The 144,179-nt window shown below is 39.0% G+C and overlaps 3 protein-coding genes and 2 non-coding genes across 9 annotated transcripts; 3 read left to right on the forward strand and 2 right to left on the reverse strand.

Annotated features, from left to right (window-relative positions):
- Positions 1 to 12,798: 12,798 nt before the first annotated feature.
- LOC120106752 (small nucleolar RNA R71) lies at positions 12,799 to 12,905 on the forward strand. The gene has a single exon (XR_005508800.3). It is a non-coding gene; the product is annotated as a small nucleolar RNA R71 (small nucleolar RNA).
- A 16,468-nt stretch (positions 12,906 to 29,373) lies between these two features.
- On the forward strand, positions 29,374 to 37,021 carry LOC120106748 (uncharacterized). The gene is made up of 2 exons (XM_088723459.2): positions 29,374 to 33,818; positions 34,290 to 37,021. The coding sequence occupies exons 1-2, from the start codon at positions 31,087 to 31,089 to the stop codon at positions 36,289 to 36,291; spliced, it is 4,734 nt and encodes a 1,577-aa protein (XP_088579585.2). The 5' UTR covers positions 29,374 to 31,086; the 3' UTR covers positions 36,292 to 37,021.
- On the reverse strand, positions 31,386 to 31,493 carry LOC148699528 (small nucleolar RNA R71). The gene has a single exon (XR_015974792.1). It is a non-coding gene; the product is annotated as a small nucleolar RNA R71 (small nucleolar RNA).
- A 3,554-nt stretch (positions 37,022 to 40,575) lies between the features above and the next one.
- LOC103723746 (indigoidine synthase A family protein) lies at positions 40,576 to 82,232 on the forward strand. Of its 5 annotated transcripts, none has more exons than XM_039119800.2 (14): positions 40,576 to 40,699; positions 40,792 to 40,957; positions 41,451 to 41,559; positions 43,566 to 43,676; positions 66,944 to 67,026; positions 67,541 to 67,600; positions 67,877 to 67,937; positions 68,350 to 68,456; positions 73,312 to 73,389; positions 79,433 to 79,478; positions 79,574 to 79,694; positions 80,574 to 80,659; positions 80,859 to 80,942; positions 81,977 to 82,232. In XM_039119800.2, the coding sequence occupies exons 2-14, from the start codon at positions 40,949 to 40,951 to the stop codon at positions 81,997 to 81,999; spliced, it is 978 nt and encodes a 325-aa protein (XP_038975728.2). In that variant the 5' UTR covers positions 40,576 to 40,699; positions 40,792 to 40,948; the 3' UTR covers positions 82,000 to 82,232. The 5 variants fall into 5 exon arrangements, 4 of the variants coding, with proteins under 4 accessions (XP_038975728.2, XP_088564563.1, XP_088564562.1 ...); XM_088708436.2 differs by lacking the exon at positions 40,576 to 40,699 and adding an exon at positions 42,374 to 42,466 and having other exon boundaries at positions 40,741 to 40,957; XM_088708437.2 differs by lacking the exon at positions 40,792 to 40,957 and having other exon boundaries at positions 40,586 to 40,699.
- Positions 82,233 to 98,431: 16,199 nt separating this feature from the next.
- LOC103723743 (syntaxin-22-like) lies at positions 98,432 to 105,362 on the reverse strand. Its single transcript, XM_008814764.5, has 7 exons — positions 104,964 to 105,362; positions 104,787 to 104,874; positions 104,554 to 104,693; positions 104,375 to 104,446; positions 100,827 to 100,984; positions 100,636 to 100,736; positions 98,432 to 98,632 (listed from the first exon to the last, which is right to left on the reverse strand). The coding sequence occupies exons 1-7, from the start codon at positions 105,131 to 105,133 to the stop codon at positions 98,564 to 98,566; spliced, it is 798 nt and encodes a 265-aa protein (XP_008812986.1). The 5' UTR covers positions 105,134 to 105,362; the 3' UTR covers positions 98,432 to 98,563.
- Between the last annotated feature and the right edge of the window lie 38,817 nt (positions 105,363 to 144,179).

Raw genomic sequence — 144,179 nt, forward strand, 5'->3', positions numbered from 1 at the left:
CCTAAAATGACAGGTATTGGAGTGGTACAGTTCATGACAGGCTGGGTATCTAATACTATGAAGTCGACTAAAAAATAGAATTTATCAATTTGGACAAGTACATCCTCGACTATTCCTCTTGGTATCTTTATAGATCGATTGGCAAGTTGGAGAGTAACCTTGGTGGGTTTTAATTCACCAAGTCCTAACTGTTCATAAACTGAATACGGCAGTAAGTTAACACTTGCACCTAAATCAAGAAGGGCTCGTTGTATCCTAAAGTTTCCAATGATGCAAGATATGGTAGGACAACCAGGATCTTTATACTTAGGTGGGGTGTTGTGTTTGAGAATAGCACTCACCTGTTCAGTTAGAAAAGCTTTCTTTTGTACGTAAAGCTTTCGCTTTATGGTACAAAGATCTTTTAAAAATTTTGCATAAGATGGAATCTGCTTAATGGCATCTAATAGAGGAATGTTAATCTTTACTTGTTTAAAGATATTCAAAATTTCTTGGTCAGGTATTCCCTTTTTAGCTGCAAGCAAGCGCTGAGAAAATGGAGCAACTATCTTATGATGCAGTATTGGATCATTTTGTTCATTATCATCTTCATCATTCTTTTCAATAGATTTTTCAGATTTGTCATCTTCTGTTGGAATTTCTTTATTAATTATTTTTCCACTCCGAAGGGTTGTGACAGACTTAACTTGCTCAAATTTAGGTTGGGATGAACTTGCTTCATGGACCTCATGTTGACCCTTTGGGTTAGATTGAGGTTGGGCTGGAAATGTCCCTCTTTCCCTAACATTAAGTTGAGCCTCAATTCTACCTACAGAATTTTTAAGTTCTTGGAGTGATTGCATTGTATTCTGATTTATTTGAGTCTGCCCTTGCATGAAGGTTTGCAAAGTATCTTCAAGGGATTTCCTATGTGGTGGCACATAAAGAGTAGGAACAGAATTTCCTTGAGATTCATTAGCAGTGGGTCCATGTCTTCAGCTAAAGTTAGGATGGTTTCACCAACTAGGATTATATGTTTCTGGAAATGGTCTTTTATAAGTATTGGTGAAATTTGCTTGATCATGCAACACTTCTTGAAAAGCAGGGATTGTAGGACAATCCTTGGTTACATGTGCATTACTCTCGCAAATTCCACATATACTTTCAACAATAGTTTGTGCTTTTCCTATATTGGCTTTGCTTAATTCCATGGCTTCAACCTTCCTAGTCAGATTAGCAATTTTTACATTGACATCATTATCATCTTTAATAAGATATATTCCTCCTTTTGCATTAGGTGTTATTTTTGATTTTTCATTTTTATCTGTTGTGATGACCCAAAGATTGATTCATAGATTGATTTTGATGATCACAAAACCTTGAAGTATAGATACTAATGTTTATGTTGCAAGGAGAAAGATATTTATTTTGCAAGGAACATAGCAAGTTGGAAGAACACAAGAAGGCCTCCAAAGCTCTCAAGTTGGAAGAAAGCTACAATTTATTGGCCCAAGTTTAAAGTTCAAAGGATTCAAATTGGAGGAGTAAAATCAAAAGAAAAATTCAAAAGAACAGTCTTCGAGTCGACTCCAGTGGAATTCGAGTCGACTCCGGAGAAGTATGAGTCGACTCCGGAGAAGTATGAGTCGACTCCTAGGAGTCACAGGCAGAAAAGTCAGAGAGCAGTTTTCGGGTCTGAGATTCGAGTCGACTCTAGTGGAACGCGAGTCGACTCCGATGGTTGGTAGGTCGACTCCAAAGAAAGCAAGAGTCGACTCTCAGCGGAACACAAGAAAAAAGTCAGAGAGCATTTTTGGGACTCTGAGATTCGAGTCGACTCCCGCATTGCACGAGTCGACTCCGAGACTCCGCGACCATCAACAGACAGAAAACCAAGTTACTGCCTCTGAGATTCGAGTCGACTCCCAGACAGCTCGAGTCGACTCCAAGGCAGCGCTACACCAAGATGGCAGAAGGCTATGTTTCGCAAACTGAGAGCCGAGTCGACTCCAAGGAAGTTCGAGTCGACTCCAAGACTGGACGAGCCAAAAGACAGAGGATCGGGAGTTCGGGCTCTGAGATTCGAGTCGACTCCCAGGACAGTCGAGTCGACTCGAGAGGACAAAATTCAAAATTAGATCCACGGACTTCAGTGGATGAGCCGACTCCGAAATTGCCAAGTCAGCTCCAGAAGTTGGCGAGTCGACTCCAGGTTAAGACGAGTCGACTCCCAGTCGAGGCAAGCACATTAATTCAAATTTGGAACAGTGGCCGAGTCGTCTCCGGTAAAACACGAGCCGACTCCTGCAACAGGCGAGCCGACTCCTGATCGCGCGAGTCGACTCCGATCCCAACGGTAACATTGTCAGGAAATGCAGACTGTGCCCAACGGCTCTTTTTCTTGTCTCTAACGGCTATATTCTTGTTTCCACGCCATCTGAAGCTATAAAAATAAGAAGAGAGCTAGGGAAAAACTCATGGAAGTGGGAGAGAACATTTAGAGAAGAGATCTCAAAGAGATTACAAGGGAAATCCCCCATAAGCACAAAAGGGCCATTCAAAGTGAAATAGAGAGAAGAAGAGCATCCAAGAGAATCCCAAAGCTTCCTCTCCATCCGTGTGCTGCCTCAGTGATCCTCTACCTCATGCCAAATCAGAAGAGGGTCAAGTAAAGAAGAAGCCGAGCTCCTCCATCTTCAAAACTCGTTTGAGGGCTTCTCTTTACTCTATTTGTTTATATTGTTATATTTGCTTGCTTAAGAAGCTTTGTTTTGCTTTATACTTTGTTTTCAATATCTTGTAACTTGATTCAATCAAGGGATTGAATCAAGGGGTTAAGGTTTGTTGGTGAGCCAAAGGGAAAATCAACGGTGTTAGGGTTGTTGGTGAGCCAAAGGGAAAACCAACGGTGTTAGGTTTGTTGGTGAGCCAAAGGGGAAAACCAACGGTGATAGGTTTGTTGGTGAGCCGAGGGTAAAACCAACGTGTAAGGGTTTGATTGTGATCCCGAAAAAACAATCGGAGTGGTTCTAGTCGGTGAGCCTGGGAAAACCGACCGAGTTCGTTGTGACCTCGTAAAACAACAAGTTGGGTTGTGAGCTTGTAAAACAACCGACTGTAATCTGTAGGATTATAGTGAAATTCCCAAGAAGTCTTGGGGAGTGGATGTAGGTGCTGGGGTGCACCGAACCACTATATGTTTGCTGTGTTTGTAATACTTTTTGTCATTATCTAACTCACACACTTACTCACTTAGATAAATTGCTTGCTTAACTATTATCCGCGAATTCTTTAGTTGCAAGCATACTCAATCAAGTCACATTCTATACATCAAACTGTCGCTAAGTTCAACTTTCACTGCGCATATATACAACTTAGCATAATTAATCAAAAAGTGCTAGAAGTAGCTTAAAAGTTTTAAAAGACCCAATTCACCCCCCCCTCTTGGGTTGTATCTACTGGGCAACAAGTGGTATCAGAGCGGGTGCTCAAATATTATTTGTAGTCTTAACCAACTAGAGCCAAAGATCATGACAACTCAAATAGATAGTTTTCTAGGAGAAGGACAATCAATTGATACACCTCCACTGTTTAATGGTATAAACTACCCACATTGGAAAATACGCATGCGCATTTTCATTCAATCACAAAACTACTATCTATGAAAAATTATAATAAATGACCTTCACACACTCTCTCATATTAATGAGAAGGACTTAGCACAATTAAATGCTAATGCTATGAACATGTTATATTGTGCTATTCAAGAAACAAAGTTTAATGAAATTTCTGCATGCTTATCTGCTAAGGAGATCTGGGATACTTTAGAAAATATTTATGATAAATCTCAGATTAGCTCTCATATGCTTCAATTATATACTAACAATGAGACTGCAGAAAAGGGTGATGAATCTCCCTCAGTCGAGTCGACTCTAAGTAGCTCAGAGTCGACTCCCAAGTTAGTCGAGTCGACTCCAATAAGGTCCGAGTCGACTCCGAGGCAAATCAGCTTCCTAAAGACAAAGAAAAAGAGGAAGCAAGAAGAAAGGAAGAAAGAGATAAAAAGGAAGAAAGCCTTGACCAAGAAAGAGTCAAGCCAAAAAATAAAGGTTAGGAGCAACAATGATGATATTAGCTCCAAGAAACTACAAGAGGTAACTGACTTGTGCTTTATGGCACAAGAAGACAAGGTAAAATCTGAATCTACTCTTACCTCAAATGATTTTCAAGAAGAATTCTCTTATGATGAATTATTAAATGCTTTTCATGAGTTGTATAGTGAATGTAGAAAATTATCTGTAAAGAATAAAAATCTTAAGAAACTAAATTCTGAAAATGAAAGCTTAAGGTCATTTTCAGAAGAATTGATTCAGAAAAATCATAGCTTAATTAAAGAAAATCAAAACTTAAGTAAAGAAATTAACCAATTAAGATGTTTTATTAACAAATTCACTGTAAGTTCAGAAAGATTAAAAATGATGTTTGAAAGCCAACATGCTGATTTTGATAAATCAAAATTTAGCTTGACTCCTTCAATTAGCCATAAATCTCTAGAGAAAAAGGTTATCAATTTACCAAGCAAACCATTAAATAAGATAACTTATTTCAAAAATGAAAAGAATGGGAATAACAACTTTACCTATCGTTCTAGTATAATTAAATCAAATGGTAAAGTTATTACTATTAAACAGATATGGGTTCCAAAAGGAACCATATGTCCTAACTCTCAAGGACTCAAGCAAGCTTGGGTACCCAAAATGAGAAAATGAGGATGTACACATAGGTGTACCAAGGTACCCATGGAACATAAAGAAACTTAAAAAGTTATTAACAAAAAAATAATAATGAAATCAGTAATTCTTGCATCTCATTATTATTTGTGCTTTAGTATTTGACATGATTTGCTAGTAGTGATCAATTTTGTGATATAGAAAATACGTTTGGAAATATAATCAAATCATTTCATTTTACTCACTATTGGATAAGGTGCTAAATGATTAATCAACTTATTAAGAATAACTCTATGAATTCTCTATATGCTTGATTGAGAGTTTTTATCTATGGCATTATTATTTATTGATCATAGATATGATAATGTGTACTTGGTATGCTTTTGAATATATGCACTATGAATACCAAGATTAAAGAAACCATATTTGGCATATGAAATCAGCTCATGCTAGTATGTACTTAATCTCAAAAGACCTTGCCATAGGCTTACTTAGATTATCCTCTTAAAGGTCAAAGTTTTACTATGCATGTTAACTAAGGAAACAAACAAAAATAATTTCTAAATCTAGAGATGTTGTTTCCAACACTAATTTTTCAAAAGCTTACATTAGCCTTGTTCTTGGCACTCAAATTGAAATATTTTCTGCATTGGCACAAACTCACAAAAAGCGATCAAATGATAAAGGTTTGCAAACTATGAATCACGGCATAGGTTTGAAAACCAATTTTTGTGTTAAGTTGTGCACAGAAAATAATATTGAATACAATTCTTTCTGCACCAAGAACACTATAGGTAAAATAGGATTAATAGAATCTTTGAAGAATTGAAAAAGGCAATGTTGTATGATAGTCATCTACTTAAAATGATTTTTAAAAGCTATCATCACTGCTTGTCATACATATGACTTCTATTAGATCTATCTTTGATGAAAACTTCTTTTGATCTTCTGAAAAATGAACCATTGCATATCTTTCATATTTTTCAGTCGTACATGTTATGCTTGATATGCTCCTATGAAAATAATGCCAAATCTGATAGAGATATGTCTATCCTTGGATATCATTCATCAAGCAATGCATATAGAATATTCAATGAAAAGATTTTAGTTGCAAAAATATCAAGTCATTTTATTCTTTATGAGACTAATGATTTATTATCAAAATACTAAAATCAAATTATATGGTTAATCTTTTACATATGCACTTAATGAAGAAAAATTGATGACTACTAAAAGACTAAATCAAGAAAAGAGGAAATAGATCTTGATAAAGATTCTTGCATGATTAGAAGTAAAGATCATCATTATCATGTGCTTGCTTCATGAGCTTTATATTCTGTCAAATGAATGTGTAGAATTCACTCCTATGTGGTTACTTCATTAAAAAGGAGATCTATGAAAAATAACCACCATATTTAAAAATACACATTACATATATGATAAAGCAATATGTGATTTAGAACTAGCATCAAAAGCATGATATATAAAAGCTTAAGCAACCTTTTTGATAGAAAGTAATAGTGATAAATCTATGCATCAAAAAGATGAATTTGTGATATCTTATTTGCTCAAAGTATGCATTGATGACATCATTTTTGGTTCTACTAATGAAGAATTATATTGCAAAGTGAGTTTGAAATATGATGAATGAATTAACATCTTCTCTCAAACTCCAAATTAAGACAAACAGGAAAGGGGATCTTCATTGACCAACGTTAGTCCACAAGAAAACTCTTATAGAAGATTGGCATGAAGAAGGTATATCTATGACCCCATCTTGTAGAATTTGAAAAGGATGAGCAAAGTAGATCTATTGTGTTAAAGCTGTATTGAAGCATGATAGAATAATTATTTTATCATAAAGCTAGTAGACCAGATTGTATGCTCATTATGTGACCTTGTGCAAGACTTCAATCTAACTTTAATTAATCATATTTTATTGATAACAAATAAATCATAATCTGAATTTTGATAGAAACAAATGTTTAAGATAAATTGATTAAAATATAGTTAACATATCTTATTGATAATTATCTTAAGCAAATAGAATCTAAACTAAATTGACTTGAACTATCTTGGTTAATGAATCTATCTCTTTAGTTCAAATGATATGTGCTTGCTTATATTTAGGCAATCTCTTGAGTAAAGTGACTTAACATGCAACTATTATCATATCTTATATTGAGTCATCTAGTTAAAAAATATATATGTTGGATGAATGCTTTGTATCTTAAAGAAACTAATGACCTTCCTTCAAGAAAGAAAAATGAGAAATTTCAACTTGAAGGATATCTTCATGTAAGATACACTAAACATTCACATGCAAACAAGAGAGAGGATCTTCTTCAGCCAAAAGTTCACACATAAGAAATCGAGTTTGGCTTGAAGAACATATAATGAATAGGTAATTTAGATACCTTTCTCACAAATTAGTTGAGCGAAGTCAGTAACTTAAATCTTATTATGGCATGATTAAATTCTTTAATTATTAATTTTTGATATCATGTCTATATGTGTATTGACTGACTTATACTTTTAGAAATTATTTCATGGTTTGCCCAAACTAAAATATATCTTTGCCTATGTCATAACCATGAAATACACAAGTATATGCTTAAAATGTTGATGTAAAATAACTTGTGAGAAGTTATGAATCCTTGAGCATAATGAAAATGTTGTTTGCATGATATACATATATATGATACGTAAGATTAATTCTCTATTCTGCTCTCTCATGAAAATTATTTGAGAATAACAAAAAGAGAGAGAGATAAAGAAAAGAAAATGGATATTATTCAAGAGAAGTAAAATCCAAGTAGAGGCAAACACTTCAACCTTAAGGAAAAGCAAAACAAACCTAATATATTCGACACATTTATGAGACTTGTGTGAGCATTCTTTTGGAAGGGATAAAATCCATAATTAATTACACTTAAACAGGGAGGTTTTGAAGTAAACATTTTAACCTTTCTATATTGCTCATCATAGGGATGGTGCCAATGGGGAGGCTAGTGGTAGTACCCGGCACTATTTGACCCAACTATTCGGTGTAGGGCATATTAGGGACGGCACAAGAGGGAGGCTAGTGGTAGTACCTCGTGCCCCTTCCCAACTCCACCGGATAGGGAGTAAATAGAGTATAGAGCATAAGAAAGTAAAAATGAAAGACAAAGTAAATGAAAGTATACAAGAAAGAATCAATTCAAATTTTTAGTCACATGGAAACACACTTTAAGGATGAAATCAGTGCAAAATTATATTTAAATAGGAAAAGTTTATTTGAAAAGAATTGATTTTGATACTTGACATGCTTGTTCTTAATATTTTAATGTATGACTTAACACACACTATATCTTGCATGTGGCATGATATTTTAAATTATGGGTTCTCAATATCTTTTGTAGTACCCCATACTTAGACAACTTGATTGAATGTTTGAAATACTACATAACATTTTTTGCTTAGTTTTATTGAAAAGAAATTTCAGATTTGTTGTTAGCAATCATCTCTAAAATCTGAAAGTTGAATAAAGAAGAAGAGAAGGATATCTCTATTTAGGGAAAATAAATTTTATTCTATCCTTCAACTTGCCTAAATTTGGTATATAATGTTCAAATTCGTACCAAAACTCAACATTTAATACAAAGATTCTGAATATGCTCTTATATGTTTGAAATATGTATTTTCAATCGTAATCATTTAAGATGAGCTATAATGTGGAAGATACATATCTCAAAGTATGAGTTTGAGAGCCTCTATTGAAAATCCTATGTAATTCAGAATTTGATTTTGTATAAAAGCTTAAACTAAATGTGTTTTTTAAATAAAGTCTTACTTTAAGAAAAACAGAATTAATTTTGATGCCTTTGGTGATTGCTCCGATACGCATCCGAAACATATCATTTCTTATCTTCAAAGTATACTAATATTGGTTCAAATGATGTGTCTTTCGATGATCTTGATTGCAAACAAAAATTTCTAAATATATGATTTTATTTTGATATTAAAAAGATTTATTGTGCTTCATGTATACATTGCTGAAAAACTATGATTAAGAAATTGAGTTCTAAAAATATATATATTTCAATAATCATCTATATGTTTTTCTCTCCTACATTATTAAACACTTCTATCAATAGAGTGAATGATCTTAAAGCTAGAAATATTTCAGCTTACTCAAATGATTCTAAAAGAAAGAAAATGTAAATGCGGTTGAAAGAAACTAAGCTTCAAATGAATCATTTTCTGATTAATACTTCTATACATTTTCTCTAAGATTATGAGAAAGCATAACTTGTTCGTAAAGGATTAGAAAGAGTAATTACTACAAATTTTGGAATAATACTAGATTACTCTACATTCTTGATATTACAGAATTTCAGTGTTATTCACGTTTATCACTAAAATCTGAAATTCAATGCATCTTTTGAGGGGGAGCTTTAGATATTCAGTTTCCTATCCCAAAGACACTTTATTTTGATGCATACTTTGAATTTTATGGATTGATTTTGATGAACCTCCTTATATTGCAAGACATGCTTTAATTACCTTGAGATGAGTTCTATAAAGGTTGTCTTATCTCAAACCTTGAGTCTTATGAAAATAAGCTGAAACTTATAGAAAATACATTTTTGAGATTGACAATTTTGTTGAACATTATCTTAGGATTCTAAACTCTTAAATGGAATGATCAATTGAGGGGGAGAAAGAAAATTTCAGAAGGAGAGGTCTTATTGGACTTAATTGCATAAATCTATAGCTAAAGGAGAGAGAAAGAATACTAAATAAAAAGTAATCCTAATACTCTCCAATATGTATCATCTGAAACTTAAATCTGAAAATCTTTATGATACACCTTGAGGCGTGTTATTTGGTTAGTATATCTTATGCATCACTCATGAACCAAATTACAAATCTTGAGAGCCTCTAATTTAATGAAACAGGGGGAGAACAATGTATTAAATTTTCTTGAGTATCTCTTAGAAAATCTATTTTGAACTTCACTAATGAGTCCTAATTGGCTTGCTCTTTAGAACTTCAATTTTGTGCCAATTCATTATTTTATATATCAAATTGTGCTTATTCTCTAAAGAAATAAAAGAAAGTCTTTAAAAGAGTTTTAAGATGTATCAAAAATTGCATGAATTCATATTTTGGTATTTGTGCCCCAATGCTCTTATTATCATAAAAGAACCTTGAAGTCATTAAGAATTAATGATCCAACAGGATGATATGTCTTTCAAATATATAAGTTTTGATCTTTTACTCTGAAAATCAATTGAATTGCTCTCCTATTGATAAAATACTTAATAGATTAGGCAAAAGGTCTTAAATGAACAAGCTTTCATACTTAGTGAAGAGAGGTTAGATTTCCACTCATATTTTTTCTTGAATATCATTTGTGGTACTTCTTGAATTAACCTAAGCAAGATTCCACCTACACTTGATTAGAAAACTATCTGTGGTATCAAATTAAAAAACCTCTTGAATTCACACTCGATGTGTTCTGCTCTGATCTTTGTACTTAATGTTTCACTATCTTTTTGATGTTGTCAAAAAGGGGGAGAAATATCTAAGTATATGCTATATACTCAGAATGCTTTATTACTTTGAATTAAATACAAATCAGCTTAAAATTTAAATATGTTGATTGTGTTAAGCTGATTAAATCTAAAGCATTATCATGAAGTATGTTTTTAATTATATATATTTTCCACTTCATGCAACTTAGCTATGTATTACTTCTAGAAATCAATATCTTTTATATTGCATATACTCCAAGTTTTGTCATCATCAAAAAGGGGGAGATTGATGACCCAAAGATTGATTCATAGATTGATTTTGATGATCACAAAACCTTGAAGTATAGATACTAATGTTTATGTTGCAAGGAGAAAGATATTTATTTTGCAAGGAACATAGCAAGTTGGAAGAACACAAGAAGGCCTCCAAAGCTCTCAAGTTGGAAGAAAGCAACAATTTATTGGCCCAAGTTTAAAGTTCAAAGGATTCAAATTGGAGGAGTAAAATCAAAAGAAAAATTCAAAAGAACAGTCTTCGAGTCGACTCCAGTGGAATTCGAGTCGACTCCGGAGAAGTATGAGTCGACTCCTAGGAGTCACAGGCAGAAAAGTCAGAGAGCAGTTTTCGGGTCTGAGATTCGAGTCGACTCCAGTGGAACGCGAGTCGACTCCGATGGTTGGTAGGTCGACTCCAAAGAAAGCAAGAGTCGACTCTCAGCGGAACACAAGGAAAAAGTCAGAGAGCATTTTTGGGACTCTGAGATTCGAGTCGACTCCCGCATTGCACGAGTCGACTCCGAGACTCCGCGACCATCAACAGACAGAAAACCAAGTTACTGCCTCTGAGATTCGAGTCGACTCCCAGACAGCTCGAGTCGACTCCAAGGCAGCGCTACACCAAGATGGCAGAAGGCTGTGTTTCGCAAACTGAGAGCCGAGTCGACTCCAAGGAAGTTCGAGTCGACTCCAAGACTGGACGAGCCAAAAGACAGAGGATCGGGAGTTCGGGCTCTGAGATTCGAGTCGACTCCCAGGACAGTCGAGTCGACTCGAGAGGACAAAATTCAAAATTAGATCCACGGACTTCAGTGGATGAGCCGACTCCGAAATTGCCAAGTCAGCTCCAGAAGTTGGCGAGTCGACTCCAGGTTAAGACGAGTCGACTCCCAGTCGAGGCAAGCACATTAATTCAAATTTGGAACAGTGGCCGAGTCGTCTCCGGTAAAACACGAGCCGACTCCTGCAACAGGCGAGCCGACTCCTGATCGCGCGAGTCGACTCCGATCCCAACGGTAACATTGTCAGAAAATGCAGACTGTGCCCAACGGCTCTTTTTCTTGTCTCTAACGGCTATATTCTTGTTTCCACGCCATCTGAAGCTATAAAAACAAGAAGAGAGCTAGGGGAAAACTCATGGAAGTGGGAGAGAACATTTAGAGAAGAGATCTCAAAGAGATTACAAGGGAAATCCCCCATAAGCACAAAAGGGCCATTCAAAGTGAAATAGAGAGAAGAAGAGCATCCAAGAGAATCCCAAAACTTCCTCTCCATCCGTGTGCTGCCTCAGTGATCCTCTACCTCATGCCAAATCAGAAGAGGGTCAAGTAAAGAAGAAGCCGAGCTCCTCCATCTTCAAAACTCGTTTGAGGGCTTCTCTTTACTCTATTTGTTTATATTGTTATATTTGCTTGCTTAAGAAGCTTTGTTTTGCTTTATACTTTGTTTTCAATATCTTGTAACTTGATTCAATCAAGGGATTGAATCAAGGGGTTAAGGTTTGTTGGTGAGCCAAAGGGAAAACCAACGGTGTTAGGGTTGTTGGTGAGCCAAAGGGAAAACCAACGGTGTTAGGTTTGTTGGTGAGCCAAAGGGGAAAACCAACGGTGATAGGTTTGTTGGTGAGCCGAGGGTAAAACCAACGTGTAAGGGTTTGATTGTGATCCCGGGAAAACAATCGGAGTGGTTCTAGTCGGTGAGCCTGGAAAAACCGACCGAGTTCGTTGTGACCTCGTAAAACAACAAGTTGGGTTGTGAGCTTGTAAAACAACCGACTGTAATCTGTAGGATTATAGTGAAATTCCCAAGAAGTCTTGGAGAGTGGATGTAGGTGCTGGGGTGCACCGAACCACTATATGTTTGCTGTATTTGTAATGCTTTTTGTCATTATCTAACTCACACACTTACTCACTTAGATAAATTGCTTGCTTAACTATTATCCGCGAATTCTTTAGTTGCAAGCATACTCAATCAAGTCACATTCTATACATCAAACTGTCGCTAAGTTCAACTTTCACTGCGCATATATACAACTTAGCATAATTAATCAAAAAGTGCTAGAAGTAGCTTAAAAGTTTTAAAAGACCCAATTCACCCCCCCCTCTTGGGTTGTATCTACTGGGCAACATGTTGTATCCCAAGTTTGTGCATTTTCTGCTAAAAGATCAAAATAATCCCAGGCTTCATTTGGTTCCTTACTCATGAATTCACCATTACACATCATTTCTACAAATTGTCTCATATTGGAGGACAAACCATCATAAAAGAAACTAATGACCCTCCAAATTTCATATCCATGATGTGGGCAAGCAAGTAGAAGGTCCTTAAATCTTTCCCAACAATGAAAAAATGTTTCTCCATCTTTTTGTGCAAAGTTCATGATATTTCTTCTAAGTGTGTTCGTTTTATGTGTTGGGAAGAATTTCTTTAAAAATTCTCTTGTCATTTCTTGCCAGGTAGCTATGGTCCTAGGCCTTAAGGAGTGTAACCATGACTTAGCTTTTTCCTTTAAAGAAAAAGGAAATAACTTAAGCTTAACTACCTCTTCAGTGACATCATTGAAATGAAGTGTTGAACATACTTCATCAAATTCTTTCATATGCAAATAGGGACTTTCAGAATCAAGTCCGTGAAACTTTGGAAGTAATTGGATTATTCCTGGTTTCATGTCAAAAGCTCCCGCAGCAGTAGGAATAACCACACAGGATGGGGTACTGGTCCTAGTGGGTTGTAGATAATCACGAAGCGTTCTAATAGGTAAGTCATCTTGAAATTCATTATCTCCCTGATTACTACCATTATCTTCCATTTGATTATTTGAATTTTGAACAATTAAATTTTTATCTTTTAATTCAACTCGAAATAATCTATTCGTTTTATCTCTCTCCCACAACAGCATATACTAAGTTTTTTTATTATTTTTTATTTTATTATTTTTTATTTTATTTTTATTTTTATTTTTATTTTTATTATTATTTTTTTTTTTACACAAACACCCTAATACAGCAAAACAAAAGTTTAATTAAAACATGCATCACCCAACAATTTCTAAGGTTTTCCTAAAAATTCTAGACAGCTCCTAACTGGGTTGAAGAGGACACCTAAGCCTCCAATCCGGTCTATTAACCTTAGTCGACCAGGTAAGCTCCCAGGTAAGTGGAGGGGTCACGATGCATGTAGCAAAGGTCCCACTTAAAACCCACTTTCCTCGAACAGAAACTGTCTCCCTTTAATCACTTAAATGGACAAAGCTTGCCTAGACATCAACCAGATAACAGAGCGAAATTGGTGCAACTTTCGGTGGTCTTCGTCCTATTGAGCTCGAATATCCTTAGGGGCCAACGTCTAGTTGATTTTAATTAGGCTTAGGATATTTATGCACTTGGATGATTTTTGGGCTAAGGACGAGTGATGAAATTCCGACCTTATCTTGTTAATGGGTTCAGCCCTTAGATTATTTTATGCAAATGCTTTATACTATATGCAACAATCAAGAAGATTTTAACATTTTATGTCATGACATTAAATTGCATTTGAATAGTTGATCAAGCAAACTAGCTAAATTTTTTTCTTTTTATTTATTTATTATTTTTATTATTTTATTATTTTAATTAATAATAATTTTTTTAATTTTTTTTAAAACAAGAGTAAAATTCTAATATAGGAAAAATAGGACTAGTATGAGCAAAACAGGAAAATTAATTTAAATACTCACGGCCGGAGTTCATTCACTCCGGGAATCCAAAAAAAAAAAAAAAAATTTGATCTTGATCTTCCTCGTTACTGGTCCCGCTTTTTGTCGTCCTTGAATCTGTAAAGATTTGAAATTTCAGCCGTATTAAAGATAAAGAAAAATTGAAGAACTAGAAATTAAACATTTGAAATTTTCAGCCTTGTTCTCGTTCGCACGTTGCAAATCCCCGGCAACGGCGCCAAAAACTTGCTACGTTTTTAATCTTGCTCTTTTAAAAAGGAAAATTAAATGTAGAATACCCCAAGTATAGGGTGTAGCAAAGTAATATTCTCGATGAGTCCGAGATCGAATCCACAGGGATTTGACAGTAAACAAAAAAAAAAAACTTAAGGCTAACTAATATTCAGATTTAAAAATATAACTAAGGCATTAGGATTCAGCCTAGCACTTAATCATGCTTTCCTAAAATCATCTATTAATCATAATAAAATAGATTTAGTTTTTATGGGCAGCATTACAGTAATTCTATTTTAAACTACAGGGATTTCTAAGCATCTGTTATACCCAGGAAAATAACAAATCAAAGAAAATATATAAGTTTGAAATAATTTCTATAAATTTACTGCACCATAAATCAAATCAATAACATTAAAATCCCATTGATGATTAAATGAAATACATGAAGAAAATGGTAGGCTTTTCCTTAGCCTTAGCTAAAAGATATTTAGCTATCCATATGAGATGCAAGCAATTTTATAAAATGGATTAGTATAGAATAAATAAAATAAACATAAACCCTTTTTTTTCTATTAGGAAACAGAGTACTCTGTTTCCTTTCTTCTTCTCCCGTGGCCTCTCCTCCTCTCTTGCTCGGCTGAAAGGATTGATCGGAAGAGGGAGCTTCGCTGGTAGATCCTCCCTTGGCCTCTTCCTCCTTCGTCGCACGGCCAGCTGTCCTCTTCTCCTCTCTTCCTATCTTGCCCGAACTTGGATGTATCCGGCCTTCTCCCTTTCTGTTTTATTCTGTCCGGCTGGGAATAATGCCGATAGATCCTCCTCTTCTTCTCCCGTCGGCTCCCCTCCTCCACCGGATGACTCCCCTTTTTATAGCATGTTGAAGGCGCGGCTGGTGAGATGCGTGGAGGTTTGGGGATGATCCGGTTGCTTGAGATGCGGGATGAAGTTGAATCGCTTGGGATTCTTCAGCTGGAAATGTTGTAGAAGTTTGGGAATGGATGAGACATGGGGTAGATGAAGTTGAATCGCCTGGGATCTTCGGCTGCTGGGATGCTTCCACTGTTGCTTGGAATGATCCGTTGGAAGACAAGAAGCCATGTGGCTGGTTGATGCCACAACGCTTGAGATGCCATGATCGGTTGGGATGCGGCTGGGAAGTGTGGAAGAAGATGACCGTTGGGGTGTTGAGAAGACTCCTAACAGCCGCTGGATTTGTGGATGAGCTGGGAAGAAACAGGGAAGATGGAAGGACTCTGAGGAGATGCCATGATCGGTTGGGAAAACTGGGAAACTCCTCGTGTGCTCGAACAGATGGAATGTGGCGACGGTTGAAGAGCTGAGTGCTGGGTTTGTTCCAAAACAGAGGAAATGGAATGTTGCCACGGTCGGTTGGAGGACTTAAACATTGGGAAGTTGATGGCAAACGGATTGAATTGTTTTGGGACTTTCGAGACGGCACAGGGACACTTGAAGATGTTGGGAAATCACTTGCTTCAACTCATTGATGTGGATACATGGAAATTTTATGTTAGGAACTGTTGAGTCGCCTCATCACGGACACAGGGAAATTTGTTAAGCTCGAACTACCAGGCATTGGGCTAAAATCCAGCATTATTGGGTCTTTTGAATTACATGCACTCAGACACAGATAAAACATTAATTAATTAATTTTATTAATAAAGATTAGCTATAATACTAATTAAGATAATATGAAAATTTTACTTTTGTACTCTCATCATAAAGCAATTAACGACCCATCCAATGATAGCTTGATTGATTGGTGTCCTAATGGAACCGATGATGATGATTTGTCAGTCACACCTATTGTGGATAATCTGGATATCAAGATGGTCAATGGGTGGAGACCAAAAGTAGAAGAATTTAAGAGGTTGTCGCCTCGAGAGGCGAAAATAGTACCATCCCATGGGCAAGCACCCAAGCTCGAATTGAAACCCTTACCAAAGGAACTTAAGTATGCTTTTCTTGGACCCGAAGACACTTTTCCTGTAATCATCTCGTCTGGACTTGATCATACCCAAGAAAGAAAATTAGTTGGTATTCTAAAGAATCATAAAGGAGCCTTAGGGTGGTCTATTGCCGACTTGAAGGGAATTAGCCCCTTAATTTGCATGCACCGGATATATTTGGAGGACAATGCCAAAACCACAAGGCAAATGCAACGAAGGTTGAATCCTACAATGAGAGATATGGTTAAGGCAGAAGTCCTCAAGTTGCTTGATGTGGGTATTATTTATCCAATTTCCGACAGCAAGTGGGTAAGCCCTACTCAAGTCGTTCCTAAGAAGTCGGGTTTGACGGTGGTAGAAAATGAACAAGGTGAACTAGTTCCAACTCGTGTCCCGACGAGTTGGCGCATGTGTGTTGACTACCGAAAGCTGAATTTGGTCACACGAAAGGATCACTTTCCTCTACCCTTCCTAGACCAAGTGTTGGAGAGAGTTGCAGGGCATGATTTCTATTGTTTTCTCGATGGCTATTCGGGATATTATCAAATTGAAATTTCACCAGAAGATCAAGAGAAGACTACCTTCACTTGTCCTTTTGGCACATTTGCTTTCCGACGGATGCCATTTGGGTTGTGTAATGCACCTGCAACATTCCAAAGATGCATGCTCAGCATCTTTGAAGACATGAACGAGAAGTTTTTGGAAGTGTTCATGGATGACTTCTCCATTTTTGGTGACTCATTTGATGATTGCTTGTCACATTTACAAGCAGTCTTAGCTCGATGTATAGAAAAGAATTTGATATTGAATTGGGAGAAATGCCACTTCATGGTACCAAAGGGAATTGTCTTAGGACATATTGTTTCATCGAAGGGCATGGAAGTAGATAGAGCTAAGATCGATTTAATTGCTAAGCTACCTGCACCCTAGACGGTTAAAGATGTTCGATCATTTTTGGGTCACGCCGAATTTTATAGGAGGTTCATCAAGGACTTTAGTGTCATAGCTCGACCATTATGTAACCTCCTATCCCTTGATACACCGTTCAATTGGACTGAAATCTGTCAAGAGGCATTCGAAAAGTTGAAGTCTATGCTTAGCACTGCACCCATTGTGTGACCACCTGATTGGTCATTACTTTTTGAGATTATGCGCAACGCTAGCAACTATGCGATAGGAGCTGTCCTAGGACAATGCAAGGATAATAAGCCATATGTCATTTACTATGCAAGCAAAACCTTAAACGATGCTCAAATGAATTACACTACCACCGAGAAGGAATTGCTTGCAGTAGTATTTGCCTTAGATAAATTTCGCTCTTATATCCTTGGTGCTCCTGTTGTTATCTTCACGGACCATGCGGCACTAAAATATTTGTTGGATAAAAAAGAGGCCAAACCACGCTTAATACGATGGATACTTCTACTCCAAGAATTTGACATCACTATTAAAGATAAAAAGGGAGTAGAGAATGTGGTTGCGGACCATTTATCACGGCTAGTTTTTCATGATTCAGTGCCACAATTTCCCATCAAGGACTCATTCCCTGAAGAGCAGTTGTTTGCACTTTCTAGTATGCCATGGTATGCAGATATTGTAAATTTTCTTGTTACAAGCCAGATGCCAGAACATTGGGGGTCGACAGATAGAAAAATTTTCTTGCGCGAAGTAAAGAATTATTACTATGACGAACCCTATTTATTTAAATATTGCAATGATCAAATCTTTAGACGATGCATACCGGATCATGATATACAAAGCGTACTCTCTTTCTGCCATACTGATGCTTGTGGTGGACACTTTGCTTCTAAGAAAACCGCCGCAAAGGTCTTGCAATGTGGTTTCTATTGGCCTACTATGTTCAAAGATGCCCACGAGTTCTGCAGGACATGTGATCCATGTCAACGTATTGGAAGTCTAACTCGTAGGCAAATGATGCCTCTTCAACCCATTACTGTTATCGAAATTTTTGATTGTTGGGGCATCGATTTTATGGGCCCATTCCCACCATCTTTTGGATATGATTACATTTTAGTCGGTGTCGAGTATGTGTCCAAATGGGTAGAAGCTGTCGCTTGTAGGACCAATAATCACAAACCTGTCCTGAAGTTTTTAAAAGAAAATATTTTTTCACGATTTGGGATGCCTAAGGTTATAATTAGTGACGGTGGAAAACACTTTTGTAATAAGCCTTTTGAGATATTATTAAAAAATTATGGTGTCACCCACAGAGTTGCTACCCCATATCACCCGCAAACTAGTGGCCAAGTAGAATTAGCCAATAGGGAAATCAAGCGTATTTTAGAAAAAACGGTAAATCCATCACGAAAAGATTGGTCCTTGAAACTATCAGATGCATTATGGGCCTATCGGACTACATACAAAACCATTCTTGGCATGTCTCCCTACTGGCTAGTCTACGGTGTGGAGTGATTGATTATAACCCTATTTGATTTTGATGAGCTCAAAGCATTTGAGTATATCTTATACTAATGAATTCAATCTAGTGTTTCAGCCAAATATTTGTAAATTTATGTTTAAGTGTCTCTAGCTTTGGTTCAATACATTTTGGCTAAGTATGGAACTCAGTTTGAACCAAAGTCTGAAGCTCGAGTCGACTCCGAAAGATTACGAGTCGACTCCAAGTGTATCAGAAGCTCTGGCACATGCTCGAGTCGACTCCGGTACACTACGAGTCGACTCCGACTGAGAACTGATAGAAAGACAGAAAGTTGATTTTTCAGACCCTGTCAGCGAGTCGACTCCACAAGGGTTCGAGTCGACTCCGATGGTTGCCGAGTCGACTCCCGACGTTTCCGAGTCGACTCCAAAGGGTAACAGAAGAAAGACAGAACAATGTATTTCAGACCCTGCAACTGAGTCGACTCCAGAAGGTTACGAGTCGACTCCGAAGTTTGGCGAGTCGACTCCTAGTTAAGTACGAGTCGACTCTCAGAGGAAAGCAAGACTACGAGGCAGTTCAACTCAAAATATAGAGAAACAGTTTTCGGATCCTGAGAGCCGAGCCGACTCCAAGTACTCTCGAGTCGACTTCCAAGTCAGCCGAGTCGACCCCAACAAAATCTGAGTCGACTCCGAGGCAGTTCAACTCAAAATACAGAGAAACAGTTTTCGGATCCTGAGAGCCGAGCCGACTCCAAGTACTCCCGAGTCGACTCTCAAGTCAGCCGAGTCGACTCCGAGGCAGTTCAACTCCAAACACAGAGGATCAGTTTTCGAATTCTGAGAGCCGAGTCGACTCCAACAAAGTGCGAGTCGACTCCGAGGCAGTTCAACTCAAAACACAGAGAAACAGTTTTCGGATCCTGAGAGCCGAGCCGACTCCAAGTACTCTCGAGTCGACTCCCAAGTCAGCCGAGTCGACCCCAACAAAATCCGAGTCGACTCCGAGGCAGTTCAACTCCAAACACAGAGGATCAGTTTTCGGGCTCTGAGAGCCGAGTCGGCTCCAAGATGATCCGAGTCGACTCGAGAAAGAAATACAGAAAAACAGATCTCTGGAACCCTGAGAACGAGTCATCTCCGGAGGGCCGAGTCATCTCCAGACATTGGCGAGTCAACTCCAGGGTTGGCCGAGTCAACTCCAGAACGGGACAGCACTTTAATTCAAATCCTGAACAGTGGGCGAGTCGTCTCTAGTAAAGTGTGAGTCGACTCCAGCAACAGCCGAGTCGACTCCAGATCGAGCGAGTCGACTCCGACCCCAACGGATACACTGTCAGGAGTTGCAGAGTGTGCAGAACGGCCACAAAAAGGTATCTAACGGCTAATTTTCAAAGTGGACTGCTTAAATAGCCAGAGTGAACAGTAGTAGACATCAAGAGAGCTATTCCATTCAAACAAAAAGGGATTTCCACCTACCAAAGGCTCTCAAGAGTAAATACAAGAGAAAGAAGGAAAAAGCGCATTGAACTCTATCCAACAAACGTTTCCTTCGCATTCAAGGCTCTCCTCTGACATCAGATCATTAGTGCATTCAAAGAGGAGACTCAGAGTTCGAGAAGCCCCTTCTTCCTCTTCCAAAATCTGTTTGAGGGCTTCTAACTCTACATTATTTATATTGTTCATATTTGCCTTTTAAGAAGCTTTTTCTGTACTCTTTACAAACTGTTTTCTTGTTACTTGATTCAATCAGGGGATTGAATTAAGGTTGTTGAGGTTTGTTGGTGAGCCGAAGTTAAAACCAACGGTGTAAGGGTTCGATTGTGATCTCGGAAAAACAATCGGGTGGTTTTAGTCGGTGAGCCTGTGAAAACCGACCAAGTTCGTTGTGATCTCGTGAAAACAACAAGTTGGGTTGTGAACTTGTAAAACAACCGGCTGTAATCCTAGGGATTATAGTGAACTCCCAAGTGAAGCTTGGGGAGTGGACGTAGAAGCAAGGATTAGCTCTGAACCACTATAAAACCTCTTGTGTTTGTAATTGGTTCATTGTCTCTTCCATCCTCTCCACTCACTATAACTAGTAATCTAATTAATCAGCCTGCAATAATATTAATTAGTTATTCATTAAGTTTTAATTTGCAATTATTTCTTAAAACCCAATTCACCCCCCCTCTTGGATTGTCTTCTTGGGCAACATACGGAAAAGCGTGTCATCTACCTGTAGAAATAGAACATAAATCGTATTAGGCAATTAGAAAATTGAATTTTGATTTACAAGATGCTAGTCTAGCTAGAAAATTGTAATTGAACGAGCTTAATGAGATTCACAGAGATGCTTATGACAATGCTAAAATTTGCAAAGAACGAATGAAGATCTTACATGATAAATCAATTTAAAAAAAATCTTTTGAACCTTTGCAAAAAGTTCTTTTATATGATTCCTGCTTACATCTGTTTCCTGGTAAGTTGCGATCGAGATGGACAGATCCTTACATTATAAAAACTGTTTTTCCATATGGGACGGTTGAGATTGAGAATCCACGGGATGGTAGAATTTTTAAGATAAATGGACATAGGTTAAAACTTTTTCTTGAGAATTTTGCAGATGAAAAGGACTCCTTTTCCTTGGGGGAGCCTTCTTATGACTGAGCATGAAGGCAAAGGTATGTGTATATTAGTTAGGATTATTTTTCTAGTTTTGTAGGTTTTATTTTCTGGATATCAACAGCTCAAGGTATTCCTCTTCTCTTCAATATTATTTTCTCTATTGTCTTTCATTATAGCTTTCTTGTATCTATTACATTGAGGACAATGCAATGTTTAAGTTGGGGAGAGGAAAGTATTTTGATTAAAAAAAAAAAAAATTTGCATTCTTTTCTAAGCAAATGCACATGTATTTTCATATTGAGTTTGTGCAACTATTAAGGCAAGGAATACATGCGTACTATGACTGATCAGAGACCTATTATTAGATCCCCGCACATGTATTTAATGATTATAGGAAGGCCTCAGGAGTTCACATTTGTTTAATGCATTTTTATTAAGCCATATCTGTAAAAGAAGTACGAGTATCCTTGTCCGTACTAAAAGGTTCATGATTTGATTTTCACATAAAGATAGAAGTTGAATACCTTGGCTAGATCACCTAAGTGCCTTATGTTCCGACCTTGGTTGACCTATAGTCACGATGCAGTCACGTTATATGGTTCAGTTTACCTACTCTTATTATTTAAAAAAAAAGAAAAAGAAAGAGATGACAAGTCTGACCTCGTGGCGTAGTCTGGTTCGAGTAATTAAGTCCGAAGGGTGTTTCACCTAATGCCTTGAGCCAACTGGATCAGGAGTCATTGGCCGAAAACTCGCTACATGGACCTTGCTAGAGCCTAAGGGGGTTGGACTATTGTAATCATCGTATGTGTTCAAAAATAAAAATAAGCATGAATAGGGTTGGTCAGGCTGAACCCAGTGACATGTGGTAATGGCTGGTTTGACTCCATTGTATTGGACCTTTGTGTACTTTGGATATTTAGTTGGGATTGATAACTCCTTTTTATGCAAACCATTCTTGACAATTTTTAGACAACATGAGATATTCCAAAAATTTGATGGATCAGGCTCTAATAAACTGTAGTAAACACTTGTGAACTTAAGTAGTACACCTAAAATTCAAGCGGTACCATGTTGTGGTGGAGGTATTAGTGCTCTAAGAAAGTCATTCTGTTTATGCACACTACACTTTAGTATTCCCCTTGCTTTGATAGTTGCCAAGCTTAAGAAAAATAGATATCACATGTGTATTAGCTTAGGCTTTATTTCATATTTTTTAGGATCTCATGTCATATCATTCATGATGTTTGTGGGTAACATCCCTGAAAAACCCTCACGAGACAACACTCGTCCACTAGGGTAACCTAGGGGTTTAACGGCTTGTTGCACGTGCTAAGTGCAATCGTGATGCCCTACGAAAGTGGGTACATATCTTAGTTTTATGTCTTTAGCTTTAATAAAAAGTCAAAGAATTGACCAACACTTTTTGTACTCTCATGTTATTATTTACTCTGAATTGCTAAAGACTAGCAATAAGCTAGTTGGGGGGTATGATGAGAGCACAAAAGTGCAATCTAAGTACCAATTAACTTAGCCTAATGCTAGCAAAATAATGACAAATAATAGATGTTAACATTTGCATGATTAATATTTTATCCTTAGCACTTATTATAATTTTTAATATTATTTTATATAAATTCATCTAAAAAGGATGCATCCTTCCAACTGCAGAACAGAGTCTATGACTCTTCTTCCGCGCACCCAAGCGACTCCCCAAATTCCGTAATGCAACTAAAGCTTCCAGCCGTCCGTGAGCTAGGATCTGTGATCTGATCTCCCGCACCCAATCCTAGCATCCTGATTCCATCCGCACCAGTGATCAGCTCCCTTCCCGTCTTGACCGCGATCACCCCCCAGCGTCCGCCTCCTCCATTCACGCGTCCAGCTCTCAGCGTGATTCTCCTGTGTTCATTCCCAGCATCCGCACGTCGTCCGCGTCCGCGATCACCTCCGGCACTCGTCTCGTCCGTGTTCTCCTCCTTCTCAGCCTCACAACCCGATCAACGCTCCTCCACAGCAGCCGCGATCACCTCCCAAGCATCCGCCTCCCTCACCGTTTCAAAGATTCCGAGTCCGTTCTTCAGCATGTGATCCCGCCTACAGCCGTCCGTGAGCAGCGTCCCAGGATCCCAGCGTCCGAAGATCCTGCCGCAGCTCTCATCCATTTCAATCTCCCAGCCGTCTGCCTCCTCTTCTTCCACGAGCCTGCCTCACGCGCCGGACCAGCATCAGACCCCCTCAGCGCCGGATCCGCCCGCAATCTCCTCCACAGCGTCCGCCCGAGCCCAAGACCCCAGCATCCCGTGAAGCGTCGCACCCATCAGCGCCGGATCCGCTCCGTTGTCACCTCCTCTCCACGCGCGATCAGGGGAATCCTAGCTTGTCCATGGGCTCTGGGGCGATCTATATGAAGAGGGCCTTCTCAACTGGGAAAGGGAGCTCTGATTCGGAAAAACAGAGGGGCTGATTTGTGGGAAGAAGAAGAAGAAAAAAAAGAAAAAGAAACAGGGTATGCCCTGTTTTGGAAAAGAAAAAGAAAAAAAATAGGGGAGTTGATGTTTGTAATAGCTTGCTAACTCTTTTGGCAAAGGGTGATGGATGAATCCTTGCCATGTTGCTTTCATCAAGTATACTCTAAACTTTTATTCTAATTATTTTATATCCATTGGTATGTTTTGAATTCTTGAATATTTATTTATTAGATAGATCTTTTATGGTTTATATATATATTGATGCATGGATTGTTTCGATGTTTGATTTGTCGTAGACGTAACCGGCACGATAAATACTAAAATGTTGAATTCATATTTTCAGATTGTATACTCTATGATTAGAACTACTCTATCATATTAATCTTTAATCAAGAATCGCCGAGTTTATTTATTGAAAGTAATATTGTCAAGGAGGATTCCAGATCCCTAGTCTTCCCTATATTCTTGAACTTTGTTTAATTATCTATTAATCCTCTACTTTTAATTTTTGAAAATCAACTGGAAATTACATCTAAAAATTACGCTAATAATCTATAGATCGTTCCTTGAGGAATCGACCTCGGACTTTCGAGTTATATTACTTGTGCGATTCTCCTGCACTTGGGAGAGCAATTTTATTTTTGCACCAAGCTGCGAGCGAGATCACTATCGAGCGGGACCGCGATCGCAATCCCGCACGTGGCTCACAATCGCGATCTCCTTCTTCACAGCAATCGCAATCCAGCTCGCGGCTCTTGATCGTGATCTCCTACCTCCCTGTTTTCATAATCCACAATCTGCCCAGCATCCAAATCTCCCCTCTCCAAAAGCTGGTCGTGGACTTGAAGAATCTATCCTCGTTGTTCATCATAAAGAAAGGTATTTCAATATTATCTTGCCCTTTCTTCCCTCTCGATGTATACTTTTTTTTTCTATTTGCACGTCTATCTATTAAGGATATTTGTCATTTTAATTTGAAACTGTTAATTTTGTAACGGCGTTAGATGACATGGGTACATATGTAAAAACAATAATAAAAAAAGGATAGAATAGCAAAATAAGTGTTTTACGAGGGTATACATGTAAATATCAATTTTGGAAGGGTATTCATGCAAAATTCGATATCTAGGAGGGTATTCATGTAAAAAAATCAATACTCGAGATCGACTCGACTCAACTCGAATATCAATCGAGCCATACTCAAGCTCAAATTCGAGCCTTAATTATAATTAAAAAATATCATCAAAACAAAAATAATACAATATTGTATTGTAAGCATAAAATTAATAAAATATATTATAAATAAAATAAAATATTTTATATATATATATATACACTTGATTAGGCTCACGAGTTTTAGAGCCGAGCATTTTGCTATTTAAGCTCGACTCAAAAATCTATTCGAGCTACTCGAGTTTGACTTGAGTTCGATAATAGTTGAGTAAAGTAGAGCTTGGAGTCGAGCCCAAGCAACTCAAAAACTGCTCAGCTTATTTGCACCCCTAGTAACAACAATGCACCAGGACAAGTGTTCTCCAAAGTCTGCAACATTTAAAAGCTTTGATATAGGGCAATGAAACATCATACAGAATTTGCATTTGCATGGTAAACTAGAAATTCTTAGGTTCGTGATTGTTAATCCACCCATGTAGAAAATGCTCAAGTTTTCCATTCTCATATGAGGGGGGAAAGTTTTCCATTCTCATGATTTGATGGGTGCTTTAGCATTGCACTGGCAACTGCAGAAAGATAGCATAGCAGTAACGACCATAGAAAGACAATATGTGCGTGATCACTGGATAAACTCCCAGATTCCCTACAATCTCTCACTGCATCATATGTGATGCATAAAATGATCAGAGTGGTAAACACTAAAAGGATGGGAAATTTTGAGGCATCTATTGATCTTCCTCAAAGGCCTCTAGCTGGAGGATTGGGGCACATAGAGAGCATGCCCCTCATCTTGGAGAAAAAATGCATTGTTGGTAATTCTCTTTCAAAGCTCAAACATTTCAAGATTTTGAATTGGATTTCAGTGATCACGATAAGCTCCAGACCAACCTTGCTCATCTTTCCTTGCTCCTTACTGGTCCAACTTACTTTTAGCAATTTCCAAAATTTGAATTCTGGACCACTTGAAGGGCTAGCCCTTAGGAGTGAGGTGCCAACAAGTGTGTTAATAATTGTTTGCCTCCTTACTAGTATAGTTAAAAAACAAGCAAACTATTGTATGATGAATGTTGCTACCAATCTTCGAACTGTTAATATGGATCGCCTCTATTAATCTGCAAGACAACAACAGATCAAAGAACTCACCGAAGTTGGCTCTGACTAGGCCCTCTAATGCTTAAGTTAGAGAGAGTGTGTTTTGTGTGGGGAAGAGAAGATTTAGATTCTTAGTGTTGTAGTGGTATTATGTGTCGTACCTTTTCATAGAGGGATCCCAAGTTCACATGTAGCCATAAGGTCTAGAATCTTCTAAGGGTTGTGCTGTAAAGGACTAAAGTCCTGCGATAACTATTGAGGAAGGTCTTGTAACCGTCCTAGATCGTATTATAACTGCCTTAAGATACGGCGCAATTGCTTAGGACCATTATGGTAATCTTTAATATGATGGAGGAAGTGCATTTCCACATAGAGTGGGGAGCTATTGTGTGAGGTGAGAAGGCTTTGATTAGTCTAAATGGCTGCATGTCCAAGCTGCGAGACTTTGCATCCATCAATGTGTGACCTTGGAGGTCAATTACTTTTGGTTTGCTTATTCTAGTTCGTAGATTAGTCGAGGTAGACCTAATTTGACTACGCTGAGTGCCACACTAGCTTTGAGTTGGGCAATTTCGGTCACTCCACAACATCAAGCTTATTTTTCGCTGCATGACTTGCTGCCATATTAGAGTCCGAGCCATTTCTTTTGGTTTGGGCAAAGAAAGTAACTATATCCACCATCTTTGCCATTTTGAGGCGAGCATTAAATTTTTGATATGAATGTTCCAAATGAAGAGCTGCCTCACTTCAATTCTCGAAGGCACTATTGATGACTCAGTGGAGAATGTTGGTACGACACATGCCAACCTACTAATTTTAAAACTTTATTAGCTAGGTTGATCTGAGTGCATGCCTCATCACCTCCATTCCACATGGACAGCTTTGAGATTAAGGTTGTTCTACTTTCGAAGATTAAGCTGCCATAGATCCTTTAATAGTTCCAACTGAGGTTTCTTAAATAAAGGCGTAGCTTGAGTCCAGACTTCTCCTCCTCAATTCATTATGCCTGGCATGTTCAATCATGGTTGTTTGGTGAATGTTATTGGTGCCGACCCATCGAATTCTTGGGTTGCCAAGGTAATTTGCGAGCAACACCCTTTTAATTTTAGAGGCTTAGCCATTGTGTTGACTTTTTTGGTTTATAGAGTGTTAACATCGTGGCTCTAATAGGTGAGAGCTTTTTGGATTCTAGGCATCGAGTGGTACAACTTGAGCTGGTGGTGCACATAGTCGATCAAAAGACAATTGAGGTAGAGGCCAGGCTAAAGGCTGCTAAAGGCAGAGCTAAAATGGTTGAGCTCCAAGCTATAGATAACTAAACAACAAGTTGCCAAAGCCAAGCAGAAAGCCCTCTGATATATGGAGGAGTACAAGTCCTCGTTAGATTATCAATGAAATTTCACCAAGTGCTCAATCGACTCATTTCTAGAGGACTATAGGGAATGTCAGAGCCTAATGGCAAGCCTTTTCCCCGAGGTCGAATTTAACTACATCACCCCTTTAATGGAGGGTAGCCTTGATGACATCGAGGAATAGCAAGGGGAAGAAAGGGATATTGTTGACCTCCCTCATTGGGACACCGAGGTGGAGCACCTTCCTCCAAGCCCCAAGGAGTAAGCATTCGAGCCTTCATAATTTTCTTCTTCTTGGGCTTGGTGTGGTCTTGTTTGGTGAGATTGATCTTCTTCTTTTGTAACGAGGTCTACTCGATGATTTTAACATTTTGTGATGAGGTTTGCTCGGCCATGTGAAATGGTAGCTTTTGACCTTCTTCTTTTGTAATGATGTTTACTCGAATTATGAGCTTCCCTATTTTGTAATCAGACATGTATATATTACTAAAATGAACATTTTCATGCATACTCATTTCTTTGCAATGTTTGAATATTTGATTTTCCACTCAAGTGTTTGAGGTCATCTCATGAACGTCGAGGTCGATTGAGTGAGGCTAAAGTATTTGAGGTTGCCTTAGCAAACATCAAGGTTGTCGAATGAGATTAAAGTAGTGGACTACGATCCTTTGTGAGACTCCATGCCTCAAGCATCTTGCTCTCACCGTTGTTAGGTCGAGGTGATGGACTACAGCCTCTTGGAGTTAGCTTGGAGAGAGGCTTATAGTATCTACCATCACCTGAGGCAAAGGTGGTGGACTTCAATTCTTAATAGCCAACAGGCTGCAACCCCCATTTTCGGGGGTCGGACTACGGTCCTTGGTGGCGAATGGGCCTCTGTTCTCCGATCTCATCATACACTCTTCAAGCTCAATACAAAGCTTTTGTATTCTTCCTGCTCCATAGCTTTGACTTTTATGAGGCTGACTCTTCAACTCAGGCTGCTAGATTGTAGACCTCCTAGGTTGGAGGGTTGGATCCTTCAGCTGTAAATCCTCTAGAGATTGTAGTAATCACTCCGGCAATTGGTCGATCATCATTTTGCCTTTCAAGAGTTCACCTATCCTGTCTAATGTTTTGCTGGTCATCAACATGACAATTGAGGCACCCTCATCAAATGAGAGCCTTGATATCACCTTTCACTTGCAGGCACTCCTTGGAATCGTGCCTATGATCTTTGTGGAATTGGTAGTATCTATTCGTGTCCCTCTTATCGGTAGAATTTTTCATCCTTCGAGGCTAGAGTAGATAACCCTAGTCTTGTATCTCCATTAAGATTTGAGCCCTTGGGGTGTTGAGATGGGTATACCTCTCGAACATTCGAGGTGCACTCCTTAATTGCATGATGCTCCTCTCTTCTTGACTTTGTTTTCTTCTAAACTCATTCTTCTCTTTAAAGCTTTTACACTTCTTACCACATTTGCCTCCTACCACCTCCCTTTGAAGAAGTATAGCTTTCTCAATATGGATGTACTTATATGCTTGGGATAGGAGTTCAACCAAATCTTTAGGAGGCCTTTTCACAAACAAGAAACTGAAGTGCGAGCATTTTAGCCCATTCATCACTGCTGTCACTATGTGATCCAACTCATGCACTTCTAATGTCCCGAGGCTAAATCGTCTAATGTAATCTCGAAGAGACTTATCTTCCTGCTGCTTGTCAGAGAATAGGTTAGTCGAGATCTTCTTGTGTCTTCTATTATTGATGAAATAAATGGCAAACTGGTGGCTGAGTGAGTCGAAGGATTCGATTGAGCTAGGTCAAAAGCTCAAGTGCAAAAGTTGAGCGGCTTTTCTGAGGGTGGTGATAGGTGCATGAAAATGTACCTTTTAACACTACCACTTTAGGCTAAATTGTTAAGACTTAAGCATGATTTGGATATTTTTATGATATTTTTCTAATCTGAACTTTACTTCACAAAGTGTCCAAGTCTTAATTGATTTTGGTGATTTTATTGTAGGAATGGAGTTAAGAAGATTGAATATCCCATTGCAGTCCGAATGAAATGAAACTTGGTAGAGATGAAGTAGACATGTTGAGGTTTCATATGCATCAAGAATCAGGTCAATTGGAGCTCCAGAGAGAAAGTTATGAAGTTGCAAAGTTAGGTTTCCCTAAACCGCCAGCCTGGGCCCTGACAGATCAGACCTTTGTGTAGTATTTTGATGATTTCGAGAGCTACAGAAGTCCAATTGAGATGATTCAAATTTTGTTGGAAACTAGACTTCCAGAGCTTTCAAATGACTATAAGAACATAAAATTTGAAGATCAGATGCGATCTGGAGAGTCTCCCGAACTTCATGCTGACGTTGGTGCTCGAGGGTAAAGTCGGAAAAACACATGCAAACGTGTCTAAGTCGTGTTTCCTAGGGTTTTTAGCCCCAAAATCATATATATACTTGGGGAGCACGCCGTTCTAAAGAAAAAAAAGGCTGCATTACAAAGAAATCATCAAGAGGAGCCAAAAATTCATGGAGAGCTAATTCTTGGTGAAGCTAGGGATGAACTCGCTTGGATGATGGTAGTTTCATTTATATTTGATCTATGTAATAGATTCTCATGTTGATACAATTTTTGTTTATCATTTCTCATCCATAGATCTTTCTTGTGTTGGAATAATCTTGAACCTATTCTTTTCATAGATTCAGCCATGTCTTTTTCTATAGAATTATTGAGGTGCTTGATTATATCTAGATTTGATTGTTTATCCAGTTAGTGTGATTTTTTGCTGAAATATTGCCATTGGGTATATTTTTGTCTTTGAATCTGAGTCTAAAAGGATAACAATCCTTGGTTTTAAAAGAGGAGAATGATTTTCTAGAATTATCACTAAATATTTTGATTGTAATGCTATATCCTCCAATTAGAGAATCTGGTGCTATGATCTCTAATTGAGTTATCCAATGGATCAAATATGAATGGAATTACCTGATTCAAGTGAGGAATTCCCGATGCTTTGCTGCCATTAATTCTGGTCACATCTTTTCACTACTACAATCTAATTGTCAATTTACTTTTAAACATTCACATCACATTTTACTGCTTTGATATTTCTTTTTAGTTTTGTAGTTCCTTTTAGTGTTCCTACCTTCTCCCTGTGGAATCGACACCCCAATATATACTGCGATAGCCGCGTTATTCTTTGGGCGTAATCAAATTTTGGCGCCGTTGCCGGGGAGAACGGTACAAGAAGCGCTTCAAGGAATAGGTTTGCTGAATTAATTCGTCAAAGCGGTAACCTCGTTCCTTCTTCTTCTTTTTTTTTTTTCTCTTGCTTTTTGTCTTCAGTTTATTTCATTCATAGTTTTGATTTGATTGTGCAAAAGAAAATGAAAATAAAATAAAAATAATATACATATATTTTGTGTTGCATGCGTAGGCATAGAGACGAGTTAGGTAGATTTGCAAGAAGACCGGAATTAGAACCTGACACTTTTCCTGTGAATTTGCCCGATACGCCATCTAATTCACGAAGATCAGCCCATTAGGACTCTCCAGGACTATCTCCATCCTACACGCACAGCCACACCGTCATGCATTATGTTCCCACCCAATGTCCCACAACAGGATTTTAAACCAGGAATGATACAGTTACTTCCTACCTTTCATGGCTTAGAGAATGAAAATCCTTACGTGCACATTAGAGAGTTTGAGGAGGTAGTGGCGACTTTTCATAGTCAACCCGGTACAATAGATGCAGTTAGACTTAAGTTTTTTCCATTTTCTTTGAAAGATAGAGCGAAAAGTTGGTTGTATTCACTGAGACCGCGGTCAATAGGATCTTGGGATGAGATGACACAGGTTTTCTTTAACAAATACTTCCCCCACCATAAGACCAGTGGTTTGAAGAGACAGATTTCAACCTTTGCACAAAAGGATAGTGAGACTTTGTATCAGGTGTGGGAGAGGTTTAAAGATTTGTTGAACTTGTGTCCTCATCACGGCTATGAGAGTTGGCGTTTAGTTAGTTACTTTTATGAGGGACTTACACCTAGAGAGCGCCAATTTGTAGAGATGATGTGTAATGGTGAGTTCTTGCAGAAAGATCCGGATGAGGCCATAGAGTACCTGAATGATCTAGCTGAGAAAGCTCATACTTGGACAGGACCTAGTGCGACTGATAGTACTAGTAGGTCACGACCTACAGCTACTCCTTCTAGTGGAGGAATTTACCATCTTAGAGAGGAGGATAATCTCAAGGCCCGGATAGAAATTCTGACTAGGGAGTTAGAGGCCTTAAAAACAAAGGATACAAAGGTTACGCATACTGTTTCTCGTGTTGAGTCCCATGGACCCTGTTTTGTATGTGGTGGAGTGGATCACCTAGCTCAGGATTGTCCCACATTTGCTGAAATGAGGGGTGTGTATGAGGAACATTGTAATGCCCTAGGTATGTACAAGAAGCCTTTTACACCCTTTTCAGATACCTATAATCCTGGTTGGAGGAACCATCCTCACTTTAGTTGGAAATCTGACCCGCAACATCCTGCACAACCACAGCTGCCTAGAGCTTATTCTACACCTCCATACCATGCCCCATCTTCTAGGAATCCTTTAGAGGACACACTACATGCTTCTATTGAGGCTCAGAATAAGACAAACCAGAAGTTTGAATCAATGATTACTCAGGTGGTTGAGGAAAATAAAGAGATTAGGAGTCAAGTGTCTAAGTTGATTAGTGCTTTAACCGTAAATGAGCGAGGAAAATTTCCATCGCAAGCTCAACCCAATCCCCAAGGTCAGCATATGGCACAAACTTCTAATCCTGATAGGCAAGATCTTAAGGAGGTTAATTCCATAACTACTCGAAGTGGTAAGGTTATAGAAAGGGTTCCCAAGCCTAAGGACACACAAGAGAAGTTGAGTAGTGATGTAGTTGATGTTCCAAGAGAGGAAGAGATAGTGAAGAGTCCAGTTAGAGTGCCCTTTCCTCAAGCTCTCAAGTCTACCTCAAGAGTTATGGACCATAGTAGCGAGATCCTAGAGAACCTAAGGCAAGTGAAAATTAATCTTCCTTTGTTACATGTGATAAAACAGGTTCCAACTTATGCAAAGGTCCTTAAAGATTTGTGCACTGTAAAAAGAAAACACCATGTTAAGAAAACAGCTTTTCTAACGGAACAAGTAAGTGCTTTGATTGAACAGAGAATCCCACCAAAATATAAGGACCCAGGATGCCCCACAATTTCTTGTATTATTGGGAATCATGAGTTTGCACAGGCCTTACTTGATTTGGGAGCTAGTGTCAATCTCATGCCTTATTCTGTTTACTTGCAATTGGGATTAGGAGAGATCAAACCCACCTCTGTGGTCTTACAGTTAGCTGATCGGTCAGTAAAGATACCAAGGGGGATAGTTGAGGATGTGTTAATTCAAGTTGATAAATTTTACTATCCTGTTGATTTCTTGATTCTAGACACACACTCTGTTGTTATTTCTGAATCAAAAATCCCCATTATTTTAGGTAGACCTTTTCTTGCCACCGCTAATGCTCTTATTAATTGCAGGAATGGATTGATGAAGTTGTCCTTTGGGCATATGACCCTTGAGGTCAATATCTTCCACATAAGCAAACAGCCACAGGAGGACGATGAGTGTCACCAAACTTACCTGATAAACACACTTATGCAAGAGGAAGCCATCACAAAACATGACCCCGATCCTCTTGAATATTTTCTTATTAATTCTGGGTTTGATAGCACATTTGACTCTAATGATGTTACTAATATTTGTGCTGTTTTTGATTCATCTCAGGATTATGGGACGAGGACATGGCAACCAAGATTTGAGGAGCTGCCCTTGATGCGAGAACAACCGAAGCCATCTACCATTGAAGCCCCAAAAGTCGAGTTAAAGCCACTGCCTAAGGGTTTAAAACATGCATTTCTTGGTCCAGGTGATACCTTTCCTGTAATAATTTCTTCTGACTTAAGTGCATCACAAGGTAAAAAATTACTTACAACTTTGAATGAGCATAAATCTGCACTTGGTTGGACCATGGCCGACATTAAAGGCATCAGCCCTTTAATTTGTTCTCATAGGATTCACTTGGAGGAGGGAGCTAACCCTCGTAGAGACCCCCAACGCAGGCTAAACCCTACCATGAAAGAAGTTGTGAAAAATGAAGTCTTAAAACTGTTAGATGCGGGTATTATTTATCCGATTGCTGATAGCAAGTGGGTTAGTCCTACGCAGGTAGTTCCTAAAAAGTCAGGTGTCACAGTAGTGAAGAATGATGTAGGAGAATTAGTCCCTACCAAAGCAGCAACCGGGTGGCGCATGTGCATTGATTATAGGAAGTTAAATGCTGCCACTCGCAAAGATCATTTTTCCTTTCCATTCATCGACCAAATCTTAGAGCGTGTAGCTGGTCATCCCTTTTATTGTTTTTTAGATGGTTATTCTGGTTATTATCAAATTGAAATTGCTTTAGAGGACCAAGATAAGACCACTTTTACATGTCCCTTTGGAACTTATGCATTTCGTCGTATGCCATTTGGTTTGTGTAATGCTCCAGCTACCTTTCAAAGGTGCATGATGAGTATTTTTAGTGATATGGTTGAGAATTGCATGGAGGTGTTTATGGATGACTTGACTGTTTTTGGTGACTCCTTTGATGTATGTTTGTTTAATTTAAAAAGGGTTCTAGCTCGTTGCAAAGAAAAAGGCCTTGTATTGAATTGGGAGAAATGCCATTTTATGGTGCCTTCGGGTATTGTTTTGGGCCATATTGTTTCCTCTAGGGGAATAGAGGTTGATCAATCCAAAATTGAGTTGATCTCTAAGTTGCCCACACCTAAGACTGTGAAGGATGTTAGATCATTCCTTGGTCATGCTGGTTTCTATAGGAGGTTTATCCAGAATTTTTCTGCCATATCTAGACCATTGTGTAACCTTCTAGTTAAGGATACCCCATTTGAGTGGACACAAGAGTGCCAAGCGGCATTCCAAACGCTTATTGGGAAGCTCACTTCAGCTCCCATTATGCAGCCACCAGATTGGAGTTTACCTTTTGAAATTATGTGTGATGCAAGTGACTACGCAGTAGGGGCTGTCTTAGGTCAACGGAGAGAGGGAAAGCCCTTTGTCATTTATTATGCTAGTAGGACTTTAAATAGTGCTCAAATGAATTATTCTACTACTGAAAAAGAACTACTAGCTGTAGTATTTGCATTAGATAAATTCCGTGCTTATTTGATTGGCTCGCCTATTACAATTTTTACAGATCATGCAGCCCTTAAGTACCTTCTCGCAAAGAAGGATGCTAAGGCGCGATTAATTAGGTGGATCTTGCTTTTGCAGGAATTTAATCTAACCATCAAGGACAAGAAGGGTTTAGAGAATGGGGTGGCTGATCACCTCTCAAGGTTAATATTTGAGGATACTACAGATACACCACCGATCCGTGATGATTTTCCAGATGAACAATTATTTTCTATCACCTCCATGCCGTGGTTTGCACATATTGTCAATTATTTGGTAACAGGTGAGATGCCATCAGACTGGAATGCACAGGATAAGCAGAAGTTCTTAACAGAGGTACGTTCTTTTTATTGGGATGATCCACATCTTTTTAAGTACTGTCCTGACCAAATTATGAGGAGATGTATCCCAGATGATGAGATAGCAAGTGTCTTAGAATTCTGTCATTCCCAAGCTTGTGGAGGCCATTTCTCTATGAAGAAAACCGCTGCAAAAATTTTGCAGTGTGGATTTTATTGGCCATCATTGTTTCGAGACACAAATGTTTATTGTCGTTCTTGTGAGAAATGTCAAAAATTAGGAGCTTTGTCCCGTCGTAATATGATGCCTTTGAATCCAATTTTAGTGATAGAAATTTTTGATTGCTGGGGTATAGATTTTATGGGACCGTTTCCTCCTTCTTTTGGTTATCTATATATTATTGTTGCAGTAGATTATGTGTCCAAATGGGTAGAGGCTGCAACTTGTAGGAACAATGACAATAAGACAGTAATTAAATTTCTAAAGGAAAATGTGTTGTCTCGTTTTGGTACACCACGTGTTATCATTAGTGACCGGGGTACACATTTTTGTAACCGTTCCTTTGAAGCATTGATGAGGAAGTATGGGGTGGTGCATAAGATTTCTACAGCTTACCATCCTCAAACAAGTGGGCAGGTAGAGCTTGCTAATAGAGAGATTAAGCGTATTTTAGAGAAAACGGTTAACCCCGACCGGAAGGATTGGTCATTGCGATTAACTGATGCACTTTGGGCATACCGTACAGCTTTCAAGACCCCCCTAGGCATGTCACCTTATAGGCTTGTTTTTGGTAAACCTTGCCACCTACCGGTAGAGCTAGAACATAGAGCCTATTGGGCTATTAAGAACTTTAACTTTGATTTACCTGAAGCCGGTGAGCTTAGAAAGTTCCAGATGACCGAGTTAGAAGAGTTGCGAAATGAAGCTTATGAAAATTCTAAAATTTACAAGGCTAAGATGAAGGCATTTCATGATAGAAATATTCTTAGAAAAACATTTGCACCTAATCAACGAGTATACTTATATGATTCTAGGCTTCATAAACACCCTGGTAAATTACGATCTAGGTGGACTGGTCCTTTTGTGGTAAAGCATACATTTGAGAATGGAGCGGTAGAGATAGAAGATCCTAGAGATGGTCGGATGTTTAAGGTAAATGGCCAGAGACTCAAGCCGGTCCTTGAGAAAGAGGCTCCAGTAGAGGAAGATATTCTTCTCATGGACCCCGTCTACGAACAGTGATGCTATGCCCATGCAGGTACGTTTCTCTTATTCCTTGTTTCTTTTTGTTTTTCTTTATTTTGTCTTTGTTTCAGTTTTTGTTTTTGCTTGTTTTGTTTTATTTCGTTTGGTTTCCTTAGTTTAATTTTCAGGTTTGCCAGCTTCCTGTTTTTACCATGGATTTGTGCTCCGCTAATCAGGTGACCTCTATCCTATTTTGTTTTCTATGCTTTTATTTCCATACATTGAGGACAATGTCATGTTTTAGTTGGGGGAGGGCAGCCCATGTGTATATGTTTTTGCATGAATTTGCTTTAAAAAAAAAAAACAAATGATTACAGAGTATTTTTGCTGGAGTCAATTTTTCTATCTTAGTCACACTATTAAGACACCCTTTGAATTCTTTTTTTATGCACGCATCTAAGCCTTGTGGTTTGATGGATGTTCAATGCATACAATTAGAGAACTCTCAAACTTAAGTATTTACGCATTGGTGAGTATTAGAGAGAGAGAGAGAGAGTTCATCATGTTCAGAGACTTGTGGCATGCGTTCATTGATTTTTTTGAATTGGTTGCTCTATTGGGAATTTTTATTGCACAGTTTGTGGTATGTTGGTTGATTATACTTAGGAGATGATGAAGGTCAATTTAGGATGAACGTTTGAGCCTTTCAAGCTAACCCATGTTTTATCCATTAGAAGCCATTTTGAGCCGAAAAAAAAAAAGAGAACCCTTTCCTTTGTAAACCCATATGTCCTTACCCCCCCCCCCCCTCCACATTGGAGTTGAGCCTAAATTATTATATCTTTCCTACCTTTTACTTTCAAGTACATGCTAGGGATGATAAATAATTGGTCCGCAAATAATGAAGACAAGAAAGGGGATGTACTGTGGTGGTTTCTCATTGGTGCTGTCAGGTTTGCTGAAATGGACTCCATAATTGCAACCAAAGGTTGTGTTAAAAAAAAAAAAAAAGGGAAGAAGAAAAAGAAAAGAAAGAAACAAATCAACTCCACCAGCAGCTTCAGCTTTCTATTACCACAGGCCTTGAAAATGTCTCAGGCTCTAATCTCCATTCTGAAAATGATTCTATTGGTTCCCAAACTGCTTGTCACAGGTTCAAAATGCTAGTATGAAGTTGTTGATGAAATAACCAAATGGTATGACTAGCGTGAAAAAAAAAAAGAAAAAAAAAAGAAGAAAAAAAAAAAGGGTACAAGCGGTTTGAGGAAGTTGTGCTTGATGTTATATCTTGTGAAGACCTCTAGCATGTACTGGAAAGTTCTTTTGAATTCTCTTATCCATCCTTTTATTATTTTTATTTTACTTAACTTTAGCCTCATTACAACCTTTTATTATTGACCTTTTTGATCCTAAGTGGGTTTGTGGTAAGAATGGTTGAGTTCCCAATGGTTGGTGATCCTATCATAAGATCAATGCTTGTTTGTTGCTTGTTCATGAACACTTGCCTTCTCATATATTTGTATGAACACCCTTTCTCAACTCCATAGAGAGACCCCTTACACCAGTCTACTATTGAATATTATACCTGTGAGATATGGAGTTGAAGCTTTTGTTTGAAATGTTCTCGACGTTGTATGTGTCAGGGTTGGTGGTAAGATGGTTACGGCTTAGAGTACACACACACACGAATTCTGGGAGTTGCTCTTGATGGACTGATTTTGATAGTATTGTTGATCTCTTGCGAGTACTTTGTTTGTTATACTTGAATATTATTGCTTAGCTCATGCAAAAGCTGTCTACACTGGGTTGGATATAGTCCGTTCTTTTTCTTCGCTTAAATTGCTAGGGACTAGCAATAAGCTGGTTGGGAGGTGTGATAGGTGCATGAAAATGTACCTTTTAACACTACCACTTTAGGCTAAATTGTTAAGACTTAAGCATGATTTGGATATTTTTATGATATTTTTCTAATCTGAACTTTACTTCACAAAGTGTCCAAGTCTTAATTGATTTTGGTGATTTTATTGTAGGAATGGAGTTAAGAAGATTGAATATCCCATTGCAGTCCGAATGAAATGAAACTTGGTAGAGATGAAGTAGACATGTTGAGGTTTCATATGCATCAAGAATCAGGTCAATTGGAGCTCCAGAGAGAAAGTTATGAAGTTGCAAAGTTAGGTTTCCCTAAACCGCCAGCCTGGGCCCTGACAGATCAGACCTTTGTGTAGTATTTTGATGATTTCGAGAGCTACAGAAGTCCAATTGAGATGATTCAAATTTTGTTGGAAACTAGACTTCCAGAGCTTTCAAATGACTATAAGAACATAAAATTTGAAGATCAGATGCGATCTGGAGAGTCTCCCGAACTTCATGCTGACGTTGGTGCTCGAGGGTAAAGTCGGAAAAACACATGCAAACGTGTCTAAGTCGTGTTTCCTAGGGTTTTTAGCCCCAAAATCATATATATACTTGGGGAGCACGCCGTTCTAAAGAAAAAAAAGGCTGCATTACAAAGAAATCATCAAGAGGAGCCAAAAATTCATGGAGAGCTAATTCTTGGTGAAGCTAGGGATGAACTCGCTTGGATGATGGTAGTTTCATTTATATTTGATCTATGTAATAGATTCTCATGTTGATACAATTTTTGTTTATCATTTCTCATCCATAGATCTTTCTTGTGTTGGAATAATCTTGAACCTATTCTTTTCATAGATTCAGCCATGTCTTTTTCTATAGAATTATTGAGGTGCTTGATTATATCTAGATTTGATTGTTTATCCAGTTAGTGTGATTTTTTGCTGAAATATTGCCATTGGGTATATTTTTGTCTTTGAATCTGAGTCTAAAAGGATAACAATCCTTGGTTTTAAAAGAGGAGAATGATTTTCTAGAATTATCACTAAATATTTTGATTGTAATGCTATATCCTCCAATTAGAGAATCTGGTGCTATGATCTCTAATTGAGTTATCCAATGGATCAAATATGAATGGAATTACCTGATTCAAGTGAGGAATTCCCGATGCTTTGCTGCCATTAATTCTGGTCACATCTTTTCACTACTACAATCTAATTGTCAATTTACTTTTAAACATTCACATCACATTTTACTGCTTTGATATTTCTTTTTAGTTTTGTAGTTCCTTTTAGTGTTCCTACCTTCTCCCTGTGGAATCGACACCCCAATATATACTGCGATAGCCGCGTTATTCTTTGGGCGTAATCAGGTGGCTAGGAAAGCTTCGTACATTACAGCATCATTTGCTCTTTGTAGGAACATAAGAGTACCAAAACTCTTGAGTTGATCCATCAAATTTGAGGAACCATCGTAATGCTCAACCGAGGCATTTTGAATTTTCTTGGTAAGGGTTCCTCCATGATTTATTTGGTGAAAGGAGGTTCACTCATCTTCTCTAGGTCATTGCCTACTCTAGCATGCTTTCCCCTTAATACCTTGATTCTTGTTGTTTATTTCTTCAATCTTGCGGTCGAGATTTGCTTCCCTCTTGAAGCCTCCTTTAGAGGAAGAGTTGAGATGATCGCACCTTTGGCTTCACCTAGGAGAAGGGCGGTCACTGCCTTATGCCAAGCGGTCTTGATGGTTCGGTGGCTAGCTGCAGGATCAATGGTTTATTGCTATAGGTTTTGCAGCGCTGCAGTGAAAACTTGCATCTACTGAATGAGTAGGTTATACTGCTCAATATTGATAGCTCCTAAAGTTGATTGAGGAGGCTGAGATCTCTGAGGATTGCACAGAAAGCTGTCAGACTCTCACTAGCTAATTGTGGTGGGTGGACCCCTTGATGGTTATTTTGCCTGAGCTTTATAGCTTATTTTGCCTTATTCCATAGATAGGGCCAATCCGTTGCTAGTGATCTTTAGACTATCGATATGAATTACCTCCATTGATCTACAAGACAACAAGTTAGAGAACTTGTTGGAGCTGACTCCAATCGAGCCCTCCGATGCTTAGAGGTGGGATAAATGGCTTTTAGAGTTTGGTTGGAGGATGGGGATAGGGGAAGGAAATAGAGTGCAATAGCTTTATATTTTGTGATCATGAAAACTAAATTACTATTCCGCTTTTTTTATGTACTTAAGAGTGGATGGAAAAAATGGAAGGGTAATATAATAATGGGCTTACAATGTGGAAGGGAATAAGCATATTCTATCGCTCCTTACGGAATAGAGTTATCGGCATTTGGTAGGGGATAAGTAGGGCGTTATCCCGCCGAGTGCTGAAAAAATGACTACGGAATAGCACCTATTCCAATAGTAAGTCTAAAAAGTGGACGTATGCGGTAATCCTAACGTGCCGGAGGGTATCTTCTCCGCACTATAGCCAGGAAATAGGCTACCAACCGATCCAGAAAGACTGTTTAGCATAATAAGAGAGAAATAAGGTTATCTGGAAAAGCTGTTTAATGGAATTAGGATTATCCAAATATGAACCATACTAATCCAAGGTATTTTTGTTGATCTGTAAATAATGATGTGTTCTATGAATTATATATAATTTCGACAAGAATAAAAAAAAAACCTAGACCTTGTTCGCTAGTGTTTTCGGCACGTCTCGGCTCGTCAAGCCGCTCTACCTTCTCCGGTGCTCTTCTATTTTCTTCAATTCCGGGGACGTCGAGCAGGCCGCGTTTTCTTCTCATAATTTATAACGGCGAAGAGGAAGCAGAAGATTCCGATCGCCAAGAAAAGAAAGGATGGTAAAAGTAGGGTCCTCCTCCCGATTTTTTTTTTAATGCCATCCTAACCTAATCCTCGTTGTTGCCATTTCTTTCTGTTTAGTTCTATTTATAAGCATCCGATGCCGTGATGTTCGTTTTATTGGGCCTTTGACTTGTGCTCCTTTTAATTTCGTGAGGTATTGAGGAGTTTAGTGAGATATATTTTTTCGTTTAATACGAACAGAAATAAAGGAATAAAATGCTCGAATGAAAGCTTGGATTCATATGAGCACTAAAATACAGTTTTAGTCACCAAATTCTCTAACTTAGCTTATCCGATATTGGAAATTTGTTTACTTCAATGAAGGCATCCGATCATCCTAATTATATTGCTGATTGTTCTCTTCTTTTTCCATGGGAAAATTTCGGAGGTTCCAACAGTCCTATGAGATAACGAAAGCAACAGAAACATGAAAAGTCCAGATCTCTTCCTAAGTGAATTGTTTAGCTGAATATCCATCTTTTTTTTTTTTTGTAGGATAACGAGGCCTACATTGGAGAGCATCTGAAAATAGCCCCAGATGTTCGTGATGCTCTTTTACATGGTAATGCAGTTGTTGCTTTGGAGTCGACTATAATTTCTCATGGTAAGCATAGATGATAAAGATAATTTATGCAATACAATTTATCTAGCACTTTGAGAATCATTCGGTTGTAAATAATCTTTTTCCTTGGATTGACTTGTATCACATATTGCATATATTGATCATCAAGAGTGTCAAGTTTATGCCTGTTAGATGATTCAGTAATTGATATGAAAATGCACACATTTACGTTGTAACTATCATTTTTCTGAAGGATGCCAATGTTTGAAAGCATCAAAGCATTGTAAATTATGCCAGTTAGCTAAAGTTCAAGTGGGCCTGATGCACATGTAATTATTGCCATGACTATGAATGTCGGAAATAATTTACCTTCCTTTATGTTCTTCATTTTCTGTTTTCAAAGTGCAATTGCAAACAGCTGACATAGACTGACATAGAATCCTAATCGACATGGTGGGTTATCCTAATCCAAAAATAATGAAATTGACATAAACTGGCATAGATTCTCAATGATGATGAACAAACCGACTTAAGTGAAGTCCATGGTGGATTTTCCAAATCGAGAATCTACATTATTGATTACAGTTCAATACAAAAAGTTTAATATTTTGGAGATTACTTGTGTATCAAATTAACATAAAACAAATTGTACTTCTAGAGTTTGATGCCGAACTGTTAATTGTGCATGATAGTAGTTGAGAATTCACACCATTGATCATTATTTACAGATCCTAAGATACTCGTGCGCCCAAACCCAAGTGGCTTTGAATGTTGTTAGACCATAACCATTCAAACAATCCATTTTGTGATTGGTTGATAGATGGTCAAGAATTGTTAGACATTTTTAATGTTGTAGGTTGTGATTGATGGTCTGGATTCACACAGGAGGTGTCCATGGTACATGCTTAAAGAAGCCAATAAGAGAAGCCTACTCCATGAAGCCCATTTGGTGCAGTTTCTTTTGCTTTTCATGAAATTAGAATTTGTTTCCTTGCTTAGTAGTTGCATTAAATATTGTCGTTAGATATGTTTTTATTATGGTGGGGGTATACAATTAGTTCTTCTAGTTTTTGGTGTTGTTTTCTCTTGGAAAAGTGGGAAGACCTTTTGAAACTTTTTTAATATATACTTTGCATGCCCAAAGTTAGAAGGATGCTACGTCCTATGTTTATGTGAAGACAAATCATGTATGGAGAAGGTGATTTGAGTGTTTTTTCAGTGAAGCTTGTATTTCTCTTCATTTATAATAATGTAGTTAAAAGTTGCCATCTAGGTGCTTGAGCAATTCCACCGCATTGGTGCCTGGTGCTTTCTTGGGTTTTACGTGAGGCATATCTACCCAAGCACATAGGCTGGTGAGATCGTGGTCATCCATTGCAATGTCCCACCAAGGAATATGCCTAAAGATGCTTGTAATAGCAGCCCCTTTCATAAAACCCACTCCATGAAGCCTAATGTTTGAGACTCCTTATAATTTTCATGCATTTAGCATATCATGTTTGATTCGTAGATATCAAGGTTGGGTTTTGTAATGGTGAACTTCCAAGTAGGTCTTTTAGTTTTGTGTGCTGCTTCTCTTGAAAAATTAGAAAAAAACTTGCTGAAATTTATTTCAATATTTATGTTGCATGCATGTAGGTGGAGGGATTTTCCATCTTATGCTTATATAAAGGCTAGTCCTGGATGGGAAGAGGCAATCTATGTGGTTTTTGAAGGAAGCTTTTGTTTCTTTTCCTTTAGAAGGAGTTCTTCTGAATTTATATACGCATCTCTTAGTGTGTACCCTTGTATTTTCTCCTTTTCCCAAGCTAAGCCTTTATCTGCCTCTATCATTGTGGATACTCAAGTTGGATAGTCGAGCATGTATTTTGCACTTGAAGGATTTGGGCTTGATTCCAACTAACAAGGTTTTATCTACTTCTTTTATGTGAATGCCAAATTCTATGTGCTTGTGCTACGGTTTCATTGTTCCCTGCAATACCAAATATAATCTGTGCACTGCATTTAGGTTCTCTCAGTCACTAATATCTTTTTGTCACTTGCATTAGGTATGCCCTATCCGGAGAATCTTTATACTGCAAAAGAGGTTGAGGCTATTGTGAAGGAGAATGGAGCTATTCCTGCAACCATTGCCATTCTAGATGGTGTTCCATGCATTGGTGATTTGCTTAGACACATTGTTCTATCTTTCTATTGTTTGAATGTAGAAATCATATTGTATTGGTGATTTTCTTTGACATATTTTTCCATCTTTCTATTGTTGGCAACTTGGCATGTAGAAATCAAATTGTATTCTTTACAGACAACCATAATAAATTGAGAATTATAATAATGGTCATAAGCAAAACCAACATGCTTTGGCTCATATGCTGTTATAAAGGAAATACCAGAGAACACGATGTAGAATCTAGAACACAAGTGACACAGAAGGAGTTAGAGATGTTAGTTGATTTTAGGGACTGAGATTTGCCATCCAAGTTTTTTTCTACTATGATCTTTTTGTACAAAAGGGTGGACAGATGCCAGATTTATCCAGATGGTTATTTACTATTCTAGCTGAAGTGGCTCATTATGGGATGCTAGGACTTATATTTTCAGATAATCTAATTGTGGAGTTGCGATTTTGTCTGAGCAATGCTTTGACAAATTTTTATGCATAATTTTGAGGTATCCAAACAGAACAATGTTACATAAGGTACAGCAGTGCAAGGATTTCAATAATATGTTACCTGTAAATAAATTAAGCAAGAACAAGATATCAAATGTTCTTCTGTTGCCCAAGGTGACAAGCCAAGAGGGGGGGGGGGGGTGAATTGGTTTCTTTTGAATTTTAACTATCTTACTTGTGTTAAATGATGAGTTAGTGAACTTAAACAAATCACAATGCAAACAACAAGAAGTATAGTGGTTCGGTGCTCTCCTTAGCACCTACGTCCACTCCCCAAGCGACCCCTTGGGAATTCACTATAATCCCGTGGATTACAGTTGGATTGTTTTCCGGGCTCACAATCCAAAAATCTTTGTTGGTTTTACGGGCTCACCAACGAACCTATACACTTTGGTTTTCCGGGTTCACCAAAAACCTTTGTTGGTTTTGCGGGCTCACCAACGAACCTATACACTTTGGTTTTCCGGGTTCACCAAAAACCTTTGTTGGTTTTACGGGCTCACCAACGAACCTTTACACTTTAGTTTTCCGGGTTCACCAAAAACCTTTGTTGGTTTTACGGGCTCACCAACGAACCTTTACAAATAGTTTGATAAACAAAAAGGAAAGATTCAAACTCCTAAATGAGCAAATGAAACAATATTAACTACAAAGAAGAGTTAGAAAGTATTTATCGCTTTGAAGTGGCTTTGCTCTTCTTTGTCAAGGATGCTTCACTCTTCAAGGGAGGATGGAGCTCTTGATGACTCTTTGAATCTGCTCAACCCCTTTCTTTGATTCTTGAATGAAGCACTTGAATGAAGAAGATTAGGGCACTTTTGTTTTCTTGTGTACTCTTTGATATCTCTTTCAAAAGTTGTTCTATCTGATAAATAGTGCCCCTTTAAATAGCTTCCCACATCCTTTGGTCAAGCCCCAATGGTTAGAATTCAAAAACTAGCCGTTACTGATCTTGGAAAGGACAAAAAGTACATCTGCAGAACTAGCCGTTACTGTTCAGCCCGTGTTTGGGTCGGCTCAACCTGTCCTTAGGTCGACCCAACTTTGCCTTGGGTCGACTCAAACATTCCTTGGGTCGACCCTCTCAGAGAACACAGAAACTTGAATTTCAGACTTCCTTCACTTGGGTCGACCCAACCATTCTTTGGGTCGACTCAAAGTTCACTTGGGTCGACTCAACTTCTTCTTGGGTCGACCCTCTCAGTAATTTCAGAGAACCATTTTCTGTCTGTCTTTCTGTCTTGCCTTTGGGTCGACCCTCTCAGGGTTTGGGTCGACTCAAGCTTGGGTCGACTCAACCACTGTTTGGGTCGACCCTCTCAGTAAATCCAGAGAACATATTTCTTTCATGTTTTGAGGTTCTTGAAGTTTGGGTCGACTCATGCTTACCTTGAGTCGACCCAACTCACTGTTCATCTGTGCCAATTTTGCAGAAGTGTGCCAAATGACTTCTTGATGTGCCGGGGTCGACCCAATCATCCTTTGGGTCGACTCAATCTACACTTTGCTGCATCTCAAGGTTAGATTCATTCAAATGAACAAAGCCATGTATCTATTATCAATTCATACAAATATACTGAGAGTAATGAACTTATAAATGAAGTATCAATTTAACTTATAATATACTCTAGATAATTGCTTGTTAATCATCAAAATAACACTATCATCCTCAATCTCCCCCTTTTTGATGATTACAAAATAAAGAGTATAAGCCTATTGATACCTGTCTTTAAAAACAGTTTATAAAAGGGTTTAAATTGCTGAATTTCAGCTTTTCATATATAAGAGTGAAATCTCCCCCTATATCATTCAAATGTTGCCAATTTGACTTTTTGAATTGCTCCCCCTTTCATTTATAATTCATTAGCGATGAAACTTCAAAAATTTGAGATAAACTATGAGTTTCAGGTTATGTATCAGGGTGCGAGAGGTGCGTGCCAAATTCTGAAATTATATGTGCCAAATTATGAAATTTGATAGAAATTTTTGATTTGATGATTTTCATTGTTACAAATTGCTCCCCCTTAGATGTATAAGCTATCTTATATGATTTTCAATTTGTTTGCCCAATTATTTCTCTTTTCTTGCATAAATTCTTATTTCTTTTTCTCTACTTCTCCTTTCTTTAACTTTCTTTACTTTTGCTCTTATTATTCTTTCTTTACTTACTCTAAAGATATCTTTACTTCTCCCCTTTTTGTTGCTTTATCTAATCTACGCAAAATCTTTACTTCTCACCTAAGATCTTTACTTCTCCTCAAATAAATACTCTTTCTTTACTTCCTAAAATAAATAAATACTCTTTCTTTACTTCTCCCCCTTTTTGTTATCATCAAAAAGATACATGGGAAAGATGCAATAAACAACAAACTTCAAACTTCATTGATCAAAATAGGAACATTTTCATACATTCATGTCCTAAAACAAAAAAAAAAAGATATAATGTTTCTTAATCAAGATTTAAAGATACATGATAAAAGCAAGATACATATGAGAACTAGATATCTAGCCTAGGCTCTAAACATAGATGCTAAGATCAGCCTAGGGAGACTCTAACGGCTGGGATCTAGTCCTCATCCTCCTAGTGTACGTGGCGAGGGGAGGTCGAGCCTGGTGGAACTGTGTCTGGCGTGGAGCACGACGAGCTGGATGACTCTGTGCCGAAATCTCTGACTCAGCAGCCTGTGGCACAGATGGTCCATGGGTCTCTCTCTCTCTGGAGTGCTCCAATCTGCTGCCTCAGATCACTGATCTCAGCAGACATGACATCCAATCGGGCGTCCAATCGGCTCGTCAGCCCGTCAGTGATAGTCCTCGCCTGAGCTGACATGAGCTCAGTCATCCTGCTCCAGAACTCATCCGTATCTGACGGAGGAACGGATGACGATGGTCCAGCCTCTGAGGGTGCAGTAGGATGATCCATATGCTCCTCATCCTCATCCTCTGGTGCATCTCCCTCTGGTGCCTCACCCTGAATGCCTGCTCCAGTATGAATCCACTGCCCGTTCACTTTCTCATATCCCATGCGTATAAGTGTCCGTGCAGTGTATGTGTCAGTGTGATGCAGACTCTTGGATGCCTCCTCCTCGAGAGGTAAACCGTGCTGACGGAAAATCAATGTGAGTATCATACCATAAGGTAGTGATACCCTGTTGCTGCACATCACCTTCCTCATCTGTTTCAGTATCATAGCCGGAAGATTTAGGGGAATCCCCCGAATCATACACTCCATCACTGCCAGATCTCGCTCAGTGATGAGATCGAATCTCCCGGTCTTTGGAAATAAAATCCTATTGATCATATTGAGCAATAATCTCATTTCAGCGGAAAGAGAACTAGCTATTACCTTCGTGGAAAAATCGAAGTTCTCATTTTCCATGATCAACTGTAGAGCTCTCATTTTGTTTTCTGGCTTTTCCGGAGTGGCTCCTATGTAGGGTAGATGAAGTAGCTCACTCAAGCTCTCCTCGGAAACTCGAATTCGAACCCCTCGAACTTCTGAAACAAGCCCTCCCATACCAGTCTTGAGGAAGGCATAGAACTCTTGTACCAATCCGGGGTAGATAACCACATCTAGGAAGCAAAGATACTCCCAACCTTGCCTTTGGATCCATTCCCAAATCCGAAACCCTTCTTGATTGAAGAACTCGGAATGGATCCTTCTTCCCGTTGTAACCGGCCTCCCCGCAAATCTTGCAAGTATCACTGAGGGGGAAGGAGGAGGGGCCTCCGCACGTGCCTCACGTCGTGGAGACACGGGAGAAGGCTCGGTAGGTTGCCTTTCCTCCCGTTGGATCCGAGTTACTCTTCCGGATCTCTTGGCTACGGCTCTTTTGGGTCCCATTTCTCTAAGATCTCAAGGAAATCTACTGTTTGGAGATGATTGGAGAAGATTTGAGAGTGGGGAAAAGGTTTTTCGGAAGAAGACAAAGGGCAAACAGTGCCCTAGATAAGCTCTCGGGTCCCCTTTTATCAGTGGGGTCCCGACGTTGGGTCGACTCAAGATTTTTCTTGGGTCGACTCAACGTTGGGTCGACCCATGTTCTGGGTTGGGTCGACCCAAGTGCAGAAATTTTCTTTTCTCTTCCTTTTTGCTTCTAAAAATTTTTCTTGCTTCCAAACCTTATAAATTCTCTCTGGGACAATGATACATGAGTAAGGAATCTCTAGATAACAAATTTGACTCATGTTTCATGGGATTTTAGAAGTTAGAGGAATGTATCATGAGACTACTAGCTCCCTTTTATATTTCTTCAATAAAAAGGATCACATATGCCTAATTCCCTTCTTAGCATGCAGAATCTATCTTCATTCAATGGTTTTGTAAATATGTCGGCTAATTGTTTTTCAGTGCATATATGCTCAATACATATGTTTCCATTTTGCACATGATCCCTAATAAAATGATACCTTATTTCTATGTGTTTGGCTTTAGAATGCTGAACTGGATTTTTAGTAAGATTGATGGCACTAGCATTATCACACTTAATAGGAATATTATCTAGCTTAACTCCATAGTCCTCTAGTTGTTGCTTAAGCCATAGTACTTGAGCACAACAACTTCCAGCAGCTATATATTCAGCTTCAGCTGTGGACAGTGCCACTGAATTCTGCTTTTTGCTAAACCATGATACTAAGTTATTTCCTAAGAATTGACATGTGCCACTTGTGCTCTTCCTATCTAATTTGCATCCGGCAAAATCAGCATCTGAATATGCAAGCAAATCTAGACAGGAGTCTCTTGAGTACCATAATCCTATATTGGTAGTTCCTCTTAAATATCTAAGGATTCTTTTAACAGCACTTAAATGTGACTCCTTAAGATCCGATTGGTATCTAGCACATATTCCTACACTAAATACGATGTCGGGTCTACTAGCAGTAAGGTAGAGCAAGGATCCAATTAGTCCTCTATAGAGCTTAATATCAATACTCTTCCCTTTTTCATCTTTGTCTAGCTTACTAGTAGGATTCATTGGAGTGCCTACTCCCTTATGATTTTCATTCCCAAACTTCTTTAGTATTTTCTTTGTATACTTAGTTTGATGAATGAAAATGCCTTAGTTTGTTTGATTTGTAATCCTAGAAAGAAGCTTAGTTCTCCCATCAAACTCATTTCGAATTCTCCATGCATTAAATCAGCAAATTCTTTGCAAAGAGTATCATTTGTGGCACCAAAGATTATGTCATCTACATATATTTGAACCACTAATAGATTTTTGTCCTTTCTTTTGAGAAATAGTGTTTTATCTACATTTCCTCTACTAAAGTCATTATTAAGCAGAAATTTGCTTAATCGATCATACCAAGCCCTAGGTGCTTGCTTTAATCCATATAATGCCTTATGTAGTCTAAACACATGATTTGGCAATTCATGATTCTCAAAACCAGAAGGTTGCTCTACATATACTTCTTCCTCAATAAGACCATTTAAGAATGCACTTTTTACATCCATTTGATATAATTTGAAATCCATGAAATATGCAAATGCTAGAAGTAATCTAATAGCCTCTAATCTAGCTACAGGAGCAAATGTTTCATCAAAATCTATTCCTTCTTCTTGATTGTATCCCTTAGCTACAAGTCTAGCCTTATTTCTTATAACTAATCCATTTTCATCTAATTTATTTCTAAATATCCATTTTGTTCCAATTACTGAGTTATGCTTTGGTCTTTCAGTTAATGTCCATACATTACTTCTTTTAAATTGATTTAATTCTTCTTGCATGGCATTTATCCAATTAGTATCTTTTTCAGCTTCTTCATAAGTCTTAGGTTCTAATTGTGAAACAAAAGCAAGATAATCATTTAAATTTCTAAGAGATGATCGAGTTCTTACCCCTTGAGATGGATCACCAATGATTAAGTCTTTAGGGTGTCCATATGCATACCTCCATTCCTTTGGCAAGCTCTGGGATAGTGGTGGCACGCAATCATCTCCCTTATCTTGAATTGGCACGTCATTAATATTCAACTTTTCAAAGTCAACAATTCCTGTATCATCATCAACAATATTTTCTTTCCTAGCAGACTCACTATCAGACTCATCAAATATAATATTGACTGATTCTTCTACTACTAGAGTTCTTTTATTGAATACTCTATATGCCCTGCTAGATGTGGAGTATCCTAAGAAGATACCTTCATCTGACTTGGCATCAAATTTACTTAGATCCTCCTTGCCATTGTTTAAGATGAAACATCTACATCCAAATACTTTAAGATATTTAGCAGTTGGTTTCTTATTCTTCCAAAGTTCATAAGGAGTTTTCTTGGTTATTGGTCGTATTACAACTCGATTTAGAATATGGCAAGCAGTGCTTATAGCTTCAGCCCAAAAGTACTTTGGAAGATTTGACTCACACAACATTGTGCGTGCCATTTCTGCCAATGTCCTATTTTTTCTTTCAACAACCCCATTTTGTTGAGGCGTTCTAGGTGCTGAAAATTGATGTGAAATACCATTTTTAGTACAAAATTCTTCAAAGTGTTGATTTTCAAATTCAGTACCATGATCACTTCGAATTGCTATTAAGGTGAGTTTCTTTTCATTTATGATATTATTGTATAGTTTCAAGAATGTTGAAAATGCTTCATTCTTATGTGCCAAAAATGAAACCCATGTATATCTTGAAAAATCATCAACAATAACTAGTCCATACTTCTTCCCTCCTAGACTCGCAGTTCTAGTGGGTCCAAATAAATCCATGTGTATAAGTTCAAAAGGCCTAGTTGTTGATACTATATTCTTTGATTTGAAAGATGATCTAGTTTGTTTTTCCAAAGTACATGGTCCACAGATTTTATCCTTTTCAAAAATCAATTTTGGCACATCCTTTATTAATTCCTTCTTGACTAGTTTTGAGATTAATTCCATACTAGCATGTCCTAGTCTACGATGCCAAAGCCAACTTGTTTCATTTTTCTTTTCTTCATTAGTAATTAAGCATAATCCATTTTTCTTGCCTACATCATGAAGATCTACCAAGTAAATATTTCTTTGCCTTTGTCCTACAAGTACAATGCTATTATCTTTAGGATTTGTGATTATGCATACAGATGCTTCAAATGTGACTTTAAACCCTTTATCACAAAATTGACTTATGCTAAGCAGATTATGCTTCAATCCCTTAACTAATAAGATATTTTCTATAAAAATGGATGGAGTAATGAAAATTTTACCCTTTCCAATGATATGTCCTTTACCATTGTCTCCATAGGTTACTACTCCACCCTTCTTTGATTCCAAGGTGACAAATTGGTCTACGTCACCGGTCATGTGTCTTGAACAGCCGCTATCTAGATACCATCGTTTTTCCACTTTATCAGCTGCAAGACACCCCTCATCGTTATTGGCCATATGACACATTTGGGCCGTCTCTTGATGATCTTCCTCTTCCGAACTTGACTCCTCACTTTCACTCCATTCAGCCATGAAATTCTTCTTTTTCAGTTTTCTTGCCATCCATTTCAAATCTGGGCAATCTATCTTATAATGCCCGGGTTTGTTACACTCATAGCAAATAGGAGTTTCTTTTTCTTTTTCCTTGTCCTTACCCTTTTCTTTGCTTGAGCTACCTTTGAGGAAGGGTTTCTTTTTATAAAATCTATTCTTACCTCTCATAAATTTTCTGAATTTTCTTCCAAGCACAGCCATCCCTTCTTCATCAAATTCATCATCATTATCTGAATCTTCTGATTCAGTTTGTTGTTTAGAGGTGGTAGTCTTTAGGGCAATGGGCTTTCTTCTCTTGACCTCTTCTTCCGAATTTTCCCTCATTGTCAACTCATGGGTCATGAGTGATCCTAGAAGTTCCTCTAATTGCAGTGTGTTGAGGTCCTTAGCTTTCTGAATTGCGGTTACCTTGGCCTCCCAAATTCTTGGTAGAGACCTGAGAATTTTTCGCACCAATTCAGAGTTAGTGTAAGACTTTCCTAAACTCTTAAGCCCATTTATAATTTGAGTAAAACGAGTAAACATATCAGTTATGAACTCAGTAGACTCCATTTTAAATAATTCATACTTGTGTACTAATATGTTTATTTTTGACTCCTTAACTTGATTGGTCCCTTCATGAGTGACCTCAAGTTTGTCCCAAATTTCTTTAGCAGAGATGCAAGTAGATATTCTGTTAAATTCATTTATATCTAAAGAGCAATAAAGTACATTTATAGCTTTTGCATTTAATTGTGCCAATCTTATATCACTTTCATTCCAATCTATTTCTGGTTTGGGTATGATAGTGCCCTCTATATTAAGTGTGGGTGTGTGAGGCCCTCTAGTAATGATGTACCATAATTCATAATCTAAAGCTTGAATGAATATCCTCATCCTAGCTTTCCAATATGTGTAGTTTGTGCCATTAAATAGAGGTGGTCTATTTGCGGATTGCCCCTCACTCATAATACATCCCACTTGGGTTGTCATGATCTTTAACTCTTGATTGTGAGATCAATGAGTACTATTGGAGCACCTTGCTCTGATACCACTTGTTGCCCAAGGTGACAAGCCAAGAGGGGGGGTGAATTGGTTTCTTTTGAATTTTAACTATCTTACTTGTGTTAAATGATGAGTTAGTGAACTTAAACAAATCACAATGCAAACAACAAGAAGTATAGTGGTTCGGTGCTCTCCTTAGCACCTACGTCCACTCCCCAAGCGACCCCTTGGGAATTCACTATAATCCCGCGGATTACAGTTGGATTGTTTTCCGGGCTCACAATCCAAAAATCTTTGTTGGTTTTACGGGCTCACCAACGAACCTATACACTTTGGTTTTCCGGGTTCACCAAAAACCTTTGTTGGTTTTGCGGGCTCACCAACGAACCTATACACTTTGGTTTTCCGGGTTCACCAAAAACCTTTGTTGGTTTTACGGGCTCACCAACGAACCTTTACACTTTGGTTTTCCGGGTTCACCAAAAATCTTTGTTGGTTTTACGGGCTCACCAACGAACCTTTACAAATAGTTTGATAAACAAAAAGGAAAGATTCAAACTCCTAAATGAGCAAATGAAACAATATTAACTACAAAGAAGAGTTAGAAAGTATTTATCGCTTTGAAGTGGCTTTGCTCTTCTTTGTCAAGGATGCTTCACTCTTCAAGGGAGGATGGAGCTCTTGATGACTCTTTGAATCTGCTCAACCCCTTTCTTTGATTCTTGAATGAAGCACTTGAATGAAGAAGATTAGGGCACTTTTGTTTTCTTGTGTACTCTTTGATATCTCTTTCAAAAGTTGTTCTATCTGATGAATAGTGCCCCTTTAAATAGCTTTCCACATCCTTTGGTCAAGCCCCAATGGTTAGAATTCAAAAACTAGCCGTTACTGACCTTGGGAAGGACAAAAAGTACATCTGCAGAACTAGCCGTTACTGTTCAGCCCGTGTTTGGGTCGGCTCAACCTGTCCTTGGGTCGACCCAACTTTGCCTTGGGTCGACTCAAACATTCCTTGGGTCGACCCTCTCAGAGAACACAGAAACTTGAATTTCAGACTTCCTTCACTTGGGTCGACCCAACCATTCTTTGGGTCGACTCAAAGTTCACTTGGGTCGACTCAACTTCTTCTTGGGTCGACCCTCTCAGTAATTTCAGAGAACCATTTTCTGTCTGTCTTTCTGTCTTGCCTTTGGGTCGACCCTCTCAGGGTTTGGGTCGACTCAAGCTTGGGTCGACTCAACCACTGTTTGGGTCGACTCTCTCAGTAAATCCAGAGAACATATTTTTTTCATGTTTTGAGGTTCTTGAAGTTTGGGTCGACTCATGCTTACCTTGGGTCGACCCAACTCACTGTTCATCTGTGCCAATTTTGCAGAAGTGTGCCAAATGACTTCTTGATGTGCCGGAGTCGACCCAATCATCCTTTGGGTCGACTCAATCTACACTTTGCTGCATCTCAAGGTTAGATTCATTCAAATGAACAAAGCCATGGAATGCCGTACCGGCCCGTACCGGCCGGTACGGGCCGGTACGTACCGGTCCGGTCCTAGACCGGTACCGGAACGGATAAAAAACCGGTATTTCCCGGTTTTTTATCCGAACCGGCCGGTACGGGTGCGTACCGGCCGGTTCGGGCCCGTACCGGCCGGTTCGGGCCCGTACCGGCCGGTTCGGAGCCCGTACCGGCCGGTACGGGCCTCGTACCGGTGCGAACCGGCCGGTTCGCACCGGTACGATTTTTTTTTTTTTTTTTAGAACCACAGCGCCGCGCGCTGTGGTTTTTGAAACCACCGGTACCGGCCGGTACGGACCGGACCGGACCGGTACCGTACCGGTCCGGCCGGCCACCGGTACGCCGACCGGTACCGGTACGGCGGACCTTGAACAAAGCCATGTATCTATTATCAATTCATACAAATATACTGAGAGTAATGAACTTATAAATGAAGTATCAATTTAACTTATAATATACTCTAGATAATTGCTTGTTAATCATCAAAATAACACTATCATCCTCATCTTCACCATTTCCGATTTCACATAAGGATAAGAAAATTTTCTAATGCACATAGGCAAACTTATTTCTCTGTAGAGTTGTTGAAAGATGACAAGTTAATTTATTTAATATAGTTTTAAAGCATGAGGATGATAGGTTGAATAGCTTCAGTAGTTCAACTTGCTAACATGTAGATATCAAAGAGAAGCTTTAGGTTGAAGATGAGGATGTTGTGTGATTCTGGATAATTGATGACAAGGCAAGCAGCTTTGTTGGTGAGATGAAGAAGCCCCTTAAGGTGTAGAAGCTTTTGAAATCACATTCATATGCAAAAATTGCAGCAGAGTTTTTGAGATTACAATACCATAAATGAAGTTGGCTCCAGATGATACCAATCTTATATATACAATCCCGCCACCTACTCTAATAGAGAAACGAGTTTTTTTCAGTCTTTTGTATGAGAAACACTATAGTTTTACTTACTGAAAAAACCCAAGCTCATGAAACCAGCTGGCTCCAATCATTAAGTGTAAAAAGAAGTTTGAGGATATTTTGATGGTGCAAAACCAAGGAGACCTAGCAGGGAAAATTGCTCTAACTATTGAACAATGCAATCAGGGCTGCATCCAAAGAGATAGTTGTAGGGCTAAACTTGAGATGAGTTTCTTTGTATTCGAAGTTGGTGCAAGTCATGGGAGACCCAAGGTATATGAGAAGGGGAAAGTACATACTAAAAATGATCTCTTAGAGCTTTTGGCTGATGTTAGACTGAATTGGGAAATTTGTAATTGATTTGTTGCTGTCTTAGAGACGGATGAAGTATATTTGTTGGGATGTCAAGGTCAATCTTATTTTCCTTTCTTAAAAATCAAGTCACTTGGTTAGCATATAACATATTCAAGTCATGATCATGCAATTTCTAATATGATGTCCACTGACAAGTTAGTGTCCATGGATTCATTTGGAATTTGATTGCAAATGTTCATTTTTATCCAAATAAATCTACTCTTCGATATCATAGCGATTTCTTTAATTCTTGAATCTGATTTTTTTTTTTTAGTTTTGGATGGACACGTACATGAATATCAGCTGGCGCCATAAGAGGACATATAATGATTTATAGACAAAATAAGTTTAACTAAAACATGTAATTTCAGTATTGTATAAAAGAAAACACTAAGGATATTGTGTGTCAAGGTCTTTCGATGTGCATATTTCTTAAATCGGGACTTCCCAATTAGCTTAAGGAGTTTAGGAAAATGACATTTGCGAAGTTATTTCAATAATTGCATGCTTCACCAATTTATAAACAAAAAAAGGCTCACTTTTAAAATTATAATAGTGGGTCTTACTCATTGTTGGAGTGCAACTCTCTACCATTTTTTTAAATGCTGCAATTAAAATTTGATAAGTATCCAAGTATCTTATCATATCCAATTCAAATGCCTATCTAACTCTGATTCTGGGAGCTGGACATGAGTGCAGGTGACAGAAACATTCTAAGAATTTATTGGTTGCTATAGCATGAGAGAACTTGTCCACTTCAAGAAAGGAAATGCTGAATATTTCTATAAAAATTGTATCTTTTTTAGACCATGTAAACAATATAGTTGGAAGGCCATAATTCATGTTTTGAAAATTATATAAAATCATAAATTATTGTGTCTGTTCAAGGTCCAAACACACCCTAAGCGACTAACAGATTATGTGTGTGTTTATTGAGTTTCACTTAATTGAAGTTCACCTTTAGTGGCTTGCAAACAATCTAAATTTGATAAGTTGTTTGTCAGATAGATAAGGAGTCATGGGACCTGCATCAATTGAAAACAATGCAATGAAGGAGCAATTGAGAGGGTGTGGGCGTGTGTAACAACTTAGAAGGTTTTGGTGAGATGAGGTGCTAAAATTTGTCTTGAATCATTCAGAATGTGGAGAAGGCATAAGATCATGGATGAAAAGTGTGAGAAAGAACTTGAAGAAGATTGCAATAATGCTAAAAGTAATACTCAGTAACATTTTTTTGCGAACAAGGATCTGAAAATCAACCCCAAATGGTTGAGATAAGGGTTAGTGGTTATGGGATATGATTGGTCCTACTTGTACTCAACTTCGATTTTATTTTTTTATTTGTTGGCAGTTTTAAGAAGATAAAATTGAAAAGTTCTCTTGCTTTTATTCGACATGAGGCAAAAGCTATAAGATTACCATTATTTCTTAGTTAAAAATCAAAGGGGGCCGCCATTGATGAACACCTTTTCTCTGTGATGATTGTAGCAATTTTCTTGGATGTTAGGCTTTCAGTAATTTTTGTGCGCTTATTGGGTGATATTGGTTGCATTTTAAGGAATGCCTCATTAACACAGTACTTGCAGTGTCTTTATTGCTTTGAATGCATTAACAAAGAAGGCCATTGGAAACCATGGATTCTAAGCAAAGGGAAAATCAGACATTTGGTGATAACATATTGCCATTACTAGGCAAGAGCAATTACTAAGCTGCTCTCTTGAATTAAAAAAAATTAAACAAAGAGCACAGAGCAATTGTTTGATTGCCTTTTAATCAAAAAATAAAAACAAGACATGATAGATGTGGTACATTAAATTTAGTCTTGATTTCATGAAACTCTCACTTCATAATCTGCATTATTGAAAACAATCCTCTCTAGGTCAAGCAATGAGTCAGTGGTCACCTGCTTGGTTGGTTTTCGAACTCTTGGAACCTAAAAAGAAAAAAGTGCTTGTTTTTGTGGGCACCGGTACCACAATTGCAAACCTTAGAACTATAAACATATGTATATGTGTATGTATATAATGATCTCATAAGTTAAAATCTATTAAAATAATGTTACATGGACATGAACATGAGAATCAGATTTGGACACATCTGTGTATGCAAGAGTCAAAAAAGGAGATGGAGATATGTAGAAAAAATAATTTTAACGAAAATATATAATTTAAGTGTTGTATAAAAGAAAACATTAGAAGATACTATCTGTTAAGACCATAGTATGCCGTACCGGCTTGAATCGAGCAGTACGGAGCATATCGTACTGTACCGATTGGGTATTGGTATCCGGTACGGATGGTGTACCGACATTCGATACACAAAAAAAAATTATGTATCCTACTGTATCGACTAAGGTCTGCCGAACCAGTACTGAAATCCGTACCAGTCGGCACCCGGTATGGTTTGGTACCGGACTGAACCGGTAGGGCAATGACAGGTGGCCCTATCCAATTCGGTTTGAAATTGGGTTGGGTTGCACCGAGTCGGCAATGAATTGGCCGGTTTTGGCCGGTTTTTTGCGATAAAGGATCGGTTCCAGCCGGTTCCGTGCGGTAAAAAGCTGGGTTCGGCTGGTAGGGGCCGAAACTGAATATGAATGATGAACCGATCTAGTTTGGCATTGGGTCTGTTTGGTACTGCCTGAACTGGACGGTTCGGTCCATTTTTTTTTTTTGATATAGTGGCAACTCACACTATACGCGTATGAGTGCATCCATAAGAATCGAAAAGTAAAAGTCGATGTAGGGGTGGGGGAGCGGACTCCGTGTCAGCCCATCGAAATCTCTCTGAGCGGTGCGCCGCATAGGAGGTGACACAATCAACCGCACTATTCACCTTCCGATAGACGTGGGTAGCCCGGAATGCTGCAAGCCCACCCACAATCTCGCATATATCCCACAACAGCGGATGCCTATCCAGATGCCTGTGTCTGTCAGTACTCTTCTGAATTCAATCAATCACTAGGGCTGCGTCGCCCTCAAGCTGAATGCAGGTCACCCCTAGGACCAATCTGGAGTAGTGACGCAGAACGGGGATGGGTTTATGTGGTGGACTCAGACGGAAGGGCTGATCTTTATTCTTTCTTTTTGTTTTTCTCAAGTGGCGGTTAGGGTTTTGATTAATGGAAGGATGAAGGAAGAAGATAATGATGATGAAGAGATTGGGTTCTATTGATGACACCCAAGTTAAAGAAATGGTGAATAATTGGACTAGGGCTAGTTAGGGCGTGGTGATGATGGATGCAAGAAAGATGTAAGGAAGATAACTAGGTCTTGTTTGAAAGAGTCTCACCTTCACTCAAGAATCCGGGGTTGGCATTAAGGAGTCTTACCTTTTCTGCTTCTACTGATGAAGAACCTCGGCGTCTCACCAATGGTTTTCAATGGGTCTCACCTAGAAAGAAGGAACTTTTGGAGTCTCACCAAAGGAGGAAGAAGAAGCCTTACGCCTCTCAATCTCAAAAGCAATTGAAAACCAAAATTAATTCTCTAATTTTATTCTTCAATCTTTTCTTTATATAGAGTAAGAGGTTGGAAAAATATGGACTCTTACAACCAAAATTTTAGGACTCCAACTAAACATGGACTCTTTTAAATCAAATCAATCATTTGACAAAGTCAACTGACGAAATCAACTAAATCAATTAAGACTCTCAAATAACTAGGACTCTTTAAAAACACATGGACTAAGAGTCCAAATCAGCTAAGCCTCTTTCAAACGACACATGGACTCAATAAATAAAACTCCAAATAATCTAGGATTCCTCAGATGCATGGAAGAGAGTTTAAATCAACTAGGACTCTTCTCAAACGCCACATGGACCAAAAGACAACTCCTAATCACTTGACAATAGAGAGAATCTAGGACTCCTAGGACACTTGACTTTGACCAAGTCAAAGTCTCCACATCATGCTTTGATCTTCACGCCATCTAATTGCCACTTGGCACTCAATTACATGGACTCAATCATCAAACACAAATCAGCAAATTACAAATCCAAATTAAGAATCCAATGTAACTAGGTTATAAAAATATTGGACCCATTGTGTTTCGAGCATACCCAAGCGACGATCCAAACACGACGCACATCTAGGATGAATCGGGCTCTTGCTCCTGCATCAAATAGATAATGCCTTTCGATGCAGCTCTCAGCTCTGCGCTACTGGCTGACTCGTTTAAGATGTGCTATCCCTCGGCCGCAATAAGCTTGGACTCATTATCCTTGATTACAAAGCCCACTCTACCTCTATTTCCATTGCCAGCGCTACTACCATCAAAGTTAATCTTGAGGAAGCCAAGAAGTGGGAGCTCCTAAGAGACCAAAATGCTTTTGGGCGCTACATAAGCTAAGTGGGAGCTCCAGATGTCCCTGGCCGACCCAGGCAATGCTGCAATAGTAGTGTTGGTAATCTCTGTTGCTTGAAGTAAAGCTCTGTCCGCCACTGTCCTCGTATGCATTCTTTTGCCCTCAAAGATTCGGGCATTTCTGTCCAGCCATATATGATAGGTCATATAGGTGCACCTGATGCCCCACTCCATAGTGCTCGGTTTCCGCTGGGCTTCCTTCAGTTGGCCTAGGAAGTTCTCTGTCGAAGTCACTCCCTGCAGTGAGTCCATGATCCAACCCACACCTGAGCTACACGGGGGCACCTAAATAGAAGATGGCTGGCGGTCTCCTCCACACCGGGGCATCCCTCACATACTGAGGTGACTCTCAACCCCCGTTTGGCCAATACACTCCTCGTTGGTAAGCAGCCACAAGCAACCTTGCAAAGAAAGAGGGCGACACGGGGATGAATGCGTAGCCTCCAAATGCAAACCCATCCATCCTTCGGGCTGATTCCTTGCTGACCAGGACCTATAGGTCTCGGGTACGCACCCTTGTCCCTCCGGTTGCACTCCACACCCTCCTATCCATGGACTCCCCAATAGGTACCAACAGTGCCAAAATCCTCTTCACCAAATGCTCCTCAAAGGCCCATCTAATCCAAGGTAGCACCAACGGAGAGCGGGCACAAATCTCCCTCCATATGAAAGAGCATCGACGACCGGTGTGAAAAACCAACCCGGCCGCCCGCTCCCCATACTTCGCCCTCATCAGTATATACCATAGGCTCTCGGGTTCCAAAAAGTACCTGGCCGCGTGTCTGGCCGCCATAATCTCCCGCTTGACTATCAGGGAATGAACCCCCACACCTTCCAATTTGGTTGGCTGACAGATCACATCCCACGCAAGGAGAGTGCTACGCCCTCCCACTCCTCTCCTCCCCTAGATAAAGTTTCTGAACAGTTGCTCCAAAGCCCTTAATGGTGCCATCGGCACAATGGTGTTAGACAATAAATAAACTGGGATCGAGCTGAGAACTGACCGGATAAGGGTGATCCTCCCTATCATCGATAAAGCGCTCGCCTGCTATTCCTCCAACCTGTCTGATGCTCTGCTCGATGGTTGAACGATCCCCTCATCGCAGGCGTCGACCAATGATTGGAACTCTAAGATACCGTAAAGTGCTCCCCTGCTTGCCCACACCCAAGATTTCCATGATGGTCCTCCTCAGTCGTGCCTTAGCCTTCGGGTTGAAGCAGATAGCTGACTTATCCATATTTACCCTTTGTCCGGAAGCCTCGCAATATGCCACCAAGATCTCCTGTAGCACCTGTGCCGAGTGTGTCGTGACTCGGGCTAGTAATAAGCAGTCATCAGCAAAAAATAAGTAAAAAATCTAGACCGACCCTGGCACTGATCTATAGGCCGCCAGCGCCTGATCCGCAGTTAAGACCTTCTCATCCAAACATGCCCAATTAGTTTAATGATTTGAGAAAAATAACTTTTAGCAATGTTATTCAATTTCCAAATTCTTAACCAATCTCTAAAAAAAATAAAATGTTACTTTAAACATTATTATAGCAGGTTTAACTCATTGTCAGAGCCCAACTATCTACCAATTTCTAAAAGCTGCAATTAGAAAAATTGTTATGTATGTAATTGTCTGACATGTTTACAAGTCAGCCACATCTGACACAGATTCTAGAAGTTGAACTGAGTTTTCCGGTAACATAGTTAAAAATTATGTTGGTGCCAAATCCTATCAATTTAAAATAAATAGAAATCTTTTCAAAGTGCACTCAATATTGATCATGAGCTACAATGTCAAAATTGCTTGGAAACCAAAATGCAAGTGTTTCGACGCTGCTTACCTGGGCATCAGGCGAACATAGACTTAAAAACTGTAAAACAGTTAGTGAGCTAAACTACATCATACACTATAATTGAAGGGTCCAAACTCTTCTTGATCAACATTTAAAACACATAGGAACCAAAATTGAATGGATATGGATGTTTCTAAACTATAAATCAAATCAAAACATGGTATCAACTTGTTAAAAATTGTCCATTTCATATTTGCTTGATGCTTAGGTAAGAGACGTCTAAATCTTGTGATTTCACTTTGTTCCTAGGCAATTTACACATTATAGATCATGATCAATTATTTTTACTTTTATTTTGAAAGGGCTACAACTAGTTTTGCATCGATAGTGCTTGGAGTGAAATACCATTGATGGTAATTTATCTCTCTCCCCCCCCCCCCCGCTCTTATATATATTATTTAATACTAGCTACTTGACCCATGCAATGCATGTTGGAGAAAAGTGTGGAGAAAGTGATAAGAGTCCAGATGCTAGCATCTATCTAGAAGTCAAATTAGAGAAAGAGATGGAGTCCAATTTGTTTGGGAGTTTTAGGAAAGGGGTGTGATTTGATTGGGAGAGGACAGAGATAGAGCATATGGAGTTAATGTGGTGATGAAGTTAGTGGGGAACAATTAATATTTTTAAGAGATAGAAAGGGTATTCTTGGTATAAAAAGGGATAGAATCAAAAGGGAATGTTCGTAAATTTTAAAACCATTAATACCATATACCTTACTGTACCAACACTATGCTAGTGTGGCATTGGTACGGAGTCCGGTATCGAGATGGAGGATCTTGGTTAAGACCTTCCGACACGCCTCCTTATCCAAACATGCTCAATTAGTTTAATAATTTGAGAAAAATAACTTTTAGCAATGTTATTCAATTCCCAAATTCTTAACCAATCTTTAAAGGAATAAAATATTACTTTTAAACATTATTATAGCAGGTTGAACTCATTGTCGGAGCTCAATTGTCTAAATTGTTATTATCTAATTATCTAACATGTTTCCAAGTCAGCTACATTTGACACGGCTTCTAGGAGTTAAAATGAGTTTTCAGGTAACATAGTTAAAAATTGTGTTTGGCCCCAAATCCCATCAATTTAAAATCAATAAAAGTCCTTTCAAAGTGCTCTCAACATTGATCGCGAGCTACAATGTCAAAATTGGTTGGAAACCAAAACACAAGTTTTCCGAAGCTGCTTACCTGAGCATCAGGCAGACATAGACTTAAAAGCTGTAAAACAGTTAGTGATCTAAACTACATCATGCGCTATAATTGAAGGGTCCAAACTCTTCTTGATCGACATTTAAAATACATAGAAACCAAAATTAAATGGATATGGATGTTTCTAAACTATAAATCAAATCAAAACATGGTATCAACTTGTTAAAAATTGTCCATTTCATATTTGCTTGATGCTTGGGTAAGAGACCTCTAAATCTTGTGATTTTCACTTTGTTCCTAGGCAATTTACACATTATAGATCATGATCAATTATTTTTACTTTTATTCTGAAAGGTCTACAACTAGTTTTGCATTGATAGTGCTTGGAGTGAAATACCATTGATGGTAATTTATCTCTCTCTTTCTTCCCCCCTCCTCTTATATATATTATTTATACTAGCTACTTGACCTATGCAATGCATGTTGGAGAAAAGTGGGGAGAAAGTGATAGAGTCCAGATGCTAGAATCTATATAGAAGTCAAATTAGAGAAAGAGATGGAGCCCAATTTGTTTGGGAGTTTTATGAAAGGAGTGTGATTTGATTGGGAGAGGATAGAGATAGAGCATATGGTAGTTATGCGGCGATGAAGTTAGCAGGGGGTAATTAATATTTTTAAGAGATAGAAAGGGTAGTTTTGGTATAAAAAGTGATAGAATCTAAAGGGAATGTTCCTGAATTTTAAAACAAAATATGATGAACATAGAGCAACATTTGTAGACAAGCTAGAGAATGTGTTTTACAGAAAACAAAATACAATCGAATAAATGTGATTACAACTTCATATTATGGAGATAGTCATGGACCAATACATGTGGGATCCTTTAAAATGGCTTTTGCTTTGTTTTTTTTTTTTATGGACATGACTGTTATGAAGTTGCAATTTACGTAACAATAGGAGCCCTACTAGGAAAATCTTTTAGAAGGAAAAAACTAGAACGCCAAATTCCTTAGTGAGGGTCTCATCTTAGGTATGGCTAGACAAGGGCGATGCCTAATAACCTCGAGAGAAAGAAGAAAAAAGCTATTAAGACGTAGGGAAGTAGTTAGCAAGAAGAAGAACAACAAGAAGAAACTTAGCAATTGTTGACAAAGAGAAGAAGCTGTCAACAAGGATGGAAAGAGGAGGAAGAAGGAAAAAGGAAAAGGAAACAGCAGAAGGGATAGGAAAAGGAGATAATAGAGAAATGAAGGGGGGAGAGGACCTACCTGACACCCGCTAATGGTCATTGTTGTTTTCGTAAACTACAAAAGGGACAGGAAAAGGAGATAAACAGAGAAATGAAGGGGGGGAGAAGACCTACTGATACCCACCAATGGTCATTGTTGTTTTCATTGCCCTCGGCAATCACCCCTCTGGTTGTTAATCATCTCCCAAACTATCTGGTTCAGCTGTAGAATCTGTAGTTTGCAATCTTCTTGGAGTGCTTGTGTCAATAGAGGAAAAAAAAAGAGAAAGAAGAGAAAATACTTTGTATTATCTAGGGTTCAAGTTGGGCATGGCCTAAGCAACTAGGCCCAACTCAATGCCTATGCAACCACTTATGACTGCTTGAGGGTCTTGAAGACTTTTAGTTGTGGTGAAATTTGGTTAGCTTTGTTTCGTCTCATAACCTTTGGATTGGGCTTGAGCTTGATAAGTATTAGGTTAAGTAATTCTACTTGGGTCAAGCCACATTGTCTACCTTTCAAATCTCTTGGCTCAATATAGTAAAAGGAAAAATATATATTTGAAATACCATTTCAAAGCCTTAGCCAAGTTCAGGATATGTACTTACAACATGATGAAGGATTTCCTAGGAAGCATGGATAATTCGAATCACATACTGTGTTCGTATTAGATATGTATGGGATATCAATATTCATTAGATACTTATTTAGACTATCCTATTTTTTCAAAATTTAAAAATAAATATTGTGGATCAAAGTATATCATCGTGGTACCGGGCTTCGTACCGGTGTCATGCTACCACTACGTTGGTACAGTATGGGGTTGGTTCGGCATACTGAGAGTCAGTACGCCTTTCGTACCGTATCCCAGTACCGAATCGGTACGGTACGGTGCGAACAACGTACCATGCTGTGGATACTTCTTGAATACACTTTAAATACTTGATGCCTCCAAAAAAGATTAGCGGGTCAACTTAGTAGTCTCTGATATTAATTAATAATATTAAGTATGAATTACAATCTATGGAATTGAATGAGGACTAAGTGATGAGCTCATGGTCTACCATACTGCCCCTTACCATTCGGTATGAGGCTTATCGTATTGTACCGGAAGAAAATCGGTACAAAACTTAACTTTGAGACTGTACAAGCCTTGTACCTCTCCATATCGAGGGTACCGCCTCGTATCGAGGCTTATCGCCCCATACCGAGGCATACCGAGGTATACTGAGGTGTGTATCAGTTTGTACTAAACTGTATCGACCTGTATCGAGACCTACCGAGATAAAAATTAAGAAAAATGGTTAGAGAGTTATTTCTGTATAGAAACGTACCGTATCATATCTTATCGAACCGATAAGGTACCGTGGTACCCGGTACCAAGATTGAAGACCTTGCATGAGATTATAAAAGTTGATACTATCAAAAAAATGTTTGGACTATGTTGATAGCCTACTATGCCTTTATGGATGCTTTTTTGCATGTATACACATTTTGTGTGTATGTCTGTATACATGTATTTATGTGTATGTCTGTATACATGTATTTATGTGTATGTCTGTATGGACTTGGTTCTTCTTGACTCCAATGTCAACAAAGGGACATCCAAATCGAAGATTTGCACTATTGATCATGACTTATACTGCTAAAATTGCTTGAGAACCAAAAATCACTTGTTTGAGTCTTTAACCTATGCATCAAGTGGGCGCAAAATGAAGGGTGAAAATAATGTGAGACCATGTTTTGCTATGATGCAAGCATCAAAATCTATTGATTTTCTATATATATATATATACATATATTCTAGCATGTATAGATCATAATCAATAAGAGGAATTTTCAATTTAAATACTTTATTATATACTTTAGTACACTAGCACAATGCATGCTATTCGTTTTGTTGTCTACATGAGTGAGAGACTACTAGAATATGTGATATGTGGTCTCTAGAAATTTTTAGTAGTTTAGATCATGATCAATGGTGTGAATCTTTGATTTAAATCGCTTGTACTTCACTTAAAAATCACCAAATTAAAAAAGGGTCACTGACTTCACTTAAAAATCGTGAAATTAAAAAGGGGCTGGAACCCCTGTTTCAAACAAAATAGGGGACTCAGAGGCATTCAAAACAGGGGGCTCGGAGGCGGAGTCCTCCGCACGGCTCGCCGGCCTCCGCCAGCCCTCCACCGGCCTCTGCCAGCCCTCCACCGGCCTCCGCCGACTCTCCGCCGGCTTCCGCCGGCCCTCCGCTGGCCTCCGCCACCCCCTTCACTCTCCCTCCCTCTCTCCTCCTTCTCTCTTTTCTTCTCTCCCGTTCTCCCTCTACCTCGCCTCCTCAACTGTTTTGCAGCACGGAATGGTACGAGGGCATACCAACTCGTGCTGCCGGGCAACCGGTCCAGGCCCTGGTTCCGGCACAACAGACCTTGCATATGCGTATCGTACTTTGTAGAGATTTGTTGTATCATGTTGTATCCATATCCCATATCCATTTCATAGAGGATTTCATTATAATTACATGCTTATGCTTGTACTATATTTATGAAATAAATTTCTGAACCATTTTGAGCATGGATGGGTCTGAGGCAGATTGTGGATTCAGACTTTTGAGCCCAGTATTTCTTACTCAGGTTGAACGAGCTAATTCAGCAAGCTGATTTTCCTTAATCACTTACTTTTGGTGTTGGATTGGCTATCTTATTCATGAGAATGGGATTTTGTCAGAAATTGGCTGTACCATTAAATAAATGCAGGTTTCTTTATTGTCTTTGTTGTCTAATCCTCTGGATATTGGTTCAACAGAATTGCTCATCATTTTGTAACAACTATTGTACTATGAGTTTGTGCTCTAGAGGTGCTTAGGTTATTAGATGCTTGGTCCCCACAAATGTTCTCATATACTCCTTCCACATTCATTTCAAAAGGTTCCTTATAACTTTATCTCAGGACTGAATAATGAACAACTGGAAAGGCTTGCAAAACTTGGAAGGAAATCTCAGAAGGCAGCTCGCAGGGACATTGCACATATTGTGAGTGATGTTTAATTCAACTTTTCCTTCTTTTCTTTTAGTGTTGGATTACTAGAAAACATTTTATAGGTTTATTTTAAAACTGCTCAATTTAATAAATTTGATATATGGTCAAGGTTTTCTGTAATGTTTGAAATTAGTTCAATAACTATATTAAACTATTTCTTTTGTGCAAAGTGTACATAGTTATTATTGACTGCATGTTGCTTCTACCAAGATTAAGCTGAGTAATGTTCGCATATGTTTTGTTTTTTTCAATAGGACAATCTGAGATTTAAATTGTTGATAATTGCTTGGAATCTTATGGAAGCAGGATCACCATCTACTACTTGTCCTGATTTGCCCTTTGATAGTTCATCGACTACTAGCAGTAAACTCCCAAGCGGTGCATGTAGCTCTGTGGAGGAGGTCCTCCATCTCATTCTCCACACCACATGCATCACACATGGCATGTTCTTGGATTGTATTATGATTGTTCGAATTTGTTGATGAATTGGAGTTTTTCATTTAACAGGTAGCATCTGGAGGAAATGGTGCAACAACTGTTTCTGCAACCATGTTTTTTGCAGCTAAGGTAATATCTGTTGTTAGCTCTCTCTCTCTCTCTCTCTCTCTCTCTCCCCCCCCCCGACCCCCACCCCCCCCCCCCAACCCTCGGGCCCATATTTATGTAGCTAATCTTTAATCACAGAGAACGCGTGGGTCATATGGACTTTCAGCTTCAATACTGTTTGTTTCTTCAGTTTATCAGTTCATAAATCCACTGGGTGTTAGCAATTTGAGCCTTTTTAATAATTGCATGCACTTATTTTCATTGCTCCAACAAACTCAGTAGATGAAACTATTGCAGGTTGGTATACCAGTTTTTGTTACTGGGGGAATAGGAGGAGTGCATAGGCATGGAGAACAGAGTAAGAAATACCTAATTCATTTATATTAAGAATTCAAAATCTTATGTAATGGTGGTTTCATGAGTAACGGATGTGTGATTTAATCATTTGTTAATAATTGCAGCTAGAATGAAAATTGTAATTGTGCATACTTTCTTAGTTATTTTGACACCACAAATGCATGAAAATTGACAAAAGATTAACTTACTGTTAGTTTTATTTTTTAATCCAGACTATTTTATGCTCTCAAAGGCATATGCCTCTCTTGTTTCACTTTAACATAAGGATGTACGGTGCTTTTTTTTATAATTTATGTGAATACCTGTTGACTTTTCTGTTCCTATCATTATCTATCTAATTTTGGATTCAAATTTGTATCTGAATCTTCATTTCTTTAATTGTTTTTTTTCTTTTTTTATTTTGTTGCATGCAGCAATGGATATATCATCCGATCTCACTGAACTAGGAAAGACTCCTGTGGCGGTTATCTCAGCTGGTGTGAAGTCAATTTTAGATATTCCCAGAACCCTAGAATACCTGGTATTTATAATATTATTTCATGCAAAAATTTGAATTGATGGCATTTTTTTGTGATATAAATATATCCCATGTCGAGAGACTACAATAGCCTAGATAAGTAACTGTGCCCAGTTCTGGTTTGCTAATTATATTGTGTATGTCAAAATATCCTAGTAAAAGTTAATGAGAAATTCAAAATATTGTAGATGAAAAATAACTGCACATTAAATGCCTATTTGCTCGCACCAAAATGGCTGGAGTGGGAAGTGTCACTTCCGGAGAAGTGAGTTCTGAGAAGTTACTTTTGATGAAGTAGGACTTAAGACATTCGGTTTGTTTGGGGAGTAAATGCTAGAGAATGCTTGTTCTAAGACTTTTGGCACTTAGTTGCTGGGAAGTGGCTGGAGCATAACTAGCTTCTAGCTAGTTTTTTTTGTCTGGTTGTACTGGAAGTGCTGTGATTAGTCACACTTAAAGTTGACTAGTAAGGTTACCCCCTACCTTGTGATGTATTATAACGGTTAACCATTATTATAATAATATTAAAAAAAAACCATATGATCCTACCCCTATATAATATTGGCTTTGTATATAAAATACCAAATACCAAATAAACATCTTGTTGTTATATTCAATCAAGGACAATTAATAATAGATGGAGCTTTTATATTTGCTCATGCAAATAAATTAATAAAGTCAAAAAATATACAGTATGAACATCGTAGAGAAACAATATTCTTCAAATGATTTAGATATTATTGGCTCAGTATATGTCAGTTTCATTCATTGTAATAGTGGAAAAAGAAAACCATCAGGTGATTTCTCCAAGCTGCTTCCCTTTGAACCTCACTTCTCATCATTGCCCAGAGGTATTTTGCAGCTGCAATTGTTGCCCAATACTATGGAAGGGCCATCCAATTGCAACCAACAATGATATACGTACCATATGGCTAATGAACCTGTGTAATAGAAGACCAAAATACAACTTCAATTAACAGAATATAACATATAAAATCAAAACAAGGCAATGGAACCATAGAAGTCAAATAACTTATCATGTAGAACCATCAAAAAGAAGCCTAGGAATATGCTAATCAAATGCCTGTCAACGTGGTCTAGATAGGAACTAGGGAACCTGTGCTGATAACAAGTAATAGGTACCTACATCAACTACAAAATAGGCCAATATTCCAACTGCTACACACTTGGGCAATGATCGGAACCTATGAACAAATACCATAACCCATAACAGCCAATTTAAACACAGGTATCCTAAGCAACTAGGAATAATAACAAACCAAGTAATAGGCACCTGCATTAACACAAACCAACCAACAATCCACCCATTGTATGGGAAGAAGGGATAGGAACTCAGGAGCCTGTGCCTGAAACAAGTATAACACAGGTATCACAAGCAACTAGCCGTGATAATAAACCAACAACTGGCTTAGACTTTATTGGTTCCTCATTGGGTGTTGGTGGCTGCACACCAAATGGTATTCCTCTCAGCTAATGCCCATCCATACACACACATAATTGTCGATTAAACTATTTGTTGCAGTGGTTACCCAACACTAGATTGATGGGCCATCTAGTAACTACAGCCTTTAGGCATAATACCTGCATCATAATATAATCAGCCATGGTCTACCACATATATAAATACATATACGTGGAGAATGACAAATAACATACTAGTTATCATTTAACTGCCATAGTAATTCTAACAATATAATATATCAAAAAATATTAGCAGGGGGGTTGCCAAGTATGTAGCCAGTCATTACATGTCCAAAAATATCAAACATATGCCTGCCAAGAATGTTAGACAGCCATAACATGTCCTAAAGTATCAGTGATAGAGCTGCAAAACAATTGGACAGCCATAACACATCAAGTATCAAATTCCAAATAACGCAACAAGTCTCAAAAAATAGAAGTGTCATCAAATCATAATCATATTGAATATTGAACCCAAAATCAGGAGGAGGATTGAATGAAGAGTGGATGATTGCCAATGCTAGCCCGGCTCGCAGAAAGTCCCTTATTATGTCTTCTTGAATGAAGACCGGGGAAAAACTTTCTCAATCTCTCAACAAGATCTTTGATTACAATTAAAAGCAAGGTTCGCCGTACCGGTGGCCGGCCGGACCGGTACGGTACGCGGTGGTTTCAAAAACCACAGCGCGCGGCGCTGTGGTTCTTTAAAAAAAAAAAAATCGTACCGGTGCGAACCGGCCGGTTCGCATCGGTACGGGCTCCGAACCGGCCGGTACGGGCTCCGAACCGGCCGGTACGGGCCCGTACCGGCCGATTCGGATAAAAAACCGAAAAATACCGATTTTTTTGCCGTTCCGGTACCGGTCTAGGACCGGACTGGTACGTACCGGCCCGTACCGGCCGGTACGGTCCGGTACGGCATTCCATGATTAAAAGATCTCTTGTACTCTTATGCTAAACGTGAAATCTAAAAGTAAAGCCTGTAGGTATCAAATAAAAGATGAGTCCTTTCCTAATTTTTTCCTTTTCTAGTAAAAAAAATTCTTTTTGATGTAAATATTTGCAAATTCCATGGAAAATCCCCATTTTCTAGAGCATGGGAAGGCATTGATGAGCAAATGTGGTTTGGGAAGAGTAGAAGATGCTGGCAAGCAAGAGGCATGGGCCATAGGGAGATTAAGAGAGGAGAGAGGAGTGCTTTTTTCCTCCTTAAAGTGGTCAGATCAATTGAGAGGCTTGAACGGGGTTGGAAGCCCGAAGTCTAAGTCGGGAAGTTTGAGCGTGCACTTTAGGTGACTTCAAAACAATTTGGCCGAAGTTGCTAAAGTGCCAGTGTGGGTATTTTAGGACTGAACCTGCTTTGCAATCTAGTTCGACCAAACTAGGTTTGGGGACCACTTCGCGTATCCAAATAGCCGAACTGGGCCAATTTGGCAAAATTGCAGGTTGTGCAGTCTAGTTCTGTGGCACCAAATGGGCCCTAAATTTTAGAATTTTGGTAAAACTCGCATGGTCTGCCGAACCGATCCGTACCGGCCGGTACGGGCCGGTACGGCCTGGGACCGGTACCGGATCAGCGTGAAATTCGGTACCGATAGTTTATTGTTGAAGAACCGGTACGAGACCGGTACGGACCGGTACGGGACCGGTTTCGTAGCAGTCCGGGCCGCCACCGGTACGCCGATCGGTACCGGTACGGCGGACCTTGGGTAAAATATTTGATGATTCTAGAAATAATGATGGGCATCCAAATCAATAATTTACCATTGCCTTTTGTCATCCTCACTTGTCCGTCAACCTGGCATCATGCGTTATGTTAGTCAATGCTATTAGAGTCTTATGCGACTTATTTTGAATTGATAAGCTCAAAGTTTCAAATAATTATGCAAGTTGACAAAATCCCAAACTTGATTCCACCTCAAACATTATAGTTCATCTTTAATGGCTTCCATTTAAACAACAAAAGGGCTGTTTAGTAGTCATCAATGACCAAGTGAGGAGAACAATAAAAAATCTATATTTCATGCCATAATTGTTTTGACTGACTATTGTTTTCATTAAAAGTTGGGTTGCATTTTACCTTAATCAATCAAATAGCTTTTTCATATTACATATTGTTTTATTTAACCTATTTGAATAGGCTTCTTGATATATTGAACCATCAATTCACTGTAAAATGCAGACTTAAGCTCCCTATTCTTTTACTAGAAACTTGAAACTTCTCCCATAAATAACTTCCTTGAGTTTAGATAAAATATGAGAATAGAGAATAACTGAACTTCCATATGAAATTTAAATAATTGGCTATGTGCACTAAATAGATATGCAGCACATTTATTAAAGTTTCTTAGTCCTTGATCATTTAATTCAGTAGTGCAAGATGCTTTCGAAGGTTCAAGTTTAACTTGGGGATTATGAATCAAATGTTTTATTAGCAGCTTGAAGGAAATATTCTCATGCACATACGTTTCCTATTCTACCTGGTCTCCACTTATGAAACCAAAAGTTATCTATCCTTTGTACTCATTATATGGGCGTGCCTGCAATCCATAACCATTACCATGAGAAAAAACTGTAACTTTACTGGTTTACCTTTTATTAACAGTGCCTAGCATGGTATTGGCTGTTAGTGATCAGTGCAGTAGAAAAGTTACACATCAGCTGTGTAAGCATTTTTTGATAAATTTCATTTTATACTAACACTACTCCAGTGATAAATATCGAGCCCTGTCTTAGCCATTTGAGGGTGGGTTTCTGCATTCTTGTTCATCAATTCTTCCTATAAAAAGCAATCTCTAGTGTTATACAAGTCTTTCCATGTTCTTAAAGACAACTTCCATCCATGTGATTATGTCCTTACGTCCTTTTTCTTTTTAAAACCTGCACATATTTATGCACCTCTCCTATTACCGGGGCTTACCAACGTACGCTGGAGATGCTTTTACCCTTTGAAATGGTTCTCCATTACTTAATTGGTGCAATCCTCAGATATACACTTCAAGTATATACGTCCATGTTTTCCCATGTATCCAACTTAATATTCTTAATTTTACCACATCTATATGTGAATCTCCACAACAATAATGTAAGGTTCTTTGAAAACTTTATGCTAGGGTAATTTCAATGAAGAATTTGATGGTCTAAAAAATGCTTTAAAATGTGAATTCCAGTTTTCACTAGTGTGTATATTGCTCTACAAAACTATTGCTTCTGCTACATTTCCATCCAACAAAAAAAATAGAGAAGAAAGACATGTTATATGGTTTTGCTTTGAGTGTGCTATGATGAAAGAAAAGGTTTCCTTGACAAATGATGAAAGAAAATGAAATTTTCTATTGTCACAATGCAATAAGTGAATCTATATTTCTTAATGCAGGAAACTCAAGGAGTGACTGTCGTTGCTTATAAGACCAACGAGTTTCCTGCATTTTTCACTGAACACAGTGGATTCAAGGTGATGCCATATTTTTCATTTGTTTAATATATGCTAGCATACTGCAAAATTGGTTGTTCTATAAAAAAACTTCTTGTGTGGCTCTTTCTTCATTAAGTTTTCTAGATAATTTGTCATTATATTTTTTCTGCTTTATCAATGTCAATGTTTTTTTTTTTAAATGTAATATGCGGTGCTGTTACTCATATCAATATGTCTATCATCCTAATCTAGCCAAATCGTGCGTAGGGTTGGAATTGGGCTAGGTTAGGTTGGGTTTTCATGTTACTCAAGCTTGTACTTGAAATATTTTTTAGACTTTGAGCTAGGCCAAGGCCTGAAAATTTTTGCCTAATACCCGCTTGAGCTCGAACTTGAGCTCGATCTAAAGCCTTATCTTGTTGGCTTGGATTAAGGCTTGAGCCTCTTTCTCATTGGTGCAACATGAGAGAGAGAACATGGGGAGGAGAAAGGAGAGAGATTAGAGGGAGAGAGTGGAAATCAAGAGAGAGAGAGAGTAGAGAGAGAGAGAGAGGGGGGAGAGATTAGGACGAAGAGGAGAGGATAGAGATATCAGGAGGGGGGATGAGAAGAGAGAGATTGAGAGAGAGAGAAGACAATGATCAGGAGAGAGGGGGGGCGTAAGGACAACAGTGGAGAGAACGGAGAATAGGTTTGGAATTGGGTTGGGCCGGGTTGGGCTTCATCATAGCTTGGCCTGTCCTAGAAATAATTTGGGCTTCAAGGTAGGCCAAGGATCAATTTTTTTTTTATTCAAAATTTTTGCTGAGCTTGAACTTGAGCTTGTCTTGAAGTCTAATTCAGCTTGTTCGGATCTATGCCTAAGCTAAACAAGGGAGAGTGGTTGGGAGAAGAGAGAGAGAGAGAGAGAGAGAGAGAGAGAGAGGAGAGATCGATAGGGAGATAAAGTGTAAAGAGATCGAGAGGGAGAGGAGATCGAGAGATCAGAAAGGAGAGAGAAGGGATATGATAGGGAGGGGATAGAGGAGATGGAGAGAGATTAGAAGAGAGAGGGGAAAGAGGGGTGAGAGATTTGGAGGGAGAAAGAGGGGACACTAGAGGGAGAGTAGAGAAGACAGTGGAGAGGGAGTGATTTGAGAAACATGAAGGGGTGGGGTAGACCTAAGTTCAGGCTCGAATCAGGCTTGTTGGGCTTGATTTTTGGGCCGGGATAAGGCTAGACCCGATCCCAACCTAAAATATTTGGGGCTTAGTTTTTAGGCCTAAGCCTGATGCGGTTCTTCTCGGCCGAGCACAAAGCCTGACCCAAAGTTTGCTTGGTCCGACAGGCCTTGGGCCGAGGATCGAGCCCATGTCCAGCCCTAGTGAAATAAAATAAAGAGGAGAAGGGGTTAGGGTGGGCATTCGGGCTTGGATCGGACCTACTTTGGGCATGTGCTTGGGGCCTACTTTGCATTCTAAGTTGGTCCTCTTTTGAAATATTATGCAAATCTCCATAACAAAAGCTACCATTGGTAAGTTCTAAGTCATCATTTGCATAGTTCTATTCTTAAGATTTGAGCCTTCTTAATGCATATTTTATGACCTGATGAAGCTATGTTGGCATACAAGTCATATTAGAACTCTTTCTAGCCAATTCACATTTAAACAACTTAGAATATTACTTCTCACTTAATAAGTGTATCCTTGATGTTGCAATGCTCATTTTGTAATCCAATAAATAAATTGTTGACCCTCGATAATCACTCTTCATTCGCTTGGTTCAATGTTATAATCAATACACAATGTCTTGCAACTGTACTTCCTTTTTATTAACATTGGATACTGAAGCATCTCATGGTGATGTACTACTCAATAAAAACCTTTATTGTCAATTATCGCAATTACTTCTTCAGCTCTAAAAGTTCCACCAATGGCATCGTGTAAGGGGGTTGATGAGAAATTCAATCATTGTTTGTGGTATTGGTAAATTAATAGCTCTTCTAATTAAGTGTGATTTTTATGATATCAATAATTGCCAAACTTTTCCTTAGAAAGGGTTTTAGTAATCATTTTGACACTGCTATCATCATTCTAATATGTAATCAGGCTTCATGAATCATTCTTGGTAACTTTATTTCCCTAGTTTCACAAATCAATCTTTTTATCAAAGATTGCATATAAAGCTAGCTTCTTATAAGAGGAAAATTAGTTACATATGAATTTGATGGACAAGATTTATCTCCCCCAATTTGTCCCCAATTGTTATTTTCAATTATTATAACTTATGTTTCTTAATAAGCTTACACATAAAACATTGTTTGATATGAAAAAAATGGTCATGCTGTCCAAATTTTACTATATATTTTCATATCGCTATAAAGATGCATCACTAATATATTTAACTTCCTTGGTCCCATTGGAAATATTCCCACTAACTCTCCATGTCATCATAAGGTAATCATGATTCTAAGGCTATCCACTTATCAACCAGACCTCTTTTGCTGCTAGGAGATAGAAAACCTACTGTTTTGATACCATAATGTCACAACCAAAACCTAGCTCTATCAAGTCGTCCATGTGACTAAAATCACGGTTGATCAATTGCCTGGATTAAATTCAACTAATTATTGCAAAAGAACATAATTCTAAATTTAAACTTCAGTTCATGTAATCATAACATAAGTGACCATTTGGTTATGGTATCATGTAGAGCAAATTAAAATCTAAAAATTAACTAACTTTAGCTCACAACCCTGACAAGATTCGCTTACCATTTACTTAAAATACACAAACTATCTCACTGAAACACACTTATATTTTCCAATATGAATACATTTTAGCACTCCTTCCTCACCTAGTGTGACATCTATAAGCACACTTTAACCCCAGGGTATGCTGTACCGGCCTGTATGCGCCGATACGGGCCGGTACGAATCGGTTTTGGTAGGGACTGGTACCGGATCAATGTGGGATCCGGTACCGTAAGTTTTTCATTGAAAAATCGGCCAGTACGACTGCCGTACGGGTACGAAACCAGTACGGACCGATATGGGATCGGTACGTACCGGTCCGGGCCGCCACCAGTATGCTGACCGGTACTGGTACGGCGGACCTTGCTTTAACCTATGATACAAAAATAGCACTAAGTTCCTTTTTGAGGTAGACTTTGCGCAGCAAAAATACTTCAAACCTTTTAGTAGACTAATAAGTGTTTCACTCTGAAATATGTTCAGTTACTGAGTGAGCTACATAAGTTCGTAAGTAGCCAAACATAGCGAATAACATACTATCAAGAAAAATAGAATAACGGAAGCAATGAGGATTAAGACTTGTTGAAACTCAAATAGTCATGAACGATAGGGGCTATGACAATAAGTAAATTTACCACAATAATTTTTTTTTTTTGAAAAAAACACTAGAATGCACTTGAAATCAATTATTAAAATCAATAATAGATGCCTTTTTTCAAAATTGCTGAGAAAACATTAAGTGCAATTAAAAAATCACTTTATACAATGAAAATTTGACAACACTTAGAAAATTAATTCAATACCAACTAGTTAGTAACCAACTATTACACCTGCTAGTCATGGGTTCACTAATTAGTAGGCACGTTTGCCAAGGGTCACTAATTAGTAGGCGCATTAGCCAAGGGTTCACTTGCACCAACTATTGCAATATTGCTTCTTAGTGGTTCATTAATGCCCCAGCTGTTATACCCATTGGCTATGTTTCATTGAAACCAGCTATTATCCCGCTGGTCAATGGTTTAGTGAAGCCTACCAGCTGGTTAGGGGTCCATTGACTAATTTGTAGTTTCATCTAAATCCATAAAACAAGAAAGCTCTCACTTTTAGGCAATATGACAATTTAAAATATTTTGAATGGATCAGTTCAAAAGAAATCCTTTTTATTGATATAAATTTCAATTATAATCACTTAACTTTGAGAAATTCAAATTTCAATAGTTTTCAAAACAAAATTTTACCAAAATTCACTTAACACAAAATGCCAAAAAAAAGATCACAAATTATGAAAACTATGATTATTTACATATAACAAGGATAAATATACAATAAAAAGTTTCATCTAAACAAGCATGTTGTTGAAAGTAATGTCTATAAGCTGCTTCAACTTTTGGAGCTGCAAAAGTGGTTGCAGGGTAGCGGCCTCCTATTTTTAGATGGCTTATAATCATGAGATGTCCAGCCATTATAAGGTAGAAGCTGGGTGTCAAGCTAGGGTTTAGCTGGGTGACTAATTTATAAGGAAAAGGTGGCTGGTGGTAGCTAGTATGAGTGGCTTTATAGTGACCAAACATGAGGTGGCAACTAATTAGGGAAAGTGTGGCGTGGCTGTTAACAATGTGAGCATGAGGTAGCAGCTCCTAACAGATTGAAGGTGACAGCTTAAGAGTAAGCATGTGGTGGCTCAGCCTAATCCTTGAAGTCCTTTGATTTATATTCAAGATCTCATTTGTGGGTTCCTTTTGATCATTATTACCTAGTCATTTCATTTAGTCATTTTAACTTAGATATGATAAAAATCAAGTTTTTTTTTTTTGTGTTCCCACAGAGATGTGGTACTGCATGCATATCATGCATGTCATGTACCATAGGCACGGCTCTTCTTGATTTGCTTGATTTAGGGTTCCTCTCTCTCATGCTTGTTGATGAAGGAAGGAGAAAAAAGGAAGGGGGTGGGTTGGGGGGGGGGGGGGGGGGGGAGGAGGAGAGCATAACTGCATTCGGCACCTTCTCTATTGATTGCTTCTTGAGGGGTAGAGGGAACCTGCATTCAAGTGAAAGGATGTAACCTATCTTCCTATCCAGTGCCCTAGGGTTTTGGCGGTTTGGAGACTAGCGATAGAGAAAGTGAAAGATGAGAGGGCATTGTTTATCATCCCAACCAGATGTGCATGGCTAATAAAGGTGCTTCCAAAGGTCTGCCTATATTGGGCCCGCCACCAATATTAGCCTCATCAGAAAAAAATACAGCCCAAAAAAATGTCACTTAGATATAGTCTAAATATTTTGAAACCCAAATATATAACTTACAATCAAAATGATTCTAAATTAATCACAAGTATATACATATATTATTTGTAATTAAATTGTACAGTTGTGTCCGTGTATCCAAGTTTTTTTAAAGTTGCCGTCTCAGATTCTTCTAGCCATTTGGTCACTTGACAACCTTGTCCTGTGTCCAGGTAATCCTTATGTTTTAAAAAACAAACAGGGGCAACACTACTTTTAGTCCTCAATATCTCTTATTTATTCTTCAGATTATCTACATAAATCTCTTTACTTCCAGTTGGGTTTTCAGAATATACATTGCCAAAAGTTTTCATTTATCTAACTCAGCCAATAGTCTTAATTAAGATGTTGCAAATTTGGGGCGTTACATGCCAAGTCATAACAAAGCATGAGATGTAAGAGCAATGAAGTGCTGTGGAAGGACAACTTGGACTTAGTTTTGTTTAAGTGATGCTTTATCACGGGAGCCAACCACCATTCTCAGATTTAAGTTCTAGGAAATATGATTTGTTGATGGTTTCAATATTTTACCCTTAATTTGTGTGTCAACAGGTCTAGATATTTTCAGCCTCTTTAAAATAATTCTTAGTAATTGCTGCTGCTGGAGCATTCCAACAAATCCATACATGTTCGGTATCTTATATGCTTTATTAGCATCAATTTTTTTTGCTGAAACATAATGATTCTTTATTCATAGTTAAACATATATTATCAATATAGAGCCTGGAATTGTATTTAACCATGATTTTTTTTTTTCTAATCATGTTTCCCACAATTTAGATAGTGAATTCTATTTTACTTGCATGACTCAGGCATATTTGTATTATTCTTGCTGCTTTTGTAGGTTCTCGCCGATTTATTTATAGCAATATAACCATTCTGAATATGATGGCAATTTTGTTCTGTTGTTATGTTCTTGATACGAGCTTGTGCGACAATCCTTATGTCCCATAAGTTGTTAATGCTGCCCTTTTATAGGACAAATATTTGCACTTACAAAAGAACAATTTGATGCTGTTATAGCTGTAGATACTCATAAGGTCTTTTCAATTTGTTGAATGCAGGCTCCCTGCCGTCTCAACACTCCACAGGAGTGTGCTAGGCTCATAAGTGAGTGAAATCAATATATACGCATAAGCACTTGTTTTCTCGTTATACTCGATTCTGGCATGCATGTCAGTTTATTTCCATGTTATGAACTGCAGATGCAAACCTGAATCTAAAGCTTGGAAGCGGAATGCTAATTGCAGTGCCTGTCCCAAAAGAATACGCCGCTTCAGGAGATATGATAGATTCAGCAATACAAAGTGCCCTAAAAGAAGCAACGTAACCTCACTTTCACTAGTCTATCAATAATTCCTTTCTGTTTCTGTGTTTGTGTGGATACATCCCGATTTACTAATGTGTATGCATGTAGGTGTGGCTAGAACCAGACCACACATATGATCTATCCATAGGGATCCTTCTATCTACCATGGAAAATGCCGTTCTTTCATTATTTTTGTGCTCTGCATCTCCACCAGATAAGAATTTTCATCCGTCAATTTCATGCACCAAACTACCCAGAAAATCAGGTTTCTTGCTTTTGAAAAATTAAAATGTCTGAGCAATAAACCAATGGAAGAAGGTAATTTTGCGTGTTTGGTTCCATAGTTGCTCGTGATCTCCAGATTATTCTAGTCAAAGTGTTTTATTCACCCTTAGAATGTCCCCATATTATTCGTGCACAAACTTGTGATGCACTGGTGCATGCATGCACAAGCACATGAAGACATGTAGGCATGGACACATGCGCACATACATACATCTGTTTTCATATGCACAGACACTGACAAATAAATATGCTCATAACATGCTCAAACACTTTCAAAGCAAGATCTGTTTTTTCTTGCACTATTTACGAGTCATTTTAGTGCTGAGCAGCGGAGTTTTTAAGATTACATGTCACTTAAACAATAAATTGTTTTTTTTTTTGGTTTATATAAGATTATTCTGGTCATGAATTGACAATTAAAATGAAAAATCAATTAATTTAAATACAACGCATCTTTGGATTATTTCTTTTCTTTTCCTTCTTTGTATGCTCCACCTGATGACCTTATCGCATCTGTATCAGATTTGGACTTTTCAACTTCATTAAATCACTAAGTACACTATTTGTGAACATATAGCATATTACCATCATATTCTTACATTTTGTATCAGGGAGAAGAATGTGATAGGTAATGCTGCAACTCCTTTCTTGCTTGCTAGAGTGAATGAGCTAACCGGAGGAGCTTCGTTGGCTGCCAGTATCCTGAATTTGTATTTTTGAGTGTGTCTATAATCTAGATAATCATGTCTGTACTTCAATACAGCTAATTTTTGGCCCACAGATTTTGAAAGGAGAGAATTTCATCCAAGCTAAGGAGAATAATTATACCTTTTCCTAAGGAGATTTTTACCTTTCTCCTTATGTTCATCTGGTAATTTTCCTTAAGCAAGTTATAGATATCGCACTTGTGAAGAACAATGCATGCGTAGGTGCAAGAATTGCAGTGGAACTTGCCAGTCTTAGACGAAATATAAACAATTGTGAGTAGTCAATCCCCATTTTTTCTTCGTTTTTCCTGCTTATATTGCTACTTTTATCTATCATCCTCTTTGAAAATGCGGTGGTGCCACTGAGTTTCTTGTATTACTGTTACACAGTGGAGGTAATGATTGCTTAGCCTGAAAATGCATATCATCGTTAGAATTTACATTGTCCTGCTAATTTAACTCTTATTACTGAAGATATAGAATTACTCGGGATAGCTCTCATAGTCATCCTTGAGGTGACGTTAGATTGATCTTTACATTTCACAAGGAAACCTGAGAAAAGAGGTTGGACTAGACATTTAAGGTATGGATGCCCTGGCTTTCTGTAAAATAATTGCGTTTATTGGAGGATTCAATCATATACGTAACTTTGCTAGCATGGGATGTATCGGTCAATTATGAGCTGCAGTTGAAATCATCCAACCTCATATGTCGGCAACCAAAAGGCTTAGATGGTATCGAAAAGAACTGGGGACGAGGATTTTTCCAAACTTTTGATCCTCAGTTTCTCTTATCCTCTGTCCTTTTCGAACTCCATGAATGCTGGCAGTAAGCATTTCCTGTTCATGATGTGGTAGCCCAACTTGCTATAGTCTTGTAGCATGCCAGGTTTAAATTTTAATACCTATCTTCATTGCAACTTATATTAAAGTACTCATCATCAATAATGTCAACATACAGAACATAGAAATACAAAAGGCTGCACAATGTAAATATGTTGTATAAAGGGGCATTAGGTAATAAACAAATGCAGGACCGACGGGATGCTTCAGGAGAGTTAATAGCCAGTCAAAGTGAACCATTGTTTTTTTTTTTGGTGAGTAAATGAGCCATTGTGATGGGGTATTATGACTACTAGCTGACACCTCCAATGGCCTCTTAGTCTAGCAGTTTTAGAGCATATGAACTGTACTGGAATAACTTAAATGTTCCATTTGAAAAAACCCCTCACTCCCTTCTTGATATACTGTAACATCCCTTCTTTGCAATCATTGTATTACTTAAAAATATAATGTGATTTTTGACAGGTTCTGTGAGGTCGGCATTATAAATTTGAGAGATGGTAGCGCCTACATTGCTGTATGGTAGTTTGTTACTCAATCAGTTATGTTTGGAAATATATATTTCTTTGAAAATGTTAATTGCAGTGTAATAATTAGTTTTGTTTATTTTAGAAAAAATGTCGTGATTTAAAAAATGTTGGTGATGGCGATGTAATCTTTAGAATAATATTAAGTTGTTGGAAGGTTTGTCAGGAATAGAACTTTTTCTGCATTCACTGCATGGGATGTTTCATTTATCCTTTTCGCATTATCTCCTCCTCTTTCAACATATAAAAACAACTGTCCTTTTCGTCCAACTAATAAATTGGGAAATTGTGCTTGGCCTTTCCTATCTACATGGAATACAGTTCCCTACTAGTAAGATCAGGTTGCCAAGTGTGTCAAAAAGTACCATCTGGAATTGGTGCAGTAGCTTCGGTTAATGCACGCGTGCAAGTACTAAAATCTGTGCTCTCGTCGGAGGTGGCGGGTATGTAAAAGGATGGTTGCTTACCCAAGGTTTTCAAGGATTTTCCCGTAAGGCTTCGCATGGAATAGATATCACAGGCACTCCGCATCTTTCTTTTTTCTTTTCTTTTCTTTTTTTTGGGAGAGGGGGAGGAGAAGAAAAATCACTTGTGATAAAACATGATACATTGGTACATAAACTGATGCGTACGTGATCAGAAGCAAACATTAATAAGAAGAAACCCAGATTTTAAGACACGATATTGCATTGTTGCACTGTAGTCCAGAAAAGACTCTGTAGAAGGTCAAATGAGAATAACCACATCAATTGTATCCAGGTATCCGTGACCCATCATTCTTCTGGACAAGTAGGATTAGAGAAGACTATAAGACTTTGACTTGGACGAATCACTATTAAAGCTAAAAAAATCAGCCACCAATCTCTTAATTTATTCCTTTGAAAGTAAGGGCACCTATATGGCCTCACACAAATTGGTTCATGCCTTGCTTGAGAGGTACCTTGTGGACATAAGATCTGGAAGGTGGTAACCCACGTAGCTCTTGAAAGACATGTTCAGAAGATTTAGAACATCTTCTAATTAAGAATTAAATTTAGAAGTGGCGCCATCATGTTGATCTTGTAAATTAAGAGAAAATTTTGAATAAATCTCCCTATTTTCTTCGATGTAGCTCTTTTGAAATTTCCTGTTCATCCATGATCTTGTCTTCCGGGGCTGCCAATCTTTCAAAACATCTTTCACAGCAACATTAAATTTTATATGTAAATCAGAAAAATTCCAAACAATAGGTTTTAATATACGTATCCACCGGGTACCTAAAACTGCTTCATAACCAATCAAAGGAAGCAAATAAAAAACAACAGTAATTGGTACCTTTTGCACCATCATATATACCTCTTTACGATGCCTAGAACTTGTAATCTTTTCTTCATTTGCTTTTGCCACTTCAAACTTGCCTTGTATGCTAGGAGTGATTCCTAAACCTTGTTGTTTAAGAAATTGTGAACGCTCCCAGAATCCACCAAAATTGAGATTTGGTGTCGAACCATTCTTCCTTGAAACTTCATAGTTTGGCGTCTGGGGCACCGTTGATAGCATGGATGGATATCTTTGGCATTTCTTCAAGGTTCTCTTTACTATTGTCATCAATAACTCCATAGATGTCTTCCTCATCGACCAGCTTCCCTCAATAAGTAATAATTTTTTGCACCTATGTCCAATATCAGATTTCTCATTGCAATTAAAGTATAATCCCTTGTCTCATCTTTCTTTCAACTCGAGAAGACTCAGCTTTTGATTGGTAAAGGATTGCGGTTATACACTAGCCTGCTGGCTATTGACATCCTCATCTCCATTTGACTTGCATGCTTTTGTGGAATGGACATGTGCCTCGCCTAACTGGTTGCAAGTAAAAGCATTATTGGTTTGGATTTTGTTTGCATGTATACCCTCCTAAATATACAAAATTGAATGAATACTCTAGTAAAATTACTATTTGCATGTATGTTCTTTTTTTTTTTTGCATATGTATCCATACCATTTAATGAATGCCGTTAAAAAAATAGACGGCTTAAAATTAAAATAACTAAAATACCTTTATGGGTAGGTATACATTCAAAAAATTTATTAAAAAAAATCCAAAACTCGGATGAAATTTGGTAAGCCTTTTATGATTCTGTTGGATCAACAAGTTAAAAAAAATATTTTAATTTGCATGCTAAGTGTTGCTAAGATTTCTGAGAATGTTCTGGTGGAAGACTCACGTAAACCTTTTCTTCCAAATCACCATGTAAAAAAGCATTTATAACATCCATTTGGAACAATGGCCAATCATGATTAACTGCAACAAACAACAAAACTCGAACAATATTCATCTTGGCAACAGGAGCAAATGTTTCCTTGCAGTCAACTCCATAGGTTTGTGTAAACCCCTTAGTGACTAATCTGGCTTTGTCTCTGTTAACTATTCCATCACTGTTATACTTTTTTTTTATACACCCAATGACATCCCACTTTCTCAGTGTCACAATTTCCCCAGTATGATTTTTGTCAAGAGCCTCAAGCTCTTCTTGCATGGATTTTCTCCAATTTGGTTATGCATTGGCTTCTTGAAAGTTTTTGGGTTCATCTGATATAGAACTTAGAAAGGCAAAGTAGGATGGAGAGACATTGTCATAGGTTAGGTGACTTTGAATGAAGTTGAATGGTAGGTATAAAAATCTTGCATCTTAGCAAGGGGACGAGTCAGCCTAGTTGAGCGATGAACTTCAGGTTGGGCCATCATGGGACCTTCAAGTGAAGCATTTTCTTCATATAAGGCATCACTTTCTCCTATATTAGATGAAGAATTTTCCAAAGAGACAAGTGGAGGAGACATTGAGCTAACAGTGGGAAGGGGGACCAAGTCATGTAGAAACTCCCTCTGTGACTGAATCCTAGAGTCATCATTTGGTGCAAGAAAGAATGGTTCGGTTTCAACAAATTGCACATCACGGGATACAACAAGTTTGTGGTTTTTTGGATCGTAATATTTGTATTCTTTTTGGGTGGAAGAGTACCCAAAAAACACACATTTAGTCGCACGAGCATCAAGTTTATTCCGATGACTTGCTGCAACATGAACATAGCACAGACATCCAAAAACATGAAGGCGAAAAATATCAATTTTTCTACCGTGCAGGACTTCAAGTAGAGACTTGTGTTTAAGAACACGACTAAGTAGTATGTTAATCAAATAGACAGAGGTAAGGACACCATGTGACCAATATCATTTTGAAACATGCATCTAAAATATGAGACACTTGACAGTTTCTAATAGGTGACAGTTTTTTCTTTCGGCTACACCAATTTGCTGTAGGGTGCCAACATAACTAGTTTGATGAATAATGCCATGACAACTCAAATAATCAGAAAAAATATTTTGCACATACACTGTTCCATTATCAGAGCATAAAACTTTCACAGAAGCACAAACTGAGTAGCAACCATCTTATAAAAGTTTTGAAAAGCAGAGATGGCTTCACATTTGTGTTTCAACAAGTAAAACCATATAACACGAGCAATAAATGTAATAAAATATTTATAACTGTCATATATTCAATAGGAGCTGGTCCCCAAACATTAGTATGAATTAATTTAAAAGGTGCACCTGACACAGTATGAGATGAACTAAAAGGTAGTCGAGTTTGTTTGGACAATTGACGAGTCTCACAAGGGTGAGGGATACCAAACATGCTAGGAAACAAATAAGACAACACGTGATCAGATGGGTGTCCTAAACGCTTGTGCCAAATACTTGTAGATCTGACCAAGAAAGCTTGAGTGGAAGTGGTCAACAAAATTTAGCCTATGAGAATATATGCCTTCACCAATCACTTTCTTTGTGGCTTGATCCTAAAATTTTACATTAGTAGATGAGAAAACAACATCACAGTTTATGGTGCAAGTGAGCTTGCCACAAAAAGTAATTTTGAAAGAAATGAAGGAATATACAATGCTTGAGAGTTTGGACACTTTGGAAAAATATTAAAGGTACCATGACCCTCAATTGGGGAAGAAGTTCCGTTAGCAACAGAGACAGTGTATTTCTCTGTAGAAGGTCTAAAGTAAAGCAAATAACTATGATCATTGGTAATATTATTTATACTACCAAAATCAATAATCCAAGTAGAGTCATCAAAGAGCGTTGAAAAAAAGGCTTTGAGATTACCTGAGACGTGTGGGAGAGGATAGGTCAGCTTTAGATGTGGAAGATTTAAGCTTACTGAAGTGTTGGTGGAGTAGCCTTGCAAGATCCTCAATGGTAGTATTAGATAAGGAGAGATGAGCCACATCATAGGACTTCATAGTATTAGCAACCTTTGGCTTCAAATGGGGATGAAGAATCCAACAACGATCTTTTGTATGATTTAACTTATTACAATAATCCCACCGACATCCCTTTTCTGACCCTTGAGAAGAACCACCAGCATTGAACATTCTCTTATCATTTCGAGTTCTAGAAATAACATGAGCACTAGACTCAAAATGCATACTAGCAGTTTGGGATTCAACATTCATGGCTTTCTTCCTAATTTTGTCTCTTTGAAGGGTAGCACAAACATTTGATAATGATGGTACTTCAGCTCCTATCAACATTTGCCCTATTAGAATCTCAGACTCGAGCTTCAAACTAGCCAACAACTGAAAAACTTTATCTTCCTTAGCACGCTTTTGAAGGATATTGATATCTGTGGTAGGTGGGCGATACATTGACAGTTCATCCCACATGCTCTTGAGTTTCCCAAGATGCTCAATAAAAGAATAATTTTTTTGCTTACATTCAGAAATTTGCTGTTGTAATTGGTAGATTCTAGCCATATTATTCTGGTGACCATATAAATCTTTAATATAATTCCACAAATCTTTAGCTGACTTGAAGAATGTAAAGATTTCAGCAATCTTGGGTTCTATAGAATTAAGAATCCTAGACATAACAAGTTGATCATTTGCAACCCATTCATCATACTTAGAAACATCAGTTTTTGGAGTGGATTTCTTGCCATCAATGTCCCAATTTGTATTTACTGCCCACAGATAGGCAAACAGCTCTAGACCATGGGACATAATTAAGCCCACTGAGTAAAATCGAAGAAAGCTTTGTACCAGGATTGCTATTTTTTCCAATCATATTTAACAAAAAACTAAAAATGAAATACACTAGATTTTTGCAAATATAGCAAGCAAATACAAGGCTGAAAAAGATTTCTCACTGATGGGGGGAAAAGTGGATCACCCAATGCATAGGGTTAAAACACCCAAATCTGACAGTAAGCCTAGCCTCGGCGAACGGATCTCGGTAAGCATAGTCTCGGTGAGCGTGATCTCAGTCTCGGCTAAGCAAAACTTGATTGACCTCGAGGCTAAGAAAAATCTAGTCAGAAGCTAAGACCGACTCCAACTCTACTGAAAGTCAAGTCGGTCTCTAAATCGGAGCGTCTGCATAAAGAAGGGGTCACCAAATCCTCCATATTTGGGATCAAATTTCGCAGTCTCCGCCACAACAGCTATCAAATTTGAATCTTTACAATTTTAACCGATTGTCAGCTAGCCTGAAATTCCATGCCATCTAAGGTAATTTATTTAACCCAAGATTTGCGCAATCACATCCGATTACGAATAACCTCCACACCCCCTCCTATAAAGAAGGGGGAACTCCGGGGAGAGAGGGACTTCTCCCCCCTTGATAAGAAGATTTCTTCATTAAAATATCTATAAATTCTATCTAACTTAAGTATCGGAGGGCCTTTGCCATATCCTCTGGCCTGGGCTTCTTGCAGGTCTGCCAAAGACAACATCCTCCATGGCCTGCGGCAGAAGCTCCTTCTCCTGGTTCGCAATCACCTCCGGGTCTGATTTTCAGCAATAACACTCACCAACAAAGTGTAGACCGCCAAACACCGCAGCCCTCAGCTCCAACAACGATCGATTGGGCAAGTGGGTGATGAAGACCAAGAAGTAGATTAGAAAAAATCTGGGTGTTTGCTTCCCAAGATACAGTTTTGGAATTGAAGGATTTTCTTCTTAAACAAATATATGAGTGGGCTACAAAAGACAAATCTCACAAGTTTATCCTTTTGCAAAGAGTGGCTTTCAATTGATTCTGAAGGTGTACGGCAAAAGTTTCAAAGAATGAACGGTATGTTGCAAAATTGGCAGGAAAATGACAAGGTTATGGAATTCAAAACTGCTAAGAAAGAAATAATAAAGAATGGAATCAACACAAAAAGACCATGTTTTACATGGAAAACCCCGAAGGGAAAAAACTACAGGCATAGAAAAACATTCTCATTCATGGTTTGCTCAAAAAAGAGCATAGCAATATATAGAATACAACAGCCAAAAATAACACCCACAATTAAGCCCCAATTAGCTCCATCTTGTTGGCCAAGAATAGCACCTACAATTAAGCCCCAATTAGCTCCCCAATCAATTCTACATAAATGGAAATATCTTCTTGCCTTCTTAACAACAGATATAATGCATTCTATTGTTCAACGGATGACACAAAAAATGGGATTATTTGGGGCATACAACTTTTGATATTAGTGATATTGGTCATCAGTGATCTCCATTACTTCGAGCATGAAACACCCGTCAAGTATCACTAGCATCACGAATTGGTCACGGTGTGTTGTGTTCTCCACTCCCTTCTAAGGCTATCACAGCAATCCTTAGGTTGCTTCGATTTCTCTCACTGCCTAGATTAAGTGATCTGATGGATTGCCTGCCCTTTTGAGGAAGTGGACCAGAGCCCTTGGCTTGTGCTTCTCCATTGGCTTAAAGTGGTCTGTGCCATGATGGTATGGACCGAAAGACACCAAGTGGGGAGTGAAGGCAGCTCTGCTAAGATATATGATGTTGGCGGGCATCCTATATATATCGAAGTCTCCTTCCATTCTCATCTTCATCAGGATGGTTCAAAGAGTACTTGATGTTATTTTCGATGTTTAGCACCCAATCGAATGCCTTGATGCCCCATGATAGGACCTGGAACCATATAAATATGGTTTATGGTCCTTGTACTATGCCACACCTCTTTAGTTTGGAGGCCTCCCACCTTTTTTGCTGTACATAAATACACAGCAAAGAAAGATTGAAGGGATTGGATTCATTGCTTTACAACCAGGCGAGGAATGAGATTTCTTGGGCTTTGCTAGATTTGAGATATATATATATATATATATATATATATAGTTACGTTTCATGGTTGCCCTTGCACTCATAACATAGTTATCCTTCATGGTGGTCCTTGTACCCCTATAAGGCAACTCTTTCGTCCAGAGGCCTCCTTCCTCCTCTTTTGGCATATATAAACACTACTATAGAGAAAGTATAGAGGGATTGGAAATCAATTGCTTTACAACCAGGCAAGGAATAAGATTCCTTAGGCTTTGCGAGACTTGTTAAATTCAGATTCTAGAGGCTTTGCTTTGAAAGAACCTTGGAGAATAAATCCCAATAACAGACTTTATAGGATAAATACCTTAATAAGAAGCTTTTTTTTGCTAATCTTGTGATAGTATTGTTTCCCTCCTGAGATGAGATGGATAGGAAAATAGGGCAATGGCTAGGTCATATAACTGGACGAGCATGCCTCCTGCCATCACTGGAGTAAAGGAGAAAAGCAAATGGATTCAATTAACTTGAACTTTGGAGAACTTTATCAGAACATTTCCCCCTTAGAGAGGTCATGGCTAAATTCTATGCTACTGAAAGTTAAAGATAGATTAAAAAAAGAAATTTGATTAATAGATAAAAGATAACATAAAGAGGTCAGATATTCAAATTCTTAGATCTTCTTTTTCCCTTTTATAATCTTATTATATTCCCTTTACCACCATGTTCTTCTTGTTTACCGCAGGATAAATGTTATGTTTTTTTATTTTGACACATTCTAGTTAGTTACTACCACTATATCCATTTTCTTCTCCATCAATTACCAGTATTAAATTAAATTTTGAATCTTCCCCCCAACTTTCATATCATATTACGTGATATTGGCCCTCTTTTGTTCCTACTCGTATGGTAAGATGGATAGGAGAATAGGCATGTAAATGGACCTAGCTTGATAGATGCATATGCATACTACCATTAGCCGAATTGAAAAGATGATAGATGACAGTGTTTCCTACTGCTTTAACTTTCAAGAACTTTTACTACTAATTAAAGTATTGCCTTCTCAAAGGAGGGAGCGGTGACTAAGATCTACAAGCTATGAACTATGACCTAGGAATAAAAATGTGAAGGATAACTTGAAAGATAAATTGATAAAAAAAACTTATAATTGACAACTTGATATTTATACATATTTCCCCTAAATGTTGGAGAGCTATCTCTCTCTAATGCCGACATCTGTCTTTACTAACTACCGCTACTCCATCTATTTTGAGAGAAAAATGGACCATAAGTTTTATGATAGTTTAAGACCTATGTTTTTCCAAACTACTTTTCTCTCAAACCAAGGCACTACATGATCCATGGTTTCTATGGATGTTAGATCGTTATAAGAGCTTTCCAACAAGTAGTCACATGCCCAATTTAGCTAAGCAATGAGAATGTTATGAGGGTTGAAAAATCAATGGTTTTGAAACAATTCCGTAGGATGGAGCAACATGGTGTTTGACCCATCTTGCCCGCATCCATACCCCGTCAGAGGCGAAGCCTAGGATCCTGGTGCTGGCGATATTACTGATGAAGCTGTGATATGCTACATGTATGTTACTATGTTAGCGCTGGCATGGCATGCCCATGGTCGTTAGCTAAGATTTGAGGGCTACAGTGCACATTGATGTGTAACTTGAACGGAAAAATCACAATGCTAGAGTTGGCTAGCTATGATTGGATGAACCGCTGGGTCCCTCAAATGTGGCTTCACAATGTGTCCACGGTTGCTTCATGTTGTGGTTCAAATTCGGCCCGAGGGTGACCACACCGGAGGAGCCGAGAGGAGCAGCCGGACGGGACGGAGAAGGAAGTCGCCTCCTGTGCGCCGGCGGACCTACACAAAGCTTCATCAGTGGGGTTCCGATGAGGAGCCTCCGATGATAAAGTTAGAGTAGATTTTAGGTGGTCAGCCAAAAGTTGTTAGGCATTACCTGATGGGGCTATTTATAGTCCCTGTAGAGGTGCCCAGGTGGCGTGCAGCTAGAACTTGCTTGAGGCATACGGTGTAGACCGTTTTTGTGAACGGCATGGCGTCGATAGAGGTGGCAGGGTATGGCCCTTGGTTGACATGTCGTGGAGTAGCCAGCAACCAAAGTATGGCGTGGTGAGGCTGTAATGTACGGCCACGTATGCGGGCATAAGGGCACGCGTAAGTGCACACGTATGTAAGGTTGTGGGTGAGGTCGGGCTTGCTTGGAGGCCGCAGCATATGCTTGACGAAGTTAGCTTGATGAGCATTGAGGTCGAGCTAACTTAAGGGCCACAACATTTGATGAGGTCGGCTCGGCGGACTCTGAGGTCGGCCCCGCCTCCTCAGCTCTGAAGTCAGCTCGGTTGGGGACCCTGAGCTCGGGCCGGGGCGTTGTTGCGGATACCTGCGGTCGACGGGGCCCTTTGGCTCTCGGTCGATCCTGCAGGGCGCTCCGAGCCCGGCTCAAGAGGCATCATTGTAGATACTTGTGGTCGACGAAGCCTCTTCGGCTCTTAGTCGATCCTACAGGGCGCTCCAAGCGGAGAGGTCCGGGCGAGGTCTGCTCGACCTTTTGTAGGGTCCGGGGTCGAACTAGTGTTCAGTAGGACTGAAGTTTGGCCTGCTCGATGCTGATGTCTACTTGGCTGAAATTGGGTGGTCCCATGTTGTGAACAGGACGATCCATTTTACCCTACATCACTTCATATATTCTTGTTTTCCCTTGAATTTTCTTTGGAAAAATTTTAGAAAATTGATTTGAACTCTAATAAAGATTATTCATTTTTTAATGATTTTGCTAATCTTGTGTAGAGTACCACAAAAACTTGAGAGAAAAGTAATCTTATTATATAGTGCATGATATGAACTTTGCAATAATTAGATATATTTAATTTATCATAAATTGTGGAAAATATATCTTTGCATTATATAGCATGTTTATATCTGAAATATCAAGACATGAAATATTGTAATTATTTGGGATAATTCTCATGCATTTTGTATAGTTTTGGGGCAAATTAAAATAAAAATAGATATTTTAGTATGCATATAGTGATTAACTATATGAATAATTCTATGATATCAACATACATGGTAACATGCCATGACATGCTATGTTGAGTGGAAGGATTTAGGCCGAAAGCATATTCAGAAATTCTTGCCTAGCTCCTCGAATTTGCATATAATTGAATTGATAAATAATGATTAGACTTTGTATATAGAAGATGATTGAATATGCATGCAGTATTTCTCATTATTATATTATGATTCTAGAAATTGCTACAAAATTATGTTGATGGTTGTTGTGCTAGTTATTAATTTTGTACCTATTTTATATCTCTTAAAATTGACTATGGCTACAATTGAGAGCATTGCTATTTACCTCAATAAGGGTGAAAAACTAAATGGGGAGAAGCCAAATGAGAGAAACTGCAAAGTCCAGCATCATAATTAAGCCCCAGTATCTCCTAGGGAGCACGACATGCTAGAAACAATAACACAGCCAATACAAGATCCTGAATATGGGACCTCAGCACAATATAGACGTGATAAGAAAACATATCAAGCCTGAAAAAGAAAGGATCACGTTGCTCGCATCTCGTTGTTGAGCAACATGAGGAATGATGTTATGCTCTGTTGCGAGAGCCACTGGTCAACAATGGTAGTTTGGGATGGTATCAAGGTCTAGTATGGTGAGGCCTCCACCACTAGGCTATGCTAGCTCATTCTAATGTTTGATGGGTATAAGAAGCACCCTAACCACCTCACGAGACAGCATCCTATAGTCGTATCAAATATAATTAGTGAGCTAAGGGCTATAGGCCACGAGTAAGCCGATGAGCTAGCTGCAAGTACATGCTGTCATTCACTTCCTATCTAGTTCTTAATAGCATATGCGAGTGAATCTCACACATCATGACATCATCAAGATTTTGTTCTTGTTGTCTGCCATATAGAACTTGAGAAGGCACGCATCTCTGGTGGACTCTAGTTTGCAGAGGGCATCTGGTTCTAAGCACAAGAGAGCCAGAGATAAAATCACCAAGACAAGGAAAGAAGGCTAGGAATGCCAAGCACAAGAGAGGAAAATGCGATGGCAAGAGGGACAAAACAAAAATGACCTACTACAACTAGATAAGATGGGTCACTTTACTCATGAATGCGCTCAAGTGAACTTAGCAGCAACATGCCATATAGCAAGAGCTTGGACAGTATATGTGGAGTCTCATCAGATTCCAGCAAGAAACTGACAGACATGCGTAACAATACTAGTGTAGAGATCTTAGAGATTGAAACGTGCAAGTTGGCCTTGCATGGTGGGCGTACGTTATATCTCCATGATGTTTTATATGCATCCGATATTCAATGAAGTCTTGTCTGTGGACTAGTCTTTCAAGGTTTAGGCTTTAGATTTGAATTTGCTGATAATTGTATAATGTTGTACTTGGGAAATATTTGTTATGCTGGTAGATATTTATTAGATGGTTTTATGGTAATGGGCAGCTTTTACGTCGAATGATGTGCTAGATTAAGGCATAGAGCAAGACAAAATAAATAGATTTGCTAGAGAAGGCCTCTTGGCTCAAATCACAAAAGTTGACTTTGCCTATTTGCAAATACTATTTGGCTGTAAAAACAACTCAATAACCATTTAGCAAAGCAAAGAGAGCCACAACGCCCTTGTAGCTTATTCATTCAAAGATTTATGGCTCAATGAATATGAGGGCAAGGCATAAAGCCTTACATTGCATCACTTTCATCGACGACTTCACAATATGTGGTCATATCTATTTGATCTCTTATAAGTCAGAAGCATTGGATTACTTTAAGCATTATTCAAGGTTGATGAGAATCAATTAGACTAGAGTATTAAAACTCTAAGAATTGATCGTGGTTATGAGTATCCATATAAGTTGTTTAAGAAAATGTATAATTAAAAGGAAATAACTAGAGAGCTAAGTATTCCTAAAACTCTCCAATAAAATGGTATTGCAAAGGGAAGAAATAGGACATGTCTAGACATGGTTAGATTGATGATGGCGCAGGCTAATCTATCAATCTCCTATTAGAGAGATATACCATTAACCGTAACTTACATCCTTAACTATGTGCCCTCAAAATCCATACCTTCCAATCTGTATGAGCTCTAGATTAGTAAAAAGACCGATCTAGGTAATTTGCAGCCATAAGATTTAACATCGTACATTCACATTTCTTCTCACAAATATGGAAAGTTAGCCCTAGAGGAAAAATATATCTTCATAAGATATCTAGATGTTTCTAAGGGGTATATGTTGATTGAAGAATAAGCTGATGAAAGTATGATAGAAATTGTATCATGAGATGCCAACTTTATTTTGAGGACGATTTTCCTAGCAAAGGTGAAGCTACTAAGGACTTCCAAAATTATATAACACAAGATCCAAATCTTGGCCTACTTTCTGGAGTGAGTGGAAGCGACATACCCAATGGATCAACTCTAATGGAGCATGATCAATATATTTTTCAACCATGTAAAAGCATTCATGGTAGGATCCCTTGTCATCGATTTGAGACTAAGTGAGAAACACTCTTGGTAGCTCTAAAAGATGATTAGAAGCCTAAAACATTTCAAAAGGCTATCTCGAGCCTAGCTGCTAGGGAATGGATTAAAGTGATGCAAGAAGAAATGGCCTCAATGAAGGAAAACCATGTCTAGGACTTGGTTGACCTTCCACCTAGGCATCAAATGATTGGGAACAAAGGAGTTAAGATCAAATGTAAGGCAGAAAGATTGTTGAGATACAAGGCTCATATTACGACTAAGGGTTGTATCTAAAAGGAGGGAATCAATTATGAGGAAACTTTCTCTCCGATTGTTAGGTTTGCCTTGATTCGCCTTATTCTAGTCATTATCATACATATGGATTTGGATCTCTACTAGTTGGATGTTAAAATTGCATTTCTTAATGAAGAATCAGATGAGGAGATTTATATGGGTCAATTGATTGGCTTGGTGGTTAAAAACTAAGCAAAGTATGCAAGGTCCAACAATTGATCTATGACCTAAAGCAAGCATCCAGACAATAGAACCTCAAATTTTTTTGAGCCATCTCAGTAGATGGGTTTATGATGATGGAGGAGGACCATTGTGTTTATGTTAAATGGTCTGAAAGTAGTTTAGTAATCCTATCATTATATGTTGATGACATACAATTGGCAGAAAATCACTAAAAGTTGATTGATACCACTAAGAAGTGGTTGTAAACCAATTTTGAGATGAAGGATGTGGGTGAAGTAGGTTATGTGCTTACCACCAAAATCCTAAAAGATCGCTTTAAGAGACTTTCTTAGTTTGTCTTAAGAGACTTACATCAAAAAGATATTTGAACAATACTAGATGTACAACTGCAAACCTATAGACACTTATGTAGAGAAGAATTTGAAACTAAGCCTTGCTATGGATCCTAGGACTCTAGAGGAAAGAGAGAAAATGCGAAGAATTTCCTATTCTAGTGCAATTAGAAGCTTGATGTATACAATGATGTGTACAAAGTCTGACATACGTTATGTTGTTGTATTTGTTAGCCATTTTCATGGTAATCCAAGACTTGCATATTAGAAGGCAGACGAAAGGATACTTAAGTACCTTAGAGGAATAACAAATTATATGCTATGTTATTAGGGTAAGAAATTGCGCTCAAGAGGTTACAATGATGTTGATTGGGGAGGTAACCTAACTAAGCACAAATCAACATCTAAAATTGCATTCTTACTCAATAATGGTGCCATATCTTGAAGTAGCAAGAGGCTATCCTATAAGCCTTATCCATCATGGAGGTTGAATACATAGCATGTTCTTCAATAGCATAGGAAGCTATTTGGTTAGGAGTTCCTTGCAACATCAAGAAATCATCACCCATGCATTAGATCCTATGACGATCTATTGTGATAGTATGGTTGCACTAATTTACACAAGAGCTTCAAATATCATGATAGAATAAAACACATACAAGGTATGATTTTGTCGAAGATATTGTGACACGAAAGCAAGTGGTCTTGAAGCACATTTCTATGAGTTAGATGCTAGGGACATCTATGTGACACATGTCAAATCCATAAGATTGTGTATAATATGATTGTATTTGCTTAGTTGAACACTATGTAATCATACCTAGCTGGATCCTCATTTTCCATTTATATGATTGATGAAGTTTTTCAATCATATTTATTGGATATAGTATATTTCATTTATTTAAGATTAAGATATGATGTATGAGTTATCATTAGCATAACTAGATATGTATATCGATTCGCTAAGATTGGCTCACTCTTGTAAGCAGTTCCTCTAGCATTGATAGAGCGAGTAGTGATGAGACAAGTTGAGCTATAGTACTAAAAGAGTGAGTTTAGCTCAAATCTTTAAAGTGTCCCCTTGGTAAAGACTAAGATGAGACTTTTTATGCAATGAAGAGCTAACATGGATGTCTCTACACCATCAATGAACCTAGTGTAAAATCAGGCATGAGAACTTCATTTGGCACTGATAAGAGAGAGCAAATGAAAGACTCGAGTTAGGCGCTTGAGATGCAACTGATTTAAGACCCTTAAGGTGCTTTGAGTAAAGGCATACATGTAAAATAGAGAATCTCCACCACAACATACATTTCGTACTACATAATACTCAGCAACCCATCAAGAAGTGAGTGAATGGATCCTTGCTTCCTCACCATGTTAAGTTCCAGAGATCATATGCTTGTTCTCAACAATACTTTATGTGACTTTTAACAACGTTACAACGTGAAAAGTTGATGTTAGCTGCTCTAGTATGTTATCTCTGATCATGAGTGTTTTGATCTAAATGGACATTACTAGGAATGCATGTAACTCAAAACCAAGTGGCATTAGGGCAAAAGGATGGCATTTGGAATTACAAAACACACTCATAGTCATTAGCTAGCTAATTATGCCATTATGATGAGATTGGATATAATTGTGGGTATATGTTGAGTTAGATAGTGGTTATGGATCCCTTGAAGGATTGAAATATGCTTGATCCGGTGTAACTAGATGAGCCTGGGATACAGCAGTACAACATTTTCACTTTCTTTCTACTATTTTTTGAGTTGAAGTCTCCATCCTAGCCCTAACTAGTTCATAGCTCCCAATAGCAGGTGTATGCGACTGTCATATGACCCATTTATCTACATGAATAGGATTCAAAATTTGAGAGATAGAGATATGGTCATGCCCATTATGTACGAGGTGGAGATATTAAAAACCAAGATTGAGCACCTATGAGATGAGGGCTTGCCCAAACCTGGTTCAAGTCCTAGTTTATATGGGAGTAATTTCACGGTGATAACTACTTTGTGTAGTTATCATAACTTTTAAAAACTTCCCCAACCGCTTGGTGATAATAGGAAGGGAGTTAGAAATAGGAGATCTCGTAGAAGAAGTAATATCCTCTCCTGCACCCATCTCTCTCTGTCATCAGTGAACCCCAAAAGCTCTTGGGTTGTGAAAAAAGTTACTGTTTTGATGTAAATATATTTCTCACCATGAATCCATACTATAACAAAGAAGATATTCAAGAATATAATAAAGAGACCAAAGCACATGATCTTAGTTAAAGAAAGGTCTCGAAAACATTTGATCATGGTTCTGAAGGTACGTTACCAATTTTTGTTCTGATTGAAGATTTTGATTTCTTTCAGAAAAAAGGCGGACAAAGAAGAGGCTGAATTAGAAATTCACAAAACATCTCATATGATCCTGGGCATGACCAGAGTATATGTCAACTACTCTAAATTGTATAAAGCAAGTTCCTGAAGTTGTATACAAAGTCATGTGCTGTTCTTTATAAGCTTTAGCAAGCGTTAGTATTTACTTTTTGTGAAAAAGCTGAGCCAATAAAGTTTTCTTTTCCCTTTCCGTAGTCATGCATTCTAGTTCTTTTTTTACTATATCTTTACGTTATTGGATGCTATAGTCCTGGCCTTTAGCAATATTTCACGACTTGCAGTACATGTTAGAAGTGGCTATCACATTATAAAGGCCAAATTGACTATTGTAAATAACTCACTTTCTCATTCCTTTTCTGGTTTAGATTAACCCAATCCAGATCATACACCTATTTGCCATGTTGTTGTAACTGATGCAAAAGTTAATCTGATCATCCTCGGTAGTGGAAGTTTCAATTAGAAATCATGTCATGTGTCATGGAAAAAATCATTATGCTACATCAAAGGAGAAAACGTTAGTTCATACAAAAAACACATCTTACATTGCTCCAAAATTTTCAATCATGATGATAAATGCATTGAAGTACGCAAGGTTTATCCATTAATATTTACAAGGATTGTGCATGTAGTATCCAGTTATTATACCAAAATATAGAAAAGAAATCATTCTTGCAAGGCCAGTTTATCAGTATAAAATGAGGACAAGAAGAAGGATGACCAATACTGTGACGAAGACTACCAATGCCCAACAACACTGTTGAAAAGAACATAGCAAAGCTCATCAAGAAGGCAGCAAAAAGTAAATCTGGAAAGTAAGAGAACTAATTACAGCCAAGTACTATGACAGATAAGGACTCTGAAGAAATTTTTTCCATACATTTTTATTTTAAAAACCTCAAGTAGTTGGAGCTTTGAGGTCATGATTGGAAGTAAATTATCTATTTAAACAAGTATTAAAATTTTTTAAAAATCTCTCTGTTAATCTGGCTGAATTTGGTTTGATACATAATCATGTTAAATACTCTGTGAATGCACTATACTCTTAACATCCCAAACAGATAGCATGAAGCTCATCTACATGTGTGCCCGTTCCGTAATTTTTTTCTTTCATTTTCCTTTCTAAATGATCTTTGAGGTCATGAGATGGAATTAGTTATCTATTGAGATCTATTCAGATAGAAGCATGCAAGTTTCTTAAACACGCCTCTGTTCTTCATGCTGAATTTGCTTTGATGCACAATCATGTTATACACTGAATGCAATATAACACTCAACATCCCAGACAGATAACATGAAGTTTTTAGACCAGCTCTCTCTCTCTCTCTCTCTCTCTCTCTCTCTTTGTGTGTGTGTGTGTGTGGGTGTATGTGCCAAGTAGATAGATTGATCTTCTTCAAGGTCATAAGAATGGAAGCTAATTGTCTATTTAAATAAGTATGCAACATAATCATGTTATGGTATTCACTGAATGCGATATACCAGAACATCCCAAACAGACAGCATGAAGCTTATGTCTGTGCTGTGCTCTGCGTATGTTTGCATGTCAAGTAGATAGATCGATCTTTGAGGTCATGAGAATGAAAGTTAATTAACTACTTAAACAAGAAGTATGCAACATAATCATGTTAATGTATTCACTGAATACAAAATATAACTGAAGATCCCAAACCAATAGCATGAAGCTTATCTCTGCAGTGCTCTGTGTACATGTGTGTTTGTCTAGTAGATATATTGATCTTTGAGTTCATGAGAATGGAAGTTAATTATCTATTTAAGTAAGAAATATATAACATAATCATGTCAAGTATTCACTGAATGCAATACACTTAACGTTCCAAAATAGATAGCATGAAGACAAAACTTATACCCATGCTGTGCTGTGTGTGTGTCAAGTACATAGATTGATCTTTAAGGTCATAAGAATGGAAGTTAATTATTGTATTTCAATAATAAATATGCAACATAATCATGTTAAGGTATTCAGAGAATACAATATACCACTTAACATCCCGAACAGAAAGCATGAAACTTATGTCTGCGTTGCTCTCTCTCTCTCTCTCTCTCTCTCTCTCTGTCTCACTGTGTGTGTGTTTGTGCATGTGTCCGTGTGAAGCATAGCTAGGAAGAATATACGGTTGAGGACAGGACCAAACCTAGGTCTCTTGTAACAATAGCTTAGCTAGTTGGCACCCTCCTGTTGTTATGGTATATATTTCTAATTTTTAACAGTTCCTTACTAATTTTACTATTTTTCCTCTGAGTCATGGCAATTTTAATTATCAAAGTTTTCTCGAGGATTTTTCTCATCAAATTTTTTTGAGAGAATTTCTTCTTTTATTACGAGAGAAAAATTCTCATGAAATTACATTTCTTCATTTATATGCCAACTAAACTAAAGGGTTTTGATGACATTTACAAATAAATCACATTTTTTTTGGCAAATATGTTGTAATATATATATATATATATTTTTAATTTTGTTACATTGTCACTCTATGACCTACATTATACGTTCTTCTTAATTTTGACATTATTTTTCAAATTCCTTCTGATACTTCATAGAATTATAAAAATATTATCTTTACATATTAGTCTGGAATCTGGGTTCTGTGATGTTGGTTCCCCGATATATATACTGGATGGAGTCAGTTCTCTCTATGCATGGAAAGAGTTAGGGATTTCAGTTAATGTTGAAATGGGGCAGCATTTGTTGAATTAGGTTATTCGAAGTTGGCTTAGCAGATTACTGATACTTACCCGCGAAGATCTAGACCTAGTGCTTTTGGAAGCCTTGCGGAGTACAGTTTTAGCTTGGACTGCTGAAGCAGATGTCTCCTCCATGTGTCTATCAATGTCATCTGCCGGAAGTATAGCCAAGCATGATCAGTCTTTAAAGAAATAATTCATAACTTGAAAAAAGATTTGTTTGTTCGCTCTTCCTATTTTACCTATAGTAACACGCTGGCTGTGAAGTAGGACAGCAAGGTCTCGATATATTTCATTTACTTGTTCTACATCATTGTTTATTGCTTTTATTCCCTGGTCCCTTTCCTCTATCACAGCTTCATTGAATGTTATTTCATTGCCCAATGATAGTATCTCTTGCCTGCATATTGTGAAACAAGAAGTCATAACACAAATCATGTTTTGTGGGAAGAACTCAACTCTGAATGAGTTCAGATATTCAATCAAAAGCCTAACTCCTTAGACCATATTCCATGCAGTGGATATAACTCAGCAGGCTGATCTTTCTGAGTATCAGCTTTCTGTTTTCTGCCGAGACACAGATCAGGGGGAAGTTGCAGAAGCAGTCACTTAACTGTGTCAGAGCAGGTAAGGATAGAAGAGACAAATGATCTGTTTAGGAAATGTACATAATCAACCAAAGATTCACCCAAGATGTAATATCATAATAAGTTGTACTGTGCCAAACTAGACGGTACATGGCATACCATACCGAACCAGTTTGGTACCAGTATATGGTACAGAGGGCATCCCGACACTCGGCACTCCGAACTGGCCCCATACCTTACTAGATACAATGATAGCGTGGCACTAATACAGGACTCAGTACCGAGATGGCATACCTTGTGTAATATAGTTGCCATGTCCATTGTTGGCATGATTAATGCCTTTTTCCTTAACTTCAAAAGCATAGACTTCAAGCTGGTATTGATGCCACTAATGTCTTTCTCCAGTAGATGCAAGTAGCAAATCAATGAATTTGTTTAATTTAAAAGCCTTGAAGAAGAGGCTTAGATATTTAATGTGCGTGAAAAAGACAATGGACCTGCTATGAATGCAGCATTAAATTACAGAGGAAAATTTTAAAAATCCATTATAATTTTATACTAGTTTCTACCGGTTAGCAGATTCTCAATGCATATAGCTCAGGTAGAAAGTTTAAAGTAGGACATGACATAAAGCTATATAGAGGATTTTCTTCCTCTAGGTTGAAAAGATATCGTAAAATTATGGCCTAACGAACATCCTGAAACTATAAGGATGAATGTCATGTAAACAAATGTTCAATGCATACTGAAGTGAGAGAAAGATGGTAGGTTATCTTACTTTTGTTATGTATCGTTTGTGCTTTAAATGCAGATAATTAAGCAAAAATGCTGGGATGTTACACTAACTTGGGCAAGGACGTAGCGTTCATTCTCATTTTGTCAAGGTTATTTTAGTGTGATCTTCTGGATATATAGGGTTTTAGACAGACTTGTACATTTTGTAAAAGATCTTTCTAGAGGATAGTCTTAGAATTGTCCCGAAATAAAATAATAAAGCATGAATTGATGATTCTAGAGGGGAAGTTCAAAATGAACTGGATTAACCTGAAGGCCTTTATAAAAATCATCATGAATGAGGCCCAGCTACTTCCTGGATAATTCAGAAACTTTCCAAAGGACATACCATTATGTACTCTTGATGGCCTCTCAAATTATAGAAGGGTTCATGGTGTTTCCAAAATATCGACTAAAATCCCAATCCGTCTTAGCTGTCCTGCATCATACCAGTACGATGCTGGTTCCTAGGATGGGTCTGGGGCCTTGGTACATGAAAACCAGGTTGACTCAGTTGGTATCACATGCTATAAATCAGGATGGTGTTTCAAATGGGCAAGACACACTGTCCTGATACTTGAGACAGGTTGACATCCCGTTAATTCATTAGGACGCCATTTTTTTGTCTTTCTTTTCTTCCATTATTTGTTGTTCTTAATGATTGTTTAAAGGTTCCTAGGATTTCTTTATGCCATAGTCTGGAACTAAGCGACAATATTGAGGTAATATGTTGGCCTATGAAACCAATACCATTTCTATTTGACTTCGCAAAAAAATGGCAATAAATAAAAAATGTGCTGGGAGACAACAAGAGGAGACTACTAGATTTTAATCTCAATTGGAGAGGACAAATATGACTAATAGAAGATGGATAGACTTGCTCTCTCCCTTCTTCCTCTCTTTCTCCCTTCTTTCTTTCCTCCCCTAATGTGCAAAGCAAACAGTCAAAAGAAACAAGATAGTGGTAACGGAACCGTAAGAAGACCTATTCCCCCCAAAAACTGTCCTAATTTTAGATTATAATATAAACCACCCTTTAAAAACTTTAAACAACTATTAAAAGTAACAAATGATAGGAAAAAAAAAAAAAAATGGTGCCCTAGTGAATTGCTGGGACATCAACCCATCATAAGCATCAGGATGGTCCCATCCCAACTTGGTCCCTAACCAATACCGTGATCCAGGAGTGTGATTTAAAAATCTTGCTCCAAATTAAAGTTTGTAAGAATATTTTCAAATACCAAACCTTTTTTTCTTTTTATCTTGTGTCCTTTCTACATTGGTGTCTTTTGCTTCCTCTCGGGGAAATAGACATGCATCAAGTGAAATTAACTGAGTGGTTACACTCATACGGGAAAAAATAAATAGAAGTTAGACAATTATCAAAAAGGTCACAGTCTAAAAGAGAGATGTAAATGCGAAATGTGAATGAATTCCCCAAGGGCATTCGTTAAGGGGATCACCTCCATTTAGGAAACCAACAGAGTGTCATACAGTTTCTAGAAATATTTAATGTACAAGCTGAAATCATGTGTAAATTGCTCATGAAGCTTCTAAAAGTTCTATGCTAAGTTTACATCCAAGTGAGTTGTGGCAAATAGATAAATAACTCAAGACAACATATTCAAGAGTTATTGGAGATCTTTTTGGGGGTTCGAATACTCTACTATATTATCTACACAACATTCATGCATATTATGAAGAATATAGTCTTCTATATGGTCGAGTACAAGAGGCAATAGGAAGGGACGAGTAGGAGGGACTGGATTTTCTGTTGGTCCTGCAATATCCCAAGATTGTCGGGGTATTGTGAATCTCTTTGTACATAATTCTTTGCTCAAGGTACAATTCCACCCTAAGCATGATCCCACTCTTTATGTAATCCCAAATTATACTTCACAAGAATCAAGACTCTGAGCCTCTTTTGTGGATCATAGTTCCAGCATATTTTACATTCTTTTACAGTTGGTTGTGAGGGTCAACTAGGATCACAGCCATCCGTATCTCTACTTACATGCATTTATGTACACAAATCTTGGAATGCAAGAATGTAAATATGGTGGAATTGAAAATCCATTATACTAGTGTCTCCAATATACCATCAAAAGAAATCTCTAACTCATCTGCTGGATATCTGACAGAGATATAACACAGTATTTAAACACCTCTTACTATAATCAGTAAACAAATTTGTTCAAGCAGTAAAAGATGCTTTCTACATCAGTTCTCATAACTGAATCAGAAGCAATCCAATGATTCATGCTCTCAAGAGTATCTTTTTCATCTTTATCTGCTGCTTTACATTCCATAAAATGTTCGAGGAAAAAAAAAATTAAATGCTTGTCAATTTGGCAACTCATGCACTACAAAAATCCATTCCACTGCTCTATGATATCAATAACCAAATACCAAACAGTCAAAATGCTTACCTCTTCTGCTCCCAAAGAAGTAGCATGCCCTCTTCATCTCCATCCCCTTTCCCATTCTCTTCTGCTCCCGAGCTTTCAAATCCAACTCCATCAAATCAACTACTACTCCAACTGATCTTAAATGACGAAAGATCACAATTTCAGAAGAATCAACAAGTAATAAAGAAAGAGCAAGATACCTCGAGGGCAAAGGAGACCGAGAAGTGGAAGGGGCGTAGGCTAACTCCCGCTCTTCCGCAAGCTTCTGGGCCTTCTGGAAGTCATGAATCGCTGCCTGGAAGTCTCTGGCCAGCTTCGCCTCCTCTGCCCTCTTGCTCGGCTGCCATTAACCCCCAAATCATACTCGTCTTAGCGATATCAATTCAAAGGAAAATACTAACAGCAGGAACAAGAATTCTAAATATATAATAACATTTTCGTCGCGGTTGGCATCGATGAGGGATTTGAGCTTGGTGGAGGTCTCCTTCACCAACTGCCCAATTCGCTTCCTCGCGTCTTGCCTGCATTGAATCACAGGAAACCGTTGGCGAACGTCGATGTTTCAAGAAAATGGAGGACATGAAAGCCGAGAGAGAGAAAGAGAGTATACAGGGCTTGGCGGTGCTCCGATGTGTCTTTGGAGGTTCCGATGGCGTCGACGAGACGCCGGAATCCAGCGGCGGCGGTGTTGATCTGGAATATTCCGGCGGCCACGGCCGACGTACTAGTTTTGGGAGCCAAAGAGGGCTTGGAGGGGTCCTCGAGATCTTGGAAGCTCATCTCTTCTTCTTCTTTGCTGGAGAGAGAGATGGGGAAGGGGGCGGGGTCGGTAATTGGTGGTCCGCAGGTGGGTGGTGCTTGGCCGGCTACCGGCCATTAAAGTAACGGCTTTTCAAACAGAGACTTGGAGAGGAAAAATTATTACAACGCCCTTCCTTGAGGCTTTACGGAGGTGACGTTGACGAAGACGCGTAGATTATTAGATCTTAGAAGATTTGGCGACAGCATGATGGCTAAGGTATGCAAGCTTTTATGCGGACACCGTTGTGTCTTCTGCGTTCGCTTGATATGTAGCGCCATCTTCTGGTATCAAGTATCAACATCAGCGAAGCTTTTTCATTTGTTGAAAGTTAGAGTGGATAAGATGGATTCATAAGAATAAGAAAAAGTGGGCTGCCACGTTTCCACAGGATATCAAAAAATTTTCATGCCGACATGGCGGTTGTATGTATGTTGTATTTTAATCAGGACTTTACAAATTACATCAATTTATAATAATATGCCAATAATGATACCAGGAACTTGCAATTGGGACTCCTCTCTCTCTGTTTTTTTATGAAAAATAAATATTTTTTCCTGATTTATAAATGATTAGGATAATTCTATGTCTATACTCAATATGACAGATAAAATGGATAGATTAGAATACAAGGATGAATGTGGTTGGAAATGACGAGCTCTAACTAGGGCCCATCTCAGTATAAATGTTAATACCCGTCTGCTACTTTATCTGGCTCCTTATAAATGTACTTCACTAAATGCTTAGTGAACGCGTGGTGGATTCAACTATCAATGAGTATTGAAATGAGGTTGTGGGACTCATTGTTGTTGACATTGTGACGTACATCATGAAGTAAAGAACCCTAAGGTACCTCAAAGTTTGCTCTGTTGGTCACAAGGACTCATCAATGTTTCCTTTCATCCATGCCCTTAATTAGAGTTGGGCACAAGGACTCATCCACGGCCCGGCACGAAGCGGGCCGTGCCTGGCACGGCCCGCCCGCTACAGTACCGGGCCGTGCCTGGCACGGCCCATTTGAGAGGGTCGTACTGGGTCACAGGGTACTGGCCCGCGGGCCGAGCCCGGCACGGCCCGGTCTAGGCCCGCTGGCCAAGCACGGCATGGCCCGCGGGCCAGCCCGGCACGGCCCATAAGGGCCTGGGCCGGGCTGGCCCGCGGGCCTGGCACGGTCCGGGCCTGGGCCCGGCCCGGCCCGATAAAAATTAATGCTTCATAAATTTTTTTAATAAATTAATAAATATTGAAAACTAAGGATTTATGAATATAAAGCCACCATTGGTGGGGGGTTTGGCATAGACCCCTACCAGTTTATTAATTTAAATCAAAATGATACATGAAGGGAGGTTTGGACCTTGGTCTGACCTCCAGAATACAATAAGAAAGGGCCGAGGTTTGGACCTTGGTCTGACCTCCAGAATACAATAAAAATGTACAATTATAAAAAATTAAGAAATCTTACTAATCATCAGTGATTCAGTGAATCAGTATTCACTCTTCAGTCTTCAGTCTTCAGTCTTCAGTAGTGTTTGTATCATCATCATCAGAGGATGTTGTATTATGTCCACCTTTATCTTGAAGTCTTGCCTCAGCATCCAACCAATCTTTGAAGCAGAGAAGCATCTCTACCGTTTCGCCCGTCATCCTACTTCTCTTTTCGTCAAGAACACGCCGACCTGCACTAAAAGCGGATTCCGATGCTACCGTGGACATCGGCACAGCTAAAATATCGCGTGCAATTGCAGACATAACAGGATATTGATTTCTAACACTCTTCCACCAAGATAATACATCTAGATTCTCTATTTGATTTTCATCATATGCAGAATGAAGATCATTTCGTAAATAAAATTCTAGTTCACTACTTAAAGATGAAGAAGATGAAGAGGAACTTGAAGCATGTGTGTGTCTTCTCTGTGCAATGAATGAAAAAATAGATGACGAACGAGAACTACTAGAAGAAGAAATAGAGGTTTGTATTTGTGTTCTAGATCCACGAATTTTTTCATCATATATAGCATAAATATCATAAAGAAGTTGTTTTACCTCATCTTTAGCAGATTCAGAATCATGATTCATATTTTCAGAGTATGCATCAAGTAAAATTAGCACGCCATTTAATTTAACTCTAGGATCAAATACAGCAGCTAAGTTATGCATAGGACATATCTTGTCCCAATACTCATTCCATTTAGATTCCATTAGGTCAATAATAGGCATTAAAACATCATCATATCTATGTTCTGCAAATTTTTGACTAATTATATATGCTTGTTGTAAAAATGAACATGAAGTTGGATAATAAATACCAGAAAGAACATTGGTAGCATTATAAAAACTAAGCAAAAAATCTTCCAAAATTTTTTCTTTATTCCAATCAGTTTCAGACAATGTAAAGCCTAATCCACGATCATTAATATATGCATTTAATAAGTTTTTATATGGGTATGCATCATCTATCATGCTATATGTGGAGTTCCAACGAGTAATTACATCAAGTTTAAATTTTTTAAAATGTTTACCATGATTTATGCATAATTCCTTAAATTCTTGAAGTCTTGATCTTGAAGCATGAATAAAAGAAACTGCATTTCTAATTTTTGAAATCACATCTTGAATCATGCCCATGCCAGCTTGAACAGAAAGATTTAAGATATGACATGCACATCTAATATGCAATAAATTTCCATCTAACATGGGATGCAATGAGTCTTTTAATAATGCAACAGCAGAATTATTATTAGATGCATTATCAAAAGTAATAGACATAATTTTATCATTAATATTATATGAACATGCAGTTTGATAAATGATATTTGAAATTTGTTGCCCAGAATGTGGAAAATCAAAAGCACGAAAAGCAAGAATACGTTTATTTAATTACCAATCATTATCAATATAATGAGCAGTAATGACAATAAAACAATTACTACCTACAGATGCTGACCAAATATCAGAAGTTAATGAAATTTTTACATTTAAAGTAGAAAGTGTTTCAATTAAATTTTGTTTCATTGCTAAAAAGTTAGTCATAGCTACTCTTCTAAATGTACGCCTACTAGTTCTTTTGTAAGCAGGTTGTAGGTTTAATTGAACATATTCTTCAAAATTAAAAGATTCACATAAACTAAAAGGTAATTCATCCTTAACTATCCATTTTACAAGTGCTTTTCTTTGATTTTCATGATTATATGCAAAATTACCTACAAGTAATCCCCCTTGTATATTAAGGGTACTTTGAGTTTGAGCATGAGAATCATGCATCCTATGACTCTCTTGATGTCTTTTTAAATGCCCTGTTCCCCCACTACTACTACAACTATAAAGTTTGGCACATTTTTTACATCTAGCTTTCCAGACTCCATCAACTATAACTCTATCAAATTCATTCCATACAGCACTAGTCCTCTTACGAGAAGAGGTTTGATCTTCACTCGGTTCACCAGTTCTAGAGGAACTAGGAACATGGGGTTGGGGATTAGTTTCTTCTCCCTCAGAAACAGAAGGAATGCCAAACTGACTTTCCTCAAAAGATGACATATCTATGATTAATTCAAAAAATAAAAACTAACCGCAAGGAGGAATTGAGTAGAGGGTCGGAGGGCAGAGGCAGAGCCGAGATTCCGAGCTTCCTCTTGTGCTCTCAACAGAAGCGACCTTCTCTTCTCAACAGGAACCTCCTCTTGTGTAGCACTTGAACAAACTAAAAATTAAATTGCTAGAAGAGCACTTTAGAAGAGAGAAATAATAGCAGTAGAGAAGGAGAGAATAGTTGGTTTGGTGTGGTGAGAATGAGGGAGGAATGGGCTATTTATAGAAGCCCAAATTTTTTTTCCCAAAATACCCCTCAATTCAGCCGTTATTGGACTGTTGGGAGGGGTAAAAGGGTCTTTTTCCCGAAAATAGCCGTTGGAAACGGCTATTTTCCTCCCCCCTCTCCAGACGGGCCGTGCCAGGCACGGCCCGTCTGGAGCCGTTGCGGGCCGTGCCTGGCACGGCCCGTTTGGAGCCGTTGCGCCGTGCCCGGCCCGGCCCGCCAATAGACGGGCCTGGGGCCGGGCCGGGCTGGCGTTCCGTGCTGGACGGGCCGTGCCCGGCACGGCCCGCTTCATAAGCGGGCCGGGCCAGGCACGGCCCGTTTATTCCTTGGGCCCGGTGGGCCTGGGCCGGGCCGGCCCGGCACGGCCCGTTGCCCAACACTACCCTTAATGGTGAGTCCCAATTAACCCCCCTAGGTATAGGCTAAGGCTTCGGATTCCATTTCGGTATTGCATACTCCTCAGCAATTTGTATAGACTATCTAATTACAATCTTAGATTAATACCTATCTATCATTAGATTCTCATAAGCTCTTATTTTCTATTGCCACCAAAATCCAAGCTCCAAGCTGAGTTGGCCGGCGAAAGTGGTCGGTTGTGGCTATGCTCGGATAAAGAAGCTTGCTTGACACTAGTCATTTAACCTGAAAATGAAAAGAGAGTCCACTTGTAAGAGTTTATCTAGTAGAGGACCCTTTGATACCTAAGTCAGGCAGGAATTTTGAAGAAATAATGGCGAGATTTATCGGTAGGTGAAACAGTGTAAGAGAGTTGTGAAAAAAGCATACCAAAAAGGCCTCCAAGTGTTTTTCATATAGAATGAAGGTTAGTGTTTGTTACTAAGTATAAGAGACGTGAGCCTTAACTACTCGGTTACCCACACATTACGTGCACCACAAATTTTAACTGTCCAGATCGTGCAATAACTATTCAACCATACGAGACGAGCTGTAACCACTCCGCAATGTGCTCCATAAGTGTGTTGTATCAGAAGTATCTCTTTAATAGACTTTAAAGAAATACACGTGGCTCATTGCTATTAATTGGTAAATCTACTTCGATTGATATAACAGTTCAAGCTACAGCTCGAATGACTGCTCAGGTCGGCAAATTAGTTGATACAGAGATCAACACCTTGATCGGCTACCAAAGTTGGTATTAATCATAGGCCGACGAATATATACCATATCATTTACCACCCACTTTCGAGTTTGAGCACTTTTTAGATTGGGAGAAGGAAGTAGTCAAATTGCGCAAGCTGGGGCACCAAAAAGGATGCTCTCATTTAATTTGGGTTAAACCTGGAAGTTTTTGGAATGTGGCATTAAATGCTCTCTAATTCTTCCGAGGCGACATCACATCTGGGTATGATTTTTCATGCATCGATTAGACTTCTTAAAACCATTTAAATGGGGCAATCCGATTAATCATCTAAAGGCGAATATTGAGCTAACATGTGGCAGTAGATTAGGTCAGGCAATTTTACAAGCATGTTGATCAAAGACATCCGTCATTCTATATAAAGGGTTTGTTCCTTTCCTTTTCTCTCATTTACAGAGTTGAGAGTTTCTTGCTACTAGTTTCGTCTATCTTCTCCAGTGTATTTTGGTTCCACCCCCATCTTCTCCGGTGAATGTTGTCGAGGGGTTCTAATCTCCTGCCATTGATGACCTCCGGTTTCACTTCCTTAAACGAGTTGTCTGGGAGCTGGTCAATCGACCCTCCTACTCCTCAGACTTCTCCTCATTCATCCTCTAATAGCTTCGTGCAGGCCTATGCCTTCTGCTTCTTATAGACTCAAATGAACTGGCTATTGAACTAGTCTTCCTCTTTTTTTTTCTTGTTTTGTAAGGCGATACGTCAACTTTCTCGCTCGTTCAGAGGGAGGATTTGAGATGTTCTTTGGTGGGGACACCAAGAAATCCATTCTAATTCAGAAAGATTTAGATCGAATCAAAGCCTAATATTCTATTCCTCTTCTCTTTAGTGTTGTCTGGTCCTAAGTACTAGATAACTAAGATATTGCCTTCTTAGCTTCGCCTATACGAGGAGACATTTAAGGATGGGCTAAGTTTTCCACTTTGTTCTTTCATCATCTAGCTCTTGAACCAATATTTTTTTGTGCCAACCACTTAGTCCCCAATTCTTGGAGCATTATAGTCAGGTTTCTTTCATTCTATTTGCTCCTTGGTATTCCACCGATAATGGGTTCATTTTGGATCTTCTTCACACTGAAGAGACCTTCCCAAGAGCGAAATTAGTGGTACTTCTCTCCTTGAAAGAACTACCAATTAATCTGAGAAAATCCTTCCTCCATCCACGAATGGAAGGATAGATTTTTCTTCATCACCTCTGAGCAGCTTTGGGCCTTTAGTACTTTTTGGGGGTCACCGAGGACAACATTAAACTTAGCTATGAATCTATCTGAAGAAGATCAGAAGTCTCAAGACATTCTGCTTGGAGCCAAGGTGCCCCTTGTGTGGGAACTCTTGGGCGAGCAGATATTGATTAATATTGGCTTGAGCCTGACCCATAGGGTAAACATCTTTGTTTTCTCTTTTTTTGTACAAACTAGTTGCGATTGACTTCTAACCTTCCTTCCTCATCATGCAGAAATGAAGATCGACCGAGAGGATGACCATCCGAAAGAGGATATCATTGCAGATATTTTCAAGCTCTCACTACTATAGCTCTGACTCCCCTAGAATCTTCGACCCTAGCTAACCCAGCCCGTTTGAAGGGGCCTAGCTTGAAAGGCATTCCTCAGGAAGAGATTTAGCTTGAGGTAGAAATCATATCTCCCATCACTTTTTTTCCTCCACTAACTACTCCAATGTCTCTTTAGCTCTTGGCATCTACCACAGCATCCCCTCAACCTCCCACACCCAAGCCTGCAATTTACACTCCCAAGTGATTGGTGAAAGTCTCCAACTCTAGGCTGACTAATGCTCAAGTAACAAAGGAGTTGGCCCATGTTGTCTTGCTTCCTCATGACAAGAAGTCCTTTGGAAAGTGGCAGATCAATGACCTCGCCAATGATGCATATATGTAAGCCATCCAAGTAAGTACTGACTACTGAGCTAACATATAGCCTTAGATTTTTTTTTGGAATTTTATGCTCGAACTAACTCTTTTCTTTTTGCAGCATGTTAACACCATCTATATTATGTATGACAGGCTGAAGGCATTGAAGCACTTGATGACCAAAACTGAGTAGAAGTTCAAGGATGCCGAGCATAGGTCGGCTGAGATGGAGGGCAAGCTAAAGGCAATGAACGAGAAGCTAGCTGTAGTAGAAAGATGAGATGTGGCAGCAAAGGCTCGAACGGAGGTTGTTGGGCTTCGAAAATATGAGACTAAGAAGGAAATAATGGCAACTAACTAATAAGTAGGTGATGCTGAAGAGAGAGCCGCCAGCCCCTAGGGGTAGGCCGCTTGAGCTATAGCAAAATATTAGGCAAGTAGAAAATTGTTGAAGGTGTCGCCGACACCTATGTGCAAGGCTTCTAAGATTGGAAAGCCAAAGTGGCGAAGCTTTTTCAGGAGGTCAATCTCAGCAGCCGCTAGCCTGCCATGGGTAACGATGACTCCAAGAAAATGGCACCTCCTCTGAGCTTAGATAATTAGGCTTCAAAAGCCTTTGTTCTTTTTTGAATTTTGTACTCCATTCTCCTCGGTCATTTATATGATGAGCTCATTGTAAAAACTTTTTTCATTAATGAAAAAAGCTTCCTTTTGATCATACCTAGTGTTTCTTTCTAATTTTTACCAAGTGTTTGAGTTTGGGCAATACACTTAGCTTGTAGGTTAGACGACATATCAACCAAACTTATTCATCATGCATAGTCATCCATTGTAGGTAGGTGTTGAAGCTAATATCAGCCAAACTTATTCATCATGCATATCTTGCCCCCCTATCTAAATATGATTGTGTTGATGTTATGGGCCTAGTGAATTTGCTGCCCTACATTTATTGGCATAGAGTTCGCCTTAGGGCTCTCGACTTATAGAGGTTGGTCAATAGGCCCATCAAGTCATCAGCAGGGATTTTGGAAAGCTAATGCTCAAGCGAGCATGTGTCCTCCTATCCAAGCCTAGCTTTTTGCTAGATTTTTTTGTTGACTCCTTAGTCAGTATAATGGAGCTCCAAGTTACTTCTGGGTTGTCTTCATGGGAGGAATTGGTTCTTTCACCATATTTTTTTCTACCCTCGTAGGCTTGTAAGTCGCAGTCCCAGGCATTTTTGGGTCGTCCCTTTTTCAAAGGTCTGTGGTCTTTGAGAGATGCATCCGACCTAAGATGCTCGACTATTTTAGAGTAGAGTATCCAATCTGAAATACTTTGAGAATATATAGAGAAAAGATAATTTTATTCATTAGTAGCCAGAATTTCAAAGTATAATTTTACATTTTACTAATAGTAGGCCCGAAGATTGTCGAAGTTCCAAGTCTAAGGTACGAATATTCTATTAAGGTGTTCAAGTCGATAAGTTCTTGGACGAACGACCTCGGTCATCTTGTAAGGTCCTTCCTAGTTTGGAGACTGCTTGTCATGTTCTCCTAATCGTGCTACCTCGGCCTTTCTGAGTATAAGGTCTCCAAGTCGGAAGAGCTTTTCTTTTATCCAGCAATTGTAATGCTGAGCTACTCTGTGCTGATAAGCCACCATTTAGATCTGAGCTCTCTCCATTTCTTCTTCAAGCAAATCCAAATTTGCTTGGAGGTCTTTTGGATTCCACTACTCATCGTATTGCTCGACTCGAAGCGATGGGAAGCTGATCTCGACTGGTATTACCACTTCTGAGCCGAAGATGTGGATGAAAGGGGTTTCTTCCGACCCATTTGTATCCCTAGTTCTATCGGCCTAGGTGATTGTCGCATATCCCTTTATAGATTTTTCAGAGAGAATACTCTGCCTTTGTAGATTAGAGACTCCTGAGGAGAGGCAAAGAAAAGGATCTTTTGTAGAACTTACCCTCCAATAGGATGTTGGGTGCTGCTCAGTACTTTAGTCTTCAGGCTCTCTTCTACCCTTGGGCAACATTCCATTTCGGAGGTACTCAACAAGTAGATCCATCCAACTCGGCTCAAAATCAGTTTGCAACATTAAGCTTGGTTCTTTATCGATGCTAGGCTTCTTGAGCACCTTAAAATAGGCAATCTTCTTCAAGTCGACACATTCCGAGGTTGCCAATTTGGAGACAAGGTTAGCTCTGGCATTTTCAACCATAGAACCTGCAGGATCTTAAATTTTGTGAAAGCCAAGAAGATATCCTTCGCTTTCTACAAATATTTTTGTATGGTAAGGATCCTAGCTTCATACTCTCCTCAGACTTAGCCAACAATGAGCTACGAGTCGCTAAAGGCCTTCAGGTGATTGACTCTAATCTTCTTAGCAAGTTTGAGGCCAGTGATGAGGGTCTCATTCTCAACTTTGTTGTTCGAGACTTTGTAGATGAGCCTCAAGGCATACTCCACTATTACTCCTTCTGAGCTTGTGAGGATCAGCTCGGCTTGCTTTCTCTTAAGCTAGAGAGGCCATCAACATAAAGGATCTAGAACTCCTCCAGCTTGTCCCTTTCATGATGATCCTCGAACTCTACTTCCTCGAGGATGGTGCATTCTACTAGAAAGTCCGCAAATATGTGAGCTTTGATGACGAACCAAGGTTGGAAATGGATGTCAAACTTCCGAAGCCTGATCGCCCATTTAGCTAACCACCCTGATGTCTCTAGTTTCTGCAAAATTTCCTTCAAAGGTCGGTTTTGTCAGTCGGCATCATGATGGAATAGGCTTGAAAATAGGGCCACAACCTTCGAGCTAAGACGATTAGGGCATAAGCCATCTTTTCAATTAGGGTATCTCGTCTCATCATCAAGAAGGACTTTGCTTGTGGAGGAGAACAGTTTCTAGACCTTTATCTTTCTCTCGGATCAAAACCAAGCTCAAGGCCATTGGGGAAACTGCGAGATAAAGATATAACATCTCCATATGCCTCAATTTGGTAAGAAGAGGCAGCGAGCCGAGGTACTCCATGAGCTAGAGTTCAAGGTGTTTTGAAACTTCTCAGTCCATCGAAAGTCCTTTATTTGCTTAAGTTCCTTGAAGAATGGAAGATACCTGGTGCGGACACGAGTACTGGACTGATTATTTTGCGGTATCATGGTTGTCGCAGGAGGACGGTCCAGCCACTTTCGTTGTGGCTGGATTGATTGATGTTATTTTTTATTATTTATTTATTTTATGCGGGTAGGATTAATTTGCATATTGTCTTTTGAGGACCTCTTTCAAATTGTTTTCTTCGTTGGGACTTATTTGTTATTTTGTGGCCCTATATATATATAGGGCATGCATTTGTTTATTTTTCAATAAATTAATGCAAGAAAATTAGCCTTCTTCTTCTTCCTCCTCCTCTCCTCTTTTCTTCTTCTTCCCCTCTTCTTCTCCTCTTTCACGCTGCCTTCCATCCCTTACATCCGTCCTGCATCAGCTTTGGTATCCGAGCCAGGCTAATTACGAATAGTTTAAGCTTATATTGGGCATAAACTTTGCAATTACGAATTACTTTCATGCATTAGGTCTACTTAGGAACCTTTATAATTGGTAGGAACATACATATTGCATTCATTTTAGCATCTACGTAGTGGTCGTGTCGTATCTTATTCTGAGTCTCACCTAGACATGGATTCCAAAATCGAAGCTCTATTAAAAGCTATTCAAGACACTAATGCTCAAGTCCAAAACACTAATGCCCAAGTTCAAAAAACCTAATACTCAAGTCCAAAATACCAATGCCCAAGTCCAAGCAAACAATGCCCAAATTCATGACTTAACCACAATGTCCACCCAGGTTAATGCCCGACTCGATTCAATTGAGGTTTTGTTGCCCAGAGATGGTCACCCAAGAGGGGGGTGAATTAGATGTTTTAAAACTTTTTGCCTAATTAAGAGTAAAACACGCAAATGTATGAACTAAAGTAAAGATAGAGGGATGAGAAGAGTCAATCGCAAACACAAGGTTTTATAGTGGTTCGGAGCTTCCACTGCTCCAACATCCACTCCCCAAAGCACCTTTGGGAATTTTCACTATAATCCAAGATTACAGTCCGGTAGTTTTGCGAGTGCACTACCCAACTCGTTGTTTTACACCGGGCTAACAACGAACCCTAAAACCCCCAATTTAACCTAGGCTTGGGACGCCTTTCCCTTGTTCCAAGTTCTTTGACTGGAACAAGCACAATATTGAAGGAGTTTTACAAACAATTAGAAAGCTCTAAATAAGCAAATATGACAATGATAAACAATAGAACCCAGAAGAATCCTTTTGCCGTTGGAAGCGTGGGAAAATGATGATTCTTCCGATGTGGATCGCGTAGGCTTGAGTATGAGCTTTGAATCCCGAGCGGAAGAGAGTGGTTGAGCTTGAAATCACTTGGGAAGCTTGAAAGCACTTGATTTCTTCACTTGAATGCACTCACTCCCTTGAACTTCTTTCTCTTGCTTCTCTCTTAAATGATGTAGCTTTGGGTTGGTAAAGAGTTGTTGAGAAGCACTTAAGAGGTCCCTTTTATAGCCCAAAAAGCAAATATAGCCGTTAGAGATAAAGTAAAAGAGATTTGAAATTCAAACCAAACCTGTAAAAGCTGTCAGTCGCGTCCCAGGCGCTCCGGGGACGTCTCTGCTTCAACGAGAGACGTCTCGGCTACAAGATTTTACTTTTTACGTTGTCTGGGGACGACTCGGCTCTTTACGGGGACGACTCTGGAATTGTACCGTTTGAATTCTTGCCTTTCTGATTTGCTGAGAGGGTCGTCTCTGCACTTTACGGGGACGTCTCGGCTTGTTTGCACTTTTTGAATGGGGACGACTCCGCTGCCTCGGGGACGACTCCGCTTCTTTATCTCAGAAAAACATGTCTTCTGGAATTCACTGAGAGAGTCGACTCCGCTCTTTCAGGGGACGTCTCCGCTGCCTTATCACCGAAAAAGTCATTCTCTGGAAAACCCTGAGAGAGCCGTCTCCGCTATCTTGGGGACGACTCGGGAAGTCTGCTTTTTACTTGCGGGGACGACTCCGCGTACGGTGGGGACGTCTCGCGCATATCTCTTGAAAACTGCCTTTCTGCCGCCACTGAGAGAGTCGACTCCGCTACTGAGAGAGTCGACTCCGCTATCGCGGGGACGACTCGGCAGGTGCCAGGGACGTCTCCAGACGTGCCAGTTCTTCCTGTTTGTGCCAGAGACGTCTCTGAGACAACCCGGAGACGTCTCGGCTGTCCCTGAACTTTTTCTTTCATCTCAAAAATTCTTTAATAAGTCCTTAAAAATCATGGGAACTTACCTAGACATTTCTTAACAATATTCCTAATAAAATACATGAAATCCTCAATTAAATTGTGAAGATAAATGGAATTATACTCTAGTATTTTGTATTCATCAAAATCCATTAGGGGGTCAACAATCTCCCCCTTTTTGATGATGACAAAACACTGAGTATATGCAAAATTCGAATTTTAAACATATACACAGTATTTGATCAGATGTACAAGCATAATGTTTTGATTAGAGCTAGATACAGTGTGCATAATTCAAAATAGTCAATTTTCAGTTCTATCATTATGCATAAGATTGATCTTTATAGCTCTTAAGCAATTTTAGCATATCAACTGAATTTGAATTAAGTTAAGATTTGAAAGCTAAGTTCTTTTTGACTCCCCCTTTCTTTTCCAGAAGGGCAATTATCTAAAAGCCAATATTTTTCAATTTTATCTTTTCTAATTCAACTTTGGAGTATGAATTTCGTATTTTGCATTCCAATGTATCCAATATCCATATTGGTTCTACTCTTGGTTCTACTCCCCCTTCTATATATCTACTCCCCCTTTTTGTCATCAACAATGAAGGGGACAAATTATCTTTCTATGAACTACTCAAGGAGATTCAAGTTGTGCTCCCCCTGTCCAAGTTATTTCTATTAAAGAATTTTAGTCATTCATATCACTCCCCCTTTGTTTTGGAATTCATTTCAGACTCCTCTTTTTGTTTAACATAGTTATCACAAGATGTGCTCCCCCTGTGTCATATGCATGGATAAGTTGTGTTGAATTTGAATACTTAAGGTATGTTATGAGATTTTTATGGCACATCACAAGAAACACATACACAGTCACAGAATCACATACACAGTAGCACATACACAAGGTTTCAAAAGAAATTGTATTCATGTATCATTGTAAACTTTTGAAGTCAGTACATAGTTAAAAGAAGAAATCATTACAAGTATTGATTTCTACTACAAAAAGTGTTTCAAAATAGCCTAGGGTATACAAAGAGAAGATCCCTAGATGTATACAAAAAGTGCCTTATCGGCGACGTTACTCATAAGCCCTACAAGCTGCATCTATAAATGCATTGATTGAATCCATTAGGGTCTTGAACTGATCTCCCTGTGACTTATGGAAGGCTGCCACGAGTGCTTCAAATTCTATGGTTGCCATTTCAATTCTTCCTCTAAGTTGAGCAACCAAGGTGCCCACATTTCCTCCTGGGCTTGTCAACTCTTTAAGATTCTTTGAAATGGCCTTCAAACTGTCCTTTAGCTCGATTGATCTGACTGTTTGGGTGGCACCCACACCAATTATTTCTTGCGTTGTGGCTTCAATTTGAGCTCTAATGTCCTTTAGCTCTTGTAGAAGCCCTTCATGTGAAGCTCTGATGGGGGCCAACTCAGTAGAGATCATGGATCTCATTTCCTCCCTCATTTGTTGGTAAATGACAGATGCTAAGGTACGCATCTGGTCTTCTGATAGGAAGGAGGGCCCACTGACTGGAGGAGGTGGTGGCATGGATGTGGAAGGTCCAGCTGAGCTGGAGGGTATATCAGGCAAATCCATGTGGCTAGGTGGAGGAGAGTGGTGGTCAGGCTCCTGAAGTGGGATCTCAGGCTCTAGGATTTGGGCTTTTCTCTTTGGTACCTTGACCCACGACCCATCTACTTTATGAAACTCCATTCTTCGCATTGTGCCCTCATTATAATAGTCGGTGTTTCTCAAGGATTTTGCAGGCTCATTTGTTGGAATGGAAACTTTGAAGTGTTTGAATACTAGGGTAAATATCATGCCATAGGGTATACTAAACCTAGAATACCTATGACATAGAGCAATGTAGTTCAACATAAGTCTAGGGAGGTTTAGGGGAATCCCTAGTAGGATATGATGCATAATAACTAAGTCTCGCTCCGAAACAAAATTGAAGCGACCGGTTTTAGGAAACAAGACCCGGTTGACAATACTCAAAAGGAGTCTCATCTCAGCGTTTAGGTCTTGAGAGTTGACAACATCAAGAGGGCCGCAGTCCTCTCGTCCTAAAAGTAAATTTAGGGCTATTTCCCTTTGGGGATGTGAGGTTGGAGCCTCACCGTCCTTAGGGATTTGCAAAATAGTGGACAAGATGTCCTCATTAATTTCTACTAATGTCCCCCGGACATATGCAGTGTACCCTAAGTCCCCTAAGGCCATATTGCTAAAAAGTTCTCTAACTAGACCGGGGTAGGTCGAGGTATTGAGGGTACAAAGGTGCTCCCACCCTTGGGCTCGGAGTCTCTCTCCAATAGAGAACCCCTCACTGTCTAAAAATGCAAAATCTATGTACCTACCGGTCGTCACTGTGCGATTTGCACATGAAATGGTCGTGGTTGGCGGAGCAACCGGAGGAGACGGCGCGGAAGGTTCTTCCCTCCGTTCCTCACCGTCGGCCGCTACCCTAGGTCGCCTTCCATCGGTTCGTCTAGCCCTCTTTGGTGCCATGGATGCTAGGGTTTGTGATGGAGAGCAAATGGAGGCTAGGGTTTGAGGTGGAGAGCAAATGGAGGCTAGGGTTTTTTGTTTTGGTCGGGGATGAGAGAAGATAGCTCGGGTCGGCTCGAGCGGTTTCACTTATTTAAAAAAAAAACCTCGTTCGGTCCCCGAGACGTCTCCGCGACTAAGGCGAGACGTCTCGCCTGGGGGGACGTCTCTGCGATTTGCCAGAGACGTCTCCGGCACTGAAAAATTTCAGACTGAATTCTATCTTTTCCCAAATTTTTGTTTAATCACCCTAATCAACATGATTTCTTTTGATAAACACAGAGTGAATTTGTTTGTGATCCTCCCCCTTAATAATACATCCTATAATAAATTGATAAAGATTTTTGAATTATTAATGTTGAAATGAGGAATGTTTGCCCAAATTTCGAATACCTATGAAATAGGCTCTGAAAATATCTCCATGAAGAGTCCAAAGGAGGGTAACCATCCTCCGGAAAGTCAAACAGTTCGTCATTTAGCTTAGATGAATTCATGCTTTCACTTATGTTTACCTTGAGGTGGATTACTAGTTTGAGTGGCAAAGCAATGCAATACAAGTTTAATTTATTTGCTAGGATCATACAAGCTCAAGGCATTCCTTAAGAAGTTGAATCTATCTTTACAAAGGGGCTTTGTAAAGATATCGGCCAATTGATTTTCAGTACATACATATTCAATCATCACATCATTTTTCAGCACATGATCCCTAATAAAATGATGCCTAATCTCTATATGCTTTGACTTAGAGTGTTGGACAGGATTTTTTGTTAAATTAATTGCACTTGTATTATCACATTTAATTGGTATATTATTCATTTTGATACCGAAGTCTTCAAGTTGTTGCTTAATCCAAAGGACTTGGGCACAACAGCTTCCAGCTGCAATGTACTCAGCCTCAGCTGTGGACAAGGCAACTGAATTTTGTTTCTTGCTAAACCAAGAAACCAAATTAGCACCCAAGAATTGACATGTGCCACTTGTGCTTTTTCTGTCGAGTTTGCACCCGGCAAAATCAGCATCGGAATAAGCAATTAAATTTATGTCAGATTGTTTAGAATACCATAAGCCAACATTAGATGTCCCTACTAGATATCTAAAAATTCTTTTAACAGCTTGCAGGTGTGATTCCTTAGGACATGCTTGGTATCTAGCACACATACAAACACTGAATAATATATCTGGTCTACTAGCGGTAAGGTAAAGTAAAGAGCCTATCATACCTCTGTACAATTTACAGTCTATACTTTTACCTTTTTCATCTTTGTCAAGCTTGCAACTTGAGCCCATGGGTGTGCTGATTTCCTTTGCATCCTTCATCTTGAATTTTTCCAACATTTCCTTGATGTATTTGGACTGACTGATGAAGATGCCTTCCTCTGATTGTTTTATTTGTAGCCCAAGAAAGAAGTTGAGCTCACCCATCATGCTCATTTCAAATTCTCCCTGCATAAGCTTGGCAAACTCTTGACAAAGACTATCATTAGTAGCACCAAAAATTATATCATCCACATAAATTTGCACAAGCAATAAGTCATTTCCTTTTCTTTTAATGAAGAGGGTTTTGTCTACATTTCCTCTCTTAAATTTATTTTCAATTAGAAAATTACTTAATCTTTCATACCATGCCCTAGGGGCTTGCTTAAGTCCATACAATGCTTTATGCAATTTATACACATAATCTGGATGTAAGTGATTTTCAAAACCTGGAGGTTGTCCTACATAAACTTCCTCCATTATATAACCATTTAAAAAGGCACTTTTTACATCCATTTGATAGAGTTTAAAATCCATGAAGCATGCATATGCCAAAAGTAATCTAATAGCCTCTAATCTAGCAACAGGAGCAAAAGTTTCATCAAAGTCTATTCCTTCCTCCTGATTATATCCTTTGGCCACTAGCCTAGCTTTGTTTCTTATTACTATCCCATCTTCATCTAGTTTATTTCTATATACCCATTTGGTGCCTATGATTGAAACATTAGGGGGTCTTTTCATTAGAGTCCAAACTTCATTTCTTTCAAATTGGTTTAATTCCTCTTGCATAGCATTCATCCAATTATCATCTTTTTCAGCTTCTTCTAGTGATTTAGGCTCTATTTGTGAAACAAAAGCAAGATAATTACTAGTATTTCTTAGAGAGGATCTAGTTCTTATACCTTGTGAAGGATCACCAAGGATTAGATCCTTTGGATGACCATGTGCATACCTCCATTCCTTAGGAAGATCTTGATTTCTTGATGGAGGTTGATCTTCTTCGTCTTGTTGATTTGTATCTTCTTTGATCTCATCCTCATGTTGTTTGTCTTGTATGGAGAATTCTTTCATTCGGTCTTCAAGTATACCTGCATCACCATCTTCTTCTTTTCTAGAAAAATCTCCATTAGCTTCATCAAAAACAACATGAATGGATTCTTCAACAACGAGAGTTCTCTTGTTGAAGACCCTGTATGCTCTACTAGATGAAGAATAACCTAGAAAGATCCCCTCATCTGATTTAGCACTAAATTTACTTAGATTGTCCTTTCCATTGTTTAAAATAAAGCATCGACAACCGAAAACATGAAAATAACTTATATTTGGTTTCTTACTTTTTATCAACTCATAAGGTGTTTTCTTTAAGATGGATCTAACTAAAGCACGATTTAAAATATGACATGAAGTATTTATTGCTTCAGCCCAAAAATACTTTGGTAGATCCGATTCGCACAACATGGTACGAGCCATATCTGCAAGTGTGCGATTCTTTCTTTCTACCACCCCATTTTGTTGGGGTGTCCTAGGTGCCGAGAAATTGTGATTGATACCATTTTCTTCACAGAATTTTTCAAAATACTGATTTTCAAACTCGGTACCATGATCACTCCTAATTGCTTTTAGTTTAAGATTGAGTTCATTCGAAATCCTATTATGAAACTTGATAAAAGCGGGAAAGGACTCATCTTTGTGTGCAAGAAATGAAACCCATGTAAAACGTGAAAAATCATCAACAATTACAAGACCAAATTTCTTACCCCCTAGACTAGCAGTTCTAGTGGGTCCAAACAAATCCATGTGAATTAGTTCTAAGGGTTTTGATGTTGAGACTATGTTCTTAGACTTGAAAGAACTTCTTATTTGTTTTCCTAATTGACATGCAGCACAAATTTTATTCTTGTTAAAGTCTATTTTTGGTAGTCCTTTGACTAGATTCTTTGTAATTAATTTAGAGATTAAATCCATGCTAGCATGCCCTAACCTACGATGCCATAACCAACTAGTCTCATTGACTTTGGGATTCATGGCTACAAGACATTGGCCATCCTTCATGGTGAGATCATCAAGATCTACCATGTAAACATTTCCATGCCTATGTCCTGTGAGTATGATCTCATTGTCAATTAGACTACTAATTATGCATAGTGATGATTCAAATGACACTTTAAAGCCCTTGTCACAAAATTGACTTATACTTAATAAATTATGTTTTAGTCCATTAACTAACAATACATTATCAATAAATGAGGAGGGTGATATGGAGATTTTACCAACACCAATGATTCGGCCTTTAGTATTGTCTCCAAATATGACTACTCCTCCTTCTTTTGATTCCAAGGTGACGAAGAGACTCTTGTCACCGGTCATATGCCTTGAGCAACCACTATCAAGATACCACATTCTCTTTTTATTTCCGGCTGCAAGGCATACCTGCAAAATGATCATGTGAAGCTCTTAGGTACCCAAGTTTTCTTGGGTCCTTCGTGGTTAGTGTAGTTGGTTCCCTTAGGCACCCATACTTTAGTTATGTTTTTAGCTTTTACAAATATACTCTTGTTAGTTTGGATCTTTCTTTGAATACAAGAGTAGGCTTTATGTCCATTCTTTCCACAATGAAAGCATGTAGGTTTTTCAGTTTTTATATCTTTTGCTTTTACAAAGAAATTCTTTAGATACTTTTGTTGCTTGTTAGTTTTATATCCTAATCCGGCTTTATTAAAAACAGCTCTTTGATTTGAAAGAATAAGATTTAATTTTTCAGAGCTTTGTGTGAATTTTTCAACAATTGGTTTGTACTTATGTACCTCATTCTTAAGGTTCAAATTTTCTTTAACTAGTTCTTCCTTATCTTTTTCAAGAGATTCAACATTTTGTGCAAGTGAGGTATTATTATCGAATAGGGATTTTACTTTTAGATTTAGTTCCTTAATTAGTGTTTTTGCCTTTTCATTTTCAATGCTAAGTTTTGAATTTTTGATTTCTAGGTTAGTAGTGTTAATATTTTTAACGCTCTCCTTTTCAATTAATAGGTTTTCAATATCTTCCTTCAGTTTTTGATTGGAGATTTTTAATTCTTTGTTCTTTGTTCCTAACATACTACAATCACCCATAAGTTCTTGAAAAGCTTCATATAATTCTTCTAAAGTAAAATTTATAGTTGGGTTTTGACATACCTCGTCGTCTTCGAACACCATGAAGCACAAATTGGCGGTCTCATCCTTCTCTTCCTCGGAGGATGATGTGTCACTATCATCCCATGTTGCCTTCAATGCCTTCTTCTTCTTCTTTCCAAAATACATCTTTTGTTGAGGGCATTCGGAACGAATGTGTCCCGGTCTCTTGCAATCATAGCATATGATTGGGTCTCTTTCTTTTTCTTTTTCTTTTTTCCAATCATTTCTCCCTCCAAACTTTTTCTTTGGGAAGGGTTTCCTTTTCCTCATGAATTTTTTAAACTTCCTAACTATCAAACCTAAGTCCTCATCTTCGCTTCCTTCTTCACTCTCACTACTTTCTTCTTCAACTACACTCGAAGTAGCCTTGAGTGCGATTGTCTTCTTCTTTGGCAACTCTTCTTCATGTTGCTTCATTGTGAGCTCATGCGTCATCAATGAGCCCAATAGTTGTTCTAGTCCCAAAGTGTTGAGGTCTTTGGCTTCTACGATCGCCGTGACCTTTGCTTCCCATACTTTCGGCAAAGACCTGAGAATTTTACTTACAAGTTCCGGGTTAGTATAAGATTTACCCAAACTCTTTAGACCATTAATTATATCGGTAAAGCGTGTAAACATACATGTAATAGTTTCATTGGGTTCCATCTTAAACAACTCATACTTGTGAACTAGAATGTTCACTTTAGACTCTTTGACTTGATTTGTACCCTCGTGGGTAACTTCAAGCCTATCCCATATTTCCTTAGCGGAACTACATGTGGAGACTCTATTGAACTCATTTACATCTAGAGAACAAAATAATGAGTTCATGGCTCTAGAGTTGAGTTGAGCCATCCTATCATCATTCTCATCCCACTCCTCCTCAGGTTTGGGAACTTGAATGCCATTAACCATGTGTGATGGTTCTTGTGGTCCCTTAAGTATAACCCTCCACAAGGCATAGTCTTGTGCTTGAATGAAAATCTTCATTCTAGTCTTCCAATAGGTATAATTTGTCCCATTGAAGAGTGGAGGTCTATTGGTTGCCTGCCCCTCAGCAGGAACATTGTTAAAGGGTGTTCCCATCTAGATCTTTAGCTAAGACGGTTAGGACTTCAAGAATTATACAGAGCACCAGCTCTGATACCACTTGTTGCCCAGAGATGGTCACCCAAGAGGGGGGTGAATTGGGTGTTTTAAAACTTTTTGCCTAATTAAGAGTAAAACACGCAAATGTATGAACTAAAGTAAAGATAGAGGGATGAGAAGAGTCAATCGCAAACACAAGGTTTTATAGTGGTTCGGAGCTTCCACTGCTCCTACATCCACTCTACAAAGCACCTTTGGGAATTTCCACTATAATCCAAGATTACAGTCCGGTAGTTTTGCGAGTGCACTACCCAACTCGTTGTTTTACACCGGGCTAACAACGAACCCTAAAACCCCCAATTTAACCTAGGCTTGGGACGCCTTTCCCTTGTTCCAAGTCCTTTGACTGGAACAAGCACAATATTGAAGGAGTTTTACAAACAATTAGAAAGCTCTAAATAAGCAAATATGACAATGATAAACAATAGAACCCGGAAGAATCCTTTTGCCGTTGGAAGCATGGGAAAATGATGATTCTTCCGATGTGGATCGCGTAGGCTTGAGTATGAGCTTTGAATCCCGAGCGGAAGAGAGTGGTTGAGCTTGAAATCACTTGGAAAGCTTGAAAGCACTTGATTTCTTCACTTGAATGCACTCACTCCCTTGAACTTCTTTCTCTTGCTTCTCTCTTAAATGATGTAGCTTTGGGTTGGTAAAGAGTTGTTGAGAAGCACTTAAGAGGTTCCTTTTATAGCCCAAAAAGCAAATATAGCCGTTAGAGATAAAGTAAAAGAGATTTGAAATTCAAACCAAACCTGTAAAAGCTGTCAGTCGCGTCCCAGGCGCTCCGGGGACGTCTCTGCTTCAACGAGAGACGTCTCGGCTACAAGATTTTACTTTTTACGTTGTCTGGGGACGACTCGGCTCTTTACGGGGACGACTCTGGAATTGTACCGTTTGAATCCTTGCCTTTCTGATTTGCTGAGAGGGTCGTCTCTGCACTTTACGGGGATGTCTCGGCTTGTTTGCACTTTTTGAATGGGGACGACTCCGCTGCCTCGGGGACGACTCCGCTTCTTTATCTCAGAAAAATATGTCTTCTGGAATTCACTGAGAGAGTCGACTCCGCTCTTTCAGGGGACGTCTCCGCTGCCTTATCACCGAAAAAGTCATTCTCTGGAAAACCCTGAGAGAGCCGTCTCCGCTATCTTGGGGACGACTCGGGAAGTCTGCTTTTTACTTGCGGGGATGACTCCGCGTACGGTGGGGACGTCTCGCGCATATCTCTTGAAAACTGCCTTTCTGCCGCCACTGAGAGAGTCGACTCCGCTACTGAGAGAGTCGACTCTGCTATCGCGGGGACGACTCGGCAGGTGCCAGGGACGTCTCCAGACGTGCCAGTTCTTCCTGTTTGTGCCAGAGACGTCTCTGAGACAACCCGGAGACGTCTCGGCTGTCCCTGAACTTTTTCTTTCATCTCAAAAATTCTTTAATAAGTCCTTAAAAATCATGAGAACTTGCCTAGACATTTCTTAACAATATTCCTAATAAAATACATGAAATCCTCAATTAAATTGTTAAGATAAATGGAATTATACTCTAGTATTTTGTATTCATCAAAATCCATTAGGGGGTCAACAGGTTTCACTTCAAAAAGTTATTGAATCCCAAAGAGCTAGTACTCCCCATTTATCGGGTCTTGATGAGGACGACACCCTAGAACAAATCCTAGAACAACAAGGCTCGGTTCGGCAGGACAACTTTGATAATAGGTCTATTCCAGGTCACCATCATGCCTTCCCTCGTCCTAGAGGACCTGGTCCCATTCCTCATGTTGATAGAGGTCACCGACATATTGTAGATCCCAGAGAACCTCGTGACCCTGATGAAGATATAATGCGAGGCATTAGGGTTGAAGCCCCCACTTTTGATGGTCGTCTTGATCCGAAGGTATTCTCCAATTGGTTACACGAAATGGACCACTTCTTTGAGTGGTACAATCTGTTGGAGAAAAAAAAGGTCCGATTCGCTAGAATGAAACTCCTTGGTCGAGCTAAGTTATTTTGGCAAAACACTGAACAACTGTTAGCCCGGAGACATCAACCTGCTATTACGGATTGGGTAGAAATGAAAGAAAAATTAAAAGAAAAATACCTTCCATTAAGTTATCAAGCTGACCTCCTAGATCGATGGAACAATTTAAGACAAGATAGCCGCACAACTACTGATTACATCGCTCAATTTGACGAATTTATGATGCGAAGTAATGTAGCTGAAGATGAACGTATGATCTTGAGCCGGTTTCGACGAGGCCTTTTAAATGATGAGCTTAGGAAAGAACTTGTCCTTCGTGAAGTGGCCACCTTAGACCAAGCCTATACATTTGTGCAAAACTATGAGCAATTCTCCAAATTTATGTTTGCTAGGCGCCCTGACTCCCGGCGGGTTCCCACTAGTGCCCAACCATCTGGACCCAGACCCCCAGTCGGTTCTGTCCCACCTAAACCCTTTTCTTCTCCACCTATCCAAAACCGAGATATTAAAGGCAAAGGAATTTTAGGTGAACCTCCAAAAACAAGCTCAAGAATTCAGTGTTTTAAATGCCAAGGGTTTGGTCATGTTGCCTCCCAATGTGCAAATCAGACCCTTGTTATTGATGTACAAGAACAAAAGGATGACATAGATAATTTGGAGGAACAAATTTATGAGCCTAATTTAGATGATATTCAAGATGTCGAAGATGAACCTGAGGAAGAATCACACACTTTAGGCTGTATCCGAACTACTCCCCAGATAATTGCCCACAAACCTGACCAATCCACTATGAATGTAGTAAGGTGTGCAATTACCCAGCCTAAGGAGACTGATGACTGGAGACGAACCTCAATTTTCCACACTTATATTAAGTGCGGAGAAAAAGATTGTAAAGTTATCATTGATAGCGGGAGCTGCATTAATGCGATATCTTCCAGCATTATCGCTCGCTTGGGTCTGACTCCTGTGTCCCAAACTCAACCATATAAGGTCTCCTGGATCGACACGTCGTCCATTCACATTGAGGAACGGTGTCTTGTACCTATTCAAATCCTTTCTTATAAAGACACTGTCTGGTGTGATGTACTCCCAATGGACGTAGGTCATCTGATATTAGGAAGATCTTGGTTGTTCGACCTCGATGTCACCATTTACGGTCGAACTAACTCTTGCTCTTTTGTATTCCAGGGTAAAAAGATTAAACTTAATCCTTTACGGCCCAAAACATTAGATAAGAGTACGAACAAGAGTAAATCAAAGGAAAAGGAACTCCATATCCTTAGTCCCATGGAATTTGAGAGGGACGTATTTAATGACTCTCCGGTGTTTGCCCTGCTAGTTAAAGAACTTCAGCCACATCTTAACACCACATTATCAGCTGAATCCCTCGCTATCCTAGAGGAGTTCAAAGAAGTTTTTCCTGAAGATCTCCCGGATCATTTACCCCCTTTGCGTGATATCCAGCACGCCATTGATCTAGTCCCGGGAGCTACTCTTCCTAACTTGCCCCATTATCGGATGAACCCTTCTGATCATGCAGAGCTCCTAAGGCAAATTAGCGAGCTCCTACAAAAGGGATTTCTTCGGGAGAGTCTAAGTCCTTGTGTCGTACCTGCCCTTCTTACTCCTAAAAAAGATGGGACTTGGAGAATGTGTGTAGACAGTCGGGCTATTAATAGAATCACGGTCAAGTACCGTTTTTCTATTCCCCGGCTCGACGATATGTTGGATATGATGGCCGGTGCCATGATTTTCTCCAAGATTGACTTAAAAAGTGGCTACCATCAAATCCGGATTCGTCCAGAAGATGAATGGAAAACAACCTTTAAGACAAAAGATGGCCTCTATGAATGGTTGGTAATGCCTTTTGGCCTCTCAAACGCTCCTAGTACATTTATGCAAGTGATGACTCAAGTACTACGGCCTTTTATGGGCAAATTTTTAGTTGTGTACTTTGACGATATCCTTATTTATAGCCAATCTAAGGAGCAACATTTACGCCATTTAAGGCAAGTTTGTACGACTTTATGCAATGAGAGACTCTATGCTAACCTTAAGAAGTGTTCATTTTTCACTCCTCACGTAAACTTCTTAGGGTATATAGTCTCCTTTGAGGGTTTATCTGCTGATCCTTCGAAAATCACTGCAATTGTTGAATGGCCTGAACCTAAGAATATTACTGACATCCATAGCTTTCACGGCCTGGCCACATTTTACTGTCGTTTTATAAAGGGGTTCCGTACACTTATGTCACCTATCACAGATTGCCTTAAACGAGGTGACTTTCAGTGGACACGCGCAGCTGCTAAAGCATTTAGTGACATCAAGAAAAGAATGACGGAAGCGCCAGTTATACGACTCCCTGATTTTTGCAAAGTTTTTGAGGTGGAATGTGATGCATCTGGATTAAGTATAGGTGGTGTGCTTAGTCAAGAACGTCATCCTATAGCCTATTTTAGTGAAAAGCTGAATGAAGCTAGACAAAGATATTCCACCTATGATAAAGAATTTTATGCAATAGTCCAGGCCCTACGGTATTGGCGACATTACCTCCTTCCAAATGAATTTGTTCTCTATTCTGACCATGAGGCACTTCGTTTTCTTACTTCCCAAAAAAAACTTAATCATCGCCATGCCAAGTGGGTTCAATTCCTCCAGGATTACACTTTTGTCCTCAAGCATATGTCCGGTGCTGCGAACAAAGCTGCTGATGCGCTAAGTCGACGAGTAACTCTGTTGTCCGCCATGTCTGTTTCCATCACCGGTTTTGGCAGACTTAAGCTCGATTACTTGTCTTGCCCAGATTTTGGCCACCTCTATAATGCCCTTGCTGATGGACAAGGACCTTTGATTGATGGTGTTTATCTTCAAGACGGGTACTTGTTCAAAGCTTCCAAGCTCTGTATTCCGTGAACTTCCGTACGCGATTTCTTGATATGGGAAGTGCATGCCGGCGGTCTCGCTGGACATTTTGGACGTGATAAGACTATAGAAGAAGTTGAACGTCAATTTTTTTGGCCAAGGTTGAAACGAGATGTTGCTAAAATTGTGAGACAGTATCGTACGTGTCAACTAGCTAAGCACAAAAAACAAAATACTGGTCTCTACACTCCGTTACCTGTCCCAGATCGCCCTTGGCTTGACCTTAGTATCGACTTCGTGCTCGGCCTTCCTCGCACTTTTCAAAAACATGATTCCATTTTTGTGGCTGTGGATCATTTTTCTAAAATGGCCCACTTTCTACCTTGTTCCAAAACATCTGATGCCTCTCGAGTAGCCAAGATTTTTTTTAATGAGATTGTTAAGTTATACGGTTTACCAAAAACCATTGTCTCCGATAGGGATGTCCGCTTCATGAGCTATTTTTGGAAAACCTTGTGGCATATGGTTGGCACCAAACTTAAATTTTCTACTGCTTATCATCCTCAAACCGATGGCCAAACCGAAGTCGTCAACCGAAGTCTAGGTAACCTTCTGCGAAGTCTAGTAGGGGATCACAATCGTAACTGGAATTCTATTCTGCCTGTCACCCAATTTGCATATAATTCGTCGGTCAATAGATCTATCGGGATGAGTCCATTTGAAGTGGTCCATGGTTATAAAGCTCGCAAACCTATAGATCTCCTACCTATGTCCCTCCATATTCGCATTTCTGAGTCTGCACATGCATTTGCACAATACATTCATAATCTGCATCAGGAAATTAGCAAACGCATTCATATGAGTAATGCTCAATATAAGCTACGGGCTGATTCTCATAGGCGGGATAAACAATTGCAAACTGGGGATTATGTTATGATACGTATTCGGCCTGAGCGGTTTTCATTTGGAACCGTCAAGAAACTGCAGGCTCGTAGTACTGGGCCCTTTCGGGTTTTGCAACGAGTGGGCACTAATGCTTACGTTCTTGATCTACCCTCTGATTTTGGTATTAGCTCCACTTTTAATATTGAGGATTTGGTTGCTTACAAGGGCCCCCTTTCTATTCCTACTGATCCTTTCACTCAGCCATCACTTGAGCTTGATGATACTCCTATTCTTGATTCCATACCATCTCCGACCCATCTAGCTTTACCACCAGCACAAAAAGAACATATTGATGCCATTTTAGATGAGCAAACTGTTTCTACCAGTGATGGGGGTGTTCAGCGTTTCCTGGTTCGCTGGTGAGGACGCCCAGAGTCTGATGCTACATGGATTACACGTGCGGAGTTACAGCACATTAACCCAGATCTCTTGGAGTACTACCAGAGTCATTCGTCGGGGTCGACTTCTTCTTACCCGGGGGGAGTTGGTGCGGACACGAGTACTGGACTGATTATTTTGCGGGATCATGGTTGTCGCAGGAGGACGGTCCAGCCACTTTTATTGTGGCTGGATTGATTGATGTTATTTTTTATTATTTATTTATTTTATGCGGGTAGGATTAATTTGCATATTGTCTTTTGAGGACCTCTTTCGAATTGTTTTCTTCGTTGGGACTTATTTGTTATTTTGTGGCCCTATATATATATAGGGCATGCATTTGTTTATTTTTCAATGAATTAATGCAAGAAAATTAGCCTTCTTCTTCTTCCTCCTCCTCTCCTCTTTTCTTCTTCTTCCCCTCTTCTTCTCCTCATTCACGCTGCCTTCCATCCCTTACATCCGTCCTGCATCAATACCTCTCTGCTAATCTTGAGACAAATTGGTTCAAGGCTATGATTTGACCAGCCAAGCAATGCATATCCTTCACCATCTTTAGTGGCAAAATTTCTAGCATAGCTTATATGTTCCCCGAACTGGCTTCTATCCCACACCTTGTCACCATGAACCGTAGAAATTTTTTCGAGGTGACCTCGAAGGTGCACTTGCTTAGATTAAACTTCATATGGTACAACCTCAAAGTCGCAAATATCTCTTCCAAATCAGCCATATCTTGTTTGGCTCTTTGGCTTTTCACCAGCATATTGTTGACGTAGACCTCTATGTTGCGGTCGATCTACTCCTTGAATATTTGATTGAACAGCCGTTGGCAAGTTGCTCCCATATTCTAAGACCAAAGGGCATGACCCTGCAGCAATATAGACCCTTATCAGTAGTAAAAGAGCTCTTATCCTCGTTTGCAAAGTTCATCTTGATTTGGTTGTAGCCCAAAATTGCATCTATAAAGCTCAAAAGGTGATGATCTAAAGTTGCATCCACAAGCTAGTCAATCCTTGGCAATAGAAAACTGCCTCTAAGGTAGGCATTGTTGAGGTCGGTGTAGTCAATGTAGACTCTCCACCGAGCATTGGTTTTTTCGACAAGGATGACATTCGTCAGCCATCTAGGTAGTTGGCTTCATGAATGAAGCTAGCTTTTAGGAGTTCGTCCACCACCTCATCAAATATCCGCTAGGTAGTTGTCCACTTCATGAATGAAGCTAGCTTGGCCACCATCTTCTTCTCCTCATCTTGCTCCTGCTCCATCTCTCTGATGTTTTGCCGGAGGTAGCAGAATGGCTCATGGATGAGCGTGATGCGGGCGGTGCTATAAAAAAATTATTATTATCACTAGAGAACCTATGACCTACAGTTTGGTGTTTACCTTGGTGGCTACTCGAAAATCTCCCTCGAACAGGTTCGCAGCATTCCTATCTTTCAGTTTCTATCAGTCAGTAGGGAGGACGATCCCCTTAACTAGCTTTTGTGCCAACTTTTAGTCCACCAATGCTGATGCAGACAATTTCATAGTCAACCAGGGTGGTGGGCCCCTTTCTTAAGGTTGGAAGGATTGGAAGAAGCCCAAGGAGCAGAGGGTGGAGGAGGCATCAGCGCCTTGAGAGGAGTGCATAGAGGAAACAATAGGATCTCCACCTCGGGATCTGATCAAGGGGCTCTAGCTGAAGCCCAACCTGCTTGGAAAGTAGGGAATGCCATGGCCACACCCCAACCTGAATAGGATGGTGAGACGCTGCAGGCTTTCCTGGTTGATGATGACGATTCGCTTCCATCACTGCCCTACACATGGCAGTGACTACCCTTCTAACAAATGACTTGTCCACCATGTCTCCATAAACAAAAATGAAGTTAGAATTAGTAGTAGCTTGGGAAAATGGAAAAAATGGAGACTCCTACCTTGAGGCCAAGCATGACTTAGCCTAGTATTGACCAAAGTTTGCTCGACCAATAGCTTCCAAATAGAATGAGCCTTAATGTCATGCAAGGTCTCCAAAATTTGCTACTCAACATCGGTAAGATTGGGGACTCAGTTAAAGCTTTTCCTTAGAGTGTCCCAGAAGATGTTGAACCCCTAGGGCTACTCGGATAGCACAAAATAGAAATAGTATTTTCAACTGTGCACTAAGAAAGGGTTGTCCTGAATCAGGCAGCACCTCTTCCAAGCAGAGAGGTACCACTAGTCCTGCTTGGTGAGGTGCTCCTTAAGAATATAACATGCAAGGTACAGCTCTATGGTAGGATATATGCCGTGCAAAGCAAAAAAAGACAAAAAACTAATAATTATCCATCACATACTGGGAACCAACTAGGCAAGCACTAATCAAAAATGGTTAAGAAGAAGAACTACAAGAGGAAGTCTCGAGCCGGCCTTTAGAGTCTCCTCATGAAAGCTGAACCTCTAAAATAAGTCTAAATCATCTTGGTCCCAGATGCATTCCTCAATGCTACGACCATTAAGACCTCCTTTGCTGCATCTTCAAAGCCATCGAAATGCTGACCAAAAGAAGAAGCCATGGGAAGGTCACCTTCAGATGATCCAGCCATGGTAGCTTGTTGGAATGGAAAGAGGAAGGAAGGAAGAAGCGCTTCATTCTCTACAGGGGTCTCTGCCCACATGGAAGCGGGGCAGAGATGGAAAAGATCAAACACGGGAATAAGAAGCAAGCTCACCTTCCTTTTTGAAAAATTTTATAGAGGGGGATAGATAAAGTAGACAAAACAGACTCCCATTTTCTAGTCAAGGATCTCAATGAGAGAAAGCTAACCTATGAAAGAAGGCTAGAAAAGAGGAGGAAAAATTCGAAGCTCTCGTAGGATAGAGAACCACTCGGATATAGAGTCATGGTTTCCCTAAATGAGAGCGAATGATTAAAGGTTTCACCCCTTATATGGAACCTTGAATAGTTCTGATTCAAGCATCCGACCAACTACCCCATTCATCAAGCTGCCATGTGTCTGCTCTGCATTCGGCATTCCTAGTTCTCATAGATCTATCCTCATTAGCTCCTTAAGAAGGCAAGACTACATTGGTGATATTTTCGCTTATACTAGTATCATTTCAGAAGAAAAACCAACACCATAGAAATTGCACTAGACTACCTTCTTAACCCGATCAGACTTTGGAAAACACATAGGCCAAATCGGATAGCTTAATTTTGGTTCAACTGGCGCACCCGATACATAGCTTGACTACTTCCTTCATCTGAGCACAGCATAATGACTTGTTCTTGGAAATAGAGGGCATGTGATATAGCTCGAATTTGCCACTCCCTGAAATTATGCCTATCAACTCAACCCACTTGTAAGAGGGCGACATGTGTCATGCGGAGTCAACAGGCGATTAGCATGGGTGGTATAGCTCGGTAGAATCTTGGTGCACTGAATAAGCAAGTTTACAACCGTTAGGTCAGCAAGTAAGAAAGGAGGGTAATAGCTCATTCTGAAGATCACGTGATTCGGATCACGCAAGATTTGCACCCTCAAGGAGGGTAATAGCTCATTCTAAAGATTACATGATTCGGATCACGCAAGATCTGCACCCTTCACTCTATATGAACCAAGCCCGGGGACCCTTAGGTAAGCGACTCTTCACCACGCACTCACCTCATCATTTTCGCTCAGATCTCTATTGTTTTATTCTGAAACTTTATCTGACTTAAGCATCGAAGGGTTCCCTACCCGATACATTTTAACAACCCCCTAATCTTTTTCTTTTGGCTGTAGCTCGAAGACCGCACGGCGTACACCATCTCTAGCTGAGTCGAGCAGACCTGCTTTCACCTTCCAGACCACCAATTCCGTTATGTCGGGTTTTAGGCAGCAACAACCTTGAAAGTAGGAAAAATATAGCGTATTAGAAGCAACTCAAGGCATTTCACTAGAAAATGCCCAATAAATGGGTAATTGAGATCCAACCCATGGATTGACCACCATTATATGTTTGATCCATATTGATTGAAACTGCTCTTCTATATGTAGAACTTAGGTTTGCTGTATACTATCTTTTCATTTTAAATAAGAGACTGGATTTCCAAAACTAAAAATGAAAAAAGGGACCTGAAATGACAGAACCATCATCAAGTAGTAGAAAAATGAGAATGTTATGTACTAGTAACCACATAAATCGTGATCAACTTGTAATGACTAATATTTTAACTCTCAGCCAGGCCAAGATGGCTTATGAGCCAAGATGCAAGTGTAGGTATCTAAATTTAAGGCACATGGGTTTCATTTGGTTCCCAAATTTAGATCAAATTATGTCTGTATATAACACTTTGTTGGATCCAAAACAGGGATATTGCGGAATAAACTAAACCAAAACTAAATCCAACTAAAAGCAATATTCACACAGACAATATATCAAACACCTTGAGAGCAAAAGAAGAACACACCAAAATTTACGTGGAAAATCCTCCAGTGTAGAGGAAAAAAACTAGGGGGCAAATCCAATCAATCCACTATAATAAATATAGAGTTCACAATCCTCAAGTTTATGCCCACAACAAATTGGAAAAACTCTAATATCACCTTCCTAAAAGTAATAATGATCTCATCCAAACTGTGGAGTGATTGATTAAAACCCCGTTTGATTTTGATGAGCTCAAAGCATTTGAGTATATCGTGTGATTACTAATGAATTCAATTGAGTGTTTCAGTGAAAATCCTGCTCAAGTGTTTCTAGACATGGTTTACAGTATTTTGGATAAGTTAAGAAGTCTGCTGAACCAATGTCTGAGACTCGAGTCGACTCCCGAGTTTCACGAGTCGACTCCAAGCGTATCAAGGTCACTGGCACGAGCTCGAGTCGACTCCTAATCAGTATGAGTCGACTCCGACTGAAAACAGACAGAAGGATAGAAGAGCAGTCTTTCAGATCTGAGATTCGAGTCGACTCCAGTGGAACGCGAGTCGACTCCCACCGGTGCACAAAGAAAAAGTCAGAGAGTGTTTTATGGACTCTGAGATTCGAGTCGACTCCCGCATTACGCGAGTCGACTCCAAGATTGTGCGACCATCAACAGAGAAAACCATGTTACTGCCACTGAGATTCGAGTCGACTCCCAGACAGCTCGAGTCGACACCAAGACAAGCTTCACGTCAAAAGGCAGAAGACCAACTTTCGGAAACTGAGAGCCGAGTCGACTCCAAGGAAGTTCGAGTCGACTCCAAGACTGGATGAGCCAAAAGACAGAGAATCGGGAGTTCGGGCTCTGAGATTCGAGTCGACTCCCAGGACAGTCGAGTCGACTCGAGAGGGCAAAATTCAAATTTGTATCCACGGTCTACAGAGGAAAAGCCGACTCCAAAATTGCCAGGTCAGCGCCAGAAGTTGGCGAGTCGACTCCGGGCCAAGACGAGTCGACTCCCAGTCGTGACGGCAACTTTAATTCAAACTTGGAACAGTTGCCGAGTCGACTCCTGAAAAGCTTGAGTCGACTCCCGCTACAGCCGAGTCGACTCCTGATCGCGCGAGTCGACTCCAACCCACCAACGGTCACATTGTCAGGCTGCGCAGAGTGTGCAGAACGGCCAGAAAAAGTGGAGTAACGGCTAGTTTCCGTGGGGGTTGGCTTAAATAGCCACAGAAGACTGTAGCAAAATAGAGAACATACATTCCACTCCAAGCATTCAAGTCTTCAAGCTTTGCAAGTGCTCTTCAACGAGAAAAAGGGGAGATCAGCATTTACTGCGCCACCAACTTCTCCCCAGCATTCAAAGCTTCCTCCTCCTACATTCAAGTCGATCACTCATCCAAGAGGAGACCAGAGTCAAGAAGCCATTCCTCTACTTAAGCTTAAAAGCGTTTGAGGGCTTCTAAACTCATCCTTGAATATATTGTTTCATACCTGCTTTTGAGAAGCTTATTTTCTGTTTTCTTTCTACTACGTGTATTTACTTGGTTCAATCGGGGGATTGAATCAAGGGGATAAAGGTTAGTTGGTGAGCCAGTTTTAAAACCAACGTGTGAAAGGGTTTGATTGTGAGCCCGGGAAAACAATCGGGGTTGGTTCTAGTCGGTGAGCCTGGGAAAACCGACCGAGTTCGTTGTTAGCTCGTAAAACAACAAGTTTGGTTGTGAGCTTGCAAAACAACCGGCTGTAATCCAAGGGGGTTATAGTGTATTCCCAAGAGAAACTTGGGGAGTGGACGTAGGAGCAAGGGATAGCTCCGAACCACTATAAAACTTGTGTTTGTGATTGATTGTCTCTTCCTCTTCTCATTTCATATTGCTCACAGCACATAGTAATTAATTAAATAACTTGGCATAGTTTTTAATTAATCATCCATAACGTTTTAAATTATCCAAATTGTTTTAAAACCCAATTCACCCCCCCCTCTTGGGTTGTCTATCTGGGCAACAGGTGGTATCAGAGCCAAAAACTCTTCCACTCAAGAGTTAAAAGATCAAAATGACAACCCCATTTGGATCTTCTCACATTGAGGGTCAGTCCACCCAAAGACCCCCTTTCTTCAATGGATCCGACTACTCATACTGGAAGGCTAGGATGAAAATATTCATCCAAGCCCAAGACTATGAGATGTGGACCATTGTTGTAAATGGCCCATACATCCCATCCATATATATAGATGGTGTCAAGGTACCCAAACTAGAAACGGATTGGGATGAACATGACATGAGGAAGGCACAATTAAACTCTAAAGCAATGAATGTCTTCTATTGTGCCTTAGACCGTAATGAATTCAATAGGATTTCAACTTGTAATTCAGCAAAAGAAATTTGGGACAGACTTGAAGTGACCCATGAGGGCACGAATCAAGTCAAGGAATCCAAAATAAACATCTTGGTTCATAAATATGAACTATTTAAAATGGATTCAAATGAAACTATCACATCCATGTTCACTAGGTTTACTGATATTGTCAATGGCCTAAAAAGCCTTGGCAAGAACTATACTAACAGTGAGCTTGTCAGGAAAATCCTTCGATGTCTACCGAGGTTGTGGGAAGCTAAAGTGACAGCGATCCAAGAAGCTAAAGACTTGAACAAGCTTCCACTTGAGGAGCTCCTTGGATCCCTGATGACTCACGAACTCACCATGAAACAACACGAGGAAGAGTCTTCCCATAAGAAAAAGGTAATAGCTTTAAAATCTACTTCTTCTAACAAGGACTTATCTTGCAGCAGCAGCAGTGAAGAAGAAGAAGATGAGGAAGATGGTGGTGAGGCTCTTCTTGTGCGCAAATTCAAGAAATTCATCAACCACAAGAAGTCCTATCATCAAAGGAGAGGGCCCTCAAATTTCTACCGGAAGGACAAAGGTAAGGAAAGAGAAAACGAGGGGATTGGATGTTACGAGTGCAAGAAGCCGGGTCACATAAGAGCTGAATGCCCCTTACTGAAGAAGGGGAGTAAGTACAAGAAGAAGAAAGCTCTTGTCACTACACTATCCGACTCCGACTCATCATCCTCCTCTTCTGACGAGGAACAAGAAGAAAAGGCCAATTTCTGCTTCATGGCCAACGAAGACGAGGTAACTTCCGATACGCATCCTGATTTTTCTTTTGATGAACTTTATGATGCGTTCAATGAATTAATGATTGAGTATAAGAATATAAATGTTAAAAACAGAGAACTAAAAGTAACTAATCAAACTTATATTCATAAGCATGATTCATTAATTAAGGATAAAGATAATCTTACCAAAGAAAATCTAGAACTTAAGACAAGCAATCAACTTTTAATTAAGAAGACTAACACCTTAACTAAAGATAATGAAAAACTAACTAAGGAACTTTCAAACCATAAACAAGTCTTAAACAAGGATCTAACAAAAGAACTAAATGATTTAAAAACAGAAAATCAAACATTAACTAAAGAACTTAACAAATACAAACCCTTAGTTGAAAAATTTACATATAGTTCAGAAAAGTTAAACATGATACTAAATAGTCAACGTGCAGTATTTAATAAAGCAGGCTTAGGGTACAAACCAAGGAATAAGCAAAAACTTCTTAGTAATTTCTTTGTTAAAGCTGGGGAAACAAAAACTAAGAAAATCACCTGTTTCTGTTGTGGAAATATAGGACATAAAGCAAATACATGTGACTATAGGAAAAGGAAAACTAAAAGAAAAATTAAAAGGGTATGGGTTCCAAAAGGAACCAACTTGACTAACCATGAAGGACCCAAGAAAACTTGGGTACCTAAGATGACATGATTTGCTTGTGTAGGAGTGTCTTGCAGCCAAGGTCAACAAAAATTGCTGGTATTTGGATAGTGGCTGCTCAAGGCACATGACGGGTGATAAAGACCAATTTTTCACCCTTGAAGCTAAGAAGGGAGGTGTTGTGACGTTTGGAGACAACAACCAAGGTCACATCATTGGCATTGGTAAAGTTCAAATCACCCCTTCTACTTTTATAGATAATGTTAGATATGTTGATGGTCTTAAACATAACTTGTTAAGCATTAGTCAATTATGTGATAAAGGATATGATGTTATGTTTAAACCATCACTATGTATTGTAACAAATCCTAATGATAATAGTTTGGTCTTTAAAGGGATTAGACGTGGAAATGTATATGTTGTAGACCTAGAAGATCTTGCAAAACATAACCAATGTCTAGTTGTAAATGAAACCAAAGAAAATGATGCTAGTTGGTTATGGCACCGTAAGTTAGGTCATGCAAGCATGGACACAATAACTAAACTAGTTAAAAGAGACTCCGTGATAGGTTTGCCAAAATTAAAATTTGAAAAGAACAAAATCTGTGAAGCATGTCAATTTGGCAAACAATCTAGGAATTCTTTTAAATCCATAAAATGTGTCTCTACCTCTAGGCCTCTAGAATTATTACATATGGACTTATTTGGTCCTACTAGAACAACAAGCCTAGGTGGAAATAAATATGGTCTAGTTATAGTAGATGATTACTCTAGGTACACATGGGTCATGTTTCTAGCGCATAAGGATCAAGCATTTTCTATGTTTAAGAAGTTCCACAAGGAAGTAACAAATGCTAGAGAATCCTCAGTTATAGCTATTAGAAGTGACCATGGTACCGAATTCGAAAATCAATTATTTGATGAATTTTGTAGCAAAAAGGGGATAACCCATAATTTCTCAGCACCTAGGACACCACAGCAAAATGGAGTTGTTGAAAGGAAAAATAGAACACTAGAGGAAATGGCTAGAACGATGTTATGTGAAAGTAACCTCCCTAAGTATTTTTGGGGAGAAGCCATTAATACTTCTTGCCATATATTAAATAGAGTTCTATTAAGACCCATCATAAAGAAAACACCATATGAACTGTGGAAAAACAGAAAACCAAAGGTTAACTATTTTCATGTTTTTGGATGTAGGTGTTTTGTACATAATAATGGGAAAGATAATCTAGGGAAATTTGACCCTAAATCTGATGAAGGAATATTCCTAGGTTATTCTACAACTAGTAAAGCCTATAGAATCTTTAATAAAAGAACTCTAGTTATAGAAGAATCCATACATGTTGTTTTTGATGACTCTAGTGACATCTCATCTAGTAAGAAGGTTAATTTTGATGATGATATTGAAATACTTGAAGAAAAGATAGATGAGATGGGATTACGAGATGATAATCAAAAGTTGATTGAAGGAGAATCATCAAACCAAGAGCCTATAGTGGATCATGGGCTAACTAAAGCTTGGAGGTATGCTCACGGGCATCCTAAGGAACTAATTCTAGATGATCCATCACAACCGGTTAGGACTAGAGCATCCCTTAGGAATATGAATAATCATCTAGCCTTTGTTTCACACTTTGAGCCCAAACATATAGAAGAAGCCGAAAATGATGTAAATTGGATAAATGCAATGCAAGAAGAACTAAACCAATTTACTAGAAACAAAGTGTGGGATCTAGTAGAGAGACCTTCTGAATATCCAATTATTGGTACAAAATGGATATATAAAAATAAGCTAGATGAAAATGGAATTGTTATACGGAATAAGGCTAGACTAGTAGCAAAGGGTTATAATCAAGAAGAAGGTATAGACTTTGATGAAACCTTTGCTCCCGTAGCTAGACTTGAGGCTATTAGACTATTATTAGCATATGCATGCTCTAAAGATTTCAAACTATTTCAAATGGATGTAAAGAGTGCATTTTTAAATGGGTATATTAATGAGGAGGTGTATGTAGAACAACCTCCTGGTTTCGAAAATCATCAATACCCTAATCATGTGTATAAACTAAACAAAGCACTTTATGGGTTAAAACAAGCACCTAGAGCATGGTATGAGAGACTTAGTAAATTCCTATTAGAACATGAATTCTCTAGGGGAAATGTAGACACAACATTATTTCTGAAAAGACAAAATAAGGATATGTTGTTAGTACAGATTTATGTTGATGATATCATTTTCGGTGCCACTAACAATCGCCTCTGCGAAGAATTTGCTGATTTGATGCAGAGTGAGTTTGAAATGAGCATGATGGGAGAACTGAACTACTTCCTCGGGCTTCAAATCAAACAATCTGAAGAAGGCATCTTCATCAATCAAGTAAAATATATCAAGGAGATGCTCAAGAAGTTTGATATGGAGGGAAACAAATCAATCAGCACCCCCATGAGCTCATCATGTAAGTTAGACCAAGATGAATCAGGTAAATCCGTCGATCAAAAACTTTATAGAGGTATGATAGGTTCTTTACTGTATCTTACTGCAAGTAGACCTGATATTATGTTTAGTGTGTGCATGTGTGCTAGATATCAGGCTAATCCTAAAGAATCACACCTAGCTGCAGTTAAAAGAATCTTTAAATACTTAATAGGAACTAAGAACATAGGACTGTGGTACTCTAAAGAATCTAGCCTAAACTTAATAGGGTACACAGATTCAGACTTCGCTGGATGTAAACTTGATAGAAAAAGTACCAGCGGGTCTTGTCAATTTCTAGGAGAAAACCTAATCTCATGGTTTAGCAAGAAACAAAACTCGGTTGCATTATCCACTGCAGAAGCTGAATATGTTGCAGCCGGGAGTTGTTGTGCTCAAATCTTATGGATTAAACAACAATTAGAAGATTATGGCATTAAACAAGATGAAATCCCCATTAATTGTGATAACACAAGTGCCATAAATCTAACTAAAAATCCAATTCAACACTCAAGAACTAAACACATTGAGATAAGACATCACTTCATAAGAGATCATGTATTGAATGGTGATGTGTCACTCCACTTTGTGTGTACTGATAATCAATTAGCAGATATTTTCACAAAACCCCTAAGTGAAGAGAGATTTAGTGTGCTTAGAAGGGGATTAGGAGTGATTGATCCATCCTAGTGGGAGTTACCACTAGATTAATTGATTTTGATGATGAGAATGAGGTTAAAAGAGAGTTTCTATTCAATGATCATCATATCAGTCCTTAATTAGGTGATTTTCCCTCATTTGGCGCGATTATAGCAAGAGTTTTAAGTGCGTGCCAAGGTTAGAGACGACTCGAGTAAGTTTCAGAGCCGGCTCCTAAGGGGGAGTCGACTCGCGCATTTGCGGGAGTCGACTCGCAAAGCTGGCAGCAAAAGGGGAGTCGACTCGCGCATATTCTGGAGTCGACTCGAGGTCGAGTCGACTCGCGACTCAGGGGAGTCGACTCGCAGTCGGGATCCGACTTTTTAACCCTAGGTTTGTCGTTTCGCAAACACTTTTCCTCAAGCCGCCACTGTTCACAAAGCCCTAGAGCCGACTCCTAGGTCATCCCCGATCGTCTCCAAGCCTTTTTCCCGTCGATTCTTCGCCGGACATTGAGTTTCCATCCGTTCCTAGGTCATTTCCGGTCCGTCCCGAGCTTCCTCTGTCCGTCCTTCATCGTCCTCAAGGTATTTTTATTCCCGTTTAGGTCAAGATGCCTCGTAAGGCCGTCGTTAGGAAGAGGTCCCGTCCCGCGGCCGTTCCCGAGCGGCGCTCCAAGGCGCGGCATGATCCCGCGAGGCAACCACCTCCGGATCGTTCCCCGCCTAGGGAGGTTCATGTTAGGCCATTGGCCGGGAAGGCCGTCTCCACCGGGAGGTATGTCGATTTTGACTTCCTCTCCCGGGAAGGGTTCACCATAGGCGATAGGCTTAGAGCCCAGGGTCTAGAGTACTTCCTCACCTTGGACCTTCCCACCTATCCTGGCCTAGTTCAAGAGTTCTATAGTACCGTCCATCGGGGAGATGGAGGTATTGAGGGCACGGTATTAGGTGTCCCATTACGTGTCACGGAGGATCTCGTTGCCCATATCCTCCACCTCCCACTGGTAGGGGTAGCTCCTGCACATCCTGAGGATAGATTTGAGGCCCTTACGATCGTCTTAGGGCAGCCACCTCAGTCCCCCCTAGATGAGGTATCTGCTAGCTCACTTCCTATTGAAGTGAGAATCCTCTTGAGCATTCTATCCAGGTCCATCTTCCCTAAGACAGGAAGATTTGATTTTGTGAATGAGAGGGACCTAGCTATTATGTTTTACATTCTTCAGGACACCCCGGTCAACTTCCCCAAGCTGATTTATAGGTATATGTGTGAGCCTTTAGATAGACCTAGGCTCTCCCTCCCATACGGGATGATATTCACTCTCCTGTTTAGGCAGTACGAAATTTCCATTCCTGAGAGGGAACCCTCTCGTGCCTTGCGATGGACTGATCG

This window comes from Phoenix dactylifera, chromosome 12 (genome assembly GCF_051530095.1).
Source record: "Phoenix dactylifera cultivar Ajwa chromosome 12, Ajwa_hap1_PhDact_Kaust_v1.1, whole genome shotgun sequence".
NCBI lineage: Eukaryota > Viridiplantae > Streptophyta > Magnoliopsida > Arecales > Arecaceae > Phoenix > Phoenix dactylifera.

What these genes read in the sequence shown, in the direction of transcription:
- LOC120106748 (XM_088723459.2), top strand. Translation starts at nt 31,087, where the DNA reads ATGTTCCCACCCAATGTCCCACAACAGGATTTTAAACCAGGAATGATA. An exon ending in CCTACCAAAGCAGCAACCGG is followed by an intron (nt 33,819 to 34,289) that starts GTGGCGCATGTG and finishes TGTTTCCTCTAG; the next exon opens with GGGAATAGAGGTTGATCAAT.
- LOC103723746 (XM_039119800.2), top strand. An exon ending in GGAGTGTGCTAGGCTCATAA is followed by an intron (nt 79,479 to 79,573) that starts GTGAGTGAAATC and finishes TATGAACTGCAG; the next exon opens with ATGCAAACCTGAATCTAAAG. An exon ending in AGTGCCCTAAAAGAAGCAAC is followed by an intron (nt 79,695 to 80,573) that starts GTAACCTCACTT and finishes ATTTTGTATCAG; the next exon opens with GGAGAAGAATGTGATAGGTA.
- LOC103723743 (XM_008814764.5), bottom strand. Translation starts at nt 105,133, where the DNA reads ATGAGCTTCCAAGATCTCGAGGACCCCTCCAAGCCCTCTTTGGCTCCC. An exon ending in CAGCCAGCGTGTTACTATAG is followed by an intron (nt 100,737 to 100,826) that starts GTAAAATAGGAA and finishes TACTTCCGGCAG; the next exon opens with ATGACATTGATAGACACATG. An exon ending in CTAGGTCTAGATCTTCGCGG is followed by an intron (nt 98,633 to 100,635) that starts GTAAGTATCAGT and finishes TCTTTTCAACAG; the next exon opens with TGTTGTTGGGCATTGGTAGT.